This window comes from Sarcophilus harrisii, chromosome 2, assembly GCF_902635505.1.
Source record: "Sarcophilus harrisii chromosome 2, mSarHar1.11, whole genome shotgun sequence".
Lineage (NCBI taxonomy): Eukaryota > Metazoa > Chordata > Mammalia > Dasyuromorphia > Dasyuridae > Sarcophilus > Sarcophilus harrisii.
The window spans coordinates 129,196,546-129,340,724 of NC_045427.1; the positions used below are offsets into that span (position 1 = coordinate 129,196,546).

General features: G+C 36.4%; 3 protein-coding genes across 5 annotated transcripts; 2 read left to right on the forward strand and 1 right to left on the reverse strand.

Annotated features, from left to right (window-relative positions):
• The first annotated feature begins 9,602 nt into the window (after nt 1–9,602).
• On the forward strand, nt 9,603–80,855 carry IKBKB (inhibitor of nuclear factor kappa B kinase subunit beta). 3 transcript variants are annotated; one of them, XM_003758032.4, is made up of 22 exons: nt 9,603–9,789; nt 10,484–10,604; nt 17,578–17,672; nt 21,858–21,975; nt 27,829–27,898; nt 39,580–39,668; nt 41,713–41,802; nt 46,127–46,251; nt 47,658–47,765; nt 51,843–51,972; nt 53,221–53,415; nt 54,764–54,878; nt 58,000–58,123; nt 58,372–58,523; nt 58,669–58,730; nt 60,618–60,727; nt 64,219–64,268; nt 64,384–64,483; nt 65,321–65,468; nt 70,430–70,557; nt 74,341–74,431; nt 79,518–80,855. In XM_003758032.4, the coding sequence occupies exons 2-22, from the start codon at nt 10,500–10,502 to the stop codon at nt 79,584–79,586; spliced, it is 2,274 nt and encodes a 757-aa protein (XP_003758080.1). In that variant the 5' UTR covers nt 9,603–9,789; nt 10,484–10,499; the 3' UTR covers nt 79,587–80,855. The 3 variants fall into 3 exon arrangements, with proteins under 3 accessions (XP_003758080.1, XP_023350515.1, XP_023350516.1); XM_023494747.2 differs by having other exon boundaries at nt 10,487–10,604; XM_023494748.2 differs by lacking the exon at nt 79,518–80,855 and adding an exon at nt 70,852–70,888 and having other exon boundaries at nt 74,341–74,428.
• Nucleotides 80,856–94,059: 13,204 nt separating this feature from the next.
• POLB (DNA polymerase beta) lies at nt 94,060–121,955 on the forward strand. The gene is made up of 14 exons (XM_031950774.1): nt 94,060–94,343; nt 95,742–95,799; nt 97,664–97,730; nt 99,243–99,317; nt 99,885–99,943; nt 101,620–101,669; nt 106,185–106,236; nt 108,411–108,465; nt 108,571–108,643; nt 110,108–110,178; nt 111,050–111,136; nt 118,405–118,469; nt 119,230–119,369; nt 121,718–121,955. Exons 1-14 carry the CDS (start codon nt 94,283–94,285, stop codon nt 121,810–121,812), a joined length of 1,008 nt encoding a protein of 335 aa, XP_031806634.1. The 5' UTR covers nt 94,060–94,282; the 3' UTR covers nt 121,813–121,955.
• An 885-nt stretch (nt 121,956–122,840) lies between these two features.
• Nucleotides 122,841–127,783, reverse strand: DKK4 (dickkopf WNT signaling pathway inhibitor 4). Its single transcript, XM_003758012.4, has 4 exons — nt 126,275–127,783; nt 125,311–125,464; nt 124,365–124,514; nt 122,841–123,278 (listed from the first exon to the last, which is right to left on the reverse strand). The coding sequence occupies exons 1-4, from the start codon at nt 126,383–126,385 to the stop codon at nt 123,028–123,030; spliced, it is 666 nt and encodes a 221-aa protein (XP_003758060.1). The 5' UTR covers nt 126,386–127,783; the 3' UTR covers nt 122,841–123,027.
• Nucleotides 127,784–144,179: the final 16,396 nt, after the last annotated feature.

Below are 144,179 nucleotides of genomic sequence, written 5' to 3' on the forward strand. Positions count from 1 at the left end.
ATGGACTTAGTATCCCACAAACCTAGAGAGGAGAGAATATCAAAGAAGAGGGTAATATAGAAGTATCAAACTCTATAAGAAATATTCCCTGCAGGCTACATATTGACCTCAAAAACCACAAGTTAATATTATCTATGTTGCATTTTTTTTCCCCTAAGTACTTCCCAGTTACATTTTAACCTAGTTCAGTCTCACTCTGGAGTTTTTTTGTGATTTTTGGCTTGATGTGAGTTTGATACTTTTGGCAACAAGGGGAAAGACCACAGAAAGGTTTAGAAAGATGCTGATTAAGAAAAGGCCATTGGAATTGGCAAGTAAGAAAGAGATTATTGATAACTGCAGAGAGCCAGATTGTAGAGAATTAAAAAGAGAGTGAGAGGAAAGGGAGTCAAATACTGTAGAGAGCCTTCTCTGAGAGTTTAACCACAATAAGCAAGAAAGAAATGGGGTGATAGTGGGAATGAATGGACCTTCTGAGGGTTTTTTGAGGATCAAGGAGACAGAAATATTGGTAGGGGTTAGGGAAACAGCCAGTAGGCAGGAAAGGATTGAAGATAAGTTAAAGAGTGATAGAAAGGGCAATTTGCTGGAGAAGAAGAGATAGAATAAGATCACTTGTGCACCTAGAAGGGCTTGCCTTGACAAAGAAAGGGCCATCTCATTTTGGGAGACAGGTAAAGAAGGGAATAATGGCAGAGGCATTTGGGAGATGTAAGGTGAAGAGGAGGGAAGAAGTGGGATCCCTCAGCTCTCTGATTCTCTGGGTCATAAAAACTAGATGAGCTTCTGGGGGTGAGCTAACAATATTTTTAAGAAATTTCCTTTCTGATGTAGGAGCATGTAAAGAAATTATCCTCTTTTTATTATACTTCAAAGCAAAATGGAATATAAATGAAAGCTATTGATCTCCAGGGGTCTTCAAACTACAGCCCATGAGCCAGATGCAGCAGCTGAGGACGATTATCCCCCTCACCCAGGTCTATGAAGTTTCTTTATTTAAAGGCCCACAAGACAAAGTTTTTATTTTTACTATAGTCCGGCCCTCCAACAGTCTGAGGGACAGTGAACTGGCCCCCTATTTAAAAAGTTTGAAGACCCCTGAAATTGAAGTAAGTTTTCTTGCCAGGAATTCCCTATGCTAATGAAATGAAAAGCTAAGAGGAAAAAAAAAAGTTTTATGTGTGCATGTGTATATATATATATATGTGTGTGTGTGTGTGTGTGTGTGTGTGTGTGTGTGTGTATTTATATATAAATATAGATAAATTTACACATCTATAGCCATATATTGTATAATCTTATTAAACTACGAATGCCATGAGGGCAGCTCTAGTTTAGCAATCCTCTTTATCATCCCTAGTCTTAGACCATGATCTGAATATTTTTTCAGTAATTCAAAGAGAGAAAATAAGAGATTGATGGAATATAGAAATCCTCTGATTGAAAATATTGAATATAGCAATCAATTGATAATTTTTAAAAAACTCATTACCATTTTCTCCAATCTTCTGATGAGCTCAGAATTTAGTTCAATTGGTCCTCAGCCAATAAAATCATGCAGTCCATCATCTTGTTTATGTCTTGAGCTTTGCAAGCATAAGCCTTTGAGATAAAACATTCAAATACAACTTTTAAGGAAAGCCTAAATACAGGTAAGTACTTAAGTTTGCTGAATTGAATTAAGTGAAAGAAAGTTCTGTTACTTAAAGGGCTCTGAAGAAAGGTATATCTCCCCTCCTCCCATTATATGTTGCTTCCTGATGATCATTTCCTACCAACTCTGCTAAAAGAGAAAGCCCATTTCTTTATTCCTTTCAACTAAACAAGTTTGTTTTTTCAACTTTTCTGGCTATAGAAGATCAAATAAGATCTTCTATTTGAATTTTTATGAAGAAGCAGGTTCTGACTTGCATGTTCTTAAATATTTGCATTTGGAAGTCCTGGAGGAGGGTGCTGAAAAGTTGGCAGAAGACCTGGTTTCTACCTGGTATTCAAGGACTGTTAGGGTCCTTGGCGCTGATGGGCGGATGAGGTGGCATTCTCCCTGAGCCTGGATACTCTCAACTTTGTTTTCTTGCCTTGAAACTGGCTCTTGTTACTATGACTCAGCTCCTATGTGGCTCGAAAGGCAACCTGGCTGCCTTCCCTCACTCAAAAGGAGACCAGTATTGCTTTTCCCTTATAATAAGATTAGGGGAAGTCCTCAAACTCCGAAGCAGAATATTCTGAAAAGGTGAAATAACAAAATCCTCCTCCTCACCCACATACATTCACTCCCCCACCCCCACACAGATACAAAGAAAAAATGTAATGCAGTATGTCAGGGCCAATGATAGGATAGGAATATTTCACCAATCCACTTAAAATAGATTTCTAAAGAAAAAAAAAAAAACTCCAAGAAAGTTTCCATTATTTAGTATATGTTCATCAATGTGGGAATTCCCTCACTGAGGCAAATACCACTTTATTCACGTCTACTAAATTCTGTTCAAGCAGCTAAGAAGTACAGTGGATAGAGGGCAGGTCCTAGAGTCAGGAACATTCTAATCTGGCTTCAGATACTTACCAGCTGTGTGACCCTGGGCAAGTCACTTAATCCTGCTCCCCTAAGGACAGTGAGGCAACTGTAAAATGAGCTGAAGAAGGAAAAGGCAAACCACTACAGTATCTTTATCAAGAAAATTCCAAGAGAGGTTGCAAAGTCAGACACAACTGAAATGATTAAATGACAACTTCTAATTAATATATTCTCTTTATTATCAATTAGTCTAAACTGATCTTTTGGGATTTCCAGGAATCATAGAATTTAGAGAGGGAAGGGATGCTAGAGACATTCAAAATGATCCTTGGAGAATCATGTCTCTCCAACAGGATTTTAAATTCTTCTGAGGAATAGAATTCTATTTTACATTCCTTTTGTATCTGCCCTAACTAGGCACAGGCACTGTGATACAATAAGTAGAGTTTTAGATTTGCAGTCAATAGCCCTTCTCAATTCTTATCATTGATGAACTTTCTGTAATATTTGATATTATTCACCATGGATACTCTCTTTTCTCTGGATTTTCCCAACACTGATCTCAGTATTCTTGCAGTCTAGCTTCTCAGCTAGTCACCTTTGCTGGATTCTGAATCCTGTCCCAACCCTCTAACTGTGGGTGTAATATAAGGCTCTATGCTGGGCCCATATTATCTTCTCTCACTTGATGATCTCATCAGTATAGTGATCTTATTATTTCTATGAAAATGATTCACAGGTGTTTATAATTTGCTATAGATCTCAAAAACTCCAGTTCTGTCTGCATCATCTGTTTGTGGAGTATTTCCAACTAAAGATCCAGTAGGCATTTACCAGGGAGTCACCAAACACTTTAGAGAAGGCCCAGAAAAGTTGTACTCATTAGTGCTTCCAATTAGAAAAGCAAATGCTTATTTGAACCCCCAGACTCCCATTAGTCCACTATACCAAATTAAGAAACAGTCCAATAACAAAGTCCAATGGAGGTCTTAATTAGAATTCATTATATTTTGTTGTATTATGTTGTTTTTTCCCAAACCCACCCTTCTTTCTTACTTCTTTATTTTTGTCACCATCCTTTCTGTCAACCAGGTTCATAATATTGAAGTCATTCAATTATTTTCTCTTCTGTATTCTCTACATTAAGGATTTCCTGGAGCCAAGTTTAATGGCTACAGAGAGAACTAATTTAAATTTTCAGTGTGAACAGTTCACTCATTTCAGTCTTGTCCCACTCTTCATGACCCTATTTGGAGTTTTCTTGGCAAAGTTACTGGAGTGATTTGCCATTTTCTTCATAGCCCATTTTGGAAATAAGAAAATGGGACTAATAGAGTTAAGTGATTTGCCCAAAATCACACAGCTAGTAAGCATCTAAGCATTTACAGGTCAAAAAATGAAAAATATAATAAATCAGTAGTTGATTGATGGTTTTATTGATTGTCTAGACTTGAGAAAGTAAAAGAGAAAATGGTAATAATGCAGATCAACCACAAAAGTTTTGTCCCAGTTTTAAATAACTGTTAAAATCAGTTATCTTCAAAAGGGATCTGTTTGTCAAAGAATGCTTGTGGCAGCCCTCTTTGTAGTGGCCAGAAACTAGTAATTGAGTGGATGCCCATCAATTGGAGAATGGCTGAATAAATTGTGGTATATGAATGTTATGGAATATTATTGTTCTGTAAGAAATGACCAGCAGGAAGATTTCAGAAAGGCCTGGAGAGACTTACATGAACTGATGCTGAGTGAAATGAGCAGGACCAGGAGATCATTATATACTTCAACAAAAATACTATATGATGCTCGATTCTGATGGACATAGGTCTCTCCAACAATGAGATAAACCAAATCAGTTCCATTTGTTCAATAATGAATAGAACCAGCTACACCCAGTGAAAGAACTCTGGGAAACAAGTGCGAACCACTACATAGAATTCCCAATCCCTCTATTTTTGTCCACCTGCATTTTTTATTTCCTTCACAAGTTAAGTGTACATTATTTCAAAGTCTGATTCTTCTTGCGTAGCAAAATAACTATATGGATATGTATACATATATTGTATTTAACATATACATTAACATATTTAACATATATTGATCTACCTGTCATCTGGGGGAGTGAGTGGGGGAAAGGAGGGGAAAAATTGGAACAAAAGGTTTTGCAATTGTCAATGCTGAAAAATTATCCATGTAAATATCTTATAAATAAAAAGCTATTATAAAAAAGAATATATTACTAGAAACAATGAGAGCAAATTGATGACAAATTTAAAGAAAATCTTTCTAATACTAAGGATGATTCCAAACTAGAATAGGTTGACTTTGAAGATGATTCTTCATTCCTTTTCCTCACTGAAAGTCTTCAAGAAAAAACTGGATGACAACTTTTGGGGATATTATAATAAAGGTGTTTTTGTTTTTAAAAAAAAATGGTTACCTTCTGATTCAGATCAATTCCAATGGACGTGATAGAGAGAGCCATCTTCAACCAGAGAGAAGACTATAGGGATTGAATGTAGATTATAACATTATTCACCTCTCTTGTTGTTATTGTTTGTTTGCTTGTTTTTTTCTCTCATTTTTCCCTTTTTGATCTAATTTTTCTTGTGCAGTATGATAAATATAGATAAATATGTAGAAGAATTGTACATGTTTAACCTATTGAATTACTTGCTATCTAAGGGAGGGAGGAGATGGGGATGGAGAGAGAAAAATATGGAACACAAAGATTTGCAAGGGTGAATGTTGAAAACTAATTTTGCATGTATTTTGAAAAATAAAAAGCTATTATAAAAAAATAAGTTACCATCAAACCTCTATTCTATATCTTATCAGTTATCAAGTCTTATTGACTCTACTTCTAAAACATCTCTTTGACATCATGTACTTTTCTCCATTTATATATACATCAGGGCTTCTTAAACTTTTTCCACACAATTCCTTTTCACCCAAGAAATTTTTATATGACTGCAGGTATATAGATATATGGAATAAGTATACAAATTGAATATTTACTTATAATAAATTATAATTTCACAAACTCCACATTCAGTTATTCGACCCCATATGGGGTAGGAACCCACAGCTTAAGAAGCTTTGAATTACACCCTCTAGTCCAGATCCTCATCATTTTTCTGCTAAATTATTTCAAGGGTTAATTTTTCTCTGTGACTCAAGTTTCTCATTACTATAATCCATCTCTCATAAAGTTGCCAAAATAATCATTCTAAAAAACATGTCAGACCACGCCACTTCCCTATTTAAGAAGGAATTGCTTTTCCAATAAAATACAAATTCCTTTGTTTGACATTCATAGCCCTTCACAGCCTGGTTTTAGTTTACCTTTCCAGGTTTATTACATATTACTTCCCCTCATGTACTTTTTGGTTCCAGTCAAATCCAATGCTTCCTGTTCCCCCAGCATTACATTCCATTTCCCATTTCTGTTGTCTTTTTAAAGCTATCACCCCATGCCTGGAATTCATTCTCTCCAAACTTCTAAATAAAGTGTTATTTTGTTAGAATCTCTAGCTTCTGTTAATGTCAACTCTTGTGCCATCTCTTATGGAAAGATCTCCTCGCCATCCCAACCCAGTTGATAGTGTTCTCAGGCACATATTGGCTATGGAACTGTGAACAGATCTGTGCCCTAGGCACTTTAAAAATGTAAAGTACAGAGAAGGGGCTAACCTTTGTTGTAAAATGAGTTTCCTTATCCACTAGTTCTCTATCCCAATGAAATCACAAGTCAAGTCCTTATTCCTCTGTATCTTATTAAATATATTCTTCCCAGCAGAATGTGAGCTCTTTAAATGAAAGCAAAGGGAGCATTTATTAATAATAGCTAACATTTATATGGCACCTAGAATTATTAAATTTCACTAACACCAGAATTCAAATCTCACCTCAGGCACTTACTAGCTGTGCAACCCAAATGTTTCCCATCTCTCTCCTTAAGTTTCCTCATCTGTAAAATGAAGATAAGAATAGTACCTACCTTCTAGGGTTGTTGTGAGGATAAAATGAGATTATATTTGTAAAGTGCTTTATAAACCTTAAGATTCTAGATAAAGGTTAGATATTATTTGATTCTTACAACAACCTTATGAGGTAGGTGTTATTATCCTCATTTTTATAGATGAGGAAACTGAACTTAAATAGTTAAGTGACTTATACAATTAGTTCATCAGTGTCTGAAGCTGGATTTAAAACTAAGGTCTTCTAAATCTCAAGTGCTTACCTCTATCTACCATATCACCTGGAATACCTGGGAGTAGTGGGGAGGTGCTGGAGGAACTCTGGGAGGGAAGAGTGAGACAAGTATTTATGAAGCACCCATTACTACTATGTCAAGCACTTTCCAAATATCATCTTATTTGATCCTCACAATAATCCTCTGAGATGGGTGTTAGTATGACTCCTATTTTGCAGCTGAAGAAATTGAGGTAAACCTCAGTTGAGGTTAAGTGTTTTGCCCAGGGTCACACAGCTCATAAGTTGTTTTTCAATCATGTCTGACTCTTTATGACTCTATTTGGGGTCTTCTTGGCAAAGATACTGAAGTGGTTTGCCATTTCCTTCTCTAGCTCATTTTACAGATGAGGAAACTGAGGTAAACTGGATCACACAGCTAGTAAGTATCTGAAGCCAGATTTGAATGTTCCTAACTCTAGCCTCTGCCCTCTATCCACTGAAGATACTCCCTGTCCTTAAGGAATTTACATCCTAATTAGGGCCAACAGGGAAAAACAACACAAGACACAGTGGTGTCCAGGAAAGGGCACCTATCTGGTGGGTAGACACGTAGGGGACTAGGTTTACATGGCTAAATTGATTTGTTATATTTCTAGAACTGAATAAGAAGAAAGGGGAGAGAGAAGTCACATCTAGGGTACTCAATGACGAAAGGCTGTTTGTTGGGTTGAGAAGATGATCAGGAAGCACAGAATGATATTATGAAGAGATTTCTCCTCCTTGAGTTCATGTGGTGGGTAATTGCTGCCAAATATATATTTACTACAAGGCAGAAATTATAGAGGCAAAAACCTAAATTTTATTATTATGTTCAAATGTAGGTTTCAGGTCTGCCTCAGGGAAAATTTGAACAATTATTAGGATACTGACAAGGCTTCTTATAGGCAAAATTATGTCAGAATAACAGAAATAATTCATCTACATATTGTAATCTTGTACTTTTCTCTTAGGCTATAAAAATTAAAGAGAAGATTGAGCCTATGCTTCTTTCAATGTCATAAAAATTGAACAAAATTTGTTTAAGCAATCATAATAATTTCATATACTCTTTAAGGAAATAAACCTCATCAGACACACTATATAAGTAAACTAGGTCAGGTCACAATTTAAAGCACATTTAGAGAATTCAGAAATAGGCTGATTAAAGAGGAGAATTTATGTGTCCAAAGACTCAGTTGAGACTGTTGAGAACTTTTTTCTGGCTTCTTATTTTAAAAATGTTTAAAGTTCTAAGGATCAAATGATTCAGCTAAAGCACCAGGCTTGGAGTCAAGAAGATGTGAGTTTAAATTCTACCTCAGTTACTTACAAGCTATGTGACCAGGACGAAGTCTAAACCCCTATTTGCCCTAATTCCTCATCTATAAAATGGGTACATACTAGAGGAGGAAATGGCAAACTACTCCAAGTATCTTTGCCAAGAAAATCCCAGTTATAAGTCAGACATGACTGAAAAACAACAAGGCTCTAAGTAAATTTTTACATTCTATGGAACAGGTTTGGTCAGTTGAATTTAGTATTAAGACAGACTTTTACTCTGCAAAATTTGCATAAAGAATGGTACTAGGTTCCATATAACAGAAGAAAATTTTTAAAAATTCCCATAGCAAAATGAAACTTGAATGGAGTATGACTAAAATAATGGACCATTCACCAACATGGATATTGGAGAAAATGAGAGCAGGAACCGTTTTTCATTTTGTCTTTGTGTCCCCAGAACCTACCTAAGCACAATGCTTTGTACACTAAGTGCTTATTAAATACTTATTAAATGAATGAATGACTGGATGGATGGATGAAATTATCTAAACTAATTCTCTCATTGTATGGGTGAGGAAATTAAGGCTCGGCTAAGTTGCCCATCATCAAACTGGTAGTTCTAAACCCTGAGAAATTTTAGACATAAGACTTTCCCACTATGTCAGGCTGTTTCTCCATTTATTAAGGATAAATTTCTTTTGAATTTCCTCATATTCCTTGGGCTACAAATACTGGCTTTGCAGTTGGCATGCAACATGACCCGAATTTACTTAATGCCCCTTAGATCAACTCCATCATTTTTTAAAAGGAGAACTGAGCCTCAGAGAAGGGAACTGATTTGCTCACAAGCATCCAGCTAATGCAGGAGGGTCACCACTTAGTCGAAGCCAGGTCCTCTGACTCTCCTTCCAGTATGTTTGAATTTATTTTTCTTTCTTCCTTTTGGCAAGGAGGCAGTTTCTTCTGGAATAGGATTTAGCTATGATTTATCCTTCCAGATAAAGAGCAGAGAGCCTTTAGAAGGAAGGAATGAATGACTTCTAAGAGTAATGACAATGTGGTAAAAGCAAATTCTTGTAAATCATCAATCAATCCATCCTAAGCAGGGACTCAAGGAAATTCCACCTCATGCAGTGTAAGAGGAAATGGAAAGAGCCCTGCCTGCTGAGGAAATCCCCATCATTGCTTCCACTCCCAGAACCTGCTGGTGGTCAGTTTCATTTATCTTAGCAGGGACTGGAATTTTGTGGCATTCATTCCTTGTTAGGGGATGCTGGGATGAGGTACCAGAGAGTACCTCGAAAACACTGTCCTTCCTATCTCCCCCCCCCGCCCCCGACCCCTGAGATTCTGTTTTTTTGGATGGGGGACTTGTTTTTAATTTATAGAACAATATGCATTTTTTCGAGAAATTCTGGGAGCTGGGGAGCACCATGGGAAGAGCCAGATGGGTTGGAGGGGTGTTTCAGAACATCCAGTCTAATATAAAAGAAGCCAATGGCAGGCCTGCTCGGTCCCTGTGGCCCCTTTAAGAGCCTGCCCGTCCCCCGCCATGTGGCCCGCTGACATCAGAGCAGGAAGTGTTTGAGGAAGTCTAGAGCTGGCAAGCAAGCTGTTTAATCCAGTTCCCAGAACCCTGATGTGGGTAGGGGGGCATCCACTGACCTAAGTCCCTCCAAGTGATCCCCGCCTTCCTCCGGGGATCCCTGTTCCCTGCCCTGACAACTGCTGCTTCCCCCTCCCCAGACACCAGGCAGGTGAGTCACCTTCTCCCGTCCCCCCGGGACCCCGAGCTGGGACAGGTGGCTTAAAGCGAAACAGATCTGATCTCCCTCTAATCCTTCATCTTGATCATTTCTCTCCCTGACTTCCAGGGAGATAATCGATCTCGTTGGTCCCTGCCTGGAGGTTTGGGAACAAATTTCCACTAAATTTAGGAAGTTTGCTTTTCCCACCCACTCTGTTTTGTCTCTGGCTGGTGAAAGTTAAAATCCTAGAGATTTTTGTAAAACCCAAAGAGAGAAAATCCAGCTACTGTGGGTTCCTCCATTGATCCTTTTGAAGTGGGTGGTTCAGATGGGGGCAGGAGGGAGGATGCATTCATAAATTCCCTATACCATATAAAGGCATATCTGATTTCCCAGGAGGTAAGAATTGACTTTAAATATTTTCCCCCCGGGGAAAGGGGAGGGGGGGGAAGTAAGGAGGGAGTCTTTAAATGGAACTTTAGATGGATTCCTTCGGTGACTGAGGGATCTCTTTGAGTGAAAGAGGTGGTAGGGTGGGAGAGATCTTTAAAGGATTTGTTAGGAAAGACTTTTAAAAAGAAAACAAAACTCACTTGTCCCTTCTCAGTCACATCCAACGGCAGAAAATTCTCTGTCCTATTCCATGTGTCCAAAGGGTCTTGTTTTTCTTTCTCTGATCCTCCTCCTCCTCTGATTCCCACAGCAGTAACGTCTTCAGAATGAGCTGGCCACCTTCTCTTCAAATACAGACTTGTGGGTCCTGGGAAATGAAAGAACGGCTTGGAACTGGGGGATTTGGAAATGTCATAAGGTGGCACAATGAGGTAGGACTCCTTTCTAGCCTGGGAAGAAATAAACAGCCATGGAGTGAGGGGCATTAGTGCATCTCACACTTCAATTCACTAGTGAGATTCATTCTACTTACTTTAGGTGTTCCTATCCCACCATGCTCCAGGTTTTGAAGACTTTGGTCCTATTGATAGAGTGATCTCATTTGGAGAGAGAGACAAGGAGACAAAGAACTTAGATCAGAGTAGGTTCATCAGATTTGCTTCCCTTGTCTGCCTGTCAGAGGAAACTTGGACGCGTTATCTATCTACCTAATCAAAAAACTGCCGTTTATTAAACTTTTACTATGTTCAGAGGAAACAAAGAAAAAGTGAAGATCCCTGACTTCAAGGAGTTTATAGTCTAAGATTCAGTAACTGGATTTCATCATAGAGAACAAACAAATACTCTGAGAAAATCCTACCAAACACTGTTTCCTTAGGTTCTTGGTTTACTTTCCACATCAGAAAGTTCAGCAAGTTCTTCACCATAATCCAAAAATCTGTTGAAATGCGTGATTGATTGTTTGCCCCTGAAGTTCTTGACTGGATAGTCATGACTCCTGGTTACTCAACTTCAAATGTGAAAGTGCACCAGGTCTTTATAGTTCCAAGTGGACAGGACACCTGAATGTTCAGAGGTTAGATACAAACAGCTTGGAAACATATTGCTCAAGAGAGAAGCTCCCGTCTCTGGCAGAGGGTCAGGAGTGCAAGCCAACCTGTACGTGAAAGGACCTTTGGAAACTAAGACTATCTCTCAAGCTCACTCAGATCTAAAAAAAGATGCTCACATTTGAGGTTAAACCTCCACTACCACCACCACCATGGTCTAGTATGACATCCCTTCACATTCACCAAATTATTCCTACATTATAACATTAAGGACAAGTAAATGCAAAATATTTAACCTGAAATGTTGGAAATAAGTGATATTCTTTCAAAGAGCAAATAAACAAAACATATAGAATCTAGACTCCCTGACTGTCACAGTGATCTATGACACTTGTATAGTATCAGCCAGCATACAAAGCCCTTTCCTTACCGTAACCCTGCAAAATAGATAGGATAAGCATTTTTTAAACCAAAGTTTTAATTTTATTTTATAATTAAAATTCTGCTAGAAAACATTCTATATCCAGATAGATTTGCACATTAGCGAGTTATCTAAGATAGGGATGAAGTAACTTATTCAGCGTCCCATGGCCCATTTGTGTAAAAAGTAGGACTTTAACTTATCTTTTGACTTGGAGACCTGCTCTCCATCCACTGTGCCATAGCAGCTCTCAGGTATTGTAAGTATTATTGTGACCAAATTTTACAAATGTGACCATTTTACAAATGAAGGAAGTTTAAATTTCTTGCCCAAGATCAAATGGCAACATGGTAATGTTCTTGCTATTCATTATTCAATTGTGTCCAACTCTTCACAACTGTGGCATACCAATTCCATCCATGGGGTTTTCCTGGCAAAGATATTAGAGTGATTTGCCATGTGGATTAAAGCAAATGGGACTAAATGACTTGGCTAAGGTCACACAATACTAGTAAGTGTTGGAGGCCAAATTTGATTTCAGGTCATCTTGACTCTAGGCCCAGCACTTTATCCATTGAGCCATCAAGCTGTTTACATGATAGTGCTAGGACCCAAATCTTGTTCAGGTCTCATTGTCTTGCCATACCCTCCATCATAAGTTCCTTTTCAATCTGACCAAGGGTAGTTATTCTTGCTTTAAAAAAGAAAAAAAGGAAGGGGAAAGGAGAGGGAGAGAGAGATAAGGAAAGAAAAAGGCAGAGAATGAGAAAATAATTTCCCTGAAAGTATTCCAGCTGTCTATCATATCCACTTTGAAATGATCTCCACCTGCTCTCTCCACTCTTGAGTGCCCACACAGTTCTAAATACCATTCCTCTGCAGCCACAAAGAACATTTTGGTTTTGACTTAATCGTGGACATATGGGCAAAATCTGTAGGCTAGAGATGTGTGGGACTGGACTTTGACCTGCATATTACTATTAAATTATTTTTCTAAAATACCACTTGCCCACCATACATGTATGCTTGTGACACACACACACACACACACACACATACACACACACACACACACACACACACACACACACACACACACACACCAGTTGGTTTTTCTTTCTGGGTGTGCCCTGTTGCCTTCAATCACCTATATGGGTGCCACAATAATGAGAGACTGAGTAAGTAAGGTTAGGATATGGCTTCCATTGAAAGCTTTCTCATTGGAAGGACTCACCTCTTAGTCACCATGGGGAAATTTTCCTTTTAGAAGCTTCTCTGCCCTCTCTTTCCTTAACCTAAAGGTAAAGCTGTTCTCCGAAGGACAGATCTAAAACTACTAGACAGGAGCTGGTCTAGCCTCCTCATTTTTTAGATGAGAAAGCTAAGACCTAGAGAGAAGTGTCAAAATCAAGGTAACATAGTTAGTGAGTAGCAGAGACAAGATTTAAACTCAATGACTCTGACTTCAAATCCCGTGCTCTTTCCACTGTGCCACACTGCCTGAGACACTAGAATACTATTTAATGTCAGCTAAGAGTAATCAGAAGGTGAGAGGAACCAGTCTGGCTTTATGTTCTGGAGCAAAGCATTAGGGTAGGTGCTTCCAAAGGAATCACCAGGGTTTTGAAATAAGGTTTAAACATTGTTATGGGCTAAGTCTAAATGTAGCTTAGTCTAGAAGGTTCAAGGTTTTTTTGGTTTTATTTAAAATGCAATAGGTACTCCTGACACATATAATCCAATTAAAACTACTTTAATAATTGAAATTTTTAAGTGGCATGATTTAAGAATTTAAAAGGACATAAAGCATCTTTCTGTAGTCAGGAACTGAAAGAAGTATCCTGTAGGTAGTTCAAACGCCAGAAAATTATTCTGGTCATTTACTTGCCCCTGGGCATATCCTATTATATATAATTCAAACTACTAGGACTTCAGTGTGAGTGAACTGAGCCAAGGAGTAATGTTCAGGCTAGCCTTCTGGAGAATCTCAGGATCAGCCTTGATCTTAGTAGAGGAGTGCAGGAGGCAGGAGAGCCACAGGAGGATGGTCAAAGATGGAATGTCCCATTTCCAGTTCTTCTTATCCCTTAAATACCTTGGTATGATTACATCATTAAGCATGCTGATTATGTGTGAACTAGAGAACCATTACATCACTATGCTAAGTACTAAAGAACATCATCTCATCATCAATTCCACTGAGTTAACACCTTGTTGTAAGTATCCTTGTTTCAAATATACTTCTCCAGAGCAGGAACTCTGGAGTTCCTGCCCTCTACAATAGATGTTTAATAAATGTTTGTTCCTTTCCTCCTTCCCCCCAAAAGTTCTAGGTCTTTCAACATCTATACCTTTTAAAATAGGGGAGAATTAAGTTTCTTAACTTTAAAAATAGGCTTATTCCTTAGAGTCTGGAGTTTTTGTTTTTTTTTTTTTACATAACACTACCATTTCTTTTCATAGTCTCCCATTATTTTCCTCTCTCTTTGCATCTAATCTGTCACCATAGTCTATTAATTCTATTGTCACAATATTTTTTTATCTATCTCCTTCTTAATCACTCCTACTGTCAGCAGCCAAGTTCAGGCCCTCATGCTGCTCTCCTGGTATGTTGTAATAGTCTTCTAATGTGTCATCCAACTGTGTGTTTCCTCTCATCTCCCACAGATTTTGGATTAGCTGTTCTAATGCAGTGGGTGCTCTAATTGTGAATAATCAGTAGTGGCTCTTTAGACAAAGGGTCAATTCCTGAAGCCCCCTACCTTGAGAGAACTCTCCTTTTAAAAACATCCAACTTGGCCCAGCATGGCACTGCGTACCCATACTCTTGCTCCTGGAGAGACTGAAACAAATGGAATTCTGAACTGCAGTGGGCTACGCTGATTGGGTGTCTTCACTAAGTCTAGCACTACTGTAGACTGGTAAAGAGAGGACAAAAGTGACAAGTGGGACATTGAAACTCCAAATAAGTAGGAGACAGTAAGAGAACACCTTGGTGCCCTTCATAAGTCAGGTCACCAGAACCACCGATGGTCAAGTACAGCACCAAAAATCTCATGTCCCTCAAATGGATGATAAGATATCCAGCTTTGTCATCCCATCACAGGTCTGGACCATCTGAATTAAAACCTCTAAGGTCACAGACCTCTGCAAGCTTCCCTTAATAAGATTTAGCAGAGGTCAATCCTGAACCAATAAACCTTATAGAGAATGGAAGAAGTACTAGAGGAATTTATGAGACAGGAATGCTTAGCCTCCTTTTATGTCATGGTCCCCTCTTATTTTTAAGAAGCCATGGACCTCTTCTTTAAGGATATTTTTAAATAATTGGAGGAAATGCTAAATTTCAATTAGAGGTTAATAAAATTAAAAATGTATATTTTCCTATTCAAGGCCATGGTTTCCCTGAAAGTTATCCTTAGACATACTGGAGAACTCTACACCCCAGATTAAGAACCTCTCATATATCTAAGATATAAGGACCTATATTATCATCATTGTTATTTTCAAAATAGTGATGAAAGTAGAGTCTGCAGACCACAGGCCAGTGAACTTGACTTTGATTCCTGGTCAAATTCTGGAACTAGTTATTAAAAGAATGGTTAAGAAGCATCTGTAAAAGGACTCAATCATTACAGACTGTCAAAACCAAATCTAGCCATTGAGTTATTAGACTGGCAAATCTGGGAAATGCTGGGATCATAGTTGGCCTAGATTTTTGTAAAGCATTTGACAAAAATCTCTCATGTTTTTCCATCATGTTTCTAGTCCATCTTATGGACTAGGTGGAGAAATATGGACTTGAAAATAGTACTGTTAGGTGGTTTCAGAAGTATGTTGAATGGCCAGATCCAAATCACGGTTCAAAATTTTCTTGGAAAAAGCTCTTCAACGGAATCCGGGATCTGAGCTTGACCTTGTATGGTTTAACATTTTTATTACTATCCTGGGTAAATAATAGTAATACACATTTACACATTAAAAGACCTACTTATAATAAAAAGGCACTTTATAAATGTTGCTTTGAAAAGGATTTTTCTTATAACAGCCCCATAAGATAGGTATTACAAGCATTTTAATCCCCATTTTACAAATGAGGAAACAAGTATAGAGATGTTTGATTTGCATGCAAGGTCATAGAGCCAGCAAGTATCAGAACCAAGGCAAAAAACAGGTCTCTCCTGACTCCTCATCCAGAATCTTTTCTCTATATTTTTTTACTGGTTCTCTAAAGGCATAGAAGGCATACTTCTCCAACCTAAATCTTAGGTAAACAAAATAGCTATTGTGGCATTTCTAATATTATTGTATGGTTTGGGATTATCATATAACTACATTATATAAATATAAATATAATAAATATATAAATTATATTAAATGTATAAATTATTATAAATTATAAAATATTAAATATATAAATTATATTAATATATAAATATATATTTATATAATGTATATTATATATATAATTTATATTTATATAATGTATATTATATAAATATATATTTATATTTATATAAATATATAAATTATATTAAATATATATATATAAATATATAAATTATATAAATATATATTTATATAATGTAGTTATATTATAATCCCAAACCATACAATAATTATATGATCAAATTATAAAAATTATATAAAATATTAATTATATATTTATAATATTCATTGATTTTATATTTAAATATGCATTCTATTAATATTCTATTATGATATTAAGGCACAAATATATAATATTAATATAATACAGATTTTTATAAATTTATGATATAAGATATTTTATAAATATATCTTTTCATATAAAATAATATAAATAGAAAATAAATGTAATGTGTTATAACATATAAAATATGATCATATAAACAATCTCAGCAAGTAGAAGGAATATTGTGTTCAGTTTTCTGTATCATATTTGAGGAAGAAAGTTGATAGCACCACCACCTACTGTTAGTATCTACTACTATTATCACTACTATTACTACTCCTACTTCGACCACTACTAGAGTGTCATGGGTTGTTTCAGAAGCTAATGAGTACCTCCTTTGCTGCAATTCCCTGAGGAAAAGCTAGATAACTACTTATCTTATATAACACTAATACCTGGAATTTATAGAATGCTTTAGACATTCTTAAGGTAGAAGAAAGTTGTGTAGCTCAATAGAGTGATGAGCTAAAGTCAAGAAGACTTTAAATTCAAATCTAAGTTCAAATTTGGCCTCAGATACATAGGAACTACATGAACCCCAATTCACTTAACCTCTACCTGTTTTTATCTCATCTGTAAATGGAGATAATAACAGCATCTACCTCCCCAGGTTGTTGTGAGGATACAATGAGATGACTTTGTAAAGTGATTTGCAGTTCTTAGAGTGCTATATAAATTCTAGCTGTTATTAATATTACTATTCACATCTTACAGATGAGGAACTTGAAACAGATTAAATAACTTGTCTTTGGTAACACAGATAATAAATGTCAAAGCAAGATGTGAACCCAAGTCTTTTTGACATTAGATCTAGCACTTTAGCTACCGTGCTACACTAATAGGGTGGGAATGAGGGGTGAGATTGTTCAAATACTGATTGGGTTAGACATCCTCTCCGGCCTCTTCCAGCTTCAAGATTCTGTGAATATAAAGCATGATTCCTACCTACAGGAAGTTAACTGTGAAGGTGTGTTGACAAAACAAACACTTATGTGACAAAGAATAATTAGATTATCAATTGAATAATGTTGTTGATTATAACTCAAGAGAAATTGGGGAAAAATCAGAAGACAAGCTGGAGGGGTGGGAGATGACTTTCTAGAGAGGCTGGGACTTGTCCTGATCCCTGAAGACTGGATAGGATATTAAGGCGTCATTCCTGATTAGGGACTACTCCACTATTCACCTTTTTAACCCTTCTGCACAAACTTTTCTTCCAGGAAACGGGAGAACAGATTGCCATAAAACAATGTCGGCAGGAATTAAGTCTTCGGAATCGCGAGAGGTGGTGCCTGGAAATACAGATCATGAGAAGGTGAGGTTCTGAAGATTCGGTCCCATTAAAGGGAGTCTCATAAAGCTTAGAGATAATACCAATGCTTGTAAGTAACCAAGATCTAGAGTAAGAATATCAAAAGTTCTGAACCTGTGATTTAATTGTGGGAGCAGATAGAAAGGAGAACAAGTGATAAGTATAGATTCCCTTTATGATACAAATGAACAACTGTGTATTTTACGGTTTTCTAATTTAGAAAGTTATCTGAAGCAAAGTCATTTTGATTGGTTAAGTGATTTTTGCATGGTTTGTATACATGGGCTAATATATGCCAGAGGCAAGATTAAAACCCAAACCTTCCTGGTTGATCATCCATCCCCTTTGCCAAAAATAGACATTCTTGATGTTTCCATCTCCCCTGTGTTTTTATACAGTCACAGAATCCCCAAATTGCTAGGGACTTTAGAGATTATCTATTCTGATCCAATTAGGCAAAAATGCTCCATAACATCACCAACAAATGGTTATCTGGCATGCATTTTTATTCATCTTCTGAGATGGAATCAGCCCATTTAACTTTTAGACAGCTTTAACCAATAGGAAATTTTTCTTAAATCAAGATGAAAATCACCTCAGCTCTTTATCTTCCCACTCACAATGGTTTGAATTTTTCCTTCTTAGGGTCAAGAGTAATTCTGTTCAATTCAGCAAATATTCAGAATAAAATTGATTCCTCTTCCATATGACAAGCTTTTATGTGGAGGTATATATATGTATATATGTCTATACACAAAATACACATACACATATGTATGTAATGTAAGTAGGATATAGATACATAGAGAAAGATAAGAGTTCCTTGAATACTGTATCATTGCTCATTAAAATCATTTTTAGATAACATAATGTCAACAGTATCACTCTGGAAATATGGTCCATTAATCATTTCAAAAGAGGTAAAGAGAGAGGGGAAGTTGGCTGAGAAAGCTAGTTATTCAGGCAGGTCAGGAGGCCTCCCTCAAAGCTAGCTGGTGGTGTATATAACATGCAATTCACATTCATAGAAAGATAAGATAATGCTAAAAATCACCCCTAATATAACATTCCCAGAAAGGTGGAGGGGAGGGGGAAGGGGAAGGAATGGGTATGATTGGATATGAACTGAGAAAAAAAAAACCTCTAATCTATCATCTGAGTTGCATTAAATATCTTCATTATTTTATTACACTATAGAAATCTCAAATCTATATATTTTCTTCTTTTATTTTGTTATAACTAGCATCTTTAGTTTTCTAGATATTATTGAGCTTACTTGTATATTTAACCAGAGTCCTACTTACCTTCTGTGGGTTCTATGTTGTATTTTCTTTTGTATCATTTTGACTATCATAGTAATATTTGTACACTAAATAATTGCTTGCTGAATTAAGAGGGAAAACAGCTAATAATAAATATGGCACTTTCCTCAAAGTAACCTTGTGATGGTAATATAAATATTACCATCTTTAATTTACAGATAATGAAACTGAGATTCAGGAAGTTTAAATGGCATGTTTTATATATACATCATATTTTCTTGTTCAGTTATTTTTCAGTTGTGTCCGACTATCCATGATCCCATTTGGGGTTTTCTGGCAAAGATATTAGAATGGTTTGCCATTTCCTTTTCCAGCTTATTTTACAGATGAGGAAACTGAGGCAAATAGGATTAAGTAACTTGCCCAGGGTCACACAGCATCTAAATGTATGCCGCCAAATTTGAACTTTGGAAAATGAGTCTTCCTGACACCAGGCTCAGCATTCTATCAATGCACTACATAGTGCTTTACAAATATTATCTCGTGATTCAGGTTAGTTCCAATGGTCTTGTGATGAAGGGAGCCATCTACATCCAGAGAGAGAACAATGGGAACTGAATTTGGACCACAATATAGTATTTTCACTCATTTTGTTGCTGTTTCTTTGCACTTTGTTTTCTTTCATTTTTTTCCTTTTTTGATCTGATTTTTCTTTGCAGCATATTTGTGGAAATATGTGTAGAAGAATTGCACATGTTTAACATATATTGGATCACTTGCTATCTAAGGGAGGGAGAAGGGAGGAAAAAAATTAGAACACAAAGTTTTATAAGGGTAAATGTTGAAAATTATCCATGCATATGTTTGGAAAATAAAAAGCTTTAATTAAAAACAAACAAACAAAATCAAATATCTCATTTGAACTTCACAACCCTAGAGATAGATAGATGCTATTAATATTCCTGTTTTGACAATGAGGAAACTGAGCCAGATAGAATAACTTATCCAGGGCTCAGAGGTAGAAAGTATCTGAGGCTTCTTCATTCTGGTCTAGTGCCCTAATCACTATACTATCTAGCTGCTACTTCACTTCTCCCTTCAGGTGCAGTGTCTTTTTCCCTCTGCTAGGATGATTGCCGTCAGTCTCAGGATGGGAGCTCTCAAAGCATACTGTTGCAGAGAAGCAACATTGCATTGCTTGAGAGTCAGGCTTCCTGTTGCTTGAGAACCCAGTTTTTAGACAGTACAAGGTGTAGAGTTTGCTTTGTTTGGATTTAGAATTTGGGTACTTGTGCCCGGTGAACTCATTCTTCAATGTACTGAACTCCCCAAATATAAAGAATATAAAGTTGTATTAGTTCTAACAGCAGTTACCCTTGATGTGTGCTGCATTGGGGAGAGGGAGGAATAGTCAGGAAAGACAAGAGATTTGTGAAAATTTGAAAATATGAAAGAGAAGGAGGCTAAAGGTTGATTTTCAGTTATGGTCCCCATTGATTCCAGGTTCTGTTCTAGTCCAGTGTTTTGGAATGAGGCAGCTGAGATACAGTGAGAGGACATGCAAAAGGACGTTGATCATATATTGAATAAACAATTCTTAAATGCCTGCTAGATTCCAGAACTGTGCTAAGCATTGAGCATACAGAAGGAGGCAAAAGACAGCCCCTGTTCTCAAAGGGCTAATGAAGTCATCTAGTGCAATCTCTAGGCAAAAATTCATTCTCAGACACCCCCGAGCCTCCAGAAGGAGGTCTTCTGAAAGCCCTCTCATTACCCTTGGAGACAGGTCAGTCCACTTTTGGATGCCTCTAGTTTATATTGAAGGGCAGCTGGATGGCACAGTGGATAGAGTACTGGGCTTGGAATCAGGAAAACTAATCTTCACGTACTAGCTGTGTGATCCTGGACAAGTCATTTAACCCTATTTGCCTCAGTTGAAAGAGAAGCAATTTTGCCTCAGTTTTCTCATCTGTAAAATGAGCTGATAGCAAGTCATTCCAGTATTTTTGCCAAGAAAACTCCAAATGGAATTGTGGAGTCAGACAATAACAACCAAAGTTTATGTTGATTTAAAATCAGCATGCCTGTAACTTCCTCTTAGTACTTTCATTAGGCTATGACCTCCATAAGAGCCAGGACTGTTTTTGTCTTTTTTTGGATCCCCAGCATTTACACAGAGAGTATGTATGCATTGTCATAATTTTCTTAGGATTGTTGGGATCAAATGAGATAACATTTATTTTTTAAAAATGTTAAACTATTTTCAAAATATCTGCCTAGATAGTTTTCAGCATTCACCCTTGCAAAAACTTGTGTTTCAAATTATTTCTCCCTTCCTTCCTCTTACTCCCTCCCTTAGGCAGCAAGTAATCCAATATGTATTATACATGTGCAATTCTTCTATACATATTTCCATAATTATGAACTAACATTTATAAAGTGCTATATAAAAGCTAGATATATCACTTATATCACTTCAACGTCTAAGTCTCAGTTTCCTTATCTAAAAAATAATCATGATAATATTTGAAACTAGAGTCTGTGGTTCCAAGGCTTAGTTCTCTCTTCTCTGTATCATTCTGTGATTTTTTTTTGGTGGAGAGAAAAGAACATTTATATAAAAGGCTACTGCTAATGAGGTAGTGTAAAGAGTACTTAGTACTTCTGTGACCTTTAACCAGTTAAGCCTTTGAGACTCAGTTCCTTCATCAGTAAAATGAGAGAATTGCATTAAATTGAATTCTAAGATTCAGTCAAGCACTAAATCTGTGATGTCGTGGTCTGCTTTAAAAGGCAGTCCATTGGGAGACATAGAAAAATAAACAAGATTCTATTCCTGCCCTCAAAGAAGTTACGATTCTAATAACAAAAATGATCAGATGTTGACAGTATAGAGATAATAATACATTAGCTTTCTTCTTCTCAGACTCAATCATCCCAATGTAGTGGCTGCCCGGGATGTCCCTGAAGGGATGCAGAAATTAGCACCCAATGATCTTCCCCTGCTGGCTATGGAATATTGCCAGGGTGGAGACCTCCGAAAGGTAAAGTGCTTGGATCAGGGGCCCCTCTAATGTACCTGAAGGGAGACTTGGAGTGAGAAGGGGGGGGGGGAGGGGTTGGAGATTTCTTTATTTGAGAGGGTTAGAATGACTTTTAAAAATTTCAAAATGAGGAAATTCAGAATGACTAGAATGATTCCACCCAAATTTCATTAGCTTCTTAAGTGTCCCTGGACGCTGTCCAGTTTGGGGGTGATGTAAGATTGCTCTTGCATGACTTTATCTGAAAGTTGTACAACAAAGATGAGAAAGTGATTTCTCTGCATCCTCCTTCTCAATTAGGATGAAAACACTGTTGGGGATTGTAGCCAAGGAATGGGACAACAACTTTGTAAATGTTAGGGAAAAGCCTTCTTTTTTTAACATTTGGTGTCTCTTCCCTGTTTGAGTTTCAGAGACCCAATCTGACCATATCAAGAGTTTTTTCTTCTGCAGATCCCAAAAGACTGATAAGAAATTTGTAGTTTGAGGTAGGGGAAAACACTAGAGCAAGAGTCGTCCAAACAGCTGCCCTTTCTGTTTCTGGCCTTCACCATGGATTTATTGTGTGCTAACTGTCTCTTTCTTCATCTGTGAGGGAGGACAGAACTAAATCTCACCAAAGATCAAATAAATATGATATGAGACATTCTGATAGGATAAAAGCATTGTGAAAAGCAAATACTGCCATGAAAGGTAACATAGTCATCAGCCTTTCCCTGAACGTAATTTTCTCAATTAGTCCAAATTTCACTGAGGTCATCCCACTTAAAGCAGAGGGATGGGCTTAATAGTGCACAGTGTCCTGCCCTTTAGTCTATCTCTATGTCTCCATCCTGGAACACAGTGTTATTCATTAATTTCTTTTGTCAGTCAATTCCACAGAAACTTCCCCATTTGATTTTGTTTCCCCAACTCACTTAATCCACTAGTGGGAGGTGGGCACAGGAATGGTAGTTTGTGTCAGAGCAGGATATGAGCAAATCCGTGGCTTGATAAAGTAGGAAGAGACTATGGGAAATCAGGAGATCTGATTGTAATGTGTATTTGGGCTTTTTTTTGCTCCTGTTTTGCTAACCTTTGAAAAAGTTCTGAGTATAGATATGACTTGTAAACTGATTTTAAAAACCACTCATTGTTAAGGGTTGAGTTATTTGGTTTTTGAAGGGGAGTGGTGGATGTTGGTGGAGTAGAGAGAATATGTTGAGGATTAATGAGATTAATGTTTGGATAGGAATAATGTCAGACTGTAGAAAACTCTGAAACTGAGCTGGAGGGGGAAGCTTAGACCTAACATGGTAGACAGTAGGGAGAAACTGAGCAAGGTAGTGACATGGTAACAAAAGCACTTTAGGAATGGTCAGTCTTGTACTAGAATGGCTGAAAAGAAGAAATACAGAAATGAAAAATATTGAAGTAAGAAATTTGTCAGGATGACCTGACTTCAAATCCAGCCTCAGGTATATACTAGCTATATGACTTCAGGAAGTCACTTCACCCCTCTGCCTCAGTTTTCTCATCAGTGAAAAGGGGATAACTATAGCACATACTTCCCTCAGTTGCTAGGAGAATTAAATCAGACAATATTTATACAGTTCCTATCACAATGCCTGGAAAGTACATTTGGAAAGTGAATTTTATCAGTTCACCCAAGATTGATTAAGTCTCTAGTTACTGAATTCTGCTCAGTAGGGTCATGAGAGACTGGTAAATGCCAAATGGTTAATTTACAAGGGTGTGAGAACTAGTGATTGTCATCTGCCCAACTTGGTCAGATGCAGTGGTAGAGGAACCCACACCCTTTAGACTATTTCTGTCTACAATCATAGTGTTGGTGATTCAGAATTATGGCACCCCTTCCTCTGGACATTACTGGAGCCACACTAACCAAATGGTATCATATATAATATTTTTTTCAATGTTCCTTATCAGTTGCCAGGACACCATACTTCCTCATGACATTCATTGCTGTTTCCGAAATCCCAGCTTATCTTCCATTAATTCCATTTTAATTGATGCCTTCCCTTCAGGGCAGTGCCCCAGAGTGCCTTACTGAGAATTATGAACCTTTTCTTGGGAACATAGATCTGGATCTGGAAAGGAATTTAGAGGTCATCTAGATCAATGCCTTCATTTTAAAAGTAAAGAAATCAATTTCTGGAGGGGTAAAATGACTCTCCATACAAGGTCAAAAAAGGCCACAGAGGTTACAAGTGGTAGAGCTGGCATTCATACATAGGACCCAGGATTCTCTCCTTTTTTGCTTTAAGTTCAACATTAGGAGTATAGACTTAGAGCTAATAAGGGACCTCAAAGGCCAATTAGTCTCTTATTATTAGATTGTAGATTTCTTGAGGGGAGGAATAGAATCTACAGAATTTACTTTTACCTGTCTCACAGGGGACTGCCCTCAAAGGCAGGATTGTAGGATCACAGATTTAGACTTGGAATGGATTTAGACCTAAGTAAATCTAATACAATTCCCTCCTTTTACAGATAAAGAAACTGAGACCCAGAAAAGTTAAGGGATTGCCCACAATCATACAAATAAAAATAGTAACCGAGCTGGGATTCAAACTGAGGTCATTTGACTCTTAACTACTCCATCATGCTGTCTCTCAAGGGCAGTGGTCCTCAAACTTTTGTTCTCAGTATCTTTATCCTATTAAAAATGATTGAGGATCTGTCCAAAGAGTTTTTGTTTATGTGGTTTATAGTTATAGATATTGATCACATTAAAAATAAAAACTAATTATGAATTTGTAGACTCTCTGAAAGGATTTCAGAGATTCCCAGGATGCTCTGGACCAGACTTTGAGAACCACTGCTCAAGGGTGAAGTGACCTCTGTAGGTGGCTACTTGTCCATTTAAGTTGTTTCTGATTAGCTTCCGTACCAGGAATGACCTTTTTAGATCTTATTCCCATATTCTGGGAAGAGCAAGGGATCCTCTTTATTTATGAAATGAATTGATATTTATGAAGCAATTAGCCCAGTCCTTGGTGCCTAATAGGAATTTAACAAATGCTTATGCTCTTCCCTTAGGCTGATTAACACCATCTCTGTGTGTCAAGGAGTAGGCAGGAGCCAGAGTTATCCATTCTCTTCTTCCTCTGGGGAGAACTAGTAAGAGCATTCCCCAATCTATGTGTGATCTGTTGATCTCTTAGAAATTTGCCAATGAGTCAGCTTTTATCATTTTCACGTAATACACAGTCAAAATAAAAAGTTACAAAATCCCCCCCCCAAAAAAAAACCCTTGACCACAAAACCAAGTTCTTTACCCATGAACATAGACAAGCCTAGCTAACATGAAACAAGTATAATTATCTGAATTAATCTATACAAATATCTGTTAGCTTTCTAAGTAAATGTACTAAAATACTGATAAAGCCATATAATGAAAAAATAATAAATCGAATGAGATAATATTTCTGAAGCACTTAGCACAATGCCTGGTACCTAGTAGGCATTTAATAAATGCTTGTTCCTTTCCCTTATATACTGATTAACACCATCTGTATGTTTCAGGGAGGAGGCAGAAACCAGAGCTGTCCATTCCCTCCTTCCTCTGGAGAGAACTAGTAAGAGCATTCCCTGGTCTACATGTGATCTATCGGTCTCTTAGCAGTTTGCCAAAAAAAATTAATCAAGTGAAATAATATTCATAAAGAATTTAGTATACTACCTGGCACATAGTAGGTGCTTAATAAATTCTTGTTCCTTTCTCCTTCGACCTAAAGTACAGCTCATATAGCAAAAGATATGGGGAAACTATTGTGGCCCAGAGAGGTGATTTTACACAAATCAAATAGGTTGTAGATGACAGGGACCAATTCTAAGTCTAGAGCTCTTTTCTCAAAAGCATTCCTTCCCTCTTCCTCCTTCTCTTCCTCCCTTCCTTTCTCCCTTCCTCCTTTCTTCCTTCTTTCCCTCCTTTCTTCCTTCTTTCCCTCCTTTCTTCCTTTTTTCTTTTTTCCTTCCTTTCTCCTTTCTTCCTTTTTTCTTCCTTCCCTCCTTCTTTCCTTTCTTCTTCTTTTCCTTCCTTCCATCCTTTCTTCCTTTTTTCTTCCTTTCCTCATTCCTTCCTTCCTTTCTTTTTTCTTCCTTCCTTCCTCCTTTCCCTCTTTCCTTCTTCTCTCCCTCCCTTACTCTCTCCCTTTCTTTCCTTCCTTCTTTCCTTCCTTATGATGAGACTCTGAATTTAGCTGGGTCACTCTACAGTATTATATCTCTACAGAGATATAATCTGCCTTCAGGGCCATACTCAAAACCTTTCTAGCTCAGAGGGACATATAGCTTCCTGACAACATCTCTTACCATTCATAAAGTACCTTCCTCAGACAACCCGTGAGAGAGGAAGAACAACTATACCCTCTTTTATAGACAAACAAAACAAAAAACTGGAGGCTTTTAAGTGAGATTCACATGTTCACATAACTAATAACAACAACCATGATGGAAATAGAGACTGAACCTGCAACTTCACTGACATGGGATAAACTCTCAGTTGCAGAGACTGATATATAGTCTCTAAAATTTATAGTTTTAAAGAAGTGCCGAGAGCAGGAGACAGAAAACTAGAAACCCTAGCCAAATCAGGCCTATCTTCGTACAATCCTTGGTCATACAGATTGTGTATTACTTGCTCAGAGTCTGTACAGTCAGAATGTGGCATTTAGCCAGCACTTATTAAATACCTGCTCCTTGCCAGGCATTGAGGACTAAGTGCTGAGGATACAAAAAAATGGCAAAAGACATTTCTTGCCCTTGAAGAGCTTACTGTTTAATGGGGAGAGATAACTTGCACACTTCTAGGGACAAACAAGCTAAATTAGAGATAATCAATAACTGAGGACCCCAGAATTAAGAGGGATTGGGACAGGTTTCTTGCAGAAGGGGGACTTTATCTGGGACTTGCAGGAAAGCCCTTGGTGGCACAGTGGATAGAGTTCCTGGCCTGGAGTTAGGAAGACTCATCTTGCTGAGTACATTCCTTTATGATTCCCCTACTAGCTCTATGATCTTGGACAAGTCATTTAATCTTGTTTGCCTCAGTTTCTTTATGTGTAAAACAAGCTGAAGAAACAAATGGCACAGTGCCTGGCATATGGTAGGTGCTATATAAATGATTATTCTCTTTCCACGCAGTCTAACTTATAGCCATTGAGGACTTAAGCTGGTTAACAGTGGGTTTGTTTTCATTAACCTTCACCCTAAAATTCACTAGGCAGAATGGGTAGGAAGACCAGAATAATATTCACTCTCCAAAATGTTTCCTCTTTTGATGGAAGTCATAGTGGTAAGCTCTTGTGTAGGAATATAAATGAAATGTGGATCTATCCCTGGGAATATTTGAAGCCTGTGCAGTTTCTATTCTATAACTGTCCTCTGTTCCTTAAAGTCTTTATCCAGTCTAGTTGGAATACATACCAGAAGCAGTTCTGAAAAGGGAGGAAGAAGAGTCTTATTGGAGAATTGATTTAGAGATGGGAATCTTTGAGTCATCCAATCCAACTCCCTTCTTAAGGAAACTAATCCAAGGTTACACAGATAAGTGGAGAAACAGCATTCTCATCCAGGTCTTACATCTCCAAATTCTTTCTGACATACTGTGTTGCCATCCATGGAGTTGTCACCAAAGAGCACATGTGACATTATATTTGGATACAGCCCATTTCCTAAAAAAATCAATAGTGCTCAAACTAGGCTATTGAGATTTTAAAGGCAAGACTGTTCATCCGGGGGAAGGCGTAGAGTCCGGTACAAAGTATTTGTGAGCTTTCAGGTAATTTGCTGTTACCTGTAAAAGTTTGATAGAGTCTGATATTCTTTCTCCCTTTGAAACCCTGACAGTACCTGAACCAGTTTGAGAACTGCTGTGGTCTTCGGGAAGAAGCCGTCCTCACTCTGCTTTCTGACATTGGTAAATTGGATTCTAGACTATGTCGGGTTGTTGAACTTAGGAGGATGTTGTGTGGGTCAGCTCTAAGTCCCAGGGAACTGAGGAACCATCTCAAAGTGTTGTATCCTTACAGAGTGAGGGGGAAGGGAATGAGGCAGGCTAAGCAGACAAATGCCAAACTTCCTTCTTATCTAAGCTGTGAGGAATTATGAAATACACATAAAAGCTGATTTCCTTTCCCATTAAAATAGTTCCACTCCCTCTTTTCCTGGAAGAGCCAAAGATAATCCAAGCTGTCTTTTAAGTGCATTTTATTTCCTTGTGATAATTTTTTTCTCTTCTAAAAAAAGGAAATTTCTTTATACTAATAACTCATATGTATGAGGAACCCAAGCAGGGATCCAAGGAGGGGCTAAGTGTCAATAGCAGCCTACAGAGGCTCCTCCAACTTGGTAGCTCCCAGAGGTGATGTGGAAGTTTGAAGGCAGTAGGAAATGAAAGAGGTAGGCTTTAGACACTTACTAGCTGTGTGATCCTGGACAAGTCACTATTTGCCTCCAAAATAATCATTTAAGGATAGTACATGGGTAAGAAATAAGTGAGAAAAGAAGAAATAAGTGTCAATACATGGCACTTTTGAGGAGAGAAGACTAACAGTTCTGTAACTTTCACTTGTCTTGTTCTGGAAGGGGTCACCCTTTCTGCCCTTCCAGCAAACATAATTTGGTATTATGACTGTCTTATCCAACTCCAGTGTTTTGTCTTCCTCCAGTGACCACCAAGTGTGGCTATGACCATAGAACTCTGATAAAGGAGTATGGGGGAGTCCGAGAGGGAGTCATTCTGTGAGGGTGGAAGCCCACTGTCATCTTGATATCTTTTCATATTCGTATTCTTTATGTCATCGACATTCCAGTCCTGACCAAATCAACAGTATGTTGTGGGCCAATGTTCCACTCCCTAAATCACTGAAGATGAAACAGTGAGTGAGGTTGGAAGGCTTTCTTTGTGCCCTTTTTTAGTACTTGTTTTGTTATCCAATGAGGTAATTTTAATTTTGTTTAGCTTACCCTAGTCACTATCTTTATTTGGTGCTAATTTCTTTCTTTTTTAAAAAATGATTTTTTTTCCCATTTAACAAAGACCTACTTCTTCTCCCACCCCTCCCCTTCACCAATTGAAAAAGAAAAAAAATTAAATTCTCATAACAAATACACTTAGGAAGAAAGGAAACAAACATTTGGTAAGTACCTATTATATGCTAACTGCATTACAAATATTATTTCATTTGATCCTCACAGCCACCCTGAGAAGTCGTATTATTGTTATCCTCAATGAAGAATATTGTAAATGAAGATATTGAACCACACAGGTTAAGTGACTTGTTCAGGGTCACACAACTAGTAAGTGTTTGAGGTTACATTTGAACTCGGGTCTTCCTAGCCTAGAGCTCTTTTTTTTTCAAGATTTTCAATAATAGGGATTTTCTCACTTCTTCTGTTATCCATTTCCTTGGTTCTCCTTGTGATAAAGAAATTCTTCCTTATTTCTACTCCAAATATCTTCTAGATTAATGTAAGACTATTCCTTTTATTCAGTCTTCTGTCAATAAGGGGAAAACAGCTGGTCAGCATCCTCTTCATAAAAACTCATCTGCACTTTTTATACTTGATGAAATGCTGAGCAATATCTTTTCCTCAATGGTTTAGTGATTACAGCATTAGTACAGACATTTTCCATGCTCTGTATATTTCTAATTGCCAATCTTCACATTATCTTAGGATTTGTTCCTATCAATTCAGAATGGATTGCAAAGAATTAGGATGGAGTCAACAAAATAGATGTCTCCAGCTTCTTTGCATTATCTAAGCAATCCCCAAATCTGAAATTAACTTCCTCCTTTTCCCCATGTCTCAAAAATCTTTATCTTCCTTCAAGGTACAGATCAAGTTCTGCCTTTTCTACATATAGCCTGAAAACTTTCTCTGCCTCCTCCAATATTCTGGGAACACAGCATTCCCTTCATTCCCTACACCTTAGTGTGTTTACATATGTTCAGGAAGTATTCTTTCCTCCCCCATAAAATGTAAGCTCTTTGAGAACAAGGATTATTTTTATCTTTGTAACCCCAGTGGTTAGTTAGCACATTCTCTTACTTGATGTTGGCTTACAGGTATCATTGCACTAAATTCAATTAATTAAGAATAAATAGAATTCTATGCAATTCTCATTTGTCAAAACATTGCTGTCCTTATGTTTTTGTAATTTGAAGAATACACAGTGCTAGATTTTTTTGTTATTGTTGTTGAATCTTTTCAATCATGTCCAATTTTTCATGACTGCATTTAGGCTTTTCTTGGCAGAGATATTTGAATGGTTTGCCATTTCCTTCTGGTTTATTTGATGAAATAAGATCGAGTGACTTGTCCAGAGTCACACAGCTAGTAAATGTTTGAGGCCACATTTGAATTCACATCTTTCTGACTCCTGATCTTCTAGTTCTCAACACTCTGCCTCTTAGCTACTCTATTCTAGACTCAGGGAAGGGAATAAGCATTTATCAAATGTCTATTCTGTGTCAAGCATTGTACTAAACATTTTACAAATATCTTATTTGAACATCACAACAGTGGTAGGGAGCTGGGGCTATTAATATCTCCATTTTGCTAATGAGGAAACTAAGGCAGAAAATAAGTGTTCACACAAAAGATAAGTGTCTGAGGATAGAGATCTCGAGTCTTGAACTTTAGAAGCATTTTATAAGCCATTTACTTTAGGCTTTCCTTTTTTTCTTGACTTCCACCTTCAAATTCTATTCTCCTATAGCATTTTGCTTTTTTAATCAAACACTTACTGAGTACCAACTACATATGTGTTCCTGTGCTGTATGGTATAAAACTTGGCTTCAGTCTACAAGGAGATTATATTAAAGCACATAAAACTACTGAAAGAATATCAGTGATACATAATTAAATGATCATTAACAATAGGAATTCAGAAAAGGAGTACATTTAAGGGCTGGGGGGTCAAAAGAAGGCATTTTATTTTTTTTTCCTATGGATATTTCTAAAAATCAATTTACTTTTAATGTACATTTAAAAAATTTTTTGAGTTCCAAATTCTCTCCCTCCCTCTCACTCCTCATCTCCCCATTGAAAAGTCAAGCAATATGTTATCAATTATACATGTGAAATCATATATATTAGCCCTTTGAGAGAACAAAAGACAAAAGAAATAAAGGCAATGAAAAAAATATGCTTTGACTTGCAGTCAGAGTTTATCAGTTTTCTCTCTAGAAGTGGATAGTATTTTTCATCATGATTTTTTGGAAGTGTTTCAAGAAAACTTCTTAACTATAAAAGGTGTTCTATCCCAGTGTCAGCAAGTCACTTGAGCCCACCCACAGGTAGCTGCTGCTGTTTGAAAGCAGGGGTAAATTTTTTTGGTCCACAAGCACTATCTTGGGAAGACAAAACCCCAAAACTTTCTTTATATGTAGTGGCTGATATAAGGATGACATAAGTATTTTTCAGAAATCTTTGCCATGGAACTTTGGAAAAATCATTCCCTAAACTTAGGCCTCTTCCAGCATGTATGGAAAAGGAAAATTTTCTTAAAGCAGAGAAAAGTTAGATATTTGGGGACAGATTGGTCAGTTCCATGCATTCTTTCCTCAAGTTAACAAGGCAGGTGAGGCATTTCCATTATTGTTTTTTAGTATCACAAGAGTTATATGTTTTAAAACACAATATTTATTAAGTGTTTTATTTTTCCAAATGCATGCAAAGATAGTTTTCAATATTCACCTTTACAAAACCTTGTGTTGCAAATTTTCTCCCTCTCTCCCTTTTCCCTCCCCTAGACAGCAAGCAACCCAATATAGACTAAACGTGCAATCCTTTAAAATATTTCCACATTTATCTTGCTATACAAGAAAAATCAGGAGGAAAAATGAAAAAGAAAACAAAAAGCAAGCAAATAACAACAACAAAAAATGAAGATACTATATTGTGATCCACACTCAGTCCCCATACCCCTCTCTCTGGATGTGGATGGCTCTCTCCGTCATATCTATTGGAATTGCCCTGAATCATCTCATTGTTGAAGAGGACCACGTCCATCAGAATTGATCATTATATAGTATTGTTGTTGAAGTGTATGATGATCTCCTGGTTCTGCTCATTTCACTCACCATCAGTTCCTGTAAGTCTCTCCAGGCCTTTCTGAAATCATCTTGTTGTTCATTTCTTACAGAACAATAATATTCCATAACATTCATATACCATAATTTATTCAGCCATTCTCCAACTGATGGGCATCCACTCAGTTTCCAGTTCCTTGCCACTTAAAAAAAGGGCTGCTACAGACATTATTGTACATGTGGGTCCTTTTTCTTTTTTTATGACCTCTTTGGGAGACAGTAGAAACACTGCTGGATCAAAGGTAAGGCATAGTTTGATTGCCCTTTAAGCATAGTTCCAAATTGCTCTCCAGAACAGTTGGATCTGTTCACAGTTCCACCAATAATGTATCAGTGTCCCAGTTTTCCCACATCCCCTCCAACATTTATAATGATCTTTTCCCGTCATCTTAGCCAATCTGAGAGGTGTGAAGTGGTACCTCAGAGTTGTTTTAATTTGCATTTCTCTAATCAATCATAATTTGTTACAATTAAAAAAAATAATTAAAAGTCTTCAAAAGTGGTATAGGCCACTTCTCTCTTTGGAGGTTTTCAAGCAGAGTTCAAAGGATCGCTGTCCAGTGACTAAATGGCCATCATGGATCTTTCCAATTCTCTAATTCTGTGAAAAAACTAACAGGATTTCATGACTAATTGAATATGGTAAATAAAAGAATCAGTAAAAATTATTCCAAGACAGGCAATGAATGTGACTCCCACCCCAATCGTACTCTCCCTCTTAACAAAGAAAAGCAGCTAAGCAAAAACAATTTCGTGGCATGGTCTGATCCCATATAAGAATCTGCCCCACAAGTCCTCCTAAGACAAAATGAGATTATATTTGTAAAGCACTTTACAAACCACCAAGTGCTATAAAAATGCTAGCTAAGGGGCAGCTAACTGGTACAGTGGATAGAGCATCAACCCTGAAGTCAGGATGGACCCAAGCTCAAATCTAGCCTCAGACACTTAACACTTCCTGGCTTTGTGACCCTGGTCAAGTCACTTAACCCCAATTCCCTCAGCAAAAAAAAAAAAAAAAAAAAAAAAAAAAAAAATTAAAATTAAAAAAAATGCTAACTCGTTATAATTCATCATCCATTCTTAACCATTACTGGCTTTTCAGTTGCTCAGAATTCAACATTTTTTTTTTAGTCATTTTGAAATTTATGTTGCTTTAGTGTGTGTGTGTGTGTGTGTGTGTGTGTGTGTGTGTCTTTCCTGCTTTTAACATTATAACTCTACTGCTGAAGGGTACTTCCAAAGCCATTTATTTCACAGATGAAAAAACAAAGCCCCACTTGGGGTTAAATGACTTTCTCCAAGGTCTCAGAGGTAGGATTTGAATGGAATCCATAGCTAATCCAATGCCAGGGTTTTTTTTTTCCCCTAGTGTATCACACCTATAGAGCAGCTTTCCTACAATTTAGAGTCTCAGAGAATTCAGGGGGCACCTTAGGATGTGTCAGAGATAAAACCTGGACCCAGGTGTTCCTGTCTCCTATGCCAGCTCTCAGCAATAGTATCTTGCCTTGTTAAGCATTTTAAGTTGTTTTTAATTGTGCCTAGCCTGACCAACAATGCCAATCTAGCATCAAGGCAGCAAATGGTTAAAATATGCAAAAGGAAAGGGGCTCTGGTAAATTTCGAGGGGCCGGATGTCAGGGAGAATTATTCTGATTTTTGAGGGAATGGGAATATTACTAATTACAGTTGCTTATTTTGCTTTAGTGGGGAGAGGGGCAAGGTAAACAAGGAGGGGAAGAGTTTTCTAGTCAGCCCCCAGCAATCATGTAGTCAATAGTAGTAATAGTAATGTGAACAGATCATTAAAAAGCAGTCACCTCATCAGGAGATTTCCTGTTTATCTGAAAGTGAGAAAAAGGGAGAGGGGGAAGGGAAAGGAGAGAGAAAGGGGAGATGGATGGATCTAGTGTATCCCAAATCAACCTGATGGTTGGTCATCTGGGAGAGAAAATGCCGCCCTAGACCCGGCAGCTCCAAAATTGCCAGAGACTAGCAAGATCTGAAAGTCCTGGACTTCAATCTGGTACTTAGGAAAACCAGGCTAGTTTTCACTAGAAAGGCACTTAGTGCTGTTAGGGTGGCAGAGAAGTGGTTTTGCAATATTTCCACAGGGACTTCCTGAGGTGAGCGGAGAGATGCTTACTGCTGAGAAGTCAGAGGAAGAGCTCTTGTCAGACACTGATAACATCACTGCCACACCCAAGATTCCAGCCACACCTACTACAGCGCAGAAATAACAGACCCTATAAGGATAAGAACAAACAATTTTCAGATGATGAAATTAAAACCATTTCTAGTCATATGAAAAAAATGCTTTAAATCACTATTTATCAGAGAAGTACAAATTAAGGCAACTCTGAGATACCACTACATACCTCTCAAATTGGCTAAGATGACAGGAAAAGATAATGCTAAATGTTGAAGGGGATGTGGGGAAACTGGAACACTCATACATTATTGGTGGAATTGTGAAATAATATAACTATTCTGGAGAGCAAAATGTAACTATGACTAAAAAACTATCAAAATGTACATCCTCTTTGATCCAGCAGTGTCTCTACTGGGTCTGTATCCCAAAGAGATCATAAAAAAGGGAAAAGGACCCACATGTGCAAAAATGTTTGTTACAGCCCTTTTTGTAGTGGCAAGAAACTGGAAATTGAAGAGATGCCTATCAACTGGAAATGGCCAAGTAAGTTAAGGTCTATGAATATAATGGAATATTATTGTTCTATGAGAAACGATGAGCAGGCATATTTCAGAAAATCCTTGAAAGACTTACATGAACTGCTGCTGAGTAAAGGGATAGTTATAAACTATTTTGCATGCATTTTGAAAATAAAAAGCTTTTTAAAAAAAGAAACAACAGACCCTTCCCATTGCCAAACCCAGTTTATAATGTTCTACTGGTCCTCCTATACATGTTGTCCCTTGTTTCTCAGAAATCCTCATAATCTTTCCCCCTCCCATCTTTCCTCAAGTATCTAATAATAGTCTCAACAAAACTCATTTTTGTCAACTATAAAAATGAGGGAATTGGGGGACAGATTCTGAGGACCCTTCCTCTGGATTAGTAAAAGTAAATAAAATGTACACTCAATAAAGCACTGAACTTGGAATCAGGAAGACTCATCTCCCTGAATTCCAATGTGACTCAGACACTCACTAGCTCTGTGACCATGGGCAAGTCACCTTACTCTCTTTGCCTCGGTTTCCTCATCCTTAAAATGAAGTGGAGAAGGAAATGGCAAACCACTTCAATATCTTTGCCAAAAAAAATCCCAAATGTGATCATGAAAAGTGGCACACAACAACTGCAGAGCACTTTAAAAATATTGTTTCATTTGATCCTCACAACAATGGGAGGTGCTATTATTTTTTCCATTTTACAGATGAGGAAATTGAGGTTGATAGAGATTAATTAACTAGCTCAAGCTCAGGATTATAAATGCCTGTGGTCCATTTTGACCTTCTTCCTAACTCCAGGCTCAGGGCTCTTTTTCATATTCTATGATGAAAGGAAGATTTTTTTTTTTAAATTAAAGGTTTTTATTTTCAAAACATATGCATAGTTTTCAACATTCACCCTCTCAAAACCTCATGTTCCAAATTTTTTCTCTCTCCCTTCCCCCTACCTCTTCCCCTAGATGGCAAGTAATACAATATATGTTAAACATGTGCAATTCTGAAAGAATTATTTTTATTTTAAAAAATACTTTATTTTTCTGAATACAAGCAAAGATGATCATTTTTAGCATTCACCTTTGCGAAACCTTTTGTTTCATATTTTTTGTTCCTCTCTCCCTCTTTCCCCCTTTTTCCAAGAGAATAAACAATCTAATATAGGTTAAATATGTGCAATTAGAAGAATTTTTTTTAAGGAAACCCTTAGACTGCCTAAGTAGAAACTACACTTTTTAACCTAGCAATAAGCAATGTAAACATAATTATATTTCTATTTATAAATTAGCCTATAATCCAGGACATTTCTTTAGATTAAAAAAAAAGAAAAAGAAAAAGAAAACCTGGAAGATCAGGGTTGAAGTCCCCCTTTTGACTTAAGCTTTGTGACTTTACTTGTAGGTAAATTCTGCAAATTTAGGCAATTCTGTGAAATTAAATTGTTAAACAGTTGCTGATCTATGTTTTTAAAGGGAATTTGGTCCTTGAGAGTTTTCCCTATTCTTAAAAAAAACACTGGCTAGCCCCTCCCCCCAAAGAAGACATCACCCTACCCCATTTTGATGCTAATATGTGGATATGAATAGCTTTGGGGACCCCACCTATAGTCTAGAAGGACCACTTTTCTGACGCCTTAGTGAGGAACTGACCAAGGATTTTATGGAAAACTTTCCTAAAATAGCCAGAGGAAGTCCTGTAAAGAATTCTATAGAAATACTTCTTGATCATTCTAAGTATGTTTCCTTCTGCTTAAAAAAAGACCCAGTTCTGAGATCTCAAGGGTATATGACCAGGGTCCTTCCTTACTTTAAGAGCTTTGTCTCAGCTTCCTGAGAATGGCCTCTGCAGTAATTCATCTTTCATCAGAATTAGCTCATATTACTCTTCTGGACTTGGATGAGTCAGCGATGAATAGTTTGATGTAGTAGCTGTTCCCTCTTCTCTGAACTTATAGGAGACTTCCCAGTGCCTAGGAAACTTTAAAGTTCTATAAATATCAGTTATTTTTAACACCAGAAATCAGGAAAATTAGGTTCTAGTCCCTAGTTCTTTTATGCGATCTTAGATAAGTCACTCAGTCATGACTTTCTTCTGTTCAACAAGCATCTGTCCAACCTAACTGGAAGGTCAGTCTGTGAATCAGATGAGATTATGTAGCTCTTGAAAATTATGACTCTTAGGCAAATACAAGGTATTATTATCCTTAATGATATTTTCATGAACTCTACTAAAAAAATAGTAGAGTGGAAATAACATTGGACAAGAAGTCAAAAGTCCTAGCTTCTAGGCCAACCTCTGTCCTATAGTCTTTGATATGAAATAATATTTGGGGGAAAAAGTCAGTGTCTGGCATATTGTAAGTGCAAAATAAATGCTTATTCTCTTCTTCCCCTTGTGCCTCAGTTTCTTCATCTATAAAATAAGACTCTTGAAATTAGTGTTCTATGTCCCTTTTGTTCTGATTTTTCTCGTGCAACACGACTAATATGGAAATATTTGGAGAGATGGAAAAAGGAAGGAGAGAGAGAAGAATTTGGAATACAAGGTTTTGCAAAAAGTAAATGTTGAAAACTATCTTTGCATGTATATGGAAAAATAAAATACTATTAAATTTTTTTTAAAAGAAAAAAGAAATAGGTGCTTTATATGGGCTCCATACTGACTTAGAAAACCCCAAATTAACATTATCTATGTTGCATCATATTTTTATTTTATTAAGCATTTCCCAATTTCATTTTAACTTGACTCTTTAATTTTCATTTTCTGAACTACTAAATGGCATTCAAAGCCTATATAAAATGTCCCCCTCCTACCTTCCCAATCTTTTTGTACCTTACTCTCTCACACACACACACTCTGTTGCCCAGTAACACTGGTCTCTTGGCTGTTCCTCCAATCAGATACCCCAACTTTGGGTATTCTCAATCACTGCCCTTCACTTTTGGAATGGTCTTCCTCCTCATCTCTGCCTCCTGCTTTTTAAAATCTCAGATAAAATCCCAGCTCTACAAGAAGGCTTTCCCAATTCATTTTAATTCTAGTGCTTTGCCTCTATTATCTTCAATTTATCCCGTAGATATTTGTTTGCATATAGTTGTTTGCCATCATCTTCCTCATTAGACTGAGTTCCTAAGAGCAGGAACCTCTGTCCTTTACCTTTCTTTGTTTCCCCAACTCTTAATATTGAGAGAGAAATTATTTTTTTTCTCTTTTATATTAACAAGCAGTTAGGACTAAAGTCTTTCCCCTTTCTATTTGCCCCACAGGGGTTCAGAAATCAACCCCTGTGGATTCTTCAGAAACTTACCCAACTAGAAAAAAATTAAGTCTGATCAAAAAGTAAAGAACTGGTGAATTCTGGCCCATTGTGTTGTAGCCAGACAAGTCTGAGTGGAAGAGGATGCCCTTTTTGTCTAGATAACCCTAGTATAGGGTGGTCTGGGAAGAGAGAACTCTTTTTGTCCACTACTGTGATTGGAGTCATGTCTTCTATGCCATTAGAATAAGCCCACATCTCGTTACAATATTTATCCTCTCATTATTTGTTAACCAATTGGAGATGATTTCTACCCTCAGATTCACCCCTTTTTCCAAAGACTCCGTAAGTATTCAAGATTAGGTTTCTGGTCACCAAGAGGAACAACTGAGCCCATTTTATTGATTACTGTAATTAACAAAAATAAATTATAATTTACCCAAAAACTCTTTTTCTCAAAAATTTTCACTCATCACAATACAGTACCCAGCACATAATAGTTGTTTAATAAGTGCCTATGGACTGACTGATTAAACTTCTGGCAATGATAATAACATAGTGTTTTAAGACTTACAAAACATCTTCCTCACAATAATTCTTTGAGTCAGGGAAATACAAGTATTATTATATAAATTTATTCTGTATAAGAAAAAAAATGAGACTTATAGGGTTGAGTAACCTGTACAAAGTCACACATTTAATGTATATCAAATATATATATTTGAACCCAGATCTTTTCTCCTAACTCTTGAACTCTTGAACTATACCAAAATGGTATAGTAGAAAGACATATACCATTTTGGTGTACAAGCTTTTGTCATCACTTTGAATAAAATACTCCACTGGGTCATGAGCATAAATTATGCTCCATAGTATCCTCCTTAACTTAATACATTCCCTTTGTCAAGTGCCTTTCTTGTTCCATCTCCTATTTTGTGTTATTCAGCCTTGCCTTCCACACTTCTACCATAGGAGAATCTCTTTCTCCAGCCCTTTATATTGTTAGAAAATTGAATAATGTCTTGGTTCCTTCATCTGTAAAATGGGCTAATGAGACTGCATTTACCTCATGGCATTATTGTGGGCAAAGCAATTGTAAAAATTGAAGCATTATCTAGAGAGTGACATCCTGGCTCACTGGAGAGATGCCAAGTCTCAGAGTGAGGAAGGTCCTGGATTCAGATCCTGCTTCTTTCACATACTGATTGTGTGGGAATTCACTTAACCTCTCAGGGCTGTGCTGCTCTCCAAATTATAAATTGCAGAACAGTCATTGACTGGCATCTTTGGAAAGGGCTTCCTCCCCAGGAATTCCTAATCCTAACACCATCAAAAGTATATTCAGAGAATAGCTCACATTTTAGGATTTTTCCCATTATTTCATAGCTCAACCTAGAATTTTTTGAAATTGCATGAGATGTTAAAGAAGGAAAAGACGGAAGGTAAAGGAATGACATAGTCTCACTTTTGTTCTATGTAACTTTAAAACAACTTTTTAAAATTAACAAGAATTTCTGACCTTTATATATTCTCTAAACAACTACTTCCTTTCCAAAGCCTCAGCACTTAGATATCTTCATGAAAACCGAATCATCCATCGGGACCTGAAGCCTGAAAACATAGTTCTGCAACAAGGAGAAAAAAGGGTGAGTGGAAACTAAAGTCTTCTGACTGACGGTGTTGTATGTGGACTCCATTGTAGGGAACCCATTCTTGGTAGGGAGAGGAAATGTTTTTCTTCCTCTTTATTTATATTTTCATTTCCTTGTGTGAAGCTTTGATTTTCTCTGGGACCCCTTTTTAATAGCTCAGTATGAAACTTCTGCAGATCAGAGTCCATTTGAATAGCTGGCATTGTGAAGAGCCCAAGTTGCACAAGTCTGATAAGGAAAATATTATTTATCTCTTATCCTCAAGGGCTCCACATTTCTTGGAATCAGACTTCTATTCCTATTGATGTTGAGAGTCCCCACATTGGTTGCTGTAATGGAAACCAATTGAAAGCCAGTTCTGGGTCCTGTTGCCAACAGTGAGACTTTTGGGCATGAGAATGGCTGTGTGTTTGGGCCCAAGAGAGATCTGGATGGCTGGGGATATTTGGAGGAAGTGTCTCCCCACACCCATGCAGCTATCTGGGTGTTTCAAGGAAACATGAGAAACTTGTGTCTCTGGGTTAGACCCAGTGATCCAGCCTTCCTGGTAGTTATTCTGCTGTTTGCAGCAGCCTTAAGGGCTGCAAAATGGCAGTCCTCCCTGGGCATGGTGGCCAGGGAAGGGTATTTTGGTTTAATGTTTGGAATTTAAAGGGATGCTGAGTGAAGTCCACTGCTGGCAGGGATTTGGTTTTTTGGTAGATAGAGCATTGGACTTGGAGTCAGAAAGATCTGAGTTCAAATATAGCCTCAGATACTTACTGGCTGTGTGATCTTGGGCTTAAGTCTCTGTCTCAGGTTTTTTCATCCATAAAATGGGAATAATAATAGCCCTGCCTTCCAGGGTTGTTTATAAAGCTCCAATTAGATAATGTTTGTAAAGTACTTTGCAAAACTTCAGTGCTAGATAAACTTCAGAAGCCAGAGTAGAGAGCAAAAAATACAATATAAATGGGGCAGTGAAGTAAAGTAGTGAATTAGCCCTGTCATTGTATTTGTAAAAGGTGGGTCCATCTATACCCCTGTGCTCTTTCTAGGCTCACTACCTCCCCTCATCTTCCTTTTAACTTTCCATACCCAAGTAGCCTCCCAGCCATCACTCTCCTATATGTGATGTCTCCCTATTAGAATATAAACTCCTTTAGGGCAGGGATTGTCTTTGTTTTTGTATTTGTATTCTCCCATGATGCTTAATAAATTCATTCATCCATCTAAAACAGCCCACAGTCATATTTTAATAAAAATAGGCTCCTCTGAGGGCTTCATGTTGACTTAGAAAACCCACAAATTAAAGTGATGTATGTTTTAGGTAATTTGTTGAACCTTTCCCAAATATAATTTAATCTGGTTCCACCTGGCAACAGCAACCTTGATCTAAAGGCTAATCTTGAGCTCAAAGAGTTTTGGGGTGGGGGCAGGGGAAATGGATATGGGGATGAGGGGGTCACCTAACAAAATCTACTCTTGGGCCACGAGAGTGCTCTGCCTAAGACTGCTCTGAGTTCGTCTTGAACAAGGTGTGTCCCTAGCCTACAAAGCCCAATCCAGCCGCATGATGCTGACGCCATTTTGGGGGATTTAACTTCTCCTGGAAGCTCCTGTCTGAGAAACAGGTGGGTAAGAGGAGCCATGGGAGGAAACTGGTTTTTCAGGTGAGAACATGAGCAATATCCTGCCTTTGGTCATACTGGGACACCTCTGCTGGTATTTTAGGATTACAGTGACAGAACTTTCAGGCCTCCTAAAGTTTCCTAGATGACGCTCATTTTGGGAAACCAGGATGCCCAAAGGTCAGGCTGCCCAAAGGAGTCAGTCACCTCTGTCCCAGTGTACTGTACTGTACACTCATTCTTGCTAATTGTTCTGACATCAGGGCTCACTGTATCAGACAGGGGAGTTCACATTTACGATCTGGATGACTTAACTGTAAATATCTCTTTATTCCAGCACAAAAATGTTTATGCTGGAACAGGGACACAGTCTGTAGTTGTCATAAATCTTGACTGGTTTTTTTCTTTCACTTTTCTTTTTTTTTCAGTTAATACACAAGATCATTGACCTAGGATACGCTAAAGAGCTGGACCAAGGCAGTCTTTGCACTTCCTTTGTGGGGACACTGCAGTACCTGGTAAGAGGCAGGATTGGTCCCTACACCCATTGCTTTTTCTTGTGATATACCCACAGAACTATCTTTCCTAGAACCCCAGACATTCTCAGTTCATCCCCATCCTAGCCATGTGGATATTTCACAGAACACAGGAAACATATCTTGCTGGATCAACCCCATGAACAGTCATCCAAATATTCTGTGCTTTGGCAGCCTCAAACAATGGGTCATAGGGGTCCTTCTATGAGCCATATCCCAGATTCTCTGAAACCTTTATGATTTTCTCCCTGCCTTAACTCTCAGCGTGGCTGGGAAAGTAATGGTCCAAGTTTCTCCTTCTCTAATCTGAGGAAGCTGGATTTAGTCATCTCTAACAACTTTTCCAACTAAAAAAAAAAGTTTTACTTTTTCATCTAATTCATTTATTGTTATTATCACCTCTATTCATGTATTGTCTATTCCATGGAGTAATTTTTTATTTGTCCTAACTATATCTCACCCATTTTTCAAAGAGGATTATCTCATGATTAGATTTGGGGATCTGATAACTCTGTGAACGCCATAATTTTGTAAATTCTGTAGAATCTCTTTTGGGGATCTACCTGATGAGGTTCAGCACAGGGTAGAGAGTTGTGGGAACCCCCCTTCTGGTCGGCGTGGGTCCTTTGTAAATGAATTTATGAACCCGAAAAGTTAGACTGGCAAAAGAAGTTTATTGGCACTTGGCATTGGTAAGTTAGCCTTTGCTAGGAAGACTAACTTCCAAGTGGCAAGGTCCCAGCAGAGAGATAAAGGTCTATCAGAGAAGTCCCAACAGAGAGGTAAAGAGGGGTAAGGTCCTGTTAGAGAAATGTATGAGAGAGACAAAGAGAGGTTAATGCTGAAAAGAGAATGTCTTTCAGTGGGCAGAGAGTCCCTTGCAGGCAGCTATGACAAGGGAGGTCCCCTGGCCTAGCATGATTCCTGCTTTTAGGTCCTCTGTAAGGAATGAGCCCCAAGTTGCCTCTTTTTATAATTGAAACTTTGGCTAGAGGCTGGGGGTAGTTTGAGTTGAAATCAAACAGAGATTTTCCATTTGAATGAGTCTCCCTGGACTAATCTCCAACTCAATAGAAATAGAAATCTCTATCTCCAGCTCAGGCTAAGTAGGAGTGGTCCTAGGCTCGACTATTCCCACCCAGATAACAGATTGAAACCACTTTATTTTGATTTCCTGGGGCAGGTCTCTCAGGAGAGAGCTTAGCATTCCCCCCAAAGTCAGAAAGAGAGAGAGAAACAGAGAGAGAGAGAACAGAGAGAGAGAGAGAAAAAAAACACAGAGAGAGAGAGAAAAAGAGAGAAACAGAGAGAGAACACAGAAAGAGGAACACAGAAAGAGAAACACAGAGAAAGAAAGAGAGAGAGAGAGAGAGAGAGAGAGAGAGAGAGAGAGAGAGAGTGAGTGAGTTTCAGGGTTCTCCTCATCACACTCACTATCAATTGATTTTCAGATGGCTATGGGGGTACCCCTAAGAGATTTTATTGTTTTTAATTTTTTAATATCTTTTGGTTTTGCATCCCTTTAATTTTTAAATATCTCCCTTTTTCCTTTCTCCTCAGTGACCCATTTCTTATGATAAAGAAACTTTTAAAAATATAGTTTTAATAAAATCAACTAATACATCAGCAGAGTTTGACAGTGAGTATAGTATGCTATGGCTAGAGCTCTCCACCTATGCTCACTTGTTCTGTAGGACCAGGACTCTTAATCATCATTATTATTATATAGCTTTCAGATTCAGATTTTGTGTCCTTGCTGCAGTCATTGCATATGTTGTTTTCTTGTTTATATTTATTTTACTCTACGTGGGCCTTCCTATGTTTATCCAAATTATTCATATTCATCCCTTCCAGGGATATTCCTTCATATTCACCTACAGTTTGGTCATTTTCTAGTCTATGGGGATCCCCCCTACTCTTTAACTTGTATGGCACGATGTTCAGGGTATGTCAAAAATTCAACTATCTGGGTACCTTTTAATTATTGCTATGTGTCCCCATACCATTTTTCTTCCAGACATTTCCAACTTGATATGATCTCTTATCATCATTTCTAATCAACATGGTGATAAGAGCTGCTTATCTTTCCTTCACACTTTTCCCTATGGGTGGATTTCCCTTCCTAGAATTAGAGTCAAAGAATTTTGGCCTTTCAGAGTTGGAAGCAGTTCAGAGAACAACCCATTCTTAAATAAGAATCTCCTCCATGCCAAATCTAACAAGCCATTGCTGAGCTGTCCCCTTCTTTCCAAATTTCAAGTTGCCAAAGGAAAAAAGTGAGATACAGAAAATTTAATGAACTTTCTTGCTCCTGGTCACATAACTAACTAGTACCTAATGCAGAATTAGCCAAGTCTCACAACTCCCAAGTCCAAGAGCATTCTTTCCATTAGGCCATGCAATATACGTTCAAATATAAAATCATTATCATGCTCCTCAATTGCATAGGACTAGGGATCAGTGTATGAGATCAGATTTGAACTGAGGTCCTCCTGACTTCAGAACTGGTGCTCTATTCCCTGCAACACCTAGATGCCCCGGATTATGTTTCTTGATGAGAATGATGAGAGATGACTTCTCAGCATCAGGAGGAGAACAAGGCATTTGTATACTCTGAGAAACATTTAAAGGCACTTCCTCCCTCTCCTTCCCCTACTCCCTTGTTCTTCTCCATGTTGTTGTTTAAACCCCAAAGGACCCCATATCATGGAGATCAAACTTTTCTGGCCCCTAAAAATACATGCATTTCTTAAAAATCATAATTTTAAATTATTGCCCTTCTCCACCTCACTTAATAAAGTTTTTCCCTATATAGGGGTGTTGCCCTACACAATAATATTTTTGGTGGCTTCCTTATCTAACCCATTTCCCAGGTATGACTAACCCACTCAATCAACCTTTGTTGATAGTAATAATGATAATGATAATGACAATAACTTCATTTAAAGAGTAGGGATGCTGAAGCATAAGGAGAACATATCAGGTGTGTTATACTGATGTAATAGGACTTTGTATCCCCCTGATTTTTGTGGAGGGTAAACTACCTGGCTTAGGAAAATCCCTAAAAATGATCCCCACCCACCTGAATCTCCCAGCTTTGGGAAAATTACCTGCTTCCCATGGGAAATTCCTACCTCCAATTGATCTGGGAATCACTTTGGTCTAGGAAACAATCCATACTCTTATTAATTTGGAAATTAACCCCTAATGGCTCCTTAACCCCAAACTATAGAAGGCTAAATAAAAAACAAGACTGCACCCCAAACTTCTTGGTCCACTGAGAGAAAGAGTTGCATCCTGGAACTGCAAATTCTTTCACAACACCTGCCTGGGGATCTCTATACTGTTAGAGTATCCTCACCCCTCAACAATATCTCTGCTGTCCCATTGCCCCAAGGCAGAGTGGTGATCAAAATAAAGTCCAGGAGTCCTTCTTCCTGGTCCTTCCCTTTGGTTTATTAAGTTGAACTGGGAGAACCATTTAGAACTCCTGGAATTAGCTTCTTCCTTTGTAATGTGGGAGAAACTGAGGCAAGATAGAGCTTAGAGATTTTTTAATATTTTATTTGAGAGGGAGAGATTGTGTTGGGACTCAGTGGATCCATGGGTTGGTCTCAGGGCTGAATGAGACTATTGTCTCCAAGAATTCAGCAATTAATGTGTGTTTCCCTTCATGGGGAATACACACACACACATGGGTAAACACACACACACACACACACACACACACACACACACGTGACTCCAAGCAACCGGGGTAGACTGAGGCAGGGCAGAGTCAGAGCACTGAGAGTGGGAACAGACTATCAATCCGGTTCTGACAGGGTGGGAAGAGGCACCTGACATTCTGATAAGTTGGGATCAAGAAGAACAATAACAGAATGGAGGGAGGCACCCTACATTCTGATAAGTAGGGAAGGGCTGGGGTCATGCTGTCTAAGCTCCTTATCTGGATCAAACATGTTTTGTTTTATAATTTTATATAATTTTATAATTTTAGCATAGCCAGCCCTAAATTATATCAGTTCTAATGATCAAGAGGGAAGGGTGTTGCCTGAGGCAGAACTATTAGGAACTAATGCAGAACAATTTAAGGGAAACTGAGACAGGACAGTTAGGGAAACTGAGGCACAACACCTTTGCCCACTTCTGTACAAGATCAGGGGTGACATGGCACTTCTAGTACCTACCGAGGTACTCAAGAGGAGAATAAAAGTGGGGGAACTTGGAATGTCCTACCTTTCTCCATGAGGCTTGGAGGACAAAAGAGCTTCTCTGTTTCCAACTCAACAGTATCTCTTCTCAGGCTCCAGAGCTGCTGGAACAACAGAAGTACACGGTCACCGTGGACTACTGGAGTTTTGGGACCCTGGCCTTTGAGTGTATCACAGGGTTTAGGCCATTCCTCCCTAACTGGCAGCCAGTGCAATGGTAAGTGAGCAGACCTGAGAGATGCTTTTTCCTTTATCAACTATCTCCTCTCTATCAGCAGATACATAGTTGACCTTAAGCCTAAACTATGTCAATTTTATAAAAGTTCTCTGAAATTATTTTTTCAGTAGTCCGAGCAGTAAGTCTGCCTTATGCCTTTTTTTTTTCAAATTTTTGCATATCTGAATTTTTTTTTAAAGGCAAAAGTAAAAGTAACTTAGAAACTAAAATGGGATTTTCTTCATGATTTCATTTTATTGATGTGGTTGTTTTTTCAAACTGAGCTTCTGCTTTTTTGTTCTCCTCTTCAATCACAGATTCTCATATTAAAGCATGGAAATTGGCACAAACACCCCTTGACTATGTGAGACTGGGTGCTACAAATTTCTCAATAAACTACACGTAGGGATTGTTTTATGGTATTAACAAGACAGGTATTTTTTGAGTACCCATACTTTTACCATCTTGTGTTATTAATATTAAAACTTTAAAGATCCATATGCCTTTTTATTTTGATAATTTCTCACAATCAATTTTGTTTTGAATACAAAGGTTAGATGATACTGTGGAAGGAGCCTTGGGGTCAAAAGCTTTAAGACCAAAAGGTCTTAAACTATGTCACCTTGCTCAGACCAAGAAAATGTTAATAATGTAGATTAAATTTAAAAGTGTCCTGCGTACTTTTTTTTTTTTCTGGAGGCTAATTGTTAAACAATTACTAGCACCCTCCTGGGTAAAACCAACTTAATGAACCAATGACATGGATGAATAAAGAACTAGATGTTCTGAGGAATAACTGCAAAAAACTCTTTCCATGAATAATGCTTCCATATAGTATATCAAAGATAGCATCTTTTCATGATAAAAGAAGTAGATCATGATTCTTGTGAAAGAAATCAGTCTGGAAATGTGGGCTTTTTTCTTGGATACTTTGAAAGATGCTCAGTTCTAGAAGTATGAGAACTTCTTTCATGAAGCCAGATCTTAACTTCTCCCTGCTTCATGAGGTGCCATGGCCATTAACTCATTCCTTGGTGGGCATCCTTCTGAGGGATGAGCCTTTCTGAACTCAGCTCAGCCAAGTTGGGCTTCAGGGGCCAGACACACATTTTGTTTCTGGACCAATCTTCAAAGCCATCTACCCTTAAGAAGGCCCACTAGGGCTTGTGTTCCATTGACATAACTTCTAAGAACTCGGGGTCACCTCTAATTCGTGGTGAGGACTATAATGAAAATGTATTTCCTATATAGCTGCAAAGTAAAACGTAAATGGTTAAAAGTATCCAGGAAAGGCTAATGTATTTAGAAAAGTATCTGGCACATAGTAGGTGCTTAATAAATGTTGATTGATTAATTATACAGAGAAACACTGGATAGCCAATCATTCTTGGCAATTTTCTTTTTAGGCATTCAAAAGTCCGACAGAAGAGTGAACTAGATATTGTTGTTAGTGAAGACTTGACTGGAGGAGTAAAATTCTCAAGCAGTTTACCCTACCCTAATAACCTTAACAGGTGAGGTACAACATCATAGACTACATTTAGATCAATCATAGACCAATATCATAATACATCTCTCAGATATTAAGCATCCAAAATAAGCATCTGAACGACTATCTTATAATGGCCCAGAGTATAGGCTACTTGGGAGCAAAGATTGTTTCATTCTCTGTATTTATATCTAGTGCCCAGCATAGTGCCTAGTTCCTAGATGTTTAATATTTGCTTGTTGAGTGATTTATTGAACAAGTTTTATTCTCTTTCTTCTAGTTACTTAAGCAATCTATTTCAGGCTGTCACAGAAACCTCTCATTCATTCCAAAAAATACTAGTTAAACATTTACTGTGTTTTTTGCCCTGTTCTGAGTGAGGAAGGGGATAGAAGAATTATTACATAAATGGTTCTTCCCATCATGGGTCCTAAAATCTATCTGGGGAATAATCAGTCAAAGGTTATGAACAAACAGTTTTAAAAATAAAAATTTCAAACTATAAATGGCAACATGAAAATGTGCTCGAAATCATTAATAACAAGAAAAATTCAAATAAAAATAATTCTAAGATTTCATTTCATGTTATGCATATAGCGAAGTGTATAAAAGATGGAACTAGTCAATGTTGGAGGGGCTGTAAGAAGGCTGGCATGTGAATGCTCTTGTAGGCATGAAGTGGTTCACTCATCTTAGAAAACAATTTGGAATCGTATGAGAAAAGTCCATAGCCTTAGACTCCATGATCCCACCACTGGATATATACCCCATGGAAGTCAAAGACAGAAACAAAGGTCCAGTATATATTGAAGTATTCATAGCATACTCTGTGGCATTAAAGAACTGGAAACAAAACAGTTATCTATTGATTGGGGAATGACTGAAAAATGATGGTATTATGACTATAATAGAATAATACTGTGCAGTAAGAAATGATAAATATATCAGGAATTCAGAGAAACAAGGGAAGATTTGTATGAAATAATTCAAAATGAAATAAGAACGAGCAAAATGAGTAATATACATATTATATGTAAATGAGCAAGATCACTAAAAGAAAATTGAGTTGTGGATAACTGAAAAAGCATTGAAGGGTCTGAAAATCATATAATAGAGCACATCTCCCACTTCACACTTGAGAGGTGGGGAACTTCTGGGGCAGATATGGATATTATATTATATATATATATATATATATTTTTTTTTTTTTTGCTTAATTATTTCAATTTGTTGTAAGGGAAATTTAAATCTGGAAAGGATAAGAAATGACTATGATGTTAGATAAAAGGGCATCAATACAATGTATTTTTAAGAGATCTAATTGAAAGGCATCACAAGAAGTGATTAATAGCAATAGAAGAGTTAAATAATAGGAGATGTCAATAAGCAGTGATTGATACAAAACATATGTGCTATGAGATCAACAGAGGTCACTATGGGCTGGAGGTGTTTGGGAAAGCATTTTTTAAAAAGTTTTGTGGACATATTTTGTCTGCACATCATCTGAGTTTCCCTATACATCCCTCTCCCCTTCAGAGAGCCCTTCCATTGTGATTGAGAATTTTTTTTAAATGAGAGAGGGAGAGAAGAGAAAAGAGAAAGAGAGAAGGGGGGAGAAAGAAGGGAGGGAGGAAAAGAGGGAAGAAGGAGAAAAGTCCAACAAAATGAACCAACAAATAAGATCACAGATTCTGAGTTTAAAATATCCATAGGAGCTATCTACAGATGAGGAAAACTGAGGCTCATTGTCACAAAGCTAGTAAGTATCCAAAGAAGGGTTTGAAGAGATCATGTGCTGCTAATTCAAAATCCAGCCCTCTGTCCACAATCTTGCCTTTCCAACCAGGTCAGAAAATATACGAATTGTTCCATACCTATAATCATCCACCTCTTCAAATAAGGAAAGGAAGTAAATGCTTCTTTTCTTCTTTGAGGTCAGACTTAGTCATTCTAATTACACGATGTTCAGTTTTTGTTCCTTCTGTTTCCCATTTTTGTCATCTACTTATTTCACTTGGCAATGATTCCTATAATTCTCTGTATTCTTTATAATGTCTATTTCTTATGGTGCAATAAATTTCCTATTCCTGTGATAGGTGAAATCTGAGAAAACTGAGGAAGCAAAATTTCAAGCTTCTGAATATTCCAGTTTATTAAACAATGCATGTTGTGCAAAAGCACAACAAATCAGGACCGGGTCTCCTCAGTTTGGCACTGGATCTCAGATAAAGGAGACAGATTTTTATTCATTAAAAGAAAACAATCAACAGGATATAAACCAGGATACAAAATTGGGTAATATGGTTTCTAATTGGATTAGGAACTTTCTAAATTGGGAGGGAGAGTGTGAACAAGTGTAATTTCCTGAAATCAAAAAAAGAAGTGTTTCACTTTCCACTTTCCCAATCAAAGGAATAAAAAAGCAGTAACTGATTGACCAGTATATGACAAGTTTTCAGATAAGACATATGGGGTTGTTTGAGATGTATAATTGTGAGAAAACTCCTTGTATCAATCTTTGCATTTAACTGAGTTTCTGGTTGGCATAAACTAGGATCTCTAAAAAGCAGGTAGAGATGGTCCAGCTTCCCAGCCATAAAGGGATTGGTTCAAACAATTGAATAAATAAAAATATTGATATTTGGTAATCAATATGATCAATTATAGAGATAGATTTCATTTTGACAGAACAGACAGTTCTTAGCAAACACCCAAACAAATTCACCTATAAGATATACTGTGGGAAAGCATTTTGAGGGTTGAGAAGCAACTCAAGTTGGGTCTTCAGAAATGGATGGAATTTGGATAAATACAAACCATCTAGTTAGGAAGAAAAGTGGGTCAATATATCCAATAAAAAGAATAAGTAGAGTGAGAAAGGAATTGAGTCATGTCAAGAATTCAAGTACAGTATTGTATTCCATTCACAGTACTGCATTTTAGAAAGGACACTGATATGGTGAAGAACATCAGCATCAAGAGTTCTTAATCTGGAGTTCCCCTCCTTGAGTATCCATGGATAGCTTTCAGGGAGTCCATGAACTTGGGGGAAATTACATATTTATTTCCCTAATCTCTAACTGAAATTTTGCATTTCCTTTACTTAAGAATATTGTTCTGAGATGGGGACCATCACTTTCACCATACTGCCAAAGTGGTTCATATCATTAAAAATATTAAGAACCCCTGAGCTAGAAGATAGCAATACGGATAATCAGAGGTCTAAAGTTGATGTCATATGAGTTAAGTCAAAGTAATTGAGAATATTCAGCTTCTAGAGAAGAGAACACTTAATGGGAAAGATAATAGAGTCTGTAAGTGGTTGAAGGCATGAATTGTGGAAAATAGATTAGACTTTGATATGCTTGACTCTATTGGTGAGAATTAGAGCAATGGATGAACGTTTCAATGAGGCAGATTTGAGGCTAATTGTAAGGAAAATGTCATGTCCAAAAATCGATCAGCTGCCTCAGAAGATAATGAGTTTCCCTTTATTGGTGGTTTTCAGACAAAGTCTGCATGGTCACTTGATGGGCATGCTATAAGGGGGATGAATTTCACGAATGCATACCAAGGTCTTTCCTAGTCCCAGAATTCTGTGAAATGAGAGATTATGTTAAAATGGAGTACAGAATAAAAGGAAATATTGGTAGACATTGGAATGCCAAGAGAAGAAGTTTGGATTTGCTCCTATAAGCAGTGGGAAACACTGAAAATTTTTGAGCCTGGAAGTCACTTAATAAAAGCAGTATTTGAGTGTGATTAGTCTCAAGGTAATGTGCAGGATAGAAGAGAGGTGGGGAAAAATTGGAACCTGAGAGACCAGTTAGGGGGTTAATGTAACAGATCATATGTTTAGAGATATTCAGACTATTCTGTTGGTGAGGAATAATAACATCCTTCTTAGATTTATCCATTAATCTGTCTAACAAGTATTTATTGAAATGCCAGCTGTGTACATAATGTTGCATTGCACCGATAAGTCTGAAAGGCCTGGGAGGCTTGACCCTCTTCACCTTTTCCATAAATACAAGATGAGATTACTGTCAGGGATATGTCATCTTCTCCTCCTGTCTACTTCTTGTTCTTTTCTGTCTCTCAGTATTCTGATTCAGAGACTAGAAAAGTGGCTGCAGTTGATGTTAATGTGGCAACCTCGACAGAGGGGCATGGACCCTACTTATGGCCCAAATGGCTGCTTCAAAGCACTGGACGACATCTTGAACCTGAAGGTGAGTTTCAAAGTTACCTCAAAACAGAAAGTCTGCCTCCTCTGCAATCAGGAGCCTGAGCTTTATGATGTAACTGTGATAAAGCAACCTAAAGGAACTATGAGGAAAAAATTAGAAATTGTACAAGACTGGGTAACCAGTGAGGAAGCCTGTTTTCTCCATCTATATGATTTGAGTTGGTAAGGCTGCTGAGATTGGAGGAGGAGGAAGAGGAAAAAGAGAAGGAGGAGGAGAAAGAAGAAGAAAGGAGGAGAAGAAGGAGGAAGAAGGGTAGGAGGAAGAGGAGGAAAGGGAAAAATGGAGGAGAAAGAAGGGGAGGAAGAGGAGGAGGAGGAGGAAGGGAAGGAGGAAAAGGAAGAAAATGGAGAAAAGAGGAGGAGAAAGGGAAAAAATGAAGAGGAGAAAGAGGGGGAGGAGGAAAAAGGAGGAGGAAGAGGAAGAGTATTGGACAAGACTAGTGCCAAAGCGCAGGATAAGATGGAATACACATATCAACATGAAATGCCATAGTATCCAGACTATACTTCTGTCTAGCTGATCACAAGAGGATGGTGATCAATATGGTGAAGGGACTTCAAATTGTGCTATCAGAGGAATGGTTGAATAACCTAGGGATAGAACAAGCTTTCAATCTGGGGAAAATTAAATCCTTATCTTCAAATATCTGAGGGATCATCATGCCTAAAAAGAGGCAGAATCGAAATAATTACAAAAATAGTGAACATTTAAATAGGACTGACAATGTATCCTGGAAAGTAGGTACTATTATTATTATTCCCATTTTATAGATGAAGAAGCTGGGCTAAACAATATTTCACTTGATCCTTACATCAATCCTGTGAAATAGGTACTGTTATTCTCATTTTATAGAGGAGGGAACTGAGGCAAATTGGGTCAAAATGACTTAAACAGAATCTCACAACTACTAAATGCCTGATACCAGATTTGAACCTGGGAGCTCTGACTACAAAATATGATCTCCTTTTTCTAGAGGATGTCATCAAATGGGTATGTTACAGGGAGGTTTCAGGTAAGAGGATGAATTAAATGACCCCTGAGATCCTTCCTCCCAACATCAAAATTCTATATTCTAAAGGTGCATCATTGTTTTTAGGAACTCATGAAAGGCAGGTGAAAATTTGAGTCCTGGGGAAGAGTCCAGGCTGATAAATCAGCAGTGGTGGAAAACAGAGCAATGATTACTTGTCCTGTAGCTTTTCTCCATGACCTGTCACGTTTGGGTTGCAGTTGGTTCACATCTTGAATATGGTAACTGGCACTGTGTATACCTATCCCATAATGGAGAAGGAAAGCTTGCAGAGCTTGAAGGCCAGGATAGAGGCTGACACGGGCATCCCAGAGGAGGACCAGGAGCTATTGCAGGAAGCTGGCCTGGCCCTGTTCTCTGACAAACCAGCCATGCAGTGTATTGTGGATGGCAAGGTAAGCAAACCCCGAGGGCTTTGAAAAACAACGCTTCTCGTTATGATCATCATCATTATCATCATTAGGACTATTTTTACTAGTGAATCTAGAGGCGCTTTCACATTTGTCACCAATTTGGCAGGCGCCCTACTGAATTTGTGATATTTATACTCTCCTCTTCTGTTTTGGAATAAGATGCCTCGCATGGCAGGATTTCCTTGAGACACAAATACTTTGTTTTGATTTCTGACTCCTGGGTCATATCTCCTATCAGACATATTCTTCCGGCAATTATTCTTATAAATTTGCCTTTATCCTTCTAAAGGAAATGGTCAATTAAAAACTGTCTTATTAAACACTTATTATGTGTTCCATGCAGTTATATTGTAAATAAAAACAGTTAAGTTTAGAGCCCTACCCATAAAGACCTCACAGTGACCTGGGGAAATAAAATAAATGCGTGTTAAGTAATGATTTTTTTTTTAAAAATTGTTTATTTTTAATTTTTAAAAAATTTTGAGCTCTAAATCTCCTTCCCTCTAGCTTTCCCCTTCTCATTGAGAGGGCAAACAAGATGATATCAATTATACATGTAAAATCATGTAAAACATATTTCTATATTTGCTATGTTGCAAAAAAAAAATAGAAAGAAAACAAAATGGAAAATGTATACTTCAGTCTGTGCTTAATTTGTCAGTTCTCTCTCTGGAGGTATATAGCATTATTCATCATGGGTCCTTTGGAATTATCCTGAATCATTATATTGATTAGACTAGCCAAGTCTTTCCCAATTTATCATTGTTAGAGTATTGTTGTTAATGTATACAATGATTTCTTGGTTCTGTTCACTTCACTCTGCATTTAAGCAGTGATTAAACACAAATGTGTAAAAATTAAATGCCAAACGCTAAAGTTCACTCTTGTGGGTCACTTTAAAATTTGTAAAATACATTAATCTTAGGATCTAGGCAGTATAATTTTTTTAAATGGATGAAGAAATTGATGTCTAGAGAGATGAAATAATAGAGCATGATTGGGGTACAAGCAAGACTCAAGCTGAAATTTTCTTATTCCTAGATTTTCCATGAGACCTCTATAGTAAGATGCAAATAAGGCATATGGTACAGACAAAAAAAAAAAGCAGAAAGATTTGGAACAGAGCTGAATTGTTGTTGGCCAGAGTTACCAAGAAAAGGCCTCATGAAAGATAAATAGAGAGTATATATTGGATAAAGATTATAGTGTTCAGAGGTAGCCAGAGACCACATAGGTGGTGATTAGAAAACTCACTGCCATGTATGCCTTATTACATGAAGGTAGGGTATTTCATTCAAGAATATCCCATCTTGTTCTTGTCCTTTTGCAGCTAAATGATGACCGAATATTGGACATGGATCTCATTTTTCTCTTTGACAACAGAAAAATCACCTATGAGACTCAGATCTCCCCGAGGCCCCCACCAGAAAGCGTCAGCTGTATCCGTAAGAAAGTTTTCCTGTTCTAAACCATTAGTTGTTTTCATTAAGGCAGAATCTGAGAGACATGGATATAGTGACAAGGGTTGAGACTTAAAACAGAACAATTAGATTGTATGTACTCAGGGCCAGCCACTAGCCCTTGGGATGGGACAAGGGTAGTCGATAAATAGAACAGTGAGAAGATTGCCTTCTCAGAAATAGGACTTAAACCCAGAAGCTGCTGAATTGATACTCATAGGGTTCTTTCAAAGGCCTGTGGTGACCTGGTGAGAGCATTTTGTCTGGGCTCCTGGCAGTGAAGAGGTCTCTTAACAAGTGGAGTATGTGACCAAGCCATTGCTACCCTAAGAAAATGCACAGGCTTTGTTTGACATAAATTGTCATTTACTGCACCTTTTCCTTACCAGTCCATGGTGTTTTATTCTGTGAGGAAACTCCTCTGATGCTCTAGACGCAGGTCACCCTCTCATAGCTCTGGCTGGCCCTGTGGACTGGTAACTTCTTAACTCTTAAACCCTTCAGTATTTATATTTTACAATCAGGGCCTAAACCACAGATCCTTTTTCCCCTGTGCATGTTTCCTTCCTCCTGGATTGTTTATGGTCCCTATCATCAGCATCCTGACCTTCCTTCCCAAAGGTATAGAATCCATAACAAATATGCAGAGAGCTTTGAAGTAAATAAATACTTCAAGTTCCCTCACACACCTTTTTTTGGATAATGGAAGACTCATTTAATCATCTCCTGTAAGCAGGCAAAAACTATACATTTATAGAGCCTGTAATTTCAAATAAGTTTAAAAATTAATCAGACTCTATGTGTGTGTATGTGTATGTGTATGCACTTGTAGTTTTTTCTGAGGACATCTTCAAATCAACAAATATTTATTGAGGCAATATCTATGTACTCACATTAGTGTTTGGTCGATCAATCAATTATTGTCTGCTTTATGCCAGGAATTGTGTTTGGTATTAGAGCTACAGAGACAGAAAATTAAGTTGTCCCTGACCTCAGGGAGCTTAAATTCCATTTTATGATAGTCAATAAATAAGCATATATTTTACTAAGCTCTGGGGACAAAAGGAAAAGCAAAGCAAATAGTCTCTAACTTTGGGGAACTGAGTGTCCAACAGGGAAGATAATATGAAAATAACTATAGTTAGCCTTTCTACCTCTTAAGGTTTAGGGGTGTGGTACTGCCACGATCTGGAAAATTTGTGTACAGTTTGATGGCCTTCCCTTCATACCAGTGAATTTTTTTCTTTTATGGGATGTTTATAGTCCCTTGTTATAAAATTTGGGTAAAATTAGGCTCTGTGTCATCTGTTGGCCTTTGCTTGTTGTCTGTGGCTTCAATAAAATTCTCCCAAAATTCCCATTTAATTTCTTATGCCAACCCACAGCATATTAAAACCATAATGAGAAAGTCAGGATGTAGAAGGGATAACTGTAGCTGCATTCAAGATAAATACAGAGTAAATAGAAGATCCTCTTAAAGGGAAAGGCAGTGACAGTCAGAGTGACAGACAGGAGAGTGAGATGAAAGAACTGGGAAAGGACTTCTGAAGAAGGGAGGATTGATTTGACGCTGGAGAGAAGTCAGGGAAGTTAGCCAGAGGTGAAAAGAAAGCATTTTTGCCATAAGGACCAGCCAGTGCAAAAGCATGAATATGGTAGATGGATTGTCTACAAATAGGTTGTAATAGGAACGGCAAATAGGTTAATTTATTAAGTTAGTAAAATGTATGGAAAAGAGCATAGTGTAAAGAGATTGGAAACATAGAAGAGCCAAGTTGTGAAGAGCTTAAAATGCCTAACAAGGGACTCTGTATAATAGCTAGCATTTATATAGCTCGTTTGCAAATCACCTCACATGTGTCATCTTATTTGATCTTCAGCAATCCTGTCAGATAGATGCTATCCTTATCCCCATTTTGTAGATGGGGAAACTGAGGCTGGAAGTATTTAAGTGTTTATGTAGCTAAGTAAGTGTCTGAAGCAGATTTGAATGTGGGTCTTGTCTCCAAGTGCAACATTCTATCTACCATCCCACCTCACTGCCTCTGCATTGATCCTTTTGGTGGTGATAAGAAAGAACACTATTTCCTTTTTTAAATTTAATTTTAATAGTATTTTATTTTTCCAAATACATACAAAGATGGTTTTCAACATTCAACCTTGGAAAACCTTGCGTCCCAAATTTTTCTCCCTCTTCCCCTAGACAGCAAGCAATCCACTACAGGTTAAACATTTACAATTCTTCTAAACATATTTCCAAATTCATCATGAAAAATCAGATCAAAAAGGAAAAATAAACATGAGAAAGAAAAAGAAACAAGCAAACAACAACAATAACAAAAAAAGGTGAAAGTACTGTGCTTTGATCCACATTCAGTTTCCATAGTTCTCTCTCTGGATGTGGATGGCTCTTTCCATCCCAAGTCTATTAGAATTGCTTTGAATCACCTCATTGTTGAAAAGAGCCAAGTCCATCACAGTTGATCATCATATAATCTTGTTGTTATGTACAATGTTCTCTTGGTTCTGCTCACTTCACTTAGCATCAGTTCACAAAGGTCTTTCCAGGCTTTTCTGAAATCAGCTTGCCAATTTTAGAACAATAATATTCGATTACATTCATATAATGCAGCTTAATCAGCCATTCCCCAACTGATGAGCACCCACTCACTTTCCACTTCCTCGCCATTACAAAAAGGCACATGCCTTCTTTTCCATACATGCTCCCTTTTCTGACCTGCTAATTGCCCCCAAAGAATTGCCCCTTCTGTTCCCCCTCTTCCGTAGAGATATGAATAGACCCATCTTAAATCCCTGTAGATTTAAATAGATATACTCCAGATTGCTTTATTTATTTATTTTTAATAAAGAAGTATATAACATTAACCATCCCTGCCCTCAGGAGTGTGTGGTCTCTTTGGAAAGATGGAGCCCACACAGACGGCCAGTTAATGACCCCAAAGCTGAGCCATAGTTTCCCCCTCACTCCCACCTAAGAAAACATTGGATTCCTTGCCTCCTGTGTGGTGTGGAGAGCCAGTGGGGATCCTGAGCCCGGAGCCCAGAGAGGGTTTGCTATTGGAGTCCTGTTTGTGTCTGTTTCCAGTTCAAGAGCCCAAGCGGAATCTCCCTTTTTTCCAGCTGAGGAAAGTATGGGGTCAGGTATGGCACACCATCCGGACCCTGAAGGAAGACTGCAGCCAGCTGCAGCAAGGCCAGAGAGCTGCCATGTAAGCCCCTCCCTGCCCTCCTCTTTTAAATGATTAGCCCCTGTCCCATCTGCATGCCGGCTCTGCCCCCATCATTGCTGAGGTTCAGGAAAAGGAAATTTCCTAGTGTCCTTGGTAAGAAAAGATGACTCGAACATCCTGAATGATGGGCTGGATCCCCCATGGATGAAGGATGGAAACCAGGGGTTTGGCACCTGGGGAGCGTGGCAAGTGGGAGGCTAACGTTCTTTTCTCCCTGGATGCTGCAGGATGAACCTCCTCCGAAATAACAGCAGCCTTTCCAAGATGAAAAACTTAATGGCGTCCATGTCTCAGCAGCTCAAGGCTAAGCTGGATTTCTTTAAAACCAGCATCCAGATTGACCTGGAGAAGTACAGCGAGCAGACCGAGTTTGGGATCAGTGAGTGTGGCTCTCTTTGCCCTCAGCCAACCGGAAAGATCATTGCTCATCTTCTCTTATCCCTTTTTTTTTTTTTTTTAAATAATCCATCCTCATTTTCTGGCTGAAAACTGAGTTTGTTGTCTCTGTCCAATTCCTTTTCCAGCGTCAGACAAATTGCTGCTGGCCTGGCGGGAGATGGAGCAGGCTGTGGAGCTCTGCGGACGGGTAGGAATACTAATTTTAGGTTTAATCACTTTTTAATTTCTACTTTCACATCAGATGTTTGGGCAGCATTGTCCAAGAAATGTCAAGTTTCCATTGCCATGCTGAGTGACCTTGGCTGGGGAATGGCTGGGAGGACGCGGATAGCCGGGCCGTGGGGGCCCCACTGTGGCCAGATGTAGGGCTTACACCACACTCGGATGTCGGGATGAATTAAGGAGTATGGCAGAAGACAGGTTACGAGTTCCCTTTGGGGAAGCCAGTAAACCACAACTACATCCAAACATTTTGCTTAATAATAATAACAATAATAGATATTTTGCTTAATAATAATAGCTAATCCATACTAATATTCCATGTACAAATAGTACAAATGTACAAATATCTCATTTGATCCTCACAACAAAGTGGTGGGATAGGTGCTATAATAATAATATTATAATTTATAATATAACATATATTATATTGTTTTTATATTATATAAAATATAAAATATATATTAATAATCAGGATAAGAATAATAGCTAACATTTATAAAGCACCTACTATGTTCTAGGCACTGTGCTAAGTACTTTACAATTATCTCATTTGATTCTCACAACAAACTAGTAGGGCAGGTGCTATTTCCATATCCATTATGATATAATAATCATAATGGTTAACATTTATAGCATTTTATAGCATATATACTATATGCCTGGACAGTGATGATCATTTTACAATTATCTCATTTGATCCTCACAACAAAGTGGTAGTGTAAGTGCTATTACCACATCTATTATAATAAGAATAATAGCTAAGCATTTATATGACACCTACTATGTGCCAGGCACTGTGCTAAGTAATTTACATTGTTTTATTTGATCCTCAGAACAAAGTGGTGGGGTGATATTATTACGATACTAATAATAATAATAATAATAATAGCTAAAATTTATATAGTACCTATTATACATCATTGGACATGTTTGCTTTGTCAGTCAGTCATCCTTAGCTCTTTTTCATTTTTTATAAGTTAGGGTTTAATGAAGGAGTGGTTTATCTCTACAAATAACTGGTTTGTTGTTGTTTTTAATAGGCATTAATTAAAGTAGAAGAAAAAAATTAAGTCATGACCCACACCCCAAAAACGCTTTCCTATGAGATCCAATAGTACACATCATTAGCCACTTTTGATAGATAAGACATTTATCTTTTGTGGAATGCTCAAGACTCAAAAACTCAGCCTTTAGACTCCTCCACCGATGAATGAAAACTCTGGCTTGGGATTTCTTTTCCAAGCTTTTCTATGTTACCCTTGCCAAGCGACTTCAATACTCTGTGTCTTAATTTTGCAATTTTTGCAAATCTGCAAAATCACAATATACAATGTAGGGCCCAGGTACCACGATGATAAATTCAGAAGCAGGCAAATACTTTGCCCTGTTTCTATGTCCAGGGTTGGAAGGGAATCTACTTGCATATATAATTGATAGAGTTAGGGGGTCAGTGCCTCCCAAGAGATCACATTTTTGTTGCTGAGTTATTTCGGTCATGTCCAACTCTTCATGATCCCATTTGGGGTTTTTTGGGCAAAGATACTGGTCTACCATTTCCTTCTTCAGATGAGGAAAATGAGACAAATTAAGGGACTTACCCAGGCTCACACAACTAGTGAGTGTCTGAGGTCAGATTTTAATACAGATTTTCCTGACTCCAGACCTGGAGTCTGGGACCTAAAGTGATTAAGAAAAATTAAGAATTGTTAATATCCTGAGTCTCCAGCCAGTTACTCAGTATCTCTTGCTCAAGGATATGATCGATTTTATCTTTTGCTAAGTTTTGATGTCTTAGTTCTGTACTGCAGGTAGTCCCACTTGCTCCTATTCACCTTAGGATCGTTTTTATCAGGAAACAGATGTGAAACTTCTGGTGGAACAGATGATGGCATTGCAGACAGATATTGTGGACCTACAGAGGAGCCCAATGAGCCGGAAACAAGGGGGAACCTTGGATGATCTGTAAGTGTTAGCCTGTCATCTGTGAAGAGCAGTTTTGTCCAGCAGGAACTGGTGTGGGAAGGAAGGTCATAACAATAATAGATAGCATTTATGTAGAGCTTTAAGGTTTATTAACAGTTTTACAAATAGTATCTCATTTCATCCTCACAATTACACTAGAAGCTAGGTACAGATATTATTATACCTATTGTACAGTTGAGGAAAGAAAGGCAAATGGAGGTGGTGGTGGAATTATTGGGTTTGGTTTTGGTTTTTAAGTAATTTTCCCAGGGTCACACAACTTGGAAGTATCTGATTCAAATCTAAATTTTATTTTTTCTGACTCTAAGTCCTATATTCCCTAGCTTCTTAAACTGTACTTTGCAACATCTCATAATTGAATGTGAAGGGTCACAAAATTATGATTTCTTATTGGTAAATATTTGAATTGTATATCTATTTTATATATCTATATACTCAAGGTCACATAAAAATTTCTCAGGTGAAAAGAAGTCTCAAGTGGAAAAAGTTTAAGAAGCCCTTCATTTTCTATGTAATGTACCACTTATCTGCCTCAAGAGGCAGTCCAGTCACTTTATTTTACAGATGAGGCCCGTATATACAGATAGGAAATATTAAACAGCTTTAATTGAAAAGCATTAAATCCAGAAAGCATTAATTAGGATCAGAGATGATTTGAGCCTTAAAGGAATATAAGGATTCTGAGTAATGGATTTGATGGAATGCATTCCAAGGCATAAGGGACAGATTGTACAAATGTGTGGAGACAGGAGCCAAGAGGAACAGCCAGCAGTGCAATCCCATCTAAAAGTAGAAGATGAGAAATAGAGTTCTGTGAGATGAGTCTAGAAAGCCAGATTGAAGCCAGAATTGTAGATGGCCTTAATTGCAAGACTGAGGACTTTGTCTAAGAGGAATAAAAAGACTCTAAAAATTATTTGAACAGAGGAGTAACTTGGTGAGCCTGTGCCATATTTTTTTTAATTCACATCTGATTTAATTCTTATAGTAAATCCTATGGGAGGAAAAGCCCTCTACATATTAACATCTGTTTTGTAACTTAGAAAATCTTAGACAATTTACCTGGGGACACCGATAGTTTAAGAAGGATCCCACAGCTGTTTTGTTCATTAGTGGTGCTTTCAAGTTCTCTAACCACTACACCAGTGGGATCACTCTCAAATAGAAACTGATCCCTGTGAGTTGTATATGGGCTTAGTTTTAAAGGATAATATTATTTATGCTTATCATATTTTTATATGTTTTGTTAAATATTTCCCAATTGTACTTTAATCTGACTCAGGCCACCCTCAGGAGTATCATAGGCTTGCCTGCATGTGTGATATCCCTTCGCTGAGTCCCATTGCTTTATTTTAGGAAGATGATTGTAGCTAGTGCTGGAGAAGTTGGGTTAGAGAAAGAAAAGAGACCAATTATGAGACAACAACAATATTTTAGGTAAGAAGTGATAAGGCTCCAAACTATGATAGTAACTGTTTGAATGGGAAAAGGTATTTGGATGATAAAATGATAAAAAGGTTAGTGTCTTTTTAGTTATATTAGAAGAAAGACATTTAGCCTTTTCCAAAAAAACAAAAAACAAAAACAGGATCCTCTACTTGGGATAGATGGAAGGATAACAACCAGTAATGATGAAAAAATATGATGCTATTTCTGTTTTCTCTGCTAAGGAAAATGACCTTAGGACTAGGTAGGGCAAAGTAATAGAGGGGAAGTGATAAATAAAAATTCATCAAATAATAAGAAGATGACAATCAAAATTCATTCAAATAATAGGGAGATAATCAAAATTCATTCAAATAATAGGGAGATGATAACTAAAACTCATAGGAAACTAATAAGAGGATACTTCATTGCCCTTAAAAAGTTTGTCACCAGGCTCAGAGGCCTATAACCTGGAACAGTTAAGAGAATGAATATATGTGATTGCCACTGTTACTGATCTCTGAGAGATCACAGAGAATGAGAGGCACTCCAGGAATGGAGAAGCACAAAGTTGTCTTGATTTTCCAAAATAGAAAGAGTGGATTAAAGCAGTTTAACTTCAGTTCCTGCCAAGGTTCTGGAATGTATCATCAAAGGGATGATAAGGGAGCATCTAGGAAAGGGAGAAGCAATCACCTTGAGGCAGCAGGACTACATCAAGAACAGGTCATACCTTACATGAACTGATGCTGAGTAAAGTGAGCAAAGCCAGGAGATCATTATACACTGCAACAAGACTATACGATGATCAATTCTGACGGACAAGGCTCTCTTCAACAATGAGATGATTCAAACCAGTTCCACTTGTTCATCTACACCCAGAGAGAGGATTGTGGGAACTGAGTGTGGAACACAACATAGCATTTTCACTTTTTGTTGTTGTTTGTTTGCATTTTGTTTTCTTTCTCTTTTTTTTCCTTTTTGATCTGATTTTTCTTGTGCAGCAAGATATTTGTGGAAATATGGATAGAGAAATTGCACATGTTTAACATATATTGGCTCACTTGGTGACTGGGGGAGGGGGAGGGAGAGAAAAAAATAGAACACAGGGTTTTATAGGCGTGAATGTCAAAAGTTATCTATGTATATATTTTAAAAATAAACAGCTATAATTTTTAAAAAAGAATACATCATACAAAGCTAAGCTGGAAGAGCAGGGGAGTTTTAGCTGGCTCATAGCAAAGCGTTTGATGAAACCTCTCCTACCTTTCATATGGAAAGATGGACACAGGTGGGTTACAATTAGATGGATTCAGAATTGGTTAATTGGCTGTACTCGAAGAGTAGTCAGTCATTAATGATTTGATGTTAGCCTAATAGGAGGGCTCCAGTGAAGTGCTTCAGGGATCCCATACTTGACCCTGGGAGTATTTAACATTTTTATTAGTAACTTAGATAAAACCACAGTTGACAAGTAATCAAAAAATTTCCATTGACACAAGGCTAAAAGAGGGATAGTTAACCCACTGGAAGACAGAGTCAGGAAGGAAGGAAACAAGCTTTTATTAAGTGCCTACTATGTGACAGATACTGTGCTGATGCTTTGCAAATATTTGATCCTCACAACAATTTGCCAAGAAGACCCCCATTTTATAGTTAAATAATTTCAGGCAGAAACAAATTAATGACTTGCCCATAGTTCCACAACTAGGAAGTGTCTGAAACTGGATTTGAACTAGGTTTCATGACTTCGGGTCCGGTGTTCAGACTTGCAAAAGATGTTGACAGGCAGAGCATTCAGCCCACAAATGAAGTTTAAAAGGAATAAATATAACTCTTATACTGCAATACAAAATTTCACCATCACAAGTACAAGATGAAGCAAGCATTTCTAGACATTTCAAAAAAAATCTGAAGGTCTTAGTAAAGCTTAATGTAAATCAACAAAATAAGGAAGTTTGGAGGAATTTTAATCAGCAAGTATGACTTTTTTTTTTTAATTTGAAATTTGGATCATGGACAGAATTTTTTTTTCTTTATTTCAGTGAAGAACAAGCAAGAGAACTTTATCGGCGATTAAGGGAAAAACCAAGAGGTAAAAAGTGCTTTATTGATTGGTTTGGATTCCATTACAGATTACTAAATGAGATCCTGGGATATCTTGCTTGGGGACACATTGAAAAAAATGTGTTATTCTCTCTTCTTTCTAGATCAACGAACTGATGGAGACAGTCAAGAAATGGTACGGCTACTCCTTCAGGCCATCCAGAGCTTTGAGAAGAAAGTACGAGCCATATATATGCAACTCAGGTATTAATAACCAGGTGCTATTGTGAACAGAGCAGAGGGTGGAATGACCAAGAAGCAAGGGCAAAGGAGAGGAAATTCTAGGTGATTTTCTTTTTGGGTTTGGGGAGAGCAGCCCATGTTGCCTTTCAGAGTACAGAGAACATACCATTAGGACTCAGCTAATTAAAACTCAGTAGGGATAGACAAGTAGACGGATAAATAATAGGAAGGACAATAGATATGACTCCTGCCTTTTCCTGGGGAAAACTCAGTCACCTTGGAATCAAACCTGCTTCTGTCCCTTACTGGTTGTGTGACCTTGAATAAATCAGTTTCTCTAGGTCTCAGGCTCCTCAGTTGTAAAATGGACCTCTGAGGTTCCTTCCAGCTTTAAGTCTGAAGGTACAAACACAAGCAAGCAAGAAGATACATTCTTTTATAGGAAGACAACACATAAGGGGGAGCTTGCAATCAGTGGAGGGGAGAGAGAAAAAAACCCATTAGGGGCAACGTGGCAGATCAGGGGAGTTGGAGTCCAGGAAAACATCCATGTTTGAGTAAATTGAAGTGTGCCTTATTCCTTCCATATATGATGGTCCCAGGAAAGGGTTCACCAGTCAGGAGAGGAGGGCACCAATAGGGAGGATTTTCAGTCTGGCAATATAAAAGGCAAAGAAGGAATCTGGGGAAAATCCAGGAGTGTGGAAAGGCACTTTAAAGACACTTTAGCAGTAGCTGATCCAAGATGTCCAATTGGCCATACTTACATAACTAGGGATTATCTATTATACCTTTTTTAAGGCCACAATAGTTATACTTATGAAGCCATTAGCACTATTTTTTTCATTTTCCTTGCAGCAAAACTATGGTTTGTAAGCAGAAGGCCCTGGAATTGTTACCTCAAGTGGAAGAAGTGGTGAACTTAATGAACGAAGATGAAAAGACAGTTGTGCAGCTTCAGGAGAAGAGACAGAAGGAACTGTGGAACCTCTTGAAGATAGCTTGTGTGAGTGACATTAGTTAACCAGCAGGGGAGTGGGGCAAGAGCAGTCGCCTTGGAATCAAATCCTGCTTGTCACGACTGTGTGGCCTTGAACAAATCATTCTCTCCCTGTCTCAGTTCCTTATCTGTAAAATGGGGGATTTAAATAACAGGGTCTCTGAGGTTCCTTCCAGCTCTAAATTCTATCTCCCAGAGTTGTTGTAAGGATCAGATAAGATAATATATGGAAAGCACTTAGCATAGTGCCTGGTACATAGTTGACATTTAATAAATGCTTATCCATCCATCCTATAATCCTAGACCCTCTCCACACAAAATGATACTGCTGCTTAATTGTTGCAGACATGGTCAAATCCTTTCCATCCCTGTCATTCCCCTGCTCTGGAAGAGCAGAGCAGAGGAAGGACCTTTTTTGTTAATGTCTTTCATCTTGATGCCTGTCATTCTCTTCATTAGCCTTTTTCTCAGTTTTATGACCAGACGCCTTCAAACGATTTTTAATTGTGATGGCACTAACAGTAGCAGTAGGAGGGGCTGTCTGGACTCACATTAGAACCATGAAGCTGACGGAGGTCACATAACTGGCCCTTTGCTACCAGAAGAGGCCCTTATCTCAGCTGAAAAACTCCCATTCACTCAATCAACTAAAAAGTACTTATTAAGCATCCATTGTGATCCAGACATGTTCTCTCTTTCTCCAGACCTGTTTCATTGCTCTTTAATTAGCTATATCAGGCTCATGCCAAAAAATAAATAAAACCAAACCCTAAAATAATCCCTCCTCATTGTCCTGACTCAGACAATTGCAGAGTTACTGTTCTTCAAAACATCAATTCTGTAACTCTTATTTTCCTTCTTTCCTTCCTTCCTTCCTTCCTTCCTTCCTTCCTTCCTTCCTTCCTTCCTTCCTTCCTTCCCTCCTTCCCTCTTCCTTCCTTTCCTACTCCCTTCCTTTTCTTTTGTTTTCTCTTTAAAAAAAAAAAAAAATTTCCTATCTCACCTAGCCTAAAAGTTCATGGCTACCCCTGTGCCCATTTCCATATGCACAGCAGAGCTTTGTCCTCCTCCATTTTCTGACATGGGCCAGTTGACATCTCTTTTGGGGTTCACCACATTAATGCCAAACTTAGTGCAGACACTTGATAGATTTATCCCACTATAGCTCAGTACCCTCCAGTTCACCAGCCTCAGCTACCTCAGAAGCAGGGATTGTAGGGATGCTCTACCACACCTGGCTTAACTTTCAAGGCCTAGAAAGCAAATCAATAGCCTTGGGAGCTCCCTAGAACATAATCACTTTTGTAGAATTTTAGTCCAGCTATTATCTCTAACAGCAGGTGAGATCGAACACCCCTGGTGCACGATAGGTCCGCCCCATTTATTTTTCATTTCTCATAATAAGTTCTGAGACTTCATAACTTCATGAAGAAGAAATTGGTTTTTAGACCCTAACGCATTATATTAATGATAATGATATTGATGCTAATAATGCTAAGCTTCTGCTTTGGGGAATTCCAACCTAGGGCCAAATCACCTTCACCATATCCCACTTGGCAAGCCTCAGTTTCCTGCTGGCTTATTACCTCCCTCACATAAAACACTCATTTAGGGTAATTCCCTCCAGGAATACAAATATTCCTCTTGGCAGGCCTTCGTTTCCTGCTGGTTTACTACCTCTCTTATATACAGGATAATTCCCTCCAGGAACACGAGGAGATTTTTGACACAGTATTCAATGAAAATTGCCATCCGGGATTTGCCAATTTAGGCAAAGACAAAGAAAGGACCATAAGTGCTGATTTTGGAGTCAAGACCTTAGTTCAAATCCTGACATTTCCTAGTGATGAGACTTTGAACAAATCATTTAATCTCTGTCTTCCTCAGTTTCCTCATATGCAAAATGAACATATAATGATAGTATCTCCTTTTCAGTGTTGTTGTGAATGAACTAATATATGTAAAGCATTTTGCAAACTTTAAAAAGCTATACATATGCTAGCTGTTGATAGAATATAGCAACTCCTAAGGCGGAAATTATGAAATTCCCCTGCCCTGGTCAATCAGATCTTAAAAGATTAATCTAGCTGAGGACACCCACAGTCTAAGTCAGTTCTGCCTTGTGCACATTGGACATACCCTGGATTTATAGGAGCACACTATTAGAAGCTGCACAGAATAAGAGGGAATGGATGGACTGATTTGGCATTAATATGGCATTAATATTAATATGGCAATAAGTTGGACTTGCAACTTATTGTTGGAAGGATTACATATGAAGATGAGATCATAGATTTAGTAAAGCAAAAAGTCCCTGGAGGACATAAAATCTGATCTGGATATAGTTAAGTGATGAATTAAATACCATTGTGCTATAGTGGGAAATTCCTACATCAGCAAAAGATTTGAAGCATCTCGCTGGCTTTGTTGGACTTTACCATTACTTTATTTATATTTTACAAAATATCCCAAAACGTTTCATGGGCACCAGAGGTCCACCATCTCCTTCAGACAAGGACTTACCTCAACTCCTACTTTGATCTACTTGGAAGCTCATAAATAATTTCATTGTAGATATTGATGTATCCAGACTTGTAGTGGGAATTATTCTCTCACAGGCCACATAACCTTTCCCCATGTCCCAAGGAAAAGCTCATCACCCCATGTTGAGATGAAGAAAAAGATTATAGCATTGGACCCCTGAACTGTATGTCAGATGATACACTTCTCGTATTACTCTTGCAGAAAAGCAACGGGCATGATGGTAATATAGTGAGTTTAATTCAGAACTGTTTTAATGACTGAATCCTAAATAGTAGCCATTGATGGATCAAGGTCAACTGTGTTATGCTCCAGGGACCTGTACTAGACTCTTTGATGTTTAATGTTAATATTATTATTTTTAAAAATATTATTATTATTATTAACTTAGATTAAAGGGGTAATATGTTTATCAGATTTGAAGATGAAATAGCCACTTATGATTGTGGGTGAACAGAAAATATCTACTATCTTAGCTGGAGACTTGTGTGAGATAAACTGTGATTTTTCAGTGCCTGTTACTGTTCTCTCCATACCCTATCTGGATTTTCCCCAACATGACCCATCCCCCATTCCCGGCTTTGGGCCACTATTCTGGGCTCTATTTTATGACTCCTGCCTAATGCTATGGATTTATTTATTCTAGGCCACTTTTAGACTTGACTTCTGAATAACACTCTAGTTACTCTTTGGGTCATGTAACCTTGGTTCACTCAAATTGTCCCTAATTACCAGATTCCTTCCCCTTAAGAAATAAGAACCAAAAGATATAAGAATTCCTAATGAGTCTCATAAATATATTTTCCAAGCAAGAAAATGAAATGGAGTAGACTTTAAAGCCAGTCCTTTAGTCAATAAGTATCTGACACAGTGCTATAAATAACAGCATAAATCAGTAATTCCTTAATGATAGTAACTCCTGACTGATTAAGAGACTGAATGGGAGAGTGTAATGGAAGGAGAAATATACAATGAGAAAGAGAATCTGGGAAGCATGTACCTTTGATTACCATAGCACAGGTAGACTTCAGGGTTAGAATTCCAAGATAGACTAATACAGGACTCAGGAATGTTAGCTGCATCTAAAACATATGTGTTCCTACAAGTATTTTTACCATTATTCCAAAAGGGTGTCTGAATATTCAACTCTAATTCAAAAAACAGCTGAAAGGTGATCTTAATTGCGTATGTGTGTGTTTTAGAACTGAAAGTTCTAAGTTTAAAACTTAGTTTATAGTTTAAAACCTGAGGGATTAAAGTTGTGTGTCCATGACACTCTATCTGGTAATCAATATTTTACTTTTGTTCCCTCTTCTACCACTCAAGCAAATCACTCCTGTTTGTTCACCACGATTCCCCGTTGGCAAATGGGGAAATATCTGCTCTTTTTTTACCTTGCATTGATATAATAAGAATTAGGATTGATGAAATAATGCCAGGAGAAAGTTGCAAAAAGGCTTAATATCTTTGGAGACCAATCTTTGAAATTTTGTCACATACAATTAGGCAATGGCTGAATCATTTATGGTTTATGAATGTAATATTATTGTTCTATAAGAAACAATTAGCAGGCTGATTTCAGAAAGGTCTGCAGAGACTTACATGAATCTGATGCTAAGTGAAGTGAGCAGAACCAAGACAACATTGTACACACAACAAAATTATGTGACAATCAACTGTGATGGACTTGGCTCTTTTCAACAATGAGGTGATTCAGAGCAATTACAATAGACTTGTGATAGAAACAGCCATCTATATTCAAAAAGAGGACTATGGGGATTGAATGTAGAACACAACATAATATTGCTTGCTTGTTTTCTTTCTCATTTTCCCCCTTTTGATCTTTCTTATGTAGCACGATAAATGTGGAAATATGTTTAGAAGAATTGCACATGTTTAACCTATATTGGAATACTTGCTGTCTAGGGGAAGAGAGATGAGGGAAGGGAGGGAGAAAAATTTAGAACACAGGGTTTTGCAAGAGTGAATATTGAAAATTGTCTTTGTGGGGCAGCTAGGTGGCACAGCGGATGGAGCACCAGCCCTGAGGTCAGTAGGACCTGAGTTCAAATCTGGTCTCATACACTTAATACTTTCTAGCTGTGTAACCCTGGGCAAGTCACTTAACCCCAGTTGTCTCAGGGGAAAAAAAAAACTATCTTTGCATATATTTTGAAAAATAAAAAGCTTTTATTATTAAAAAGAGGAGAAGAAAGAAAAGTAAAGAAATCTTGTCACATAAACACTGTCTAGGCAGAAATCCAAATTGATATTGTCAAAAATCAACACATCTGACATCTTTTCCAAAAGAATAATTAGTGACTTTTCTTCTGGGGATAGGGGAATATATAATTTCATTCTGCCCTTTACTCCAAAGTTTTCTGGGTTTTTTTTGGTTTTTTTGTTTTTTTTTTTTTGGTCTTCAGAGCAAAGTTCGAGGTCCAGTGAGTGGGAGTCCAGATAGCATGAATGCATCGCGTCTTAGTAATCCTTCTCAGTTGTTGTCTCAACCTCCTGCAGCTCCCTACAGCTTACCTGAGTCAATCAAGAAAAGGTAAGTTGGTTACCTAGATCAGCCCTTGTTGAGGACACTATATGGCGGATTTCCTTTCAGGTATGCGTTAGATTAAATGGCCTCTGGGGTTTTTTGGCCAACTCTGAAAGGCTCTTACAAAATGTTACATTCAGACGGGCTTGAGGAAGTCTTGAGAATACAAACTTAGGTTTATTATTGATATAATATCAATTTTGTATCTTTCAATTTAAGTGTAAGTTACATGAAGTCAGAAACCCAAATTCTTTTTTTTTTTTTTTTTTTTTTTTTTGCTTCCATCTGCTTTCTCCATAGCATGGACAGATAGATGGCTCTCAGAAAAGATCCACAGGTAGGCATCTTCCTTCTCACTTACCCTAGTTTTAGGGTCACTCTCCCTGTGAGTCTTTATCATTTCATATTAAGAGTATTGTAATAGCCTTCTATATGGTTTTAAAATCAGCTAGGTAGCATATTGGATAGAGTGTTCAACTTGGAATTAGAAAGTCCTGAGTTCAATCTTGACTCAGACTCTTAACAAGCTGAGTAACTTCGGACAAGTTATTTAAATTCTCTCAGCTTCAGTTTTTTCATCTATAAAATGAAGATAATAATAGCATCTAGCTGTCATGATTATTGTGAGAATCACCTGAAATAATAATGACAAACTGCTTAGCGAACCTTAAAGAGTCATGTAAATGTTAACTATTATTGGGCTGTTTGGTTCTCTTATTAGTTTCCCACTGAGACTGCCCACCAGTCTCAAAATAATCTTTCTTCTTTTTATAGTATTTTATTTTTTTCCAATTAAAGACAGTTTTTAGCATTTACTTTTTAAAAATGTTCAGTAATACTTTATTTTCCATATACATGTAAAGATAGTTTTCAACATTCATTTTTGTGCCCACCTCCTCCCAAAAGAACAAGTAATCTGATATGTTAAATATTAACATTTTTCAGTTCCAAATTTTTTTTCTTCCTTCTCTTCATCACCCCCCTCCCCTCGCCAAGACTGTAAGCAATTTGATATAGGTTATATATGTACAATCAAAATCAGAATAATTTTCAGAATAATCTTTCTAAAAGGCCACTTTGATTCAGGGCAAAATCTTGACAATTCAAAGTTCTATAATCTGTCTCCAGTCTCCCTCTCTCAGTTTCATTTTCTATTATTCTTCTGTAAATCATTTTCATGGAATCCTAGGTATTTAAAATGTCCCTTTCCCTCATTTTATAGATGAGGAAACCAAGTCCAAGATATTTGCCAAAATCACCGAAGCACACTAGAGTCAGAAATCAGTCTCAGGTGGCTTGCTCCAAGTCCTGTGTCCTTCCCACTATATCTTGCTGCTTTCATGCTTATTTCTTCAATTGCCCCAAAATATGCACAAGGTGCTCTACTTCTGAAACTTTGTTTATAATATCCTCTCCCATCTGGAATTCCTAGTCTGTCTTTTCTGAATGCTACATAGCCTTCAAACTCATGTGCTAAATTCCATGTCCTCCATGACACCCTTCTAATCATCATCTAATATCTCTCTCTCTTTTCTTTCTTTTTTCTATTTCTTTCTTTCTTTTTCTTTCTTTCCTTCTTCCCTTGTCTCTCTCTTTCTGTCTCTGTCTCTCTCTTTCTCTGTGTGTCTCTCTCTCTTTCCACTCTCTCTCTCTCCCCCTCATATCTTCTCTCATTTAGCACTTAACCATATGCAGTTTGATTTTTATTTTTAAATGTACATAGTAAATCCCCAGCTAAATTTTAAATCCATAAAGTCAATAATGATTGTCATTATCATAATGATTATGGAAAGAGTATATTCTCAATGGAATTTAGAGACAATTAGTTTGAGGCAAGGTAATTACTGATTATTAATAGAAACAACCATCATAACTTTTTTTTGTAAGGGGATCAGATTTAGGTGATTTGTCCAGGATCACACAATTATTCATGTCATAATAATAATTTGCATTTGTGTAGCATGTCACAATTACAAAGCACTTACCTATGGCTCTCCATTGTCCACTCTTTATGCCAATCAAACTCATTTGTGTGCTATTTTTATAATTTTATATCCCATCTCTGACCACCCTGCTTCTGTAAAGATTGTTGTTGCAGTAAATGATCACTGGACCTGGAGTCTGGAAAACCTGAATTTTACAGATGAGATAACTGAGGCAGACTAAGGTGAAGTGTTTGCCAGGGTCACAGAGCTAGTAAAGTGTCTAAGAACAACACAATATAGTATCCAGTTCTAGAAGTCAGGATACTTGGATTTAAGTTCATCCACTAACAAGTTGTCCTGATCTATATCTGACCACTAGACCCATATGGCACTGGACGGAAAAGTGAGGCGGGTGAACTTGCACAGCCCTCCCTCATTTAAATCCAATTCACTTGCATGACATGGCGTCACCTCCCTGATGTCATGGACCTATTCCAAAATGAAGGACGAACAACAATGAGCCTTCAGTAAATGACTTCTCATGAGATAACAATTTCCCTAACTGAAAGTGGGGTTGGACTAAGCAAATACCTAATGTCTCTGACATCTTGAACATACTAAGAGTCTAGGTTAATAGAATCTAATAGATATCATTTCCCAAAATTTGCTTTCCACTAAATCACAAGCGACTACCAAAATCTGGTACAGTTCACTATGTCCTCTTTTGGAGAATTTAGATTAGATAGAAAATTAATTTTTATAATTATCTTCAAATTTTGACAAGTATGGGACTAAAATTCATTGATTATAATACTTCAAAGATTATTGATTTAACTAGTGTGGGTTCTCCCATAACCAATATAATTTGTCCATATTTGGGTGGATAACTTCATGAATTGGTTTGACCATCGTAATTCAACAGGCATATATTAGATGAATATTATCTGCAAGGGACTTGGTTTCCTGCTAGGGACACAAAAGAAAAATGGATTAAGAGTTAGAGAGGATTCAAGAGGTCTTAGGTTTTCCATTGTTTACTATTAAAAAACAGGTACAGCTATAAACATTTTGAGATATATAGTATCTTACTGTTTGTCTATACTTTCTTTGGATATATACCAATAGTAGTATCACCGAGTTAGAAGTTATAAACAGTTCAGTCAGTTTTCTATAATAATTCAAAATTGTTTTCCATAATGATAGAACCAACTCACAGCTCCACCAGCAGCATGTTAGTGTCCTTGTACTCATAAAAATCCCATCCAACACTATTTTCATCTTTTATCACATTTGCCAATTTGATGAGTATCAAATGAAATCTCAATTGTTTTAATTTGCATTTTCTCTCATTTTTAATGATTTGTAATATTTTTCATATTATTATTATTGGTCCTTTACATTTTTTTTTGAAAACTGTTTATTCATATCTTTCAACCACTTACTTATTGGACTAATATGGGCTTTTCCCTTTCCCTGAACAATAGCATATTCCAAAATAGAGATTTAAAGTTTCACTTGATAGCCCACCATTGCTATGGGAATTGAACTTTAGCAAAAGTTTTACTAGTTAAATGTCAAATAAATCCTTTTAACTTTTAAATTAACTAGGGTTCTCTTTATCTTTTAAAACATTTAACATGTCTGAATTTTGACTTTCTGAATATTTAACAAGAAAAATAAAGGTACCTGTCAATTCTGTCCTAGGAATGCATTTTGGGTTCATGTTAAATGCTCTCATCTCTCTCTGATTAAAGACTTCTAGCACATTTTTAGACAGGGTCAAACATTGCAACAGGTTATGAAGACTGAATTTTGTTATCAGTGTTTTAATACAATTTTCTAACAACCTCTTTATTTTCTTTAGTGAAGAATTGGTAATGGAAACACAGACCCTCTGTACCCAGTTACAAAATGCAATGGAGGATACCATGAAAAAGCAGGATCAGAGTTTTATGGTAACAATTTATTTCTCCTATTTTCTTCTTTTCTCATCCAAAAAAAAGAGAAAAGAATGGAGGGGAAAAAATCTAGCAATACTTAGATACTTAATGACTATAAGCAAATTACATAACAACCTCTCTGAACCTCGGTTTCTTTGCCTGTAAAATCAGGATAATAGCATTTACCTTAGAGGGTCCTTATAAGGAACAAGTGAGATTTTATATATATTTATATATATAAAAACAGGACTTTTGAAATGGATGCTATATGTTGCTTTTCAGTCATTTTACTCACATCTAGCTCTTTTATAACCCCAGCTGGGATTTTCTTGGCAAAAATACTGGAATGGTTTGCCATTTCCTTCTGCAGCTCATTTTACAGATGAGGAACTGAGTCAAACAGGGTTAAGTGACCTGTCCAGAATCACACAGCTAGTAAGTGTCTAAAGCCAGATTTGAACTCAGAAAGATGAGTCTTGCCAAATCCAGATCTGGCATTTTATCCACCGTGCCATCTAGCTGCCCCAGAGACATTGGTATAACAAAACTAACTGAATTCTTAAAATATCTAGGTATCCAAGAATTCCTTTTTATATTGTTATAAATATTATGGTGACATAAATTTATGGTGCTATTGGAAATATCAATAAGAAAAGCAATGATAACAACAATAATAATAGCATGCGTTTACATAGTACTTTGATGTTTACAAAACGTTTTATATACTTAGTTTCAACAATTCTCAAAGTGTGGTTGGAATCCCCAAAGCTCTTTCAGGAATTTCCCAGGTCAAAATAATTTTACTAATAACACATAATTAGAACATCAAACTTAACAGTATTTTAATTTCTAATCTCATAGCCATTAATAAACATAACCAGAAATGTACTGGCCCCAACTTGTAGTGGCCTATGAGAGCTGAGTGTTAAATTTTCAGTGTTAGCATTAACATCTTAGAAATTGGCAGATGCTACAAATGAAAGCTTCATTTATTGATTTTTTTAATTGTCTAGACTTAAGAAAGTGATGGAAAAAACCATTAATAAATCAAATTAAACGTTAAAGGGTGTAACAGATATATGGGGGTGGAGGTGAAGAACTGTTGTTAAACATTTACCAGCACAGCACTGGATATAACTTATACAAACAAAAGCTCTTTGGGTTTGATATAATTTTTAAATATTTAAAGGAATCTTGGGGCTAAAATTTAGGAACCACTGCCTTATTTATTTGTTTAGTTAGTTAGTTGATCCTCACAACAATGTGAGATAGGGACAGCAGGTATTATCTTTATATTACAGATAAGGAAACTAAAAATCATGGTGCTTAAGTGACTTGTCTATGGCTACATAGCAATAAATGTGTGGAGAGGATTTCAACTCAGGACTTCGAATAAGTGGAGCTAGACAGTTACCTGTAGGTGATAATAGTGCCTGTAAAGCATTTACTTCCTAGGATTATTGTAAAAATCAGATGAGATAGCAACTATAAAATATTTTGTAATCCTTAAAATTCTCTGAAGATGTCACTTACTAACATTATGGCACACAGATAGCCAGCCTCAGAATTAGAAAGGGCTGGGTCATATCCTACCTTGGCATTAGCCATGTGCCCACTGAACTTCTCAATGCTTTTGGCATTGTTGCTGAAAGAAGATGCTGACTTGCATTGGTTGAATTTTCTTATTCAGAAGTTTCCATATCAACAAAATTCTCAGTTCAGTCTCTATTTCTATCCTTCTTATTATTATGACTCATCCCTTCCAGCTCCCAGTTCTATAATATTTTCTCATGAGTTTAAAAAGAAATTATTAAACTCCCAAGAAAGATGGTAATAGAACATATGTTCTTTATATAAAAGCAATGAGGAAACCTTTTTTTTTGGTTTTCTTTTCACGTTTTTTTTTTTTTCTGTAAGCAGATGAGACATTTGTTTCTGTTGCAATAGGAACCCAGTGGCTATAATTAGGTTTGTTGAGCTGGGCAGTTTTCAATTTTGAGGGTTTTTTAACCATTTTGGAGGGACAATAGTGAATCTCTGCCATTAGACCAAACAGACCTAGCATTAAAAAGCCGACATGTAATTATGAAGAATATTTTGAGCAAAGATGTCCACTTTTTACCCCTAAGCAATCCAACACTGCAGAGCAAAGACATGCCCTTGGGGAGACCTGGACAGATTACAAATATTTAAATTTGCATTTTGAAAGAGCACATTGCACAGAGAGAAATCAAACAGTATTTTTGAAGGGAAGACAGATATCACATGCCAAGAGGATTGCTTGGGAATTGATGTTATGATTGAGATTGCTTACAAAAAAAAAAAAAAAAGAAAAAACAACGAAAGGATAACATAGTCAAGTAGAATTGCCCCTGCACTTACATTTAAAACTTTTCTACCTTAAAATACCCAACTACCTGACTGGAGAACTCTGAATACAGTGCCGAGATTCTGACCATGCTAAATGCAGTATGTCCATGTTCAAACCTCTCTGAAAGAGAAGGCAATTATCAAGTATTTCCCAAGTACACAGAAACCACCCTTATGAGAAGGTCTGTCTTAATCCTGAAGAGTGTTTTGGTGATCATAGAGAACAGCATTCCAAATGTTTGTGTATGCAGAAACATATCTCAAATTCTTACCAAGCACTGGACTAGCCTAACCAGGACCATTGGGATAGTCATGCATATGACATATAAAGACTTTGTAGTCATAAGAATTAAGGACAAACTAGCTAACTAGTTTGTAGATTCAAATGTTTAAGCTAAAAAGGGAGATAGCTGGGATGATCCACTGCTGCAAGACTAAACTAGTTAGCTATTCAGGTTTGAAGGGATCACATGCTTTTCCAAAGCATGTGTGAAGATTAGCAAATTCTAAATGCAATATTTCCATGTTTGGATTAACTTCTTACCATGAAAATTTTTTTCACATGAAATCACATGCATTAATTTTGTCATAGAATTTTTGGAGTTTCAGGGATAGAAACCTTTGAATTTTTTATTTTACATTGCCATCATTTCCAAATACCTTATCCCCCTACTTACTTCACTCTGCCTCCCCCACCATAAGTTTTCCTTTGTAAAAAAGAAAAAACAATTAAGCAAAACTGACATATTGATATAAGCTTGACATGGCAAATGGAATATTTGGAATGTCTTTTTATAACCTTTAGGAACTTCCTTTTTTATTTCATACAAGAATTATTTTAGCATTTTTAGAAAATCTTCTTTTCAAAGAACTTTGAACAGAGCAGCATATACCCACCACCACTACTACTGTATTTGTTTGAATGTGTATTCATATCTTTTGTTTTAATATCACCTAATATCCCCCTATATCTTTTCTTCTTCTCCCTCCCAGACAGCCCTCCCATATAAGAATTTTTTTTAAAGCCATACTGGAACTCGGAACTCCCAAATTTAAGTTGAAAGAAAAAGAGAAAAAAGGGAGGAAGAATCAAAAAATGAACCAATACATGAAAAAAAAATCTGAAAATTATTTATAGAGTCTCATCCCTTTCCCATTTCTACAAAGGACTCAGAGAAGTCTTTGTCTCTTTTCTTTAGGTCCTAGCTTATTCTTTCTAATTTTGTAATTCATTTCATTTTTTAAAAAAATTTTAATCATTGTAAACAAATACAAAATTAGAAAAGAAAAATAATTTTTTCATATATACAGAAGTACATAAGAGAAGATTCTGTATAAAACAAAAAAAATTTATTTTAAAAATATTATACATTATTTTTTGTAATCATTTTTTATGATTTGTGATAGTTATCTTTCTGTTTATATGTCATAATTGTAGATATTGTTTGCTTGACTTTTCTTACTTTACTTTGCCTCAGTTTATATGCAACTTTCCAAAGTAATAATAATTATACCTAATATTTATATTGAGTTCACTATGTGCCAGGAACTTAGGTCTTTGTTACTCCAAGGCAGATACTCTATCCACTGTACCACCAGCTTCCTAGCTTCTCTATATTCATCATATTCATACCACTACTATTATTATTAGCATTAATAATAATAATGCGTTAAAGAATAATGTTCTCAGACAAAGAGCACCATACCAGTGTCTTTTGTGCCTTCTAAAAACAATTTTTCCAGAGTTTGGCAGCTGTGAAGGAAAGGGGACAGGAATCAGTATCTACACTGTACTCAACTCTAGAATTAGCCCATTTGTCACAAAAACATTGACATACCTGTTCTCTAAGTCAGATACTGCACATGGGAGGAACAGATACTAGGGAGACCATAGAACGTACTGACTTGTCACCATTTTGCTGAATAACAAATGTGATTTAAAGTGGGAAGCACATGTGCAGGACATGTGGAGTTATAGAATTGTAGATTTAGAGTTTTTTTTACAGGCAAGGAAACGAAGGCCCACAAGACTAGGTGACTTTGTGGAAGAGATAGGACTGGAACTAATTGTCTGATTCCAGATCTGCCATTCAAACATTTTGTCAGCATTTTTATACTTCCTTTTTTACTATTTCCAAAGCTTCATACAGCTCCGAAGGTATTCTAAATAGCACTTCCTTTCTCCAGTAAGCAGGAATAAGGCTTTGTACTAAAAACAATAACTCTAAAACTGGCCCTCCAGTTTTCATCAAGATCAAATCTTAGGATTCTTGGAGACCTCTTACCTAATACAGGGGCCAGGTAGGTGACACAGTAGATGGAGTGCCAAGCCCTGGAATCTGGAAGAGTTTTTTTCCTGAGTTCAAATCTAGCCTCAGATACTCACTTAGCTGAGTGACCCTGGGCAACTGCTTCTATTTGCAGAAGCAAATGAACTGGAGAAAGAAATGGCAAACCACTCCAGTCTCTTTGCCAAGAAAACCCCAAATGGGCTCACAAGGAGTCAGTCATGACTAAAATCAATGAACAACAATTTAACCTAATTTAAAATGAAGAATTTAGGTAGGTAAGATTTTTAATTTGGAGACTTGACTTCCAAAACATACCTTAAAGTAGCCAGAATATAATAATAAGATAAGTTACTTTAACTGCTGAAATTAAACTATTTTCCTCTATAGAAAAAAACATGGTTTTTGGTTGCTACCTTTGTAACATCTTTGTTGGCTTTCAGACCCTGGATTGGACCTGGTTACATTCTGAAGATGGGGAGCAGAATGGTGTGGAGCAGTCACAGATCTGAACCCCTAGGGCTGCTTGGACGGACTCAGCTGAGGGATTTCTCCCTCAGGGGCCTTTCTGACCCTTGGTGTAATGATGGCTTCCTGAGCCAAGAGTGCTGTCTGGCCAGAGAGCTCACTGGCCCCTGCAGTGGTGGCAGTTGAAGTTGTGGGCCCACTGGTTACACTTTGGGCCTGGGCAGGAGAGTTGAAAGACCCTCATGAAGAAGGCCTTGAGTTTTCGAGCATATAGGGCCACAACCAACTGTCTGTGCCTTGTAAGGTGCCCGACAGACCTTCTGGGATGGGCTGGTGAAGCTCTTTGGGCATCTTCTGCAAACGTTCACCTTTTCTTGACATCTTGGAGACTGCTTGCCCTCGCCCTACCTATTCCACACATACGTCCCGGGAGATGCCAGGGCCGGCTCTAGTCAGGGAGATTGGGAGCATTTATGCCTCATAAATTGTACTTAGCTCCAATCAGGGCTTGGTCATTGTTTTGTTGGCTGTCCAGACTAAGAAAGTGTTAACAATGCAGACTAAACTTAAAAGTGTGAGTGTGTACTCCTCTCCCTGCCCCACACCCTGCCCTGCTGCTAAATGTTTACCAGCAGGTCCCAGACCCCAGTCCTTTTTTTCACAAATTCTTCTCCAGTCTGAAAGCTAAGCACTTGATACGAACTCACAGAGGTCTTTGTACTTTTCAACAAAACCTTCATTTCCCCATTCTCCCCCTCTGGGTTGCTGATATTAACTTATGGCTGACTGACTTTGCCCATCCTTAACAAAACCCTAGGACTTAGGCTACCAGAGTGATGCTCCTTAGGATCATGTCTTCAGCTCGGCTTTGGTTTACAATAGCTGGAAGTAGCCACTGTTGGACACTCTTTTGCATGGGGCCCAGTACTATGAAACTGAAAGAGATAGACATAGAACTAGGGTAGGGCAAAAAGGGCATTCAACAGGATACAGAATGTAGAGGACTTACAGCAATAGAACTAAGTAACTTCATTGGCAGAAATAATGAATTCAAAATAGAAACCTATCAGTTAGTCCATTGAGGTAAGCTTTCCTCTCCCTACCATACTCAAAAGAGGGCATACTTTGCCCCATGCAAAAATGATTAATTATAATTCTGGAAAGAAATAAAAATTGCATATGGCTTGCTGGCCATCCCTCCCTACTCCATTCACCTATGTTTAGTGAATGTGTGTTTGTAAATGTGGCTATCTGCCTTAGTGTCTTTTACCTAATCAAGAAATGTGATTAAATTGATTGATTTTTAAAAATTCTGTATTTTGTCTTATTCACATGAATGCTTGAAGTTACACATTCTATTTTTTTACATTTATTGTAAAGGCAAGGTCTCTAAACTTAGCAAGACTCCATACATAAAATAATATAAAAATTGAAATACTGCATCCTTCATCAGATCCAGGAACACTGATTGCTCCTTAACTCTTCTTGACTTCTCTATAATGATATAGAATTGCTACCTTTGTAACATGTCTTTGTTGGCTTCCAGACCCTGTACTGGACCTGGTTACATTCTGAAGATGGGGAACAGAATGGCATGGAGCAGTCTTCAAGATTGCTTCAATTTTGGACTAAATAGCTTGAATTTTTCTCTATAAGAAAAGCAGAGACATTGAAGGTCTTTTAAGCAAAGGATTAACTGCAGGCAAATCCCATAGCTTGAGTTATTTCCACATGGATCAAAACAGAAAGTTGGCAAAATGTCCAATGAGGAGACTATTGTAATAATGCAGATATGAAGAATTGTGGATCAGAACTAGGGTAGAGATTGGAGTAGAGAAGGAGTATAAAACCTAACTCAGACACTTAGTTGTGAGACAGCCCCTGGCCATATCATGAGCTTTCAATCTCAGTTTCTTCATTTGTCAAATAGAAATAATAACATCTACTTCATATATGTTTTGTGAAGATAAAATGATATAATAAATGTAAAGTACCTTGCATAGCATTAAAAAATGTTAAATTTTTAAAAAAGACTGCTTCAAGACAAAATTCGTATAACATTCCTCATGTTCCACATCATTGTCATTATTACAAATTTACTCTTGATGCACTCAGGCACTGACTTAAAAACATCTACTACAGTCCAGTCCCTGACTTTTAGAAATTTATCATCTAGCTGGGAGAATTGCACAATAAAAAATAAACAACACTCTAAATCTCAAATAACTGGTAGTCACTATGGAAGGGCCTCCTTGCTGTGGATATCAATAAAGACTTCATGAAGGCATTGGAACTAGTCCCTGAAAGAAGGGCTGATTCAGTAGGGCCAAACAACATATACACAAAGATAGAGCCAGGGCCTGGAGTCAGGAAAACCAGAGTCTAAATCCGGTCTCAGATACTTACTAGCTGTAAGATCCAAGGCAAGTCACTTAACCTAGTCTGCCTCAGTTTCCTTACTTGTCTAGTGAGCTGGAGAAAGAAATAACAAACTTCTCCATCTTTGCCAAGAAAATCCCAAATAGACATAACTGAACAACAACTGAAGAGTAAGTGGAGCTGGAAAAGTAGGCTGCACCATACTCTGCACTGCCTTCAAGGACAAGAGAAGTCTGGATTTGATCTTGTTAGCAAGTTATGGAGTTAAAATTTTTTGAGGAAAAAAGTGCTGTTTCAAGAAGATAAGTATTCTGTGTGGGATGGAAGGGAGGGCCTAGTTAAGAGGCTCTTAGAATAATCCAAGAATGAACTAATAAAAGCCTGGTTTAGATTGTGGTTGATGAGAAAAGGATGATGCAAGAGACATGAGCATCTGAGTAATAATATTTAATGGATGATCAATAAAAATTGGAAGTAATCCATTTCCTTCTGTTCTGATGAAGCCAAGTTAACGGTAATCCCAATTTGATTCTTCCTTTATATTTTCCCACCATTTTTCTTTGAAAGTTTTCTACTTGCGAGTTTCCAAAACTCCCACCTGAGACTTATCTCTAAAAAGCCATCCCACTATAAGAAAGGAATAAGAAGGGTTCATTACCATACTCAGAGTCTTTTCCCTTCTGCACTGGCAAAATTCCCAGTTTCTTTTTAAAGGGGAACCATTACACAATCTGTCTTAGTTTTCATCTGGAAGTAAGAAAATTTGTAAAGGATAAAGGTTGTATTTCACTTGTATTGGGGGGAGAAAGAGAGAATTGGGGTCTAAGATACTCTGTTAGTGGGATAACCATGAACTCGGTTCGACCTTGAGACTGCTGAGCAACCTCTCCCTGACCCTCCCTTCCCTCCTGTCCCAAGCCCCAGTGTAGGAAATAATAAAGTATTCCTGACACTCTCAGTGGGGCCCAGTGCCTCATTCTCCTGTGTCCTGGGAGTTGGTCTGCCTTGGACTCTCTCCCCCGTGCACACATAAAGCTGTTAACTTCACAGCTCTCAGAATTCCTGGTTCTAGGGCCCCGCCATTCCTGATTAACTGAGGTCAACTTATTCACTTGTTTTGGTGAGCTGTGGTTATGGGAGGGTTTGGAATAAAGAAGAGAGGCTCTTGTCCTTTCAAGTTTTCTTCTCTGTAGAGGAGGCTTATAACTCTGGTCCTGCTGCTTTATAGGGACTTGTTCATAATGAAGACAAAGCTAAACAAACGTGAGTTATTATTTCCAGCTTGATAGACCAGAGGAAAGTTGTCACTTGTAGCTGCAAGACCCTAGGGTCAATGGTGGGGGAGAGGAAGGGTACAAGATGTTGAGCATAACAGGAAGTCACTATGGGATGAAAACAAAAGGCATCAAGAAAAAAATTTTTTTAAACAAGTATCACCTCCATATTATGAATCAAAGAAAGCTGTTAATGGATGATAGTCATTCAGTGCCCTGGAGTACTACAATAACAAAAAATAACTGTAGCTTGTGTAATTTTATTCTGACTCTGGTTTGGCCAATTTTAAGGACTTTTCCCCCCTTTGCTTTTTAATTTAAGCAAAAAGGCTTTTAAAAATGTTTCTTTAATGCCTGATAATAATCCTATGATACAGGTACTATTATTCTCATTTTACTGGGAAGGGAATTGAGACCTAATTACTCAGGGTCACAGATCTAGTGAATATCAAAGGCTGGATTAAAACCTTGGGTTTCATGAGTCCAATCTGGTACTTTCGAATACACTATACTAAATCAGGCCCATGATAAATTAGGAAATATATAATTAATAAAAATGAAAAATGATTCAGGGTTTTTTCTCTCAAATATTTTAAAATTCATTTTTACATTTTAAATTCAAATGTATAGTTACATGTATCTATAAATTACATTTTATATATTATGACATATATAACATAATATAAAATGTTTTATATCATATAATACATATGATATATAATATAAATTACATATGTATAATATAAATTATATATAATAAATTATTTTCTATTTATATTTTAAATTAAAATTTATCTTATTAAAGAAGAAATGGCCATTCTCTGAGCAGAGTAGTACTAGTATATCACACAAATAAAAAGAACTGCCAGAAACAAATGGGACATCAGCTATGCTGGCAAACTATGCCCTTCCCAATTTATGGCCATCACGGGCAGCCTTTTTGCTGTAGTTGTAGAATTTCCTATGTTAATGATGGCATTTTGCAAATGCTCATTTATCATGGACCTGACTGTCATGAAGAAATAAAGAAGAGTGCCAAAGTTGAACTCAGGAAGACCTAAGCCTCTGACAATATTTATTAGCTATGTGTTCCCCTCCCTCCATTCTGGTAACTTAACTTTCTCAACCTCAGTTTCCTCATTTTTAAAATGGGAATAATAATATATATCTCACAGAATTGTGATAAGGTTATAATAAGGTAATATGCTTAAAGTTCTTTCAAACTTAAAAGACTCATATAATTGTCAACTATTAATATTGCTGAATGGTCAGAAAAATTTAACAGTGAAAAGTGTATTTGGATAGATGGCACAGTAGATAGAGTTCAGGCTTTGTGACTCTGGGCCAAATCATTTAATCTTTGTTTGCCCCAATTTCCTTATCTCTAAAATGGGATAACAATGCCCTCCCCCAACATTGTGAGAATGAAATGAGATAATAATTGTAAAGCACTTACCATAGTGCATGACTCTGTCACCCTATTTGAGATTGTCTTGGCAAAGATATTGAGTAATTTGCCATTTCCTTCTCCAGCTCATTTTATAATGGAGGAAACTTAGGAAATGAATGTCACAAGTAAGTATCAGAAGTATCTGAAACTGAATTTGAATTCAGGTTTTCCTGACTCCAGGTCTGGCATTCTAACCACTGTACCACCTCACTTCCTGTAAATAAAAAGACAAAACTAAGAATAGCTCCTGCCCTCAAGGGGCTTATATTCTGTTGACAGAGTTTCCCTTAGGGAAAGTTCAGGTGCAGATCTAGAGATTAATAATACCTTATATTATAGGAAGGCAGCTAGGTGGTCAACCATAGAATGCTAGCCCAGAGCCAGAAGGGCCAATTTTTTTGAGTGCAGATTCAGCTTGAGACACTGAGTAGCTGTGTGACCCTAGACAAGTCACTTACCCCTGTTTGTCTCGATTTCCCCATCTGTAAAATAAGTTGGAAATGAAAATGACAAACTACTCCAGTATCTTTGCAAAGAAAACCCCAAGTGGGGACACAAAGAATCCCACAGGACTGAAACAAAGGAATGACAACTATATAACAGAAAAGGAAAGCAATGGGGTTATGCATGATGGAAATATTATAGGAAAGGCACAAGCACAGGGCTATGGTGGGGTCTTAGAGGAAGGTCATTATCAAGGGGCAGAAATTAGGGAAAGCTTCCTCGAAGTGTTAGCCTTAGCTGGGCTTTGGCAAGAGATTCAGCAAGAGAGGAGGGGAGAAAGTTCAGGGACAGGGAAGGCTGAACAGTTTCTGAGAAGCAGGAGTCACTGTGTATGTGTGGGAAGCAGAGCCTGTCTGGAAGGCAGCTCACTTGGAAGAGTGTGGGAAGTGTGAGGAACCTGGAACATAGAATGGCATCCTATTCCAGAGGCATCTGAAGGCTCGGCCAATGTGTTTGAACTTTACTTGATAGAAAATGAGAAGCCAGTGAAGATTTTTTAAGCAGAGAAGTGATAGGAACAGATTTATGAGTAAGGAAAAAAATATTTTGATGGTGTTATGAGAGGCTTTATGGTAGGGTGCTGAATTTTAGTCAGAGAACCAGATTCAAACAATGTTTTTGTTACTTGCTCTGAGACCTTTCAAAATTTCTGGACCTCAGTTTTCTCATTTTAAAAATGAGGGTGTTAGACTAGATCCATGATTTTCTAAGTATGGTCCAGGGACTTCTGGGGGTCTCAGAAACCCTTTCAAAGGGTCTACAAATTCAAAATTCATTTTTATTTCTAAAATGGTAAATATCTATAAATATAACTCACCTAAACAAAAACTCTTGGGCAGATCCTCAATGATTTTTAATAGTATAAAGATAGTGAGAAATAAAGTTTGAGAACCACAGAACTTGATGATGTCTAAAGTTCTTTTCAGTTGTGATCCTCTAAAAAATAAATTGGAAAGGAGGGAGAATGGAGGCAGAAACATGTTAGATGTCTACTTGTTGAGGTTGGGAAGGGGACTCCAGAAACTTGGGGTCACAGACCAGTGCTGTGAGTTGTCTCAAAAGAATCTGCAGGCTTGAACTCATTCCAAGTCAAGGAACAAAGTTTTATTGTAATCGTAACACCAATTGAAGTGGGATAAACTCCAGAATAGACTAGGAAGCAAGAGAAAGAAGATAGATTTATAGGACAGAGTTGAATTAGAGTAAAATTACTTACTTGCTAATTTTATGGCTTACAAGTAGGTTTGAGGGATGGTCTATTCACTATTGTCTCAGGAACTTGATTATCACTGACCAAGTTATCGCTCTGATAGTCAGTAATGCTTGTAGGACTATTTTAAGGCCAGAAGACTTTGAAATCATCGATATACTAATTGTTAGAACAAGAGCCCTCTTAGGTCAGAGGGCTTCAGGATCATTAATATAACTTCCCTAAAAATCTAAGGGAAGCAATGTTATTACATTCCTAGGCCAGAGGACTTTTACAATTATTGATGGACAGATTGTTAGAACAATCGCACTCTTAGGTCAGAGGCCTTAGGATTACTAATACATCTTCCCTAAAATTCAAGTGAAGAAATATCATTATATTCCTTTGCAATTATTGACAGACAGGATTATTAGAACAAGAGCACTCCTAGGTCAGAGGACTTCAAAATCATTGTTCTCTCCCCTACAAGCTATATTACATCATACTGGCATTGTAGGAGGTGGGTATTAGTGAGAGCTTTTAATAAAATGGTGGCAGCGGGGAAACTGGGGGAGAGGTGTGTGTGGAAAGGGAAAATGCCTAAGAAATGGCCCTGAAATCCTGGTCAGAAAAGATTTTTTAAAAATCCTGTGCTGTGCCAATCAATAATGGAATCAGGCCCAGGAGTGGTTGTTCCACTTCCAGCCTAGACAAGAAGGGGAAACCCAATCTTTACAAAAAAAAATAAATGTTACAGAGGTAGAATTGATAATGATGGGGGCGAACTCTGAAACTGTGTCCCCTTTAATCTGTAAAAGAAAGGAGATTAGGAGTCTCAGGTCCTCCTCTAAGAAAGCATATCTTCCCAGACAAATTAAGTGGCTTCATTCAATTGGAGGTCTTGGTCAAATCACCCTCCATTGATTTTTGGGGGGTGGCCCGGATCCTCTTCAGGAAATTCCCAGACTGTGAGAAAAAGTCTTCAAAATGATTTTATTCAATTGGAGATCTTTGTCTGATAGTCAGCCCCCAGGCCAAGACTTACCCACAAAACAGAGATCTGTTAAGACACTCTGCAAAATTCTTCATTAGGAATTTGCCCACTAAGAGAGTTCCCTCTTAGTGAACAATAAACTTTCCTTTTCTTCCATTCAGACTTTTCAGTTTTGTGAATTCTTTCAAGTTGGACCTGTGCAGCAGACCAGAGGGGATTCCCCACCTCAATTCTCACACCTCTCCAATACCAACAGACCCAAATCAATAGGACTTGGTAACTAGAGGTGAGAGATTAGTGTCAAGGACTAAAATGTAAACTCAAACAAAAAGTTTGAACATACGAATCTAGATGAATAGTAGTGGCACTGAAAAGTCAGAAGAAACAGTTTTGGGAGAAGAATGATAAGGGTGGATTGGAGAATGTTGAATTTGAAATACTTAAGAAATCTTCAGAGATAAATAGCTTCCAGGTAATTGGCAAAGTGGTTACAAAGTTAAGAGAAGAGAAAGACTTTGAAGTTATTTGCATAGAGGTTGGAGACTGTATAGAAAGAAACAATGCATAATAATGTCTGCATTTAAGGATGACAATAAGAACTGGTCAAAGAGGCAGATAAATTAGAGGAGAGCCAAAATAAAGCTGTGTTTCTAAACTATCTATTCTGTAAAGCCTTAACTTTGACTAGGTACAAGCTTTTATACCTTGGGCAAACCTGAAGAATAGGGCCCTCAAACCACTTTGTAATTCGTGTTGTGCTAATGATTTAAGTAATTAAGATAAATTCCTAGCAGCTGGAGAGTGAATTAATTAGTTACTCTACTGACTCACAGATGGATATTATTAACAATCACTCCAACTAATAGTTTCCTGTTTTAACTAATTAGCCTTGTTAGCTGGGTGCTAAAGTCAATTGTTTCTAGGCTATTGAAGGAAGTTAAATTTTTACACCTTCTCAATTTCAGTGCTCTGGGGAAAAGCCCCAAACACCTCCAACTTGGTTGTAGAGTAACCCAAAATATCAAATGCAATGAATTTCATTCTTTAATTAAGACAGATTCTTCAGTGGCTACAATTATCAACTTTTTCCTTTTTGTACCTGTTTCTGAGATTGTAATTAAAAGTTACAAATACAGTGCTACTGTAAGGTCCTTTTATTTTGAACAGATACTATATATAATAATCAGAAATGTGAAGAAATTGTGATATTATAAAATCCGGAAGATTTTGGAAGACTACTTCCCTGGAGGCATCTGAGAATTATTATTTTTTTATTCAGTCATTGTAGTGTTCGGGTTGGTTTTCTGAAAGTCTCTGGACCAGCCTTCGTTTCAGCTGAGTAATCACCATGAGAATAGTCAGGGATAAAGTCCAAATGTCTTTATTGTCTCCTTCACAGTCTGTCTCCTTGCCTGGGGCCCAGGCTAGCTTTCTGGAGGCCCTTCAGACTAGCCTTGGTCTCAGTGGAGAAATGAAGAAGGACAGGCCAGTCACCATGATGGTGTGAGATGGAATGAATGTCTTTCCTTGCCTCCAAGACCTTGAGCTCCAGCCTCCAGTCCTCTGTCTTCTCCAAATCTGTCTCCGAGTCCTTGTTGGTTCTTATATACTCTATTATAATTACATAATCATAGGTGTGAATTTTGTAGAATAGGTGTCAATCTTGTAGAACTATATTAAGTACTAAATACATGTACTGAACTAGAGAACTATTAATCACCATGCTAAACTAGATAACCTTTGTCTTATCAGTTCCATTGAGTTAAGACCTTTCTCCAGAATTCTGGCCCATTATAAGTCATTTTCAATTGTGAACAGCTTCTGATGCCATTTGCAATTTTCTTGGCAGAGATACTGGAGTGGTTTGACATTTCCTTCTTCAGCTCATTTTACAGATGAGGAAACTGAGGCAAATGGGATTAAGTGACTTGCACAGGGTCACACAACTAGTAAGTATCAGAGGCCATATTTGAACTCAGGCCCAGCACTATATCCACTGTACCCACATAATATCTGATCAAATAATTAATAAGAATAATAACAGGGCTTTAAAATTTGCAAAGAACTTTACATATACTTTACATCAGCAACATTGTAAAGTATGTACTGTAGTCATTCTTATTTAGCAAATGAAGATATTAAGGCTTGTGGAGTTTCAGTAACCTGATAATTTAGAATAGAAGGCGCTATCTTCATAGGAAATGTGTAGCTCTTCATGGCCTTAAATTGTGTCTGCTCAGCTGTGTGAATAAGTGGAAAATAACAATAATAATGATAACAATCTGCACCGACTCTCCAATTTATCTTTTAATACCAGTATTCTTCCATTTGTGCTAGTTGTCCATGAATATGCAATAAAAAGATATCAGAAAAATCAGAATTGCAGGCAACCTAAAGGGCAATCAATGGAGAAGCTCATAATGGATATAAGTAGATGTAGCATAGCATTGATAAAGATGTGCAAGTGTGTGTGTGTGTGAGTGCACAAGAGTTGATGTAAAAACTCTTCTCCGGGAAGTAGATGATTAGAACAGGAGGTGGGTGAGTCATGTTGTGTGGCCAGTTTGTCCAGATCACAGGACTGGGAGAGGGAGAACAATGAGATTGGAAAGATAAGTCATGCTCATAATTCATACTAGCCAGCTGACCAGAGGCAGGATGAGTCACTTATCCTTCCTGAACCTCAGTTTTGTCTTCTTTAAAATGGAGGTGATAAAAAGCACCTGCTTCAAAGAGTTGTGAAGATCAGGTAAGAGAACAGATTCAGTCACATACTAGCCATATGACCTGGTTAACTCATTTAACCTCAGTTTCCTCATCTGTTAAATGGAGATTAATTAATAGTACCTCTCTCATAGGATTATTGTGAGGATCAAATGAGATAATATTTGTGAAGTAATTGGCATGCCACAAAGCTTTGTGTAAATTTATGATATATGGAAAGGACTATTATGATATATGGAAAGGGCTTTGCAAATCTTAAAGTACTCTTTTATTTTAGTGCTAAGTGGCACAACAAAAAGAACACAGGGCCTGGAATTAGGAAGATCTGAGTTCAAATCTACCCTCACACTAGCTAGTGAGTCACACTAGCCTAGTGACCCTAAGCAAGTCACTTAACTCTATTTGCCTCAGTTTCCTCATCCATAAAATGAGCTGGAAAGGGAAATGACAAATTACTCCTATATCTTTGCCAAGAAGACTCCAAATAGGATCATAAAGAGTTGGAAAGAACTAATGATCAAAAAAAATTGGCATATTTAGACTTGAACCTTTGGAAAATTATTTTGCTATCTATAACAAATTGGTGAGGTAAGATACTAGCAGCAGGAATACAAATTATTAAGGCTATTCTATTAGTATAGGACTTTCTTAATTAGGTGAGTGGCCCTAAAAATGGAGAAGTGATACAGAGAGAGATGTAGCAGAAGACTTGGCAACTGATTAGATAAAAACTCCAAGGTTTTGAACCTGGGTGATAAAAAGCATTCTTAATAGAAATAAGGGAGTTGGGAGAGGAATGGAAAAGGTGAGTTCAGTTAGAGACACGTTAAGTTTCAAAATGACAGTAGCTCGTCTTAGGTGAAGATGTCCAGAGCTCAGGACTAGACCCATGTGTGTACAGATGACAGTAAAAGGGACTGTGCTGAGTTTGTAAGTTAGAAATGTGAAAACCCAGCACAGTCCTAACTGTCAAGAAGTTTATATTCTATCAGGAGGTACCTTTACGCAGTGTAACACTAACAAAAACCTCCAGAAACACTGGAAAAGAGAGAAAGTGTTTTCCATTGAGTGTAAAGAGATTAGGAAAGGTCTGCTGTGGAAGAGGAAGGAATTTATGACCAAAGAAGAACTAGAGATCATTACTGATCACAAAATAGAAAATTTTGACTATACCAAACTGAAAAGTTTTTGTACAAACAAAACTAATGCAGAACAAGATTAGAAGGAAGCAATAAACTGGGAAAATATTTTTACAGTCAAAGATTCTGATAAAGGCCTCATTTCAAAATATATGAAATTGACTCTAATTTATAAGAAATCAAGCCATTCTCCAATTGATAAATGGTCAAAGGATATGAACAGGCAATTCTCAGATGAAGAAATTGAAACTATTTCTAGCCATATGAAAAGAAGCTCCAAGTCATTATTAATCAGAGATATGCAAATTAAGACAACTCTGAGGTACCACTACACACCCCTCAGATTGGCTAGAATGACAGGGAAAGATAATGCGGAATATTGAAGGGGATGTGGGAAAACTGGGACACTAATACATTGTTGGTGGAATTGTGAATACATCCAGCCATTCTGGAGAACAATTTGGAATTATGCTCAAAAAGTTATCAAACTGTGCATACCCTTTGATCCAGCAGTGTTACTACTGGGATTATATCCCAAAGAAACCTTAAAGGAGGGAAAGGGCCCTGTACATGCCAAAATGTTTGTGGCAGCCCTCTTTGTGGTGACCAGAAACTGGAAAATGAATGGATGCCCATCAATTGGAGAATGGCTAAATAAATTGTGGTATATGAATATTATGGAATATTATTGTTCAGTAATAAATGACCAACAGGATGATTTCAGAAAGGCCTGGAGAGACTTACATGAACTGATGCTGAGTGAAACGAGCAGGGCCAAGAAATCATTATATACTTCAACAACAATACTATATGATGACCAATTTTTTTTTTAATTTAATAGCCTTTTATTTACAGGTTATATGCATGGGTAACTTTACAGCATTAACAATTGCCAAACCTCTTGTTCCAATTTTTCACCTCTTACCCCCCCCCTCCCAGATGGCAGGATGACCAGTAGATGTTAAATATATTAAATATAAATTAGATACACAATAAGTATACATGACCAAACCGTTATTTTGCTGTAAAAGATCAGACTCTGAAACATTGTACAATTACTTGTAAAATAAAAATGCAGGTGGGCATAAATATAGGGATTGGGAATTCAATGTAATGGGTTTATCATCTCCCAGAGTTCTTTTCTGGGCATAGCTGGTTCAGTTCATTACTGCTCCATTAGAAATGATTTGGTTGATCTTGTTGTGAGGATGGCCTGGTCCATCGAACTGGTATCATATATATTTTGTTTGAAGTATAATGATCTCCTAGGTCCTCTTTTCATTCAGCATTATTAATGAAGTCTCCCAGGCCTTTCTGAAATCATCCTGTTGGTCATTTCAGAACAGTAATATTCCATAATTTCATATCCACAATTTATTCAACCATTCTCCAACTGATGGACATCCATTCAGTTTCCAGTTTCTAACCACTACAAAAGGGCTTCACAAATCGTACATACAGGTCCCTTTCCTTCTTTATAATCTCTTTGGGATATAATCCCGTAAGTAACATGTGGATCAAAGGGTATGCCAGTTTGAATTTTGAGCATAGTTCCAAACACTCTCCAGAATGGTTGGATTCGTTCACAACTCCACCAACAATGCATCAATGTCCCAGTTTTCCCGCATCCCCTCCAACAATCATCATTATTTTTTCCTGTCATCTTAGCCAATCTGACAGGTATGTAGTGGTATCTCAGAATCTGATGACCAGTTCTGATGGACCTAACCATCCTCAGCAATGAGATCAATGGAGCAGTAATGAACTGAACTAGCTACGCCCAGAGAAAGAACTCTGAGAGATGACTAAAAACCATTACATTGAATTCCAATCCCTATATTTATGCACACTGCATTTTGATTTCCTTCACAGGCTAATTGTACAATAATTCAGAGTCTGATTCTTTTGTACAGCAAAATAACGGTTTGGTCATGTATACTTATTGTGTATCTAAGTTAATATTTTAATATATTTACTCTACTGGTCATCCTGCCATCTGGGGAGGGTAGAGTAAGAGGTGAAAAATTGGAACAAGAGGTTTGGCAATTGTTAATGATGTAAAGTTACCTATGCATATATCCTGTAAATAAAAGGCTATTAAATAAATAAATAAATAAATAAATAAAAAGAAAGAAAGGTCTGGTGGAGGAGATGGTGCTTGAGCTGAACCTGGAAGAAAGAGGGAGTGTATTAGGCAGATGAGGGATGAATGGACTCCAAGAACTGAGGGGAAGGGACGACATGCTGGAAGCCCCCGGCAGGAGAAGGCAGACCAAGCAGGCTGACGGTTGGAGACGCAGTTTAATAATCCCTTTTGGTGGGGACGAAATGAAAAAGGACTTTATGCTGAACTAAATAATCGACATTTCTTCCCACAGACATCAGGCAGGAGAGTAAATGCCAAACCTGCCCCAGGTACTTTTTCCAAGGACTAAATCCTTTCCTACTTTTTGGGGGGAGGGGGAGGGGAGAAAGCGGTTTGCAGATTACAGGCTCTTTCTAAACCACAATCAAATGATTTGTGATGTTCAAGCCGAAACCCAGTTCCAAGGAACAGCGCCAATCTGCGAAAAGGTGCCTCCGGGCCCGCCCCCGTGGGGCGGGGCCTATCCCGCCCCGCCCCCTTCCTCCGGGAAAGAAAGTCGCGAGAGCCCTCTTGCGGTTTCCTTTGGCTCCTTTTACTCTGCAAACCTCTCCAATCCTCCCTCCCCCAGATCCGCTTTAGAGACACTCACTGCGCAGGCGCCAGCCTCTCACGCTTCTTTCTCTTCTTCTCCCTTCTCCCCCTTTACAAAATGGGAGGGGGAGGGGAAAGAAGGAGCCATGCGGTGACTCCTCCTCCGGGGAGCTCACGTTCAGCGCGCTGACGGAGGCGCAGGCGCGCGCGCAGCCCCGGTCTCCGTCCGTCGGAGCGTACGGGCCGCCATTGTTAGCCCTTCTGCTTTCTGGGCTTCCTCGGGGCGGATGCGCGGCTCCTCGTCGGGGGGGCAGCCCTCCCTCGCCCTCCGCGAGTTATCCACCGCCCCGCCCGGCGTTCGTCGGTAAAGGCGGGGAAGGTCCCGAGCGGGGACCCCAGCCCACTCCGCCATGAGCAAACGGAAGGCGCCGCAAGAGACTCTCAACGCGGGCATCACCGACTTCTTGACGGGTCAGACTCTGGGCTCTCCCCCTCCCCCCATTCCCACCCCTCCCCCCATTCCCACCCCTCCCCCCATTCCCACCCCTCCCCCCATTCCCACCCCTCCCCCATTCCCACCCCTCCCCCCATTCCCACCCCTCCCCCCAGGCACAACTTGCCTCCTCTCCCTGATAGTTCCAAGCAGATCTCATAGGTTTTCTCGAAAAAGCCAATCGCTCTGTACCGTCATAAGCATAATGTCAATTAGCCTCGCGTTTAGGGGGAAGCTGGGCATGGAGGGGGGCCTAGATCCCTGAGGGGAGGGGGGGGCTCAGGAGGAGGACGGGGCAGGGTGCTCTACCTGCCCCTACCTGATTCCAGTCACCTCACCTGTCAAACAGGGATGACGTCACCAGCAGGCGCTGCTGCCCTCCGCGGGAAGCGCCTTGTCAACTTCTCAAGTGTTTTTTAGAAATTCGCACTCGGGGCTTGGAATCAGGAGCTGAGTTCAAGTTCTGGTTCAGACACCTGTGTGAATAATAATAACGACATTTATATGGCTCTTTAACATTTGCAAAGCACTTTACAAATCATATCTAATTTTATCCTCGGGGCAATCTGTAGGAAGTTTTTTTATTATCCCTATTTTAAAAATGAGAAAAATGATGGACAGAAGCAGCTACACCCAAAGAAAGAACACTGGGAAATGAATGTAAACTGCTTGCATTTTTGGTTTTCTTCCCGGGTTATTTTTACCTTTTAAATCCAATTCTTCCTGAGCAACAAGAGAACTGTTCGGTTCTGCACACGTATATTGTATCTAAGATCTACTGTAACCTATTTAACATGTATAGGACTGCTTGCCATCTGGGGGAGGGGGTGGAGGGAGGGAGGGGAAAAATCGGAACAGAAGTGAGTGCAAGGGATAATGTAAAAAAATTACCCTGGCATGGGTTCTGTCAATAAAAAGTTATTAAAAAAAAAAATGAGAAAAATGAAGCAGAAGTTTAGGGATTTGAGGCGTCACAGCTAGTGTCTGAGGCTAGGTTTGAATTCAGATAATCCTGACTCTAGGTCAGGATTCTACCACTGTATCCTCCAGCTGCTTACCTTACTAGACCTCAACTTCCTTAACCTGTATAACATTGGAATGATGTTTATCTACCTCCATGAGGTAGGATAAATTCTTTGCAAATATAAAAGCACTATATAAATGTTATTTATTATTATTTAGTTCAAAGGTTACTTGGATATCCTCTTTCCAAGGCCATTTGCTTGGTCTGGTTCTGCCCTGCCACAGACAACTGGATATGAGTCAATAGGTGCAGTACAGGTATTTTTACCCAGTCTTGGAACAGGAGGTCCACTTGCCACAAACTGCCTTTTAGGCATTCAACCTCATCATATATTTCTTCTTGCTTTTTTCAGAGCTTGCAAATTATGAGAGGAATGTGAATCGGGCAATCCATAAGTACAGTGCTTACAGGTAGGATGGCATTGTGGTTTCTGATCATACTTGGTGTCACAGAATGCACAATTTTATCATGTAAATTAGTAATCTAAGTGAGCAGAATTGAATATTATTGGACTGTCTTCAAGAAACTAGAGTGTTGTGGTCAAATTATTTCTGGTCAACTATTCTTGGATAAACTTGGCCAGAGCCTTTTAGGATTTGCTATCAGTATGTTTTTTAGTCAAAAAATCAGTGCAAGAGATGTGATCTTGGATAGGATAAATGTTAGTAGTGATGAAAACACAATCAAAAGCTTTTAGTTTTAAGATTCTTTTAGTCTACTTTTTTGAGTTTTTTGTTTTGAAAAGGTAGAATTGTAATAGATTTCCATAGATTGGCTATTTCACAAACAAGTCATTACATACATATTAAGTACTATGCAATGTATCTTGGTAGGACCTGGAAGAGAAAAAAAAAAGATAAATATGGCATCTTTCCTGACCCTTAAGAGTTTACCATCTAATAGAAGGTAATTCTATGTACAAAGATAGATATGATACAGACTTGATATAATATAATATTGATTTAGATATGTTATAAACTTGATAGATCTTTGACACAAGTACCTTCATTCTTGTGCATGTGAATGCACGGTCTTTCACGAGGGACCATCCAGTGTATTTTCTTTGGATCCCTTAATGCTTTGTCAGTCCCACTGGAGCCCATAGATCTTTAACACCCTCAAAATTGTGTATCTCCAACATGGACTTGATTTAATACTGAGAGGCTTAGAGCATATCTTATAAAATCCAACAGTAAAAAGCCATCCAGAGATTTTGAGCAATGATATAATGTGATCCAGTCTGTGCAGTAGGAGGATTACACTGACAGCTGTATATAGGATTGGGAAAGGAGAGAGAAACAAATGGGGTTATTAACCTAGACAAAAAAAATAGAGATAAGGGCATACGAAAATTTGGTGGCTATAAGAATGAGAAAGACAGAAAAGACAAAGCATAAAGTTAATACCTTATGACAATCTTAAACAAATTTTGGTCTGTGGATGTAATGGAAATTATTGTACTATAAGAAATGATAAGGAATTAATGACTAGAAAGCTTGTCTTAGAGGTAGAAAAATCTGGGTTCAGAAGTGCTATTTCTGGCACACACTGAGCAATCTTACAAATCATTTAATTTCTCAATGATGAGACATTTCACTAAATTAGCTTCCAAACAGTTGCTGATTTATATTGGTGGAGGGAGTTTCTTCAATGGGAGTTCCCTACAGTAGCAATGAAATTATAGGTCTGGGCCAAAAAAAGAAAAAAAGAAATGATAAATATAAAGAAATAAAGGAATAACTTATATGAATTAATATATGCTGAAAAAAAATTAAATCAGAATAACATATAGATTGTCTGCAGTTAGATTAGAAAAGATAAAACTATATATAGAATTTAAAAGCAAACAGAAAAGTAAACTTGACTTTTTTATTGTCTTATTAAAATTAATGTTCTTTATAGAAAATTGAAAATGGCCTTTTTCTTTCATGTTTTTATTTTTGTGTTTTCATTAATAGTAATTGAGATTAAAATTTAGAATACATTTTTAAAAGCATTATTGGTGTTATTAATCTTTATAAATAAATTCATAGAATAAGGCCATATCAGTGTCATCTCCAAACTTGAAGATGGTCACAGTATTTCCACAAACATGCATGGCAGTGAAAGTTCAATAAATGGTTGGTACTGAATTATAAAGGTTCTTTTTTAAGGAAGAAAAGATTATTTTGGTAGAAATTGAGGCCTAATAAGATTAAAATCTAATTTTGTTGGTTTGGGTTTTTTGGGGTTTTGGGGTTTGCTTTTTATTTTTTTATTTTTATTTTTTTAAAGAAAAGCAGCCTCTGTGATAGCCAAGTATCCAAGCCAAATAAAGAGTGGAGCAGAAGCAAAGAAACTGGTAAGATTTATAATCAATTAAAATGAATATCCTAATTTGCATCATATCCAGATATTAAAGATTATTCATTTTCTTGGAATGACTTAACATATCATCCAGCTTGTTGAAGCAACTAAAATCCAAAGATCTGTTTTTTAATAAATTAAAAACATTTAAATGCTTTCCAAAAATCACTTATGGAGTAGATAGTAATATAGTTCAGGAATCAGCAACTCAGCAGGCATCTGTTTTTGTATGGCCCATGCACTTAAAATGGTTTTAACATTTTTAAATATAGTAAATTTTTTTACTAAATATAGTAAAAATTTTTTAAATATTCTCAGCTCATGGATCATACAGAAATAGTTGTCACATCATAGTACATAGAGTACTAAATATCAAGTCAAAAAAGACTTTCAAATTCTACTTCTAACATTTTATAACATATCTATGCTACTGGGAACTTAATTTCCTGAATCTTTGTCCTCATCTCTTGTAGTACTTATGTTACCTTGTCGTACTTGTAGTACCTGTGTTACGTGGTTAACCATGGTTGTGCAGCGGCACAAGGCAGTCAGGTTATACAGCTAGTAAGTGTCAGGTGTCTGACCTGGATTTGAACTCAGGTTTTCCTAATTCTAGGGCTGGTACTCTATCTACTATCCCACCTAATTGCTTCACATTTCTCATTTCTTATGGCACAGTGATACTATGTTTAACTTTTATAACACGTTTGTTCAGCTATTTCTCGCTTTGTTTCCAGTAATTTGATACTCTTATTAAAAATATTATATGTTCATGGAATTTTTTCTGTCTTTGACTGACTTGTGATTTAATTCCCATAATAGTTTTATGGGATCAAAGGGTGTACACAGTTTAGTTCCAAATTGTTTCCCAGAATGGTGGACCATTTCACAGCTCTAGAAGGTACATTGGTGTGCCTTTTGTTTCTTGGAGCATTTTTTTTTTTTTTTCATATGCTGACACTGCATTTCTTCTGAAAATTGATTGTTCATGTCCTTCTTCCACTTATTCTTTATGGGGAAAAAAAGCTCCTGTTAAGCATGAAATGAATATATTTTTAGTGAAAAAGGGAAAAAATCTGTATCCTGCTACTAAAAACCAAAGTTCTTGAACTTTTTCCCCTGTTACTTTTTTTATTTTTAGCCTCTACTTAAGTTTTTTTTTTTTTTACCGTAATTTGAACTTACCTCCAGTGAACTTAAGAAGTTGATTTAATATTTTAATTCAGGAGATCTGTTTTCTCCATTTTCAATGATTATGGATTTTGATGCATAATTTCAATATCCCTCAGAGGAGAGGTTTTTAGTTGGGGCAGCATTTTGCCTATTCCTTATTCAAGACTTTTTAGGTAATGGTGACTTAATTTCTTTTTTTGCTTTTTATTTTACTTTAGTAGAAGTCTACTTGTACTAGGCTTCAAAGGTTGCATATTTTATTTATGTATGCATTGCCTAACATAAAGTCCATGCTTAATAAATACTTATTGACTAATCTTTATCTTCAATTTAGGATGGAGTAGGAGCAAAAATTGCTGAAAAGATTGATGAATTTTTAGCTACTGGAAAATTACGTAAACTGGAAAAGGTAATCTTTGCTTAAATTTTTTATACTTTTATTATGTATTCAGAATTAGTAATGTCTTATAAAAATATTAATAAGATTACTAAAGGAAAGAGATATTATTGCTAATGAAATCCATTAATAACATTTTAAAAAAATGTTTGTCATCCTAATAAAATATTCACTTTTTACTCTGTTTTAAGAGATGCCTTCATCTGCTATGATCAAATGATCTCAGATGTTCTCATTGCTATTCCATAGGACAGAGTATAAGAATATACTCCCCAAGTGAAGAACTGTTTACCTCAAATAGTTTTGCAACTTTTTCTCTTCTGATTCTTTATGTATAGATTTTTTATAGAATTGGATAAATTGGAGATAGGAAGTCTTCAGGAGGTTCTGTAACTAGCTCTGCCAATTTAGGAAGTTCCTTTTATTATCCATTATACTTGAATATTTTCTCTTTGCAGATCTAGAAATGTCACTTGAAATGGCTATGCATATCTGTTGATTGACTGATGACTTAAATGGAATCATATTACTTATAAGGAAACTCAGATTCACATCCTTTTTTTTTTTTCTTTTTTGAAGATTAGGCAGGATGATAAAAGTTCTTCCATCAATTTCCTGACACGAGTTAGTGGTATTGGGTAAGAAATACATTTAAAACCATAGTTTGTTTTGTTTAATTTATTTAAAGAAAAGTCTTTAATTTTGTATCAAAGTAAGCCACTTTGACACTGAACAAAGTAAAATATAGCAATGAAATATAACACAGGAATGCCCATTTTATCTTTACACATGAAATATTCTTCCAGAGTCAAAAGACAAAACTTTAAGTACTTTCATTAGACATATTGCTACATTATGTGTTTACCTGTCTTCAGTAGGATACATTTGCTGTACAGATGCTGATTATGTTCACCTTTTCTTGATTTCTAGACTATAGTGACAGCTACCTCATGTTCTAGGAAAAGAACATTGGATAGAAGAATTTGGAAGCCTGGGTTCAAATCCAATTTTTAGCTTTAAGTGACTTTGGAAAGTCACTTAGTTTATCTAATCCTCAATTTTCTTATCTTTTAAATAAATTTATAATGAGCAGAACTGGATGATTTTTACCTTCTCTTCCAGCTCTAAATTTATGAATCTGGGACTGTCTAGTCCAAGAATTCTTAATTTGGAGTCTGTGAACTTTTTTTTTTTTTAATCATTCAGTTTCTTATTTTAGGCATTTAAAAACATTTTTCTCAGATGAGATCTGTAGGCTTCACAAGGTTGCCAAAGGAATCCATGGTAGGAAGGGGGAAAAAGTTAAGAAATCCTGTCAATTTATAGATGAGGAAAATGAAGTTCAGAGAGATACAGTGATATGCACAAGATCATAGAACTAGTGAACTGGGACTAGAATCCATTTTGTGCTTTTTGTATTACCACTGTCTTGCTATTGTGAATTTGAATTAAGAATATAGTGGTTGTGCTTTTATGAACTGTTCAGATATAAGACACTGTCTTCCACTCCAATAAATGACCCCAGACTTTTACACACTCATAATTCTCAAGTCTACTTTATTATTTCCCATTTTTCCTCTTTACTTACTTTGTGCTAATTCCTGAATTCAGCATTCCATCTTCTGCTTTTATTCATACCAGCATTCTGTAAACCTGAAATATACTCCCTATTTATCCATGCCTTTTAGAGTCTTTATCTTTCTTCAAAGCTTCTTATATAACACATCTTCTTATAAGCCCTCCTTGGTCCTCTTCCAACTCTTTGACATTTTAGTGAAATCTCCTTCCCCTTTAGAACTTTGATTTTCCCTCGCCCATTCACTCCTTACTTTGTATTATATTTACCTGCATACATATTGTATTCCGCCCCCCCCCCCCCCAGGGAAATGTAAACTCCCTGAGGACAATTACTATATTACACATTAATATCCCTCAACTTCTAGTAGTGGGCCTTTTACATAGAAGATTCTTAATAAATATTTGTTGAATTGAGCAGAATTTCTTCTTGCTATCAGCTGTTACTTCTTAAGTGATAATTTTGTACAGTGTTGTTCTAATATAGGAGGGCTTGCTAGTACCTTCATAATTATTTTGTGGAGTAAAGAGCATAGACTAATAGCTGGTCCAATAGCTGATAACTGTGTTGCTTATGATAGAAGTTAGAGTAAACAGTAAGTTATTATAGTAACACTCTTTCATTTAAATAGCAACTCTTAGGTTAAATTGTTATGAGGACATATAACTGTATAGCATTCTGTTTCAAAGACATAGTTTTCATTTTTTATGTGTAGTTGATTGTTTCCTTTCTTTGCAGACCATCAGCTGCAAGGAAGCTTGTAGATGAAGGGATTAAAACATTGGAAGGTGAGTGTAAACTATTAGTTGTCATTTGTAAGCTAAATTTTAAAAAATTATTTCTCTTTATTTCATTAAATATTTCTTAATTACATGTGAAAAAAATTTTAATCATTTTTTTTTAATTTGGGTGCCAGTTACTCTCCTTAAACTTCAATTTACATTGAGATTTCATAAATTATTCTGTAGATAGCATTTTCCATCTTGTGGCTTCAAGAATTGTATTGGATTGTTGTCTTAATCTGAATAGTAAACCAAATTTGTTCTTAGGAAAGGCCATTAGTATTACATGGAATGTGAAAAACCTATCACTTGTATGCACAAATGATAGGCTATGGCTATCTCTACTACCAAAATCTAAGATGTAGTATTCATATATATTTAGATACATATAAGCAGTAAAATTTACTGGCCAATATAGTTTCTGATCATATATTTCCTAAATTTAAGACTGTGAGAAAAATGCTTTTTTTTTCTCTTAATGAAAGAAAATGGAATATTTTATAATATTTTGTGCTAGTTTTAAAGTTGTAAGTTGCTTTTTTTCTTTGTATAATATTTTCAGGATTATTAGGTCTTTACAATTAAGAAAATTAAGGTATGTATGTGGAGAAAGGCTTTATAAAAGGCATAGTTATTGGAGAAATTGCTGATTCTTGGGAACAGTCCCAGGTTTTTTAATAGCAAAAGAATGTGCTTAGAAACCAGAAACTAAATCAAGTAAATATAAAACTTTTTAAAACTCTCATGAAGAAAGCCACAAAATGTAATGTAATCTTTTTTGCACTTTTCAAGGGTATGATTTATGATGGACAATAACACCCAATTTTATTCTACAACAACTTTTAACTCACTGATTTAGAACCTAACAAATGTTTATGTCCATGTTTTAGTTTTTAACTATTCAAAGACTGACTCATATGCATGCCCCTAGGGGATATAAGAGAGAAGATAGTTATGAGAAAGTATCAAAACCCTAAAAAAATTCAGTAATTTAAAACTAAGAAAAAATAATTAAGATTAAGACACATAGAACCTTTAGAAACAATATTGTCATTGATAGCTGAACTATGTAGAACTGATTATAGAAATTCAGTGCTACAGACATTTAGAAGAGGAGAGCAATCTCTTTGAGTTGGAGTTTTCCAGAAAAAGGGGGGTGTCTTTTTTTAAAATATATATTTAGAAATATAGAAGTATAGGGAAAATATTTTAATAATAGCATGAACAAAGGTATGAAGATAAGACCACTGTTTGTGACTTTAAGGTTAGAGAAGGCAAGGCCAGATTACTGAGAACTTTGAATACTAACTCTGGATTGGATCATTCAGAAGAACCATTATAGGTTTTAGAGAGGCAGCTCCATAATTCAGTGGACAGAAGGCTAAACCTGCAAAATTGGGAGGGACTTGAGTTCCAAAAGGGCTTGACATTTAATGGCTGGAAAACCTAGGTTAAATCATTTAATCTCTCTGCTTTGGATAAAAGTGGATGTTTCAGTGAATAGAATGTTAGAGTCAAGAAGACCTGAGTTCACATCTAGCCTCAGACACTAGCTGTGTGACCTTAGGCAAATCACTTAATCTCTGTTTTAATCCTCTGAAGAAGGACATAGCAAACTACTCCAGTGTCTTTGTTAAGAAAACCCCAAAGAAAATTGTGATCATGAACAGTTGAACATAACTGAACAATATAGATTCTAGTGCAGTAAAATAGCATGATAAAAGTGATATTTTAGCAATATTAATCTGACCAGATAAATGTTGGTATTTTAGAGAGGAAAGAGAAATAAATATGCTTGAGGCTATCATAATATCTAAAGAAAAGTGAGAGAAACTTGGGGGCTAGGGAGATGATATTGGTAATAGATCCCCAGTTAATAAATAGTCAAAGGATGTGAACAGGCAGTTCTCAAAAGAACAAATTCAAGTTATCAGTGGCCAGAAGAATAATTAGAAATATAATATAAAGCAAATCCAAAGATTCTACCTCCTCTTAATTAGATTGGCAAAGATGACCCAAAAATGGTAATGACAAATCGAAAACATGTACATTAAAGCATTGTTAATAAAACTGAATTACTTTAGCTATTCTAGAAAGCAATTTAAAACTGTATCCTCAGAGCCACCAAACTATGCATATTCCTTGATGCAGCAATTCTACACTAGTGCTATACCTTAAAGAGATCCAAAAAAAGGAAAAGATCCTATTGTACAGAAATATTTAAAGTAGTTCTTTTTGTTATGGCAAATAACTGGAAACTAAAGGGATGTCCATCAATTGGATAATAGCTGAACAAATACTACTGTTGCACAAGAAATGATGAAAAAGAAGAGTTTAGAGAAACTTAATGACACTTGTATGAACTAATGAAAAGTGAAGTTAGTAGAACCAGGAAAATAATCTCTAAAAGATACAACAATATTATAAAGACAAATAACTCTGAAACACTTAAGCACTGATCAATGCCATAATCAACTACAAATCCAATGGACTGATGAGGAAGTATGCTACCTACTTTCTGATAAAAGGATAACGAATTCAATATGCAAAATGACAGAAACATTTTTGGACATAGTCTATACATACATATATATATATATTCTATTTTTTTAGTTATAAGAATTTGGTTTTTCTTGAGGAAGAAAACATGTGTTGTGAATTTTTAAGAAAGAGGTAATGGGGATAGGAGAAGAAAAACCTATTTCTTGAAGCATTTTAATGGAAGGAATGACATAGCTTAGGGTCAGAATAAATATATTTGGCCAAGAAAAGAAAGAGTTGAGGTGACTCCAAGGTTTTTGGCTTGAGAAGAATGTATAATTCACCGAAAGAAATGAGAACGTTGACAAGGGGAATAATTGTGAGAGAAAGGTAATGAGTTTTGTTTGAAGTTTCTTTAATGAAGTGACTTAGGACACCCTAGTAGAGATTCCTAATGATCATTTTAAAATATTATCTGCTGTACAGATCAGGTCAGGATGAGAAATGTAATTTTGGGAATTACCAACATACAGGTGAAAAGTGGTACAGTATAATAGAAAAAGTAATTGGACTTTGAGTCAGAAGACCTAGGGATTAATTCTGTTACTTGTGGCTATAAACAAATCATTTAACTTTTAAATTTCCATTTTCTCATCTGTTGTAAAATGTGAATAATATTAATTACTCTATAGGGTTGTTCTGGAGAAAGTGATTTATAAACCTTTAAAGGCTTTAGATAGTTGCGTGCTGTAGTGTAAAGTCAAAATAAATGAAATCCCTGAAGAAGAGAAGGTAAAGAAGAGTAGAGAACCTTGAAAGAAACCCATAATTAGATATTTGGATAAGGATCCAGAAAAAGAAGAAGAAAGAATAGTTCAGAGGGATGAGAGCCAGCAAACTGTAGTAACGTAAGGCAGAGGAGAAGATTTTTGAAAAGAAATGTGGTCAACAGCATCAAAATTCTTAGAAGATAAGAAGAATAAGAAACAGACTGGAGAAGAAGGTGTTGCTTTAGCAAGATTGATTCTTAAAAGAGTAATTTTAGTAGAGTGTTAAGGAAACAAGGTTGTAGATAGGGATAATTGAAAAGGAAATAGATATAGATCATCTATTCATGGAGTTTCTCTGTGAAGGAAGGAAATAGATTAAAATAAGTAAGACTCAAGCAAGGTTGGTTTGTTTGTTTCTTTTTCTTTCTTTTTTTAAAAGATGGAGAGGTCTGAGCATGTTTGAAGCCAGGAGGCAATAAACTAGTATAGAAGAGTAGCTTTTCCAATTGAGACAAGTGGCTATTTCTTTTCTCCATCCTTTCTAACTACTTTTGAAAATCCTTAAATCCCTTTCGTTCATTGCTGCATGTAGAGATTATTTTGTAGTTTTTGTGCATGCAAAAAGGTTTTTTATTTTGTCACACTGCATATGAAAATTAAACCATATGATGTGACTAACTTGAATCTGTGATTGTTAGGTATATTGATTTGCTTTAGATGGTCTAAAGGTGTTTAATTTTTTTTCTTAATATTGTTTTCTTGCATCATTTTATCCTTCAGATTAAGAGTTTATCAGTTAGCTTTTGAATTATATTAATGTTGCCACATAATTGTTCAGATTTAATTCAGAGCCAATGGTACTAAACTAAAGAATGTCAAAGTGTACCTGTTCTCTCAATATATAAAATTGACCACTCAGCAAATTTATCTCAGGAGATGAGAAGTAATTTTCAGTACAGGTTTCATAGAGTGTTCTTTCTATATTTTATCCTGAGGAATTAGTCTAATACTTTGCTAATTTCTTGAAAATGTTGCACAGTTTGAATGTAGTTAATGCAAATCCATTATAAGTACAGCAGTTTGAGATAGTATGGTTATGAAATGTCTGATTTTTAATCCCATCAAAATATTTTTATATTTCTTTTTTGATAAGTTTTTGAAAGATCATTTCAATGAACTAATATTTTGATTAGTTCTTATTTAAACCAAGGTGACTTTTCTAAAGTGTTAACTTTTACTTTTCAAATTTTTTTTCCCGTTTTCTACATAGATCTTAGGAAAAATGAAAGCAAATTGAACCATCATCAGCGAATTGGGCTGAGGTAAGACATCTTTTTTGTTGACACTTGAAATTTGAAGGTTAATTCCAAAACTTTGAGATTTCAGTAATTAGTTGAACTTCATAATTTTTCATTGCACAAATGCCCATTATTACTATATCCTGTTACATATATTCCAATGTTTTCATAGATTTAGTTATTTATACAAATGGATATAAACATATATTTATATATTTAGAAAGACTCATTTTTAAATCAGTGTAAGTACTCTTTATACCCACACAAATTACAACCCTTTCATGTTAGTAAATCTCCCTGAATTTAGACTGGTCCTAGACTGACAGTCTTTTTTTTTGCCACATTGACTGACACTTGAAGCCTTTCTAACTTGTTAAGATATTCCAAAGCTTACAATTTATTGGGGTAACCTTCAAGAACCCACAGGCACTTCCATGTCTTGTTGAGTCACTAGACAAAGGCTTTAGGATGTATGTGTGTGTGTGTTTGCGCAGGTGTATGTTCAAGTATACATACATATACACATGTGCATACATGTTTATATGTATATACCTTTTATATGTATATACCTGTAAGTGCGTGTGTCTGTATACATAAATATTCTCTCAAATAAATATATATTATCCTTTACTAAAATCCTTCTCTGGTATCTTATCATGGCATTGATATTACCTTGGTTCTAAAATGCTATTCTTTGATTAATACTACCAAACTGAAAAGACATTCATTTTTGGTCTCAATAAAATTGTAAATTTGTTGTTCAAGACTCAGCTTGAGTTTATAAAGAGGCTTATCATTTACTTTACTGCATAATAACTTCGAAGTAATTATGCATAAGACTACCTACAAAATTGTAAAAGATCTGTATTCTGGATCAATGGGCTACCCACCCACCTAAACAAATAACATCTTTAAAAGTTTTGTGTGTGTGGAGTGGTGTTTATACACACACACACACACACACACACGTTGGTTGACAAAGCATAAAGTGAAATGAAAAGTTTGATAGCATTGTGGGAAGGAAATAAGTTCTAGTTACTCACATATTAAGTGTATTGAACAATTATAGCTCACATCTAAACAGGTCTTTACATTTCATAGAACACTTTCCTTAAAGCTGTCTTTGGAGGTGCCTCATACAAGTCTTATTTCCAGAAGCTTTGTGAAGTTAAAGGCCTTTTCTAATCACAGCACTAGTAAGTAGTAGAGGCAGGACTTGAAGCGCAAATTCAGATTCCAAGTTCAATGCATCACTGCCTTGGAAGATTACCACTAATTTTTTCTCTCCTAAGTCCAATAACCATGTCTCAGGCCTAACCTTCCTGGTCTTTCTGCATCTTTTAACTTTTGACTACCTAATTCTCTTAGACATTTTTTCCTCTGTTGGCTTCTTTGACATACTGGCTCTAGTTTTCTTCCTAACTAATCAGTTATCAAAGCCTTCCAAGTCTACCTACTAAACAAGATTGTTATAAAGAGAACAGAAACTTAAATCAGTGTATAAATTTAATTTGTCTTATCGTCAGCATTAGTGACTAAATTTTTCTTGGTTCTACATGCTTTTAGAAAGGTTTAATTTTATGTTAATATGCTATCTAAAAAGTTGAAACTGTTTTTAGAAAATGATATAAGCCTGTAAGCCTTCTCAGATTTCCCCTTCATGAGATGTGGATACTTCACAATGTAAAATAATATTTCAAACTAGAATATACTTGATTTTAGAATATTCCATCATTCCTTTATCTAAACATATCTATGTTTTAGATAGATGTCCTTCTATATAAATGTAACCTTTTCCAGATTTTCTTCCTAGAAGTGAGCAGTGTTGTTAGGTCATTAATTTACAAGCTTTTATTCAATGTCTGAAATGTTCCAAAGAACCTGCTTTTCCAAGAGAGCATATTAATTAATGCCTTTGTGAAGCCAATTGGCATAATAAATTGGCAGATACTGGGGGAAATGTTTTGCATAATTTCACATGTGGTTTCTTAATTGTAGATGGAGATAAGGGAAGGAATTTTTGTTTTGAATATAACTGGGGAAAAATACTAAAGAAACAAGTTGCTATTACTTAACTAGTTAATTTTTATGTAAAATTTGGTTTATGATAAATCTTTTAATGGGAGATCACTTAACTGTCAGTGCTTAATTTTAAGGACAATTGAAGCTCACTGTCTTTAATTCTTTCTTTGTGGTAGATATTTTGAAGACTTTGAGAAGAGAATTCCCAGAGAAGAGATGTTACAAATGCAAGTAAGATATTCCTTTATTGTGTTCAGGTGATGTGAGAGAAAAGTGGCTAAAGTAAAACAAAACATTTTTAGAATTTTGACTTGCTTTTTTTTTTCTCTTGCTTAGGATATTGTTTTGAATGAAATTAAGAAAGTTGATTCAAAATATATTGCTACAGTCTGTGGAAGTTTCCGACGTGGTGAGTGATTCCCAGGACTGTAATGTCATATAATGATAACTGGATTTCCCTCTCAGGACTAAGATTTTAAACCCCAACAAAGTCATTGAAACCTAGTAGTATTGGCTTGAAGAAATGAATAGTTGTTTCTGGTTGATTAGAATCTGTGTTGTTTAGATTCAAGGAACAGTTACCTTATTTTTGTTGTAGGATGATGATATAACAGTTATCACAGAATCTGTGAAAATAATATTAGAAAACTGACCTGATCTTATTCAGCAACTTTTACCTAAGAAGAAGTTAGGTAGTCAGAAATGAAATTGGTAATTGCAATAAGAAACTAGTATAAGGTAAACCAGAAAAAAATAATACCTTTTCTTAAGAGTTAAAACTTAGAAACAGCAGTTTAGAAAAGGAGCTAGAAGTTAGGAAGAGAATTTCATCTCCATTCTTCCCCAGGTATACAACTGGGAAGGAATGTGAATGAATACATCAGGAAAAGTGTTACTCTTTCCATTTAGGCATCTACCCAGGACATCTGATCAGGTATCCATTTAACAGAATTATTTGCTTATCATTAGTCAGGAAAGAAGTCTATCTTCATTCTGGAGTTTTCTCCTGGAGTTGTAAACTTTAAACTAAAATAACTACAGCAACCATGATGCTTGCTGTAGTTATTTTAGTTTAAAGTTTACAACTCTTAAGCAGTTTTAAATTTAGTAGGTTTGGAGGGAATTCACTATTTTTAGAAGTAAGAACAAATAATAAGAAATTCAAACTGATAGGAAGAAATTATTTTAAAAAGCAGATCTAAGATGTGTCCTAAAATAAGTACATATTCAATGTAATCTCTTCCTTATTTGCAGTACTGGACAAAGATCATTCATTGATGTTTAGGATGAAGATCCTCAGACACCAAAAAAGCTTATGTTCACAATGCTATACTTACCAGGACAGGAAAGTGTACCAATATATTTATGAAAAATTTCCAACCATAAGGTTTGAACAAGGGTTTTTTGGTTAACATTAATTTATCCAAAATACATGAATGTTCCAGTTAATTAAGATTTTATATTTTGAAGCTTAAACCAAAAGTGCTTTTTGTAATTGTTTGTATAAAACTATCACTAGTTACTGTTTTTATCCCAGATTCTGCTGATAGCATCAGTATTTACCTAAATAGTTAGATAGTTAAGATCTTTAAATTTGTTCTGAATTTGAAGAAAATTAAACCTTGTGTCATCAACCAGGTTCCATGTTTACTTGATTTCATAACTTTGCATTAAGAATTTAATTTAGGAGCAGCTAGGTGACGCAGTGGATAGAGCACCTGCCCTGAAGTCAGGAGGAACTGAGTTCAAATTTGGCCTCAAACACTTAACGCGTCCTATCTGTGTGACCCTGGGCAAGTCAACTTAACCTCATTTGCCTCAGCAAAAAATGAAGAAAAATTTAATTTATTGGTCTTGGTGTTTATATTCACAGGTGCAGAGTCAAGTGGAGATATGGATATTCTCCTCACCCATCCTAGTTTCACTTCTGAATCAGCTAAACAGGTATCTAAATCCGTCAGTTAAGTTCAGTCAGTTTCTCATAAAAATGCTTATGTTTATTTGTATTTGTTGGTATTTGAGTAGTTATAGTAGGTCTTATTCATGAGAAGACACTAATTTAGGACAAATTTTTTTTTTGCTGAGCTCAGTGACAAAGAAAACAGGTAAGGAAATTAAGTATAATATCTTTTCCTCCAACAAGCTGTGAAAAGAGCAGTAAGTTTTGGTAAAGTATTTCCATTGCTGATTGACTTTGTCAGGATTTAGTACTAAATATTATAGTTGGTATTTCATGAAGGTAAGATTTTTTTCAGTTAAAACAAAGTTGATATTAATGAAAATACAGATGACACAAACCTGCGGAAGATATAATTGATATACTGGAATTACAGGGTCCATAATGGTCTTGATGGCCTAGAACATTGGTCTGAATTGAAGAGATAATTGTAAAGTTTTATATTTGAATTCAAGAAATCAACTTCGCAAGGTAGGAAAGACATAATTAAATAGCAATTTTAAAAAGATCTGGACTGTGGCATTGAGATCACTTTCAACTCTGAATTATGTGATTCCATGAAAAATGCCATTATCTTCTGGAGATTCAAATATATTAAATTCATTTTGGAAAATGTGAGCTTTAAACATCACATAGTTTATTAATATTATTTATTCAAATATTAATGAAGTGTATGTACTTCCTGGTTTAATGATTTTTTAAAATGAGTATTTATTTGTATCAATTTTTGCTGGAGAAAAAAAGTACTTAAAGAAGAAGATAAGAATGCCAGATGTTCTTTTGTAGGTCTTCAAAAAGATACTTTTTAATCCCTCACCATTAACTTCTAACCTTTTCTTTTTCTCCTTCATCCTGTAGCCTAAGCTGTTGCACCAAGTTGTGGAACAACTGCAGAAAGTCCACTTCATCACAGATACTTTGTCCAAGGGAGACACAAAGTTTATGGTGAGATTTCAGGTTTTTTTCAGTAACATAAAAAAAAATAATTTCTTCTCAGAAACCTTCCCAATAATCAGCCTGATCAATTGTAAGCCAATCTTCTTTGAAGTTTAATATTATCATAGGTAAAAATGGCATATTTAGGTCATAATAAATTTATTTTAAAATTTGCTTGAAGTTTCCCACTTGTGATCAATCTTTACTGTTGAATTATATAATCAAAGGGGAACAGCAAGGTGGCTCAGTAGATAGAGTGCTGGGTCTAGAGACCGGAAGATTCATCTTCCTAAAGTCAAATCTGGCCTCAGACACTTACTGGCTAAATGATCTCGCCAAGTCACTCAACTCTGCCTGCTTCAGTTTCCTAATCTGTCAAATGAGTTGGAGAAGAAAATAACAAATCACTCTGGGATCTTTGCCAAGAACCCCAAATGAGGTCACGAAGAGTCAGGGATGACTGAACAACAATCAAGGGGCAATCAAGTTAATCAAGGGAACTCTTCAGGGTTTCTTAATACAAATACTATTTCTAAGATGACTTACAGAATTATTATCATTAAATTCATTACAAAAATTTTCTGCTAACAGCTTATTTTCATGCTTCATTATAATATGGAGGTGACCCTGTGTTATTGGCAGCTAGATTAGCAGATGCATAAGCCTTGGCAGGTTCTATGGAAGTGGAGAAGCTTTCAGTATGTACCTAATAATAAATTGCATGTCTTGTATCCAAGGACATATCTAGCCAGGTTCAGAAAGTTAAGGTTGTCTGCTCAAAGTCCATCTGCTAAGTTATAGTAGGTTAAACATCTGGGTCAGCAGAAGTGCCTACTCTGGTGAAATTGCAGCATTCTTAAAGTTCATCTTGAATTTGGAATTTGGGGCAGATCTCTTCCTTCATTGAGTTCAGAAGTATTAGAGCAACACAGAAAAAGAGTAGGAAGCCTACAAGAAGACACATAAGGGAAGAAGCAAGGAATGCAAACAAGGCATCATTAGAAAAGGAAATGGAAGCACAGTTGCTAGAGTCTTTCACAATGAAACCAACTCTAATCAGTCATCCTAATCCCTCAGTCTTCCTTGAGATTTAGGAGAGAAAAATGCCAGAAGGAAAAAACTGCATGTGGATTAAAATAGATTATCAAACAATACTTCATAAATATCAAAGTAAAGCCTTCTTCATAAATCCAGAAAATCCTTTTCCTTTTTGACTTGTTAGTGTTTATAATTCTATTCTTCTAGTCTTTATTTGGAAGTGTAAAACCTCTGGTCTAAATTCCATCTGTTTCTTAAATTAATTTTCCCAGTAACAAATAAGAATAAAAACTTTGTCATCTGGAGTATTACTAGCACACACATAAAACCACCCTTCTTTGTAAAAACCCTTCAGAAATAATGAGTTAGGTACACTATACAATTACTCAGTTATTGTAGTTAAACTTTCAGAGATTCTACTCTGTACAACTACAACCCAGTAACACTGATAACTATGTCCAGAGTTGTTTAGTTGACTGAATAAGAGGGGACTCATAAAGACCCAATAACAATGAGACTCATAGGACAAAGTGTGTAAGGATGAGGAAAGCTTAATTTTGCCCTCCTACGTGTGAGTGGGATTGTTTTGCCCAGGGTATCAGAATGTGTTTGAACAGGGAAAGGGGCTATCTGTTTCAGGACAGTGGAAAAAGCAGTAGACTAGGAAATGGGATATAGACTATAAATTCCCTCTATTGATTTAATTTCCTCTTTCCAAGTCTTAGTTTTCTCGTCTTTAAATTAGCATCATATCCATTCTGCCTATTGTTGACAGAGTTGTTATAAAACTCAAATGAGTGATACCTGGAAACTACTTTGAAGGAAGTACAGAGGATGTGTACATCCACATTTTATGTATTATTTTCATTATTAATATACCAGTAATTTCTTAATGTCCTTTTCTTAGTCATCCTTTTCTGTCTTTCTGCAATACTTGGCATTTGCTTACTTCCTCACTCTGTACACTTTATCTCAAGTCTTTGTGAGTGTTCTTGGGGACCCTTTTTCCATGTGACACCCACTAACTGTGGTCTCCCTCAAGGCTCTCTCCTAGAATGCTTCTCTTTTCCCTCTATAGGGCCTGACTTGGTGACATCAATTCCCATGGGTTCAATTATCTTTATACAGATGATTCCCATATCTATATATCCAACTTTCTTCTCTTTCCTGAACATCAATCCCCATTATCAGCCACTTTTTGGACATCTCAGTCTGGATATTACATAGACATCTTAAATTCATGTGCAAAACAGAGCTCATGATCTTTTCTCCTAAACAATCTCTTTCCAAGTACTATTCAAGGTTCTGCCCTCCCAGTAACCCAGGTCCCTACCCTCAACCTCTTTTCTCATTCACCCCATATAACCAGTCTCTTGCTAATTCCTGTTCTTTCTCTCTACATGACCTCTATATATGTCCCCTTTTTACCACTCACTCAGCCACTATCTTAGTTCATACCCTTGTTACCTCAATCTGGACTATTGCAGTTGATTTCCAGTTGGCCTCCCAATTCTAAATCTATCTCTCCATCCTACTCCATCCAGCTAAAGTGATTCTCTAGAGCAGAGATCTGTTCATGTGTGTCTTTAGTACTTTTACAATCAAATATAAAGCCTTCTATTTGACATTTACAGTTCTTAACAACCTGATTCCTTTCTCTCTTTACAAGTTTCTTATACTTTATTCCCCACTCCACATTTTTTGATCCCTTTCCTCTGGCCTATTTGTTCCTTGTATACAACATTCCATCTCACTGCCTTGGCATTGGTTGCTTCCCTCCAGGCCCAGAATGCTTATCCTTCTCCTCTGCCTTTTTTGCTTCTTAGAAGGTTCAGCTCAAATCCCATGGTCTTCAGGTGCCTTTTCTAGTCCCCTTAGCTGCTAATGTCTTTCCCTCTGAGATCATTTACTTTGCTTCTATATTCTTTATATAATTTTTATGCATCCCTTTGTCTTTTCCATTGCAATTCAACTTCCTTTGGGTCAAGAGCTATTTTTTTGCTTTTCTTTGTTTCCTCATATCTTAACACAGTGTATGGCACATTTAAGTGCATAATAGATGTTTGTTGACAGATTAATATTCCAGAAATAAATTGTTAGAACAGAGGAAACCTGCTGAGGAATAGAAAATGAGAAGTGAATGTGAAGTAATAGGAGCAAAATGGAGAAAATAACTATTAAGGAGTAAGAGAACAGGTGGTAAAACAATGTTTTGGGTTCTCTAGACTATCTGACTTTCAAGTAAATTCAAATTTAAAAGATAGAATTAAACTATCAAAGTCCTGTTACAGACCCTTCCTCTGAACTCTTGATGGTATAACTTGTAGGCTGGCAATCATGAACATTTTCTGACTTATTACAAGAAAGTAGTTTGACATTGTTCCCAAATGCCTATTAAGTTATGAGTATCTCTGTTGTATTAGTTATCCTCAGGACTTGATGTTAAAAAAATATTTTTAATTCCTGCAAGCAGCAGTAATCCAGTCTTTAAAAAGCTGAGACTCTTCCAAATCTTTTTGTTTGTTTGTTTAATCAGAGTCTAGATAATCTAGACTAAACTGTTTATTTATCGCCATATCATTTAGAAGGAAAAAAATGAGCTTTTCTCCTTTTTAGATGCCTCTTATTGACTTACTATAATCAGTTAAACTGTAGTATTGAGTGAAAGCTTGGCCTTTAATATTTTCTAAAGAATAGGTAGTAAGGATTTCAACCATAATAGAAGGTACCTAGAATCCCCTGAGGAAATGAAAGAGGTTTTATTTCAAACACTCAACATGAATCCATCCAATTGAAATGCCAAATAGAGCTAATCCATTCAAAAGTTAGGAATTTACAATAATAGACAGAAATTCTTTGACACTAGCTCTCTAGCAAAAGTGCCGGAAATGAAATTAGCCTTGAGGAAGGGAGCAATGCCATTAGATAAAATCCTTTTACTAACTTAATAAACAGCAAGTCTCAGGAACAAAAACAGCCATATCCGAAAGGTATTACCTTATGGTAATTCCAGATGGAAATAATTTCTAATTCAGTTGAGGATGGAAGTTTAGTTGAAACTTGTTAATGTCTCAGGAAGATGAGCTTCATGTTGTGAAGCTAACCTTAAATTTTATTAATCCTTTAGCCTCTCTAGCCCTCAGCTTCTTAATAGGGTTTCATAACTGAATGTGGGAACCATGAAATTATGATTATCAGTAAATTTTTGGTTTGTGTACCTATTTTATATGCCTATTTACCCAAGGTCATGTAAAAATTTCTCAGGTGAAAAGCAGTCACAAGTAGAAGCCTTGCTTTTAAGCCACTACGTGGGAAAGGCCTAAGTATAGTCTTCTAGATGAAGGTTAGACTAAATTCTATCCCTGGTTTTGGTTGTTGCTTTTTTCTTTTTTAGCCATAAAGACTGGTAGGATGGATGAAAAAAAGCATTTATTAAGTGTTGTTACATAGAAAGCGTCGCGCTTCAGGTGCCTGGGATTTAAATAAACAAGTCTTTTCTTTCCAGGGGCTCACATGCTAATGCAGGGAGACAACACATAATGGCATTTTTAGCATCAAAATAAAATGGAAAGGTCCTATGAGATATAGCAACAAAGCAGATGATAGTGCATTGTCTTTAATATCAGTTACAATAAAATCCTGTAAGTTAAATCATTTTATAGTGCCCAGGACTTTGGTGGCAAGAACTTTTGGACATCTTTAGTAATTGTACTTGAAGTTCCTGCAGAAGTAGTTGCCAGGCCACATTTTCATGGGGATTGCTATCCAGTGGCTAAGGTACAAGAAAGTCCAGTAGACTAGGGCCCTGCCTTTTCCAGGGCTCTTGGAGTTTGGTCAGGGCTTGGTGTTGGTGGCAAGGAAGGTAGCTCCATTCTCAGGAGATATTTGTCCCCTGAGGGATGTCTGTGAAGCACAAGCTGGAAGCAGGACTAGTGATCTGGAGGGGACTGCTATTTCTAAGACTTCTGCGTTCAGAGCCCTGAGCTAATTATCTAGATTTCAGGAGGTAGTGCTGCTGATTTGACTCTCTAGGCAATCTAGTCTAGTCATAGGCAATCTCCTGGGTTTCCCTTAGGATGCCTTGCTGTTTCAGCGATGCTGCCTTGCATTAAGTTTGGTAGGAACAGCAGGTTCCTTTACAGGATTTGCTTCCTCAGATATGCTAGAAGCAGGACTGGGTATCTGGGAGATATTTATTCCTAAGGCTCTTGGGGTCAGGGTCCTGGGCTGTCTTCATCAAAGTGTTACTGGGAGCAATAATTGCTTAGATGTTGGTAGATCAACTTGCCTGGTATATGCTATCTCCTGTCTGTCCTATAGAATACCTTGATGCTTCATATAAGTAATAAATGAAGGAATTTGATGTGTAATTTATTTATGTCAAGTTTTAGATGCTATTGCTCCGTTTTAATGAGAAAACATTTTGAGGCTACCTGCTTTGCAGTTTGGTGAAGCTTTGCTTTTTTTTTTTTTTTTCAAAAACATTAATATGAAATTATTAGAAAATATGAATCAGCACTCTTGGAGGACTTTCTACTTAAAATTTCTGGATATGACAAATAATTCATTTTATTATATAAATGTGACTAGAAAGGCACTGTGGGTTCATACCTAAAAAGTAATAAAATACAATGGTTTCTTTATCATCTGAAAAGCCCTGCCCTTAGCATTAATCTGTATGTATTTTTTCATATTGTTTCAGCATACTGAAAGTCCACTTATATTTTCTACTGTAAAGAAATTAATGTTTCACTGTCTATATGTCACATCATTTCGGTCTTGTGTTTTCTTTGGGATGGAATGAATTATAAAAATTTGTGTAAGCTTGACTTTTATATTCTTTCCAGGATAAGGACAAAAATAGTCCCATTATTCTCTGCCTTGGTATGACAAAATTTGGAGTATTGTGTTCAATTTTAGATGACATATTTTAGGAAGGAAATTGATAAATCTGAAGAGTATCCAAAAGAGAATAATCAGGATGGTAAAAAGCATTGCATTCTAAGCATTTCAGGGGTAGTTTAAAGAATTAGGAATATTTAGTCTGGAGAAGAGAGGATTTAGGGAACATTATAGCTGTTTGTGAAGAACAATCATCTGAAAGTAAGAGTCAGAGATCCAGTGGGGTTGAAATCATAGGGAAACAGTGCTGGGCTTGGAGTCAGGAAGTCTTGAGTTTGAAACCTGTATCAAATTTTGAATAGTTGTGTAAACAGAAGTAAGTAATTCCAACCCTCTGTGCCTCAACTTCCTCATCTGTAAAATGGAGATGATAATACTTTTAGCACCTAATTCTAAGAATTGTGAGACTCAAATGAAATAATGTGTGTAAAGAAAGCATTTCACACAATTTAAAATGCTATATAAAGAACTTTGGAAAAAGGACAAGATCTGGAACCATGGAATATTAATTGCAAAGTTGGTATTTGGATAGTACCTACCATTCCAGACATTGTGCTTAATACTTTATAAATATTGTCAGATTGAACCTTACCAACAATTCTGAGAGGTAGGTATTATTATTACCCCCATTTCACAGTTGAAGAAACTAAAACAAATAAAGATTAAATAACTGTTCCAGAGTCACACAGCCAGTTTGAATCCAGATTTTAATTCAGGGCTTCTTGGCTCCAGGCCAAGGTCTCTATCGAATCACCTAAATACCTACTCTACCTTAGCTGGAATGGAGAATGGGTAAAGAGGAACAATATTATTTTTACTTCATTTTTAATTATTGAATACTTTTTTTAGGGCTTTAATAATTTCTCATAATTATCTTCTCTTTTATATCCCCTAAGGGCATGCATATATAGGGTACTCTGTCAGTTATTTGAATAGTTAAAGATTAAAACATGTACATAAACAGTTAAGTTCCAAATCAATGAGTTGAAAGATGTTGTAGTATTCTATTCTATTCTATTTGGGTTTCATTGTCCAAGGCAAATCATACCCTTGAAAAGTATGAAAAGGAAGTTTAAGTCACATTATGGGAAATCTTAAATACAAACTTAAAGGACTTGTATTTTATTAATGAAGTAATACACTGATGATTTTTTCAGTGGTTAATGACTTTATCCTATATATCAGGGAAACAAAATAACTGATAAGGTAATCAATTTAAAACTCAAGATTCCAAAAGTATAAATTCAAACATCTGTACTTTTTATATATGTGATTAAAAATAAGCATTAAATTATTTAAATTACCTTTTCTGGTTTTTAACATTTGTTTGCTCTCAGGGTGTTTGTCAGCTGTCAAGTGAAGATGAAGAAGTTGCATATCCATATAGAAGAATTGATATCAGGTATTGTCCATAATCTGTCTCAAACTTACTTAAGCAGTTTTTCCTCTTTGTTTCTTCTTATCCATTTCGTTTCTAGAAAGTTATCAAACCCTGAACTTTATTTCTGTTTTCAGTAAGATTTATTTTTAACAAAATAACAATTTAAAAACACCATATATCCCTTCTGCATATGTTGTTTAGTATGAAAACATATGTAAAGAAATCTAATTCTAAACTCTGATTTTTGTCATTAAACATATTCTGATCTTTGTAGAGAAGCTGTATATTAATGATGGGCTATATCTTACCTTTTTTCTTAGCACCTAAAAAAATTCATGTCTGAAGGTCAGAGGCTAAACATTTAAAGATGTTACTATTTCATTCTTCCTTTATTCTCAACAGGACATTGCCTTCTGACTTCTTGCAGTGACTCTCACTAGCTCCCTTATGGGTATATTTAAATTCAGATCCAAGGAAAACTTCTTGGCCAATTTCATTTTCATGGCACTCCATCTGTCCTTGAACATTGTGCTACTATTGGCATGTTATTTCACTTCTGGAAACCTCCATTTCCTCCTCTCTAATATGGGCATGATAGGAATGGTACCTCAGAGAGCTTTTGAGGAATGTTGTCAAAGGCTTAAAAATACTACATAATATGATGTTTTTATTATTAGCAGCTTTTTAGGTGTTTTCCCCCTTAATGATACTTTAAAATAATCCTCATATATATCATATTAGATAAGAAAAAAATGTTGTCCTTTTTCCCCCATATTTTTAGATTGATTCCCAAGGACCAATATTACTGTGGTGTTCTTTACTTCACTGGCAGTGATATTTTCAATAAGAATATGAGGGCCCATGCCCTAGAAAAGGGTTTCACAATCAATGAGTATACAATCCGGCCCTTGGGAGTCACTGGTGAGTATTGTTCTTTTGTTGGCAATGATAGATGGGCATTTTAAGCAACAAAAGTCGTTACAGAGAAATGCTATTCTTAGCAAGTTTGATCTGTTAGAAAACCTTCCAATAAATGATGGAGTTCATTTAAGCAAGGATCTGTATTAATATCCTAAGAAGCAGTATTCACTATTCATCCCAAGAAACATTCTCATCCCCATCAAAAAGCATAATGTCCTTAAGGTAATCTTTTAAATATATATATACACACACACACACACACACACACACACACATACACATAAATTTCCCAGTTACAAGTAAAAATAATTTTAATGTACATTTAAAAAATTTTTGAGTTCCAAATTCTCTCCCATCCCTTCTGTGAGATAGCAAGCAGTTTGATGCAGTCATACAAAACATTTCCATATTAGTCATGTCATAAAAGATGTAGAAACTCCCCTCCATCCCAAAAACATATACACAGACATACACACCCATACAATAAAGTAAAAAAATTAGTATGCTTTGATCTGCATTCAGATTCGATCAGTCCTTTCTCTGGTTGTGGATAGCATTTTTCATCATTCAAATCCTTTGGGATTGTCTTGTATCATTGTACTGCTAAGAATAGCTAAGTCTTTCACTAGTGATTATCATCACATAATGTTGCTGTTTCTGTGTTCTGCTCATTTCAGTTTTCATCAGTTCATTCAAGTCCAGGTTTTTCTGATGTCATCTTCCTTCTTTCTTGTAGCACAATGCTATTCCTTTACAATCACCACTTGTCGAACCTTTCCTCAATTGATAGGCATCTCCTCAGTTCCAGTTCTTTACCACCACAAAAATAGCTGCTATAAATATTTTTTGTATAAATAGTCCCTTCCTCTCCTTTTTTCATCTCTTTGTGATGCAGACCCAATAATGTTCTTGCTAGATCAAAGAGTAAAATGCACAGATTTGTAGTCCTTTCTACAAAGTTCCAAATGGTTCTCCGGAATAGTTCTGTCGTTTCACAACTCCACCAATAGTCTATTAATGTCCCAATTTTCCCACATTCCTTCCAACGTTTATCCTTTTGTATTAGTCAATCGGATTAGGTGTGTAATGGCACCTCAGAGTTGTTTTAATTTGCCTTTCTCTAATCAGTAATGATTTACAGCAATTTTTCCCCCCATGACTGACTATAGATGGCTTTGATTTTTTTTTTCTTTTGAAAATACCTTCCATACCCTTTGACCATTTTTCAATTTGGAAATAATTTGTATTCTTATAAATTTGACTTCATTCTTTATATATTTGAGAAATGAGGCTCTTACTGTAAAAATTCTTTTCTAGTTTTCTGCTTTCCTTCTAATCTTTGATTGCATTGGTTTTGTTTATGCAGAATCCTTTTAATTTAATGTAACCAGAATTATCCATTTTACATCCTGTAATGTTCTCTGTCTCTTGTTTGGCATAAATTCTTCTGTTTTCAAAATAACTTTTGTAATACTTGCAAGTTAACTACTTTTTTTCCTATCATTTTAAATAAGCATTTTTAAAGAATCTTAATCTGCAAGGCACTATGCATACAATTATAAACACAAAAATAAATATAGTCTCTTTTCTAGGAATTAAATACAAGAAAATTTGAAAAGAGAAAAAGCACTTAGAAGTTGGAAATCAAGAAAGTTTTACAGTAGGAAGCTGCGCCTAAGCTGAATCTTTTAAAAAAAAAAAAAAAAACCAAAAAAACTTAAAATTCTCAGAGGGATTGTGAGAAGAGAGTGCTTTCCAAGCAAGAGGGTCAACCTGTACAAAGCCAGAGGCAAGGGAGAAATGCTGAGTTTGGGTAAAAGCAAGGAGGTCACTTTAACTTGAACATAGAGTGTGTGAAAAGATATACTGTGAAATAAGCCTGAAACTTTAGGATGGAGCCATATTGTGGCTTTAATGGACTACGGAGTTTTTATGTTAGACCAAAGGCAAATAGAAAGCCATTAAAAATTGAATAAGGGAGTGACATAGTCAGATCCATGTTCTTAGGAATTTGGCAGCTATGTATTACCTAAGTAAGACTAGAGGCTATTGCAGTTTTCCAGATAAGAGATGATGAGGGAGGGATTCAACTAGAGTAATGACTGTGTGAGTGAAGATAAAGGAAGAGATGAGAGAGATCAATCAACAGACATTTATATATCAGGCATGAAAATACAAAGAACAAAATCATTTCTACTCTCAATTAGCTTACATTCTAATGTCTCATGAAGATAGGCTTAACAATACTTGGTGACTGGTTGTATGTGGGGGATAAATGAAAGTGAGCCATAGGTTTTTAAAACTCCAAATCTAAACCCTAGAAATCTTTTTCTTCCTTCATTTTACAGGAGTTGCTGGAGAGCCGCTCCCAGTGGACAGTGAAAAAGATATATTTGACTATATTCAGTGGAAATACCGAGAACCTAAGGACAGAAGCGAGTGATACCTTTGTCAGTGCCACGAACCACCATATAGCAATCTTTTAGTTCTTGAACTTTACGACGTAAGGATCCTTACTGTTTATAAATGATAGCTTCCTTTTCACTCTTTTAGGCTTGTGATCATTAAAATATCCAGCACAATCAAGTGGTTTTATTCTTATTTTATTAGCAAATAGATAACTTAAATATACACATTTTATTCATGTCTATTCTTTGTGCATGGTTTTAGATAAATGCCATGAAGAGAGAGAGAAGGAAAACTAATTGAACTCTCCTAATTTCTGAATTCTCCTAAAAATTTTACTCTGCCACTTTTTGCCCCATTTAAGAAGGATTTCTCAGTGCTGTGTCCTAGACCATAACTGCGCTTCTGCCAAGCTACCTTGTGTCTGGACTTCAAGAAACAATGTCATCTTTTAGAAATTAGGAAATTTTTAAAGTCTATTTTATTCTTCATATTTTAAGTCATAACTAATACTTGTAAATTAAACAGCTGCAATTTCTCTTGAAAAGAAACTAGCACCAGTAAATTGGCTTCTAAATCAAACTCGTTCATCTTTCAATGTTTACAACGATTCTTGGCATTATCATTTAAGTATTAGTATTATGGATAAGATCGAAGGCGAGGTTTTTTGAAGTAAATGTGTATTTTCTGCTCTAGAATTCCTTAGGAGTTAAAATTCCACAACACACACACACAAAATAAGTCATCTGCTGAGTAAAATTCTTTTTTTTTAACACTGTATTTAATTTAAACGATTATAGTTTCACCTAAGCATGATGATATGGCATTTGTGCCTTAGTGAATGACAAATCGGTATCAAAACAGCAGGTGTTTGGTTTGCCAATATTTGCAGGGATTATTTTTACTGTAAATCTGTAGGAATTAATTTACCTTTGCCTTTAGACCCCTTCACTTTGCTTCCATTTCTGTCAAGGAACCACTTAATGGTTATTAATTGAGTCACCCAAGTTAAAACTACATTTTTTTGTTTTGTTTTGTTTTCAGGGATTTCAGTGTTCATGTACATTGAAGAACATAATCATCTCCTTTTCCACCATGGTTTACAGTAGTAATTCCAAAGTATCATGTAGTTAGTCTAGCTTTAATTTATTTCAAGTGTTGCATGTTACTATTACAAGAAATGTCTATATTAAGGGCTTTAAGAATCAGTTTTGAGTTTTGTGTTTCCACAAATTTTTGAAGTATTTAGAAACTAGATTTTTTGGCAGACTCTTAAACGTGAATGCTTTCGAGGCCCAGTATTTTGACTTCGGCAGAACAGTCCAGGACCACAGTCACAGCGCTGGAAAATTTCTGGAGCTTGAGCACCATCTTTATGACCACGTCTAGAACAAACTTGCCCCTCCAAGAGGACTGGCTTACAAATTTTTGTCCAAAAATGACGAGCACAGCAAAGTCCAGGATTACAGTCAAAAGTTCGTAAACAGCTTTCACCTTCTTGCCCTATAGAAAAATCAAGATAGGTTTTTATTAACACTACACTTATGTCAAAAGGTAGTGGTGGTTTAGTCATTTTTCAGTTGTGTCTGACTCTTCGGACCCTATTTGGGCAAAGATAATGCACTAGTTTTCCATTTCCTTCTCCAGCTCTTTTGATAAATGAGGAAACTGAGACAAATAGGGTTAAGTGACTTGCCCAGGAGCACATAATTAGTACATATTTGAGGCTGGATTTTGAACTTAGGAGTCTTCCTAACTTCAGACTTCTATCCTCTGTGCCATCTAGCTACCCTAAAATTAATATGTGTTTTATTGCCTTTTTTTTTTTTTCTTAAACATTTCACTATTACATTTCAATCTGATTCCCATTGGGGATTTTCCAGACTTTAGGATATATATATTATTGTGTGTATGGATATATGGCTCTTGAAATATATCCATACACACACACACACACACACACACACATATATATATATATAATTAAATGGTTGATAATGTTCCTTCCAATTCTCAAGTTATATGATATTTTAAGTTTCTGTCAGATTAGGGGTTGGATTTAATATCAAAACTAGAATAATGCTTTCATATCTAAAAATTTTCATGAAAATAGTTTTAGTAATGTGGTTTTATGTTTACAATTTTAGAGGGGAAAATATTGCGAACTTTTATCTTAGTAATATTTATTATAAATTAAAACAAGGGATCGTTTAGAAAAACTTATATATCTTGGTATGGTTTGTTTTTCTACAAATATAAAAAGAATAGTGCCTTTACTAATGCAATCTAAGGACCAAAGGATGTAAACTGGTGCGTTTTCTCATCAATGAATAATGTGTGATTAGTATAACCATGTTGTACTACACTGATGTCTTTTTTAATTTCATGTTCCTTACCCCTTTAGCCCAAATTTGCTTTTTATTCTGCTGCTTTTCAGCAGAACTGGATTAGCTAGAAGGCAGGAAAAAAGTTTTGAGTAATACTGTACTGGAAAAGATGGATTTTATTTCATTTAGTCCCTTAACCCCAGAAGCCTAGAGGGGGAAAAAAATCATTTGACTAATACTATGAAAATAGTTTTACCCTTACCTTTGCTGCCTTGAGATTTGTTAGTGTTGGGTTTCTTTTTGGGTTTGCTTTCTTGAATTGGATGCTGAGTTGTCACCTTAGAATCCAAGACATCTTGGTCATCATTTCTCTCCAGAATTGGGGTTGTCTCTTCAATGAGGGTGCAAACATCTGACGGGCAATCATTCAGGGCTAGAGTTATTACATTTTGAGAGGAGGCACACGACTACATCATCATAACATGCTTTGGCAATACCTGTGTTTTCTATTTCTGTTATTTCAAATACTTGTTGCATGTTTCAGTATTTTTAAAAACCAAATATCAGTTAGTACACCTTCCAGTGATGCAGAACATAGACCAGATAGCATTGAGCTGTGTTGATCAAAAAACTGACTGCCTAGTGGTTTATAGTATATTTTGTATTGCCTAGGTAGTATGTAGCCTCCTTGACAACCAAGACTATTTTTATCTTTGTTTCCTCAATACGTGGTAAGTGTTTTAATAAATGCCTATTGAATTCACACACACACACCAGTCTATCCAATCCATACTTGAAGCCTCTCCAGTATAGAGAGGCTTCTGCTTCTGGTCCATTGGCAAGAACCCAGGATCACTTCCATCCTATGATGAAGCTTAGAAGAGGATTTTAGTGGAATACTTTTTTACATGTCCCAGGTAGTTAAAGTCAGTTTTGTAATTAAGAGTAAAATGTATGAAGTGTATATCATGAGGAAAAGGAATAATTATACAGCATTGAATTTTGGGTCATTAAATGACACAAATAAAAGCCAAGAATAACTCATTAAGAAATGTTTAAGTTAAGGAAGCATAAGTTAAGTGTAATAAGAAACCTTAACTTTTTAGAGGAACCCTTGAAGTGTTCTCGTATATGTGCTATACATGTGCAGTGTCTTTTAAGAGCTATATAGTATTGAATGCACTACCTCTGGGTTGCTGACAACTTACCATTGACACAGAGAGTCCCTGGGCAACACATGCTATTCCGCTGGCATCGTCTCCGTAGCCCCTGGCACATAGCACAGAATGGCTTTTCGTCTCTGGATTTGAGGCAGAATTTTTTGGCACCACAATCATTGTCATTCAAGCACTGTAAAGAAGCCTGTGAAGTAAAAATTCTTCCATGAAATACAAAATATGGAACAACAAAAAAAAGTATTTCAAATACCTCAAAAGACTTACAACAGAAGGGATCTTAGAAATTATCTAATCCAACCCTTCTTGTTTTACAAGTGAGGGAATCAAGACCTAGAGAAGCAAAGCCAGGATAAAATGCCTACATTTCAAAATTCACTCCAACAAGTATTTATTAAACAATTCCAATATGCCAACTTTATTCCAAGAGCCCACATTTGCTTTCTTAAAATTATTAAATTTCATGCCATTATAGTGTTTGTCACTGTAGCAACTTTCACCATTCATAGAATTGCCATTTGCTCTTAGTGAACTTTCCCGAAAATGTGGGGCTTTGACTTTGTGGCAGTGCCCTCACGTGTAGTAAAGGATGCCAAGGAACAAAATGAATTTATGTTCTTTATTCTTAAAATGGCATCACAGAATTTCTTGTTTTCAATTGTTTTCTCTCCTAGAGTTTAAATGTATTTTAGTTTTATTATCGGAATGAGTCTCAGCATCTCATTGTTCGGTGGCACAGATTATTAGCTTCACTTTATGTGGAAAAACAAGCACATTTCACTGTGTCACACACACACCCCAACAACAATAACAACTTGATGCCAGAGTGAAGGCAACAAATTGTATTCTTATTCCTATTGCCTGTGCCAAAGCCCCCTCCCTTCCAGGTAAGAGACTGAACTATGGATTTTAATTTCATTGTAAGACCCAGAACTTCATCAGTGAGGCTGAAACAGCATGCCCGACTCTAAGCCTTCACCCCAAGCGCAGACTTTACCTTCCGAAGGTCTTGCACTTCGGCAGAACTCTTGATGGTGTTGGAATCCAGAACCAAGGCTCCCAGAGGAGCGCACACATAACTCAGTCCCAGCAGGAAGACTACCACCATTCTCCAAGGATCCAGATCTCTAAAGAGATTTGCCTGCAGATTTCACTCACCGCCTGACCCTCTCTGCACGTGAGTTCCTGCAAACTAATAATTAGTTTTTCCAAGACATAAAAATATAAAGTCTTACAAAGCTTCTATAATAAAAGACAATTTCAAGGCTAAATAACGTGTGTGAAATGTGATGAATGAAACCTGACCAGGAGACTTCTTCCTGGAGTATTTATAGCCAGATGTGCCCATTTCTCTCATCCTCCCCCCAACATTTCCTTCCTCTTCAGCCCACACAGGCTTCAACAAATCCCTTCAAATCTGTTTGATCAATAGTTCAAAACAAGGACTCAATAGAGTGAGAGAGGAGGCAGGGCTGCTGCAGCCTCTTCTCCTCCTGGGGCTGAATCCCTCCTAATTATTGCATATCAAAGTAAGTTCAAAGGGCTCAGAGAGGAGCAGGATGTCTATATCAAAGGCAAACTCTGATAATCACCTGCATTTCCTACCTTCAATAATCCTTTGCAAAAAAAAAAAAAAAAAAAAAAAAAAAAAGCCTAAGATCTGTTTTCACAGCTAATTGTGCTCAAAGAAAGAATGAATCATATTGGCCTGTATTCGAGAGAGGATGCCAAAAATTAATGAGTTACAAAATATACTGAGAACCTTTAAACTGTGTCTCAAATAGTGAAAAAAGTAGAAAATACTTTCTGATTATCTCCCCATCCAGTTATAAAAAATCCTACCAGTTTAAAAACAGCTGCCAGAATAACACCTGTTCAACTAAATATCAGTTTAGAAAGAAGATACAAGTTACTTAAATGGAAAAAAAATTTTTTTGTTTGAACTTAGTATTAATTCACAAAGTGAGATTCATAAAAAAAATTCTGATGTTATAGATATTAGTAAAAAGTCCATTTTTTTTTTACTCAGTTATACACCATTTTGGAAAGAACTAACAGCCAATGGTTCATTTTACATGTGATATAATTTATATTGCATTCTCTCAAATTGAATTAAACAGAAGCAAACCACTTATGCTAGATGATTTCTTAATTATCATTTTGATCCATTTCTAAACTTCCTAATTAAAAATTGCTTTTCTCCAGTTTAAGCTCTTTTCTATCATTCTTGAGAAGTCAGATCACATGTCTTAAGTACTTTAAGTTTGGAGTCTAAAAAGAGGTCAGAGTAATTGCTACTTTCCCTCTTCATTTTCTTTCTTTTTTGTTTTTCAGTTTAAATTCATTCCAGTATTTCAGATGGAAGTATTTCAAACTGAATTCAGCCTTTATCACATTTTAATTTATGGCTTATGATTAAAGAATATTTTCACAATATAGCAATCCCTTGGAATTTAATCTAAATATCTCTTTATAAATATGAAATGTCTCCATTTTAAAGTCCACAATAGATAAAAATCTATATAAAACTGGATTATACAAAATTGCACATAATCCAAGTCTTAATTGTATGACTTTCTCTCCTTCCATGGCCTTACTGGATTATTTACTGTTTATATAATGTATTGGTAAACTATTTATACTAGTTAACACCCCTCCCCCAATTGGAGAAAATGCACTTTGATAGGAAAGTAAAGATGTGGCTGGAGTGTGCTTCATGGTTATTTCTATGCTAGCCAATCATTAAGAGAGTAATAGGGAAGGCCTGCAAGGTTTTGTCTCTTCCTTTCATTCATTTAACATTTACTGATTACTATGTACAAGTTCTTGTGCTAACGACTGAAAGAATTTTAAAGGTAAATAACAACAATCCCTTTCCTCAGAAAGTTAAAGCTAAAAGGAAAGATGAGATGTATATAAATAAACATGATACAAAGTAGAGTGTAAAAAGTGCCAAAGACCAGTTCATCAGTGAGGCTGAAACAGCCCTGGTCTTGTGATGAAAAGAGCCATCAGCACCCAGAGAGAGGACTGTGGGAAACTGAGTGTGGACCACAACATAGCATTTTCACTCTTTCTGTTGTTTTCTTGCATTTTGTTTTCTTTCTCATTTTTTCCCTTTTTGATGTGATTTTTCTTGTGCAGCAAGATAATTGTATAAATATATATATAGAAGAATTGTACATATTTAACACAAATTGGATCACTTGCCATCTAGGGTAGGATGTAGGGGTTAAGGAGGGAAAAAATTAAAACACAAAGTTTTGTAAGGGTGAATGTTGAAAATTATCCATATATATGTATGTATATATAAAATAAAAATTTTAATTTTTAAAAAGTGTAAGTGCTATTTGAATTCTGATTGAGGAAAAAGGGAAAGCTTCATAGAGGCAGAGGCATTTGGGAAAAATCTTAAAGGAAGATATAAATTCAACAGGAGAGATCAAGGGTAGATAATCTAGATATATAAAACACTGCAGAGGCAAGGAGGAAAGGAAGCACAACCTCTGCAGAAAAACCTGTCAGGTTCAGGTAGAAGATAAGCTAAGTTAGACCCAAATTGTAAGAAGTCTTAAAAAATGAGATAAAGATTGTAGTCAGAATCATGGGTTTAATACTAGAAACTAAGGCCCAAAGAGGTTTTTGATTTGCCCAGAAATTGCTTGGTAGTAATTAGCAGTTAGTATTTAAATTAATGTTGGTAGTAATTAGCAGTTAGTATTTAAATTCAGTCATTAATATGGGAGTCATTGAAGATTTTTGAGCAGGAAAGGTGTAAGTACTCTAAGTAAACCTGAGAGTAAAGGATGAACTATTTGTGCAAAAGACAAGAAGTAGTGAATTGGGAGGTTTAATGCAGTAACCCTGGCCCAGAAGTAACAAACGGTACTAAGATGATAGCAGTAGGAATTGAAAGGACACAAGGAGACATCAAGACCTAATGGAGTCAGAGAGCACTGGCCGGTGGTCAGATGGGTTCTAGTCACATGTCTGTCACTAAAAGCTGTGTTTTAAAGAACCATAGGTGGAACCTTTGGGCTAGGGAGGAATTTTTTAATGACATTTTTGAAGCCTAGATGTTTAGTAGAATGGTATCATTACCAATGATGTTCTAGAGCCAGCTTGAATTTTCAGGAGCCAATTATTAAATTTTTGTCAACTTTATACCTTAGAAATGAGAGTTTGATTTTTTGTTTTGTTGATTGTGTAGAATTAAGTGATGGTTAATAATGCAGATTAATTTTTTTTTAAGCTGATTGTTGGAGCAACTAGATACCACAGTAGATAGAGTGCTAGCCCTATAGTCAGGTGGACCTAAGATCAAATCCGACCTCAGTCATTCAACACTTATTAGCTGTGTGGCCCTGATCAAGTCACTTAACCCCAATTGCCTCACCAAAAAAAAATTAATAAATAAATAATAAGTCTTATTGTTAAACATTTACCAGTGCACTCCTGCATGTAATCAGAGACTCTCTCCTGAGATGAATAACTTGGGTATGAGTTAGAGCTATATTTTCTGGCTCATTACCATTCTTAAGTATAACATGGAAACTTCAGTATCAGGGCTCCTTTTACAAGTACACAGTCTCACAAGGCCTCTGAATATAGGATGGCTTTATTCACAAAGAAAAGGGCAAATAAAGTCCATAGAGAATCATGCAATTACCAGTAAATTAATCTACCCCAGAGAACAATACAATCTTTTTAACTTATAATAGTACCGTGGGTATTATTATATTCCTATATCATAATATTTTCCACATGGGTTCTCCTCTTTTCTCTATCACTTTCATCCAGCTCTCTGGTCATTGCCCTCTATAGCTCTCTTATATTTCTAGTGGCATCTTGGATACTCTTGCTGATACCATTGTTCTCTTCTCCCAGTTGATGTAGGTGCTCTTGCTCCTGCTGAAATTCTTCAGCTCCACTGACCTCCACTGTCCAACTTTGATAGATGATACTCACTATGAACTTCTCTGTTTAGCTTTTAAAGTCCTTTATAACCTAGCTTCAGCCTATCTGTCCAGTGTCATTGGATATTACTGCAGATTGCTTCCTCTGCAATGCAGTCAAGCTAATCTTCTCTCTGATCCTAATATTCAATAATCATCTTGTCAACTCCATGCTTTTGCACTGGGTCTTTCTAAAGGGCAAATTTGGCTTTTTCACCCACCTACTCAATAAAGTCCAGTGGCTCTTTATTATAATCTCCAGAATTAAATATAAAAATCTATTTGCCTTTTAAAATTTCTTCATAATCTGAACCCTTCTTACATTCCCAGTCTTCTTGTACTTGATTCCCTCTCACACAACAACTGGCCCCTTTGCTATTCCTCACACATGCCCCTCCCTTTCCCCATTCTGCCTTTCAATGACTTTTTCCCTCCTTTCCTAGAATATTCTCCATCTTACTCTCAGCTTTCTGGTTTACTTCAAGCCTCAGCCTTTCATGGTCTTATAGAATGTCAGTGCCCACCTCCTAAGATTACCTCCAGTTTACCCTGTATAAATATTTTAGATGCAAATAATTGTTTGTATGTCACCTTCCTCATTGTTATGCAAATTCCTATAAAGTAGGGACTAATTTTTGCCTGTGTTATGTCTTTATGCTTATTTTGCATCAGCCCTTATGTCTTCTTGTGCTTCTTTGTATTCTTCATGTTCATCACTTGTTATTCAATAATATTTGTTTAATAACATTCCATCACATTCACATACCACGAATTATTTAGCTATTCTCTAATTAACATTTACTTGTTTCCAGTTATATGCTAATATAAAAAGTGCTGCTTTAAAATTTTTGGTATCTATGATCTATGTCTATCATTATTTCTATCTTTGATCTCCTTGCAGTATATGTCTAGCACTGGGTCCTTTCAGTCAAAAGATAGGAACATTTTAATCACTTTCTTAACCACACTATTTAATTTATCAGTTATCAATGATTTTATCATTCCCACTTAAATGTTTTCCTGGATTTTGTGATCTCTAGAAACCCATGCAAGATGAAATCACTTCTATAACTCATTCTTATCACCCTGGTTGTAGGAATTCATCATACCCTCATTACTCCTCACCTTTTCCAGATAGATTGTGGACTGTCCTTTCCCTATTATCTCCAGGACTGTCTGGCACACACAGTAGGGAATAAATGTTAGACTCTGACTCTGATTTATTAAATATCTACTAGAGAAGTAAAAGCCTGTTTCTCTTATCTTGATTTCCTGAAGAACATAAAATTTTGCCCTCCTGATTACTAAGAAGCATGAGGATAGGACTAAGAAATAATTGGTCTCTGCTCAAAAATTCTTTTTTTTTAATTTAAGCTTTTTATTTACAAAACATATATATAGGTTGCATATGTATTGTAAATAAAAAGCTATAATAAAAAATTTTAAAAACATATGCATGGGTAATTTTTCATCATTGACTCTTGCAAAACCTTCTATTCCAGATTTTCATCTCTTTTCCCCCACCCCCACCACCTAGATGGCAGGTAGTCCAATACATGTTAAATATATTAAAGTATATGTTAAATCCAATATATATATATATATATACATATTTATACAGTTATCTTACTGCACAAGAAAAATCAAGATCAAGAAGGAAGGAAAAAAACTGCAAAAGAAAACAAAATACAAAAAATAACAATAGAGAGAATGAAAATGCTATGTTGTGATCCACACTCAGTTCCCATTCTCCACTCTCTGGGTGTGTAGATGGCTCTCTTCACCTCAAGATCATTGGAACTAGCCTCAATCATCTCATTGTTGAAGAGCCACATCTGTCAGAATTGGTGGTAGTATAATTTTGTTGTTGCTGTGTATAATGATCTCCTAGTTTTGCTCACTTCACTTAGCATCAGTTCATGTAGGTCTCTCCAGGCTGCTCTGAAATCATCCTGCTGGTCATTTCTTACAGAACAATAATATTCCATAACATTTATATAATATAACTTAAATATTCCCGCATCCATTCAGTTTCCAGTTTCTTGCCACTACAAAAAAGACTGCTACAAACATTTTTACACATGTGAGTCCCTTTTCTTCCTTTAAGAACTCTTTGGGATATAAGTAGAAATACTGTTGGATCAAAGAGTATGCAAAGTTTGATAACTTTTTCCTCAAAAATTGTTAATGGCTTTGTATGAGTCAAAAATTAGGCTCGTTAGCCCTACTCACGTTTTCTTACCTTTCTAACCTCATCTCATGATATTCCCCTGCATGGATTTTATATTCCATGAACTAATGACCTTAAACATATCCACACCATGCCTTTGAATTATAGGTTCCCTATACTTGTAGTGCTCTTCCCCATCCCATCTCTACTTGTTCAGAACCCACCTATCCTCCTCAAATGCCATCTCCTCCATGAAGCAATAATGACTTCTCATGCTCTCACCTCAAAAAAGCATCTCAAGTATTTATCATGTATCACTTTTCATTAAAATTATTGTCATTTATTCCTATTATATTGTGAACTCCATAATAATTAGGCTCTGTTTTACTTAATTCCAGAGCCTAGCACAATGTTCTGCGTATAGTAGGAACAATGAAAGAGACCAAACCTATAGTGCCATTGGTATAATGAACTCCCAGGTGAGGGAAAAAACCCTTTAAAACTCTTTTTAAGGCACTTAATACATGTTTAAGTTGAAGTTGGAATGGGAAATGAAGAAGCAATCAACTACTCTTTGATCCAAAGTACAGATCCTTTCTCTTCTCTAACCTGCCCCTTGCATTGACCCACCTGAACTATCTCAAAAGAGCAGCTAGGTAGCATAGTGGATGGAATACCAAGCCTGGAGTTCAAATTTAGCTTCAGACACTTAGCTGTGTGATCCTGAGCAAGCTAAATATCCCTGTTTGCTTCAGTTTCCCTATCAATAAAAAAAAAGAAAGAAATGACAAATCACTCAATTTCTGTACTAAGAAAACCCCAAATGGGGTCACAAAGAGTAGTGAAAAATGATTCAACAGCAACAGAGTTGTTTCTTTAAAAAAAATGTCTCCTAATAAGAAAAAGTTATTTTGAAAAGAACTCATTCTACAAAGTACCCTCTGGAAAACTTCTTTTGGAATAAGACTATTTCTTCTGGAATGCTTTTTTGAGAACTCTGCCTAATAGGTCACCATTACTAACTAAAGAACCTCACTGTGTCTGCAGAAAGCTACCTTAATCTAGGATCTCAATTATTATAGGATTAAGGTGGGGGAAGAAAAAGAGGAAAGGACCTGGGGGAGAACTCTGAAAGGTTTTAAAATGTTCATTTCAGCTTGAAAAGTATTTTCCTAGTTGATAGTTTCAGGCTACTAAAGTTCATGGCTCTGACTCCAACAGTAAAATACTGTAAAACATGCACAGACAGCTCCTCACCTTAAAAGCCAATGGGGACAACAAGGCTGCTCTGAGAGTGTAGCTCCCATTCACAGAGAAACCCATCACTTGCCAGGGAGCCGACATCTTGACTCCCTCTGGCAAGTATTATAAATTCAGGTGAGTTTTTCAAATAGATCCCCTCAGATCTATTTAGAAAGGCAAAGGAACACTGAAACGGAGCAATCTTGGTCATCGTTTAGAAGCAAGGCAAGTTCCTAGAAACAAATGTGCGCCCAGCTCCCCTTTTTCCAAGGCTCAGGTTTCATTCCATTTCCTGGAGTCAGTCAGCCTGCCCACAGAGAAGAATTCCAGACTCATTTTGAGAGCTGTACACCTGTAGCCTGCAGAATTACAGCTGCTATCACTTAAGTCAAAAGCAAGATGTCAAGACAGGTGATTTATAGTTCGCTTAGGAATGGAGATTTTAATTTTGTTAGAGCTCCTAGGTCGAAACCATTTTATTTGCAATAAACTTTACTTTTCTCTAAAGAAAAAAAAAAATCATCAAAGAAACTAGAAAAAGTCACTCCCTGGCAGATCTCACAGGAATTAATGAGTGAAGGTAAAGAGATGAAAAGGGACAGCTCGTCATCTTATTGGAGTAAACAGAACAGGGCGGCCGGGCTACAGGAGGTCAGGAGATATTTATAGTAGTGAGAAGCTACAAGATTCCAGACTGGGGGATGGGCCACCACGTTTGGAGGCTTAAGGGAAGACAGCAGCGGCAAGGGACAGATAAACATAAAAGAAAGGAGGTGGCTGATAGTGGGAGGTTTCAGACTGATTAGGTAAGGCTTCAGATTTTTAAAGTAAATGGGGGAGGAGTCCAGACAGGGAAATCTCCCTTTTCTGGTGAGAGCTGCTCAAATAGCCTTGCAGCGAGATTGCACATTGGATAGAGCATTGAACTTGAAGTCAGATTGTGTAACCTGAGCAAATAACTCAACCTCTGTGTGCCTCGGTTTTCTCATCTATAAAATGGGGGAAATATTAGTAATTACCTCCCAAGCTTGTTGGGAGGATCATCTCAGATTTTGTCATTTGTAAATTTGTAAAACACTTTGGCAAAGGAAAACAGAATTGTTACCTATTATTGTTATTCCAGTATCAACACTATTAGCTAGACCAGGAGAAACCACAGAAACAAGCTGCCTTCTAGTTTGATCCTTTTGAGGACATGAACTTCTAAATAGATTCCTATCTACATTTTGAGCCTTATTTAATAATACTTGATGTTTATAACACACTTTAAAGTTCTCCAAGCACTTTACAAACATCTCAACCCAGTGAAGTAATTATTATGGGAACTATGATCTCCAATTTATAGATATGATCTCCATTTCAGAGAGTTGTTAGGCATCAAAGGCAGATTTCTACTGATTTCAAGTCCAGTATTCTTTATACAGTAACATACTCCTTCTCTAATTATTTTATTATAGTTTTTTCACATGCAACATTTTAGTTATTAATTTTAAATGATATTTAATAAATATTAGTTGAATAATAATCATTAGCATTACGATAATTATTATATAGTTATTATTAGCTGTTATTACTTACTGCTCTGAAGTCTCCCACATCTATGCAGAAAGTGAATTTGCACAACAATTGCTGGTATATGTATCTATATGTTATTCCGCAGAACTCTACTAGCATAACCTTAGAACACCCAAGGTCATCATCATACCACAATGAAAAATGAGAGTAAGACTTTTGTGGAAGAAGACATAATGAATTATACCTCAAAGGTGAATGTGGTAAATACATAAGAAGGATATCAAGTACTATATAGGGAGATGGAACAAAAAAATGATGAAGTAGCAGGAAGAGATAAAGCAAGCTCCATGCAACCCCACCACTTCTACCCCAGCCCAAATAAACCAAACTCCTCTAATGGATCTAGAAAACACAACAGACCAAATCTTTATTGGGAAACCCAAGTATTATGTCAATTCAGAGAGGGATGGTAATACTTTCAGGTAGGAGAATTAACAAAAGCTTTATATAATTATATGAGGGGAATGGCATCTGTGCTAGGTTTTGAAATTTGTAGAAACAGGTAGTGACGAGGAAGAAAAAATATTTGGGAGTCTACCTGCCAAGACATAAACAGGAAACACAAAATTATAAAATTCATATAAAGACAGATCTAAATAACTGGAAAAATATTAATTGCTTATGGATAGACTAAGTCAATATAATAAAAAATTATAATACTACCTAAATTAATTTAATTAACCTGTAGTATAACAATCAAACTATCAAAGAATTATTTTATAGTATTAGAAAAAATGATAAAATTCATCTGAAGGAACAAAAGGTCAATAATATCTAAGGAATTAATGGAGGAAAAAACATGAAGGAGTTACCAGTACTAGATTTCAAAGTATACTTCAAAGATGTAATCATCAAAACAATTGGTACAAAATAAGATAGAGAAGTTCCACTATGCTTCCCAATTCCACTTCTCTTCCTTATAGTTGACCAACTCTTTTAGGGTGCTAAGTCCCTTTCAAGATTTATTTTGCCAGCTAAGGGCCTGCCTCAACTTCATGAGGTGCTCCCTTTCTATTGGGTAATTGTGAGTTCCACTAAGGAACTTGTCTTTCATATGCTCTCCCACTCTATTTCATATTTACCATTCCCATTGTCTATTGTATCCCTTCATTTTGTCTTTAACCTCTTCCCTAAATAAATCTACCTTTTGTGAAAAAAAAAAAAGTAGGAAATTGTTCATCAATGGAACAGATTAGGTATACAATATACAGAAGCAAATGAGCCTAGTAATCTAATTTTGATAAACCCAAAGATTCTTATTGCAGTAAGGACTCACTATTTAACAAAAACTATTAAGAAAACTGGATAGTTGGCAGCAAAAAAGTAATTGGCAAAAACTAGGAGTAGAGTATCATATACTCTATGACAAGATCAAAATTTAGACATTAGAAGAATAAAATGAGTAAATTAGTAGAGCATGGAAGAAATTACCTGACAGATCTATGAATAAGGAAAAGAGTTCGTGATCAAAGAAAAAAGATACACAAAAGATAAAATGGATAATTTTGATTACAAAAAAATTAAAATGTTTTTGCACAAATAAAACATGTGGCTAACATTAAAATAAAATGGGGAAGGGGAAATCTTGGCAGCTAGTTTTTCTTATAAAAGACTCATTTCTCAAATAAATAGGGAAGTGAGTCAATTTTATACAAATAAGAAATGTTTCCCAATTGATAATCAAGAGATATGAATAGAGAGTTTTTAGAGGAAGAAATAAAAGCTATCAGTCAAATGAAAAAATGGTCTAAATCACTAATAATTAGAAAATTTCAAATTAAATCTAAAATATCAAATCACACCTTTCACACTGGCTAACAGGATAGGACAGGAAAATGAGGTTAGAGGAGCTATGGGAAATGAAATATACTTAATGCATTGTTTGTTAATGAATCTGCAAAGCAGATATATACTGCAAAGCAAAGGACTATAAAACTGTTCATCTGCTTTGGCCCAGCGATACTTCTATCAGATCTATGAGATTAAAGAAGGAGGACAAGTATTCATATGTATAAAAATATTTATAATAGTTATTTTTGAGGTGGAAAAGAATTGGACACTGCGGGGATGCCCATAGGTTGGAGAATGATTAAACAAGTTGAGGTCGGTGGTACAATGAATAGAGCACCAAACCTGGAGTCAGGAAGATTCCTCTTCCTAAATTTAATTCCAGTCTCAGACACTTTCTAGCAGTGTGACCCTTAACACTGTCACTTAACACTCTGTAACACAAGTCACTTAAACTCTGTTTGCCATAATCCACTGGAAAAGGAAATGGCAAATCACAAATCTTTGCCAAGAAACCCAATCTTTGCCAAGAAACGGGGTCATAGTTAGACGCAATTGAAAAACAAGAAGATTAAGGGAAAGGATGAGAGGACTTAAAAACAAATCCAAGGTTTTGAACCTTAGTGACTAAGAGAATACCATAGGGTAATCAAAAGAAAGCAGTTTGTAGTATAGTGAACCACCCAGGTGGAAGTGCCCAAAAGGCAGTTGGGGATAATGTTCTCGGGCCTGGGAGAAAAATCAAGGATGGAGGAAAGATTTGAAAGTTATCTGCATTGAAATAACTGAAAACTGGGAAGAAACAAGAAGGTTATGGAAGAGAAAATAGGGAATAGGAGAGAACTTTAGAGAATCTGTTTCATGTAAAAGAGGAAGAATAAACAGTAGCAAAGAAGGCAGAGAAGGTATAGTCAGAGAGGTGATAAGAGAGAACCATTACACTACATTATAGTGTAATGTCAGGTAAACCAGGTCAGTCTGAATCAAGAAAGGACTAGCCAACAGGTTCTAAAGAGATTTGTGAGGATGAGTGAGTGCTGTGAAGAGACTATTAAGTTTAGTAGTTGACTTTTGGTACAGCAAGCTCAAATAGTGGTGGGAAATCAAGTGAGGTTGAAAAGGGGTTACAAGATTAGAAAGATGGAGTGGGGTATGATGAAATGGAGGCAACAGACTACTCTTTCAGGAAGTTTGACAGCAATAGGGAACAGAGACAAAATGCTTAACCCTTGGGGAAGAAGAATGGAAAGCAGAGTTTTCTTGCAGAGGAAGACTGGGCCCTATTTGTAGGTTTAGGGGAAAACAACAGTGAAGGAAAGCTGAATATGTGAGAAACAAAGAGTAAGGCTCTGGAAGAGGAAGAAAGGAAAGAAATAAGGGCCCAGAATTAAACCAAGAGAATGAATTGAAGTGTTAAGTGTCTGAGGCCACATTTGAACTCAGGTCCTCCTGACTTCAGGGCTGGTGCTCTATCCACTGCACCAACTAGCTGCCCCAGGCTCATATTTTTAAAATCAATATTTTAACAGAGTTGTTGTATGTCTGCAATTCAACATCTCTGAAGAATTAAAAATGAGTATCACTTAGAGATCAGTAGAGAGGTATAACAAATAAAGAATTTTTAAAAACTAGAATAGAAGATGTCACCAAGAAAATTTATGACTAAAAATGATGGACTCCTCACACAAGAAAAACTAGCGATGACCATTGGACAGACTGGCATTCTTGTGATGTCAGTGAGGAAGGTCTCTGGCACACTGATTGGCCCCTTTGTGGTGAATTTTTGGAAAAATATGAATGAGTATACAAGATGGGCAGAAGTGGATAGTTTCCAATCTGCATCATTTGATGGAAAATCACATTGAGGAAATCACAGATGTATTTGAGTGTTTGAGTATTTTGAATTTTACAATTTTAGGTAAATATTTAAAAACTCAGAGAAAAGAGAAATGGAAAAATAAAGGGGTAAGCAAAGGTGAAAGGAATTGGGGTTGTTTAGCTAAGAAAAGGATCCAAGAATTGTCTGAAACCATAGCACATTATTACTATTAAGTCTAAAGACAATATAGCAGCCTCCCAGCCCATGTGGTTCCCTTTGCTATTTTAAGTATTTGTATTAAATGAATGATTAGGAGTATATTTTCAATTTGCTCTAAGTCTCCAATTAAAAGAAAATTCCCAACATTTAGAAAGAAGTTTAACTATCTGCTTTAATTTACCTCTGGTTTCTTTCTGACAAAATTCAGGTTATTTGAAACTTTGGGGAAAGAAGAAGCCAAGGATATTATAGTATCTGTTAATATATAGGCACTGGGAGGGAAAGTTAGAGAGAAAAACAAATATGTTCTTGAAACTCCTTCCAGTCCTTGAGGAAATGAGTACAGTTGATGGTAATAGTTTGTATATTCTGAGCTGAGATGGCTTCAGGACCAATGGTCCCTCCCTGATCTCTCTTCCTCTGCCATCTCTAAGTCCAGCATTCTTTTTCTCCTTTTTTTGATTTTTCCCTTATGTTGATAATTCTTTCCAGTTCAGCCTATCATGTCCAATTGATAAACTCAATAAATGTTGTTTCCTTGGAGTTTCTAAAAAATAAAAGATTAATTTTGTTGTTATTCAGTTGTGTTCAATTCTTCATAACCTAACTTACTGGAGTGATTTGACATTTCCTTCTCCAGTTCATTTTACAAATGAGGAGCTGAGTTAACCTGGGTTAAATGATTTGCCCAGTCACATGGCTAGTAAGTGTCAAAGGCTAGATTTGAACTCCAGTTTTTCTAACTCCAGGCCCAGAACTCTATCTACTTGCTGAACTTTTAAGTGAGATGGGTAATCCTTGTAATGTCACTGATCCTCTTCAACAACGAAGAAAAAACAACAATAATCAATGGGAACTGCTTTTTACTAGATTTCTCCAATTTAATTAATTCATGGATGAAAGTCTACCATAGACTAGATTTTCAGTAGAAGTTAATTGGTCAATAATCTTGTATAACTTTTATATAGCATTTTAGGATTTGCAAAGTACCTTATATACATTATCTCATTCAGTCCTTCTAACTACCTGATGCAGTAAGTATCATCATCATCCCTATTTTACAGATGAGGAAAGTGAGATTGAGAGAGGCTAAGTGACTTTCCCAGGGTTACACAACTAATAAATACTTGAGCCAAACAAAATCCAACCCAGCAATACCATTGCTCAACCCCCACAACCATACAATAAAGATACCCCATTTCAATCCTGACCCACACAATAATTACCTAACGAATCAAACAACTCAATAGCTGTAACAACCTCAACCTCACCAGACATCATAAATCAAACCACTTCCATTAACAAAGTAAGAGACTTTGAATTCATGTTTCCATGATTCAAAGTCCAATACTCTTCTACTATACCATCTAGAATAACTATGAAATGACTAAGATAAAGAGGGCAGCGCTTATAAAAATGAATTTAATTTCTTTAGCTTAAAAGGAAAATCGAAAAAGAACCTTGTACAATAAATATATTCTATATTGTACATATTTTAAAATATATATGGTATACACTATAAAACACATTTTATACCTTAATTTTTCAACTCCCCCCCCAAAAAATTTCTTTTTATTGGAATAGCTATATAATTAGATCACAAAGGAATTTGGGAGAAGAGAATATTTTTTCCATAACCCTTAAATCCTCCTAATGATTTACTTTGCTTCTGGTCAAGGTTGGCCCCAGCTCAGGAGGCAGCAGTTATTTTGTAATCTTCAGACCCCTCCTTGTGGATAGGAAAGAGGAGATCAGTACTTTGCTTTCTTCCTTCCTAATTAGCACTCCCAGCTTTCTGTTTGAAGCCCAAGGTTCAAACTATTTTGGGCTGATCATAATTTCTCAGTGAAGGCACATGCAAGGAAGTCCTGTTTCAGGGACTGGTTACAGAGTTGGACCATTTCAGAAATACTTTAAGTTCAATAACAGAGTTTGGCCAATAATCCCAGTGCTCATGAGCACACCTACAGCATGTTTTGCTAAGTCAGTTCCATGGAAACGATCAATCAGCTGATGCACCCTAAATGATGCTTCCAAAAGGTACTGACTCCTCAAGGTGTTCCCTCTCTCCTCTTGAACTATGATACAATGTCATTGACCTATATTGAGTCTGGATGTCCCCCAAAATGTCCAGGCCTGTTTCACTTAAACTAGTCACAATTCTCTTATCTGGCATTTGTGCAATTGATTGTTTAAACTTGAGTGATTCCATGATTGTTTCTTCATATTAGATTTATCCAATTATTTTAGCTTTTCAAAATCTTTTGGGCTTTCATTTTTGTCATCCAATATGTTAATTTCCCAGCTTTGTGTCACCTGAAAATTTGATGTTATTTATGCTTTCATCCAAGACAGAAAGAAAAATTATGAACAGAGAAGATTAAAATATAAAATACTTCATAGGAGAAATGAACCAAATCAGTTCCAATAGAGCAGTAATGAATTGAACCAGCTACACCCAGCGAAAGAACTCTGGGAGATGACTATGAACCATTACATAGAATTCCCAATCCCTCTATTTTTGTCTGCCTACATTTTTGATTTCTTTCACAGGCTAATTGTACACGATTTCAAAGTCTGATTCTTTTTGTACAGCAAAATAACTGTTTGGACATGTATACTTATATTGTATTTAATTTATACTTTAACATATTTAACATGTATTGGTCAACCTGCCATCTGGGGGAGAGGGTGGGAGGAAGAAGGGGAAAAATTGGAACAAAAGGTTTGGCAATTGTCAATGCTGTAAATTTACCCATGCATATATCTTGTAAATAAAAAGCTATAAAATAAAAGATACTTCATAGGATTGAGAAAAATATTTTGTTGACCTTAAAACACTATATAAATGTGAATTACTATTATTAATAGGCTGAGGGCAAAGACTTATAATATCCTCCCTAGGAAGTTCTCATGATTGATGGCGCTTCCTTAATCACTATTCTTTGAGCTCAATCATTCAGTCAGTTCTGTATCCATCTATCTAATAGTGCTATTATCCAGCTCATCCAGTTTTCAAGGATATTAAAAGAAACTCAGGTAGTTGACATCAATGGCCTTTCCCTGAATTATAAGTCCAATAAGTAAATCTAGCCAAAAAAATTTGTGAAATTGATCTGGCATACCTTGTTCCTGGCTCAAATGATCAAAAGTGATTGCTTCCTTCTCTAAGGATGCACAAACTATATCTTTAATAATTTAGTTTTCTAAAATTTTACCAGAAACCAAATTCATTTTTGCTGTTCAATTATATGAAAATTTCCTTCTTTCCCATTTTGAAAAGAGGAACATTTTGCTTATCTCTAGTCTGGTGGTCCTTCTTTCCTTTTCTATGATTAAAAAACCCCAATAGCCTGCATGTACTTAATAGAAAACACAAGCTTCTTAATTTAAATATGAAAGCATATCTCAACTTGAATCCATTGGGCAAACAATAAAACCATGATAACTTTTCTTAAGTATCTTCTAAGAAGTTGAGATGTAGTAAGAGAGACCTCATAATGGATAGAGGGACAATTCAAATAATGTAACACATACATACTAGCTGTATTGATAGATAAGTTCTTTAAACTCTCCATGTCCTTGTGACAAATCTCTGACTATAAATTATAAGGGAAAATGGCTAATCACAGAGACAAAGAATTTCCACATCAGGAATTCCCCAGAAAACTGAAATCACACACACACACCTAGAGCAGACCATTCTTCTATACTTTGATCAAACAATGGCAGGATATTATCCTAAGTATGAAGTAAGAGTTGAAGTTCTATACCTACCATTTTATGTATCTTTTCTTATTTCATTGCTCCACCTTGTGGCCCAAAATGAGTTCAGAAGAGTATAATTTGGTAGGGATTTTATTCTAGAAGCAGTGTTCAAATTATGATTGAGAGATTATGAAATCACAGAACCTCTTGCAAAAAATCGAAACCACTTTTCCAACTTCTACCAATGGCTACGGCTTTCCATTTTAAATCAAGTTTCCATCTCTGCGATCTGCAATCATGTGCTACTATCCTACTTCTACACTGCAACAAAATGAGTTTGGAAATTATTGGAGATTCTAATTCATACAATCATTCAACAAACACTTACTGAGTTGAAGGACTATGTGAAAATTCTTACAGGGAGCTATGGGTAAATATGAAAGTGTGTACAAGGATCATGCCCTACTGTAACTAATAAAGATTCACATTTCACATCTATAGGATACCTTCTTTAAATCCATGTTACAGCTATGTGATCTTTTTAAATAAAAATTTATCTTTTTCAGTTATCAAACATATCTTTTTCTTCCTTTTACCTTGTTCTTCCCCACAGAGAGGTAAAAAAGAAAAACAAAACTTCAATATAAGTGCAGATAAGCAAGACAAATTCCCATATTGGCAATGTCCAAAAAGATTTGTCCCATTCCACAAATTAGTTTAACTCTGTTATAAGGTAAGTAGCATTGTCATCATTGGTTCTCTGGAATCATGTTTGTTCATTTTGATAAATCCATTCTTAAATCTTTCAGAATTGTTCATTGTTTGCAATAAGGACAATATGGCATAAATTAATTTATATAATAATTTAATTAACATCTCTTTGAGCATTTGATATAATTTGTTTATGAATCCATATAGTCCTGAGTTTTTTCTTTGGTAATTCACATATGGCTGAAATTTTTCTGAAAGTAAAGTTGTTTTGTTTTTTTTTTAATATTCTTTTGTCTTGTGTTAATCTGGACATTTTACATTTTTAAAAATAATAATCCATTTCGTTTGTCAGTTTTATTGGCATAGAATTAGGTAAACTTTTTTCTAACAATCCCTTATTTTCTTTTTACATTTATTATGAAATCTTTTTCATTTTTGATACTAGTGATTTGGTTTTCCACTTTGAAAAATCAATTTAGCTAATTATTTGTCTTTTTTTTTTTTTTTTTTTGGAGGGGGAAAGCTCCTACTTTTATTAATTCAGTGGGTTTTTTTCTTTTAATATTATTACTTTATTCATTTTAGGTTTTCTGCTTAGGTGTTTAATTGGGTTTAAAAATTGTTTTTTTAGGATTTTTTAGTCACATGCTGAATTTTTTGAACAGCTTTTTCTCTCTTTTGTTGACAAAAAATATTTAGAGATAAAAATTTTCCC

Excerpts from the sequence above, each read along its gene's own strand:
- IKBKB (XM_003758032.4), top strand. The coding sequence starts at position 10,500 with ATGAGCTGGCCACCTTCTCTTCAAATACAGACTTGTGGGTCCTGGGAA. Across the intron at positions 39,669-41,712 it reads TGCAACAAGGAGAAAAAAGG|TTAATACACAAGATCATTGA; the intron begins GTGAGTGGAAAC and ends TTTTTTTTTCAG. Across the intron at positions 58,124-58,371 it reads CAAGGCCAGAGAGCTGCCAT|GATGAACCTCCTCCGAAATA; the intron begins GTAAGCCCCTCC and ends TGGATGCTGCAG.
- POLB (XM_031950774.1), top strand. The coding sequence starts at position 94,283 with ATGAGCAAACGGAAGGCGCCGCAAGAGACTCTCAACGCGGGCATCACC. Across the intron at positions 95,800-97,663 it reads CATAAGTACAGTGCTTACAG|AAAAGCAGCCTCTGTGATAG; the intron begins GTAGGATGGCAT and ends ATTTTTTTAAAG. Across the intron at positions 108,466-108,570 it reads AAGAGATGTTACAAATGCAA|GATATTGTTTTGAATGAAAT; the intron begins GTAAGATATTCC and ends TCTCTTGCTTAG.
- DKK4 (XM_003758012.4), bottom strand. The coding sequence starts at position 126,385 with ATGGTGGTAGTCTTCCTGCTGGGACTGAGTTATGTGTGCGCTCCTCTG. Across the intron at positions 125,465-126,274 it reads AAGTGCAAGACCTTCGGAAG|GCTTCTTTACAGTGCTTGAA; the intron begins GTAAAGTCTGCG and ends TTTACTTCACAG. Across the intron at positions 124,515-125,310 it reads AGGGACTCTCTGTGTCAATG|ATGTTTGCACCCTCATTGAA; the intron begins GTAAGTTGTCAG and ends ATTGCCCGTCAG.